This window comes from Nycticebus coucang, chromosome X, assembly GCF_027406575.1.
Source record: "Nycticebus coucang isolate mNycCou1 chromosome X, mNycCou1.pri, whole genome shotgun sequence".
In the NCBI taxonomy this organism is placed as follows: Eukaryota; Metazoa; Chordata; class Mammalia; order Primates; family Lorisidae; genus Nycticebus; species Nycticebus coucang.
This window is the reverse complement of record NC_069804.1, coordinates 13,220,626-13,364,804: the sequence shown is the minus strand read 5'-3', so window position 1 is coordinate 13,364,804 and position 144,179 is coordinate 13,220,626. Positions and strand designations below refer to the sequence as shown.

The following is a 144,179-nucleotide window of genomic DNA, read 5'->3' as shown; positions in this document are numbered from 1 at the left end:
CTAATACAAAAATAAGGATACAATAAATTTATAAGAGTAAAGAAATAGGGCGGTGCCTGTGGCTTAGTCGGTGGGGCGCCGGCCCCATATACCGAGGGTGGCAGGTTCAAACCCGGCCCCGGCCGAACTGCAACAGAAAAATAGCCGGGCGTTGTGGCGGGCACCTGTAGTCCCAGCCACAATGCCTGTCTCTACAAAACGGTCACAACAGCCACAACGGTCTGTCTCTACAAAAAAAAAAAAAAAAGAGTAAAGAAATAGGCATAGAATAAATGGATTTTTGGAGAAAGTGACATTATTATTTTTAAAATAAATAAAGATAAACTTTAAAAAGAAATAAGCATAGAAAAGATTGAGCCTTTTGATAAATTAATCTATTATTCATTTATTTTAGGTTCACATGAGGTTATGTTTCAATGTGTTACTTTGGGTTTCAGCCAAGTAACAGTAAAAAATAGACCACATAGTTAGCCAGGGGTAAGCTACCTGAGGGCCTCTTCTTTTCTTTTTTTTTTTGTAGAGACAGAGTCTCACTTTATGGCCCTCAGTAGAGTGCCGTGGCCTCACACAGCTCACAGCAACCTCCAACTCCTGGGCTTCAGCGATTCTCTTGCCTCAGCCTCCCGAGTAGCTGGGACTACAGGCGCCCACCACAACGCCCAGCTATTTTTTGGTTGCAGTTCAGCAGGGGCCGGGTTTGAACCCGCCACCCTTGGTATATGGGGCCAGCGCCTTACCGACTGAGCCACAGGCACCGCCCTTGAGGGCCTCTTCTTACTACCATGCCACATGTTTTCAGGATTCCCCAGTTCCTGGGAATCCCTAATCCTTCCAGATCCCTTCTCTATTCAGCTGTAGTTTACTTCCTGAGAAAGAAGTGACAAGACTACTGACACATGCATACCACTGATGGGCTCCTCTCCCAGACCCCGAAGCAGCACCGTACAATGGGTAAGACCATGAGATCTGGAATTAGACTTCGTGGGTGTGCATCTTGTCTCTGTTGCTTGAAGAGTGGTCAAGATGATCTCTCTAGGTGTGTTTTTGCCATTGTAAAATGAGAACATTAATAGTGCTTACTAGTAGAATTGTTTAGAAGAATCAATGAATTTATAGAAGAATAAAGGAGATAATGTGTGTAAAATTTTGTGAAAGTAGTGACATATGTTGAACACTTAATAGTGTTAGTTATCCTTCCCCTGCTTCTTCTTCTCTTCATCTTCATCATCATCATCATTAGCATTATTATCCCTTTTTTTGTCTCCTTCTTTGATGAGGTTACTCAGGTAATGTACAAACCCATCTTTTTTTTTTTTTTCTTTTTTGAGACAGAGTTTCACTTTGCTGGCCTCAGTAGAGTACCACGGCGTCACAGCTCACAGCAACCTCCAGTTCTTGGGCTAAGGCGATTCTCTTGTCTCAGCCTCCCAAGTAGCTGGGACTACAGGCGCCCACCACGATGCCCGGCTATTTTTTGTTGCAGTTTGGCCGGGGCCAAGTTTGAACCTGCCATCCTCAGTATATGAGGCTGGCACCCTACTCACTGAGGCACAGGCGCTGCCCCACAAACCCATCTTTTTATCCTTCTCATTTAAAATCAAGATAAGAGAGGTGGCGCCTGTGGCTCAAGGAGTAGGGCGCTGGTCCCATATGCCGGAGGTGGCGGGTTCAAACCCAGCCCCGGCCAAAAAAAATACCACAAAAAAAAAAAATAAAATCAAGATAAGAAACATATTCAAGTAATCAGCTCTTCCTTGCTCCTTAAATGGCTCCCAGAATCTCTTCTCTTAGAATTCTCCTAAGTCCCATGGCAACATTCAAGCAGCATAGAGGTATATATATATAGAGAGAGGTGATGAAGAAGAGAATCTCTTTATCTCCTCCAACAAACACCTTGCTTTCCAGAAAGGCCTTCTGGCACACTGTGTATCCTTAATGACTCATGGTTCTCTTCACATACTGCTTTTCCATGGAGGGTGGAGTTGCAATGATTGGGAGGTATATTAGTTAAAATTTGGCTAGACCCTGTAACAAATCACAAAATATGAAATGGCTCAAGCACAAAAGAAGTATATTTCTCCAACAAGTAAAGTCAAAGAGGGGTGTTCCTACTTGGCAGGAAGCTTTCCCTCCATCTGTCATCTTCAACACATGGCTTCTAAGTTGCTGAGCTTATTTGTATCAAGTTGGCAAAAATGAAAGTGTTTGGGACATCACACAAGACACTTTTGTGGAACAAGTCTGCATGTGACACAAAGCATTTCTATTCACATTCCATTAGCTAAAATATGGTCACATGAGCACATCTAACAGCAAAGAAGGCTGGGATAGGTAGAATATTAGAAAGACAGTTAAGGGATTTGGTGAACAGCTGGATAGATTGGGAAGAGGAAGGATGTCCTTGAAAAATATGCCCAATGCAAATCACACATTTTACAGAATTGCAGTGGTAGAGTGCTATGTTTTGAATATGTCTCTCAGATTTCATGTGTTTGAAACATAATCCCCAAATTCATATGTTGATGGTATCTGGGAGGTAATTAGAATTAGATAAGGTCATTAGAGTGGGGCCCCCATGATTGGACCTTTAGCTTTATAAGAAAAGGAAGAGAGACCTGAGCTGGCTCTTTCTTGCTTTCTTGTCATGTGATGCCCTCTGCCATGTTACAATGCAGCATGAAGGCCCTCACTAGATACTAGCTATGGTTTGATGGGGCCCCTCCAAAATTCAGGTGTTACCAATGTAATATATCAAGTGGTGGGGCCTTTGAAGGTGATTAGGCCATGAGGACCCCTCCCCGTGAATGGGATTACAGCCCTTATAAAAGAGGCTTCACACAGTGTCTGCATTTTGTCTTTCTACCACGTGAGGAGGTAGTAAGAAGGCCCTTACCAGAAGACAAATGCTGGTACCTTGAACTTCCCAGTCTCCAGAAGTGTAAGAAATAAATTTATTTTCTTTATACATTACCCAGTCTGTGGTATTCTGTTATAGCAACAGTGAAACAGATTCGACGTGGAGGGAGGGAGAATATCTGATTATTTGGAAAATCGTTTAGAAAGGCTTAGCCCAATGCACATTATATGGAAGGATATCTTATTCCATGAAAACTGATTTCACTGCACAAGAGTAAACATAAGATTTTTGCGAGTTCATCAAATTCAGTAGTCTATCCAGATATCCATAGGGGCAAAATATGCTATTCTAAGAAACTCTGAATCATTTCATGTAGTGATGCTACATAAGAAAAATTAAAATTTCAGCTGTTTCTGAAGCTTCTTTAACCACCAGGGACAGGATATTAACACTATCCCTGGGGACTGAATAACAGACATTCTCCTGACATTTTTTGGTGTTTGTTGAGACTACAGAGAAACAAACTCGGGCAAGGTCTCAGCAGAATGAGTTCTTTGCATTCAATGCAGCACAATTTTGCCAGTCATTTCAGCTGTTTTTATTACACTTGAGATACCTCACAGCATCAGCATCACTGGGAGCTTGTTAGACATATGAAATCTCAGGCCCTACTCCAGACCGACTGAATCAGAATCTGCATTCTAGCACGATCTTCAGAGAAATCCTATGCAAATTCAAATTTAAAATTTTAGTGCTTTTGTGGAACACTAATTTTTCAACTTGCTGCACATTGGAATCTCCTGAAAGATTAGAAAATGTCAGTGTTTGTTCAGCTCAGGAGATTCTGTTGTAACTGGTCTGGGCTATGGCCAGGGCATTGGGATTTACAAAGCTCCCCGAGTGGTGTTATTTTGCAGTAAAGTTTGAGAACCAGTGCTTTCAATGGCCCGCTCTTTCTCATCAAGGTTCCTTCTTGGTCATTGAGGGTACTTATTTAAAGGACTTTTACAATGTTTGCTATCCAATCCAACATGGCAGGTCCATTCACCTCAAACTACGAAAGACTAGGAGTATTTGTGGAGTGTGGTTAAGCAGCAGCTGACAATGATATCACAGCTGGGAGCTATATTCTAGCAAAAGGCCAGGGCTGGTGAACAATGCCTCAATCTTTCTCCTGAAGACCACTATGGTATACCACCACCACCACCCTCTCCCTCATTGGCACAGGCTTGGGTAGAGAAAAGGAGTTTGATGTGAGTTTTTTTCTTCCATCCCGTGCATCTGTACTGCCAGAGGTTTAGGCGGAGGAAGTTCACACAGAGTTCGGACAGACCAACAAAAAACTGGGGAGCTGAATAAGAAATTTTAATTTTTCTTCGACATGCCTTATTCAGCTCCAAGTGGCCACCAAGCAAGCCTGGTGATATCCATCTTCATTTAGCTTATGGGGGTAGGTAAGCTAGTGTAAGAAGCTTCCTGCCTTAGGAAGAATTCCGCCCTTGGGAAATCCTTACAGGTGGAAAGCCTCGGAGCCTTGATAGTGGCCAGAACAACAGTGGTGCCCAGTCAAGCATTAATTACATAAGAATGATGTCATGTTAGTTAATCATAGTTACTTAACATACATGGCGCCTGCCCTTATTCACTCAAAATAATCTAGCACCTGCTGGCCTGCAGGCAAGGAAGCCTAATTAACTCATCTTCCCCACAGCATCATTTTCTCAGACCACATAATCAATATAAAGGTCTGCTTTGAAAACAATTGCGTATTTCAGTTTTGAATTCTGTGTAGAAATAGATAACTTTATGAGAAAAATGCCAATAAAATATTCTAATAATAGTAAAGAACGCTCCTTTTTTTTAAACTTCACTCTCTGTCCCAATCTTGTTATATACATAATAAACTGGCAGCCCAGAAAAAATGGGAAATAGACAGGAAACATACCCTCAGTGTTTAAAACTTGGCCTGCCTTTATTTTATGCTGTGATGCTCTATGTTGTTGATTGTACTTTAAGCTACCAGAGTCTAGAGCAGTGGTTTATTTCTAGCAAGTTCTCAGGGAACAATACCCTGAGTGAGGGTCTCATTGTTCCCTGAGAACTTGCTAGAAATACAAATGTTATGTCCCATTCTAGGTGATTCTGATGTATATTCAAGTTTGAGAAATACTGGCCTAGAGGTTATGGGCTCAGGAGAAAATCCTGCCAAGTTCAGTTCCCCCAGTCTGTGATTTTGGGCAAGTTTTTCAACCTTTGTGAGCCTCAGTTTCCTCATTTGTAAAATAGCAATAATAAGGATAGTCTGTAATCTCTGGAGTTGCTTAACATTTGCATGTGATAAGGAAAGGAATTTGTGGGCATATAGACAATGTCCAATGAATGTTAAACATTACTTGTATTATTGACGTACATATTCCTTCATTTCATAAACAGTTTCTATTAAACACATCCCACATGCCAGTAGAATTGTCTTAGGTACCACAGATGCAAAGTGAGACAAGGCACCATATTCATCCCCAAGAGGTCCATGATTTAACAGAAGAGTCAGGCAGTAAAAGCAGAGTCCTGACTTGAGTAAATAAGTACATGGATGGCCTTCTCTTCAAGGGGCCAAGCACATGTGCAGAAGGGCAGGGAGAGGAATAAAGGGTCCTTTTATATGGTGTGCTCCATGGTAGAGAACACAACTTAGAGTCAAATCTAGAAGCAGAAAGTCCAGTTCCAGGTCAGCTCTACCTGGCTGTGAGTCCCAAGGGCATTTCGCTTATCTCTGGGCATTGGATTCTTAACTACAAAGTAATTTCTGATATGTCTTTTGCTATCCAGGCATCCACAAACTTTTTAAACAGGGGGCCAATTCACTGTCCCTCAGACTGTTGGAGGACCGGACTATAGTTAAAAAAAAAAAACAAAAAAAACTGTGAACAAATTCCTATGCACACTACACATACCTTATTTTGAAGTAAAAAAAAAAAAAAAACAGGAACAAATACAATCACACCGCCTCGTATGGCCCGCGGGCCACAGTTTGAGGACCCCTGCATTGTAAGGGAGAGAAAACCACTTTCTTCTAGGTGCTTAGGCCTGGCTACAAATAAAATTGGCATAAAACAGATCAACAGGAGAAAAGCTATATTTGTGTATGGACACATGTAAGTACCACAAAACATCAGACTCCATGACTGAGCTTTTTTTTTTTTTCTGGTCAAAAGTGTAGTCTATTATATGTCAAACAAGAAAAGGAACAATTAATCTAAGTATGTGCCTAAACTATTGACACAGTCTCACTGTCTTAACAGTAGCTTGTTTATGCCGGCAGTCAAGAAGCTTGGAGAGCAAGTGGCAATGAAATGGAGAAAGACATTCTTTTTTTTTTTTTAATTTTCTCTATACATGTACATGTGTTTATTTGGTTTCCACTTTTTGCCTTCCCAAAATTAAAGAGGCTTAAAATTTAATAACCATGTTTAAGATAAGGGCTAGAAACAAAAACCTTGTAAAGAACAAATGAAGATAAATACATTCAGAAAAGAAATCAGACAATTGCTGCGATGAAATATTGAGCAATAATAATAATAATGCAAAAAAGTAACATTCACGTTGTCAGATAAAAGTATGTCTATCATAGAATGCTTTGACTCTGAGGTTCAGTAGGGAGTCATCAGTTAACTTCTTCTTTTTTTTTTTTTGATTGAAGCTTTTTTTAACATCCTGATCTATAGAAAGGAATAGGGGCTTTATGAGGACGGTAGAGACAAGTTACTGGAGGGTGAGAAGAGAAAATACAGGTAGTCCAAGGGTTATGAATGAGCTAGGTTCTATAGGTTTGTTCTTAAGTTGAATTTGTAAGTTGGAATGGGTACATTTACCTAGTACCTGTAATAGCCTTCATTTGTAAGTGTGAGTTGTATGTCACTTGGATATTTGTAACTTGGGAAGTTACTGTAATAGCCTTAATAAATGCAAGTTGGACATCAGTCAGATGTTTGTAACTTGGGGACTGCCTATATATGGTTAAATAAAGATTCTAATGCTTTGCAGGTAGAGTCTCAGGTGATAAAAGCTGTGTCCGGAGCAGCTCTCTTCCCGAAACAGATATTTTACTAATGAAAATGTCCTTTATAGGTTTAAGTTTCTTGTACAAAAGGGCAACTTTTCTAAGATACTCCTGTGGCTGCCATGTCTCAAAATAACCAGCTAATAATCAATAGGCCAAAGAGAAATATTTTAGGGTGGTGTGTCCTTGAGCTTCAACATAGCTTCTAAGAGTTTAAAAAATGTAAAACAAAGGAACTAGGCAGATGTTATAACCAGTTAAAAAGAAAAATTTAAAAAATCAGACATATACATCAGAATTATCACACTGAATGTGCCAATGGAGGCCATTACATGATAAAGAATTTGACCAATATTTTTCCCCACCAGTTCTTTGGAGGGAACTTCCAAAGAACTAGGGGTGTCTAACTGTGGCCTGTGGTGGCTGTATGCTAATGTTTTGTCAGGACTTTTTTGGCTTATCTGTAGTGTCGAATATCATAAAAATTATGCATAGACTTTTTTTTTCTAATAAACGTTTTTTCATTAGTGTTTTTGTATTTACTATGTGGCCCAAGACAACTCTTATTCTTCCAATGAGTGGCAGAAAAAAGGTTGGACACCAAATGATAAAAATGTCTCTGTTGTTTACGGTGGGCCCTCGGACCCCACCTGGGTTTGTGCTAAAGACATCTCAGGAGGGGAGCTGATCATGCTGGAAAGACCAACGGTGATAGGAAGGTTGAGGCTTTGAGCCAGATGACATCAGCCTGACCTCTAGGAAGGGAAGAAGGGATGGATGTTGAGTTCAATCATATAGTCAAGGATTCAGTCAGTCATGCCTATGTGATGAATCCCCAGGAAAAACTCTGAACACCAGGCTCCTATGACGTTCCTGGTTGGTGAACATATCACTGTGCTGGGGGAGAGAGTGATGCACTCTGATTCCAAGGAGAGGGCGTGGAAGAGCTACATTTAGGATCCTCCTAGAACTCATCCTGTGCATCACTTCATTTGGCTGGTCCTGATTTGTATCCTTCATAATAAAATTGCATTCATACGACCTTTCCTGAGGTCTGTGAGTCATTCTAGCCAACTACTGAACCTAAGAGGTTGTGGGAATCCCTGAATTTGTAGCCAGTCGATCAGAAATGCAGGTGGCTGGGAAGTGGCAAATTTTTAGCTGTATCTGTAGGGAGGGCAGTCTTGTTGGAAACTGTGCCCTAAACCTGTGGCGTCTGCGCTCCCTCCAGGTGGTTACCATCAGAATTGTATTACAGTATTACAGAGACAAAACTAGCTTTTTCGTCAGTGGGGGAAAGAAGTCGATTGAACCTCCATGAACAAAATTCAAATATCTATAGACAAAAATTGTTTTGCCCTCGGTTGTCAATAGCTTACAGAGTTATAAAATAGCTTTTGAAGAATCAGAAGGAGATATGTGGGGACAGGGTGAGCTATAGACAATGCATAGTTTCCCAGAGAAGCAGCAGTTTTTCTCCACATTCTTTACATAAAGAAGTGAAACGTGACAAGTTATTAAATCCTTCTTTCCATATCTAGGAGAATCTACCTAAAACCAGCCCTGGCTGACCAATAAATAATGGTCAAGTCCCAAATTTAAATCTTCAGACAAGATGGAACCAAAACAAATTTCTGAAGTAGGAAATTCTTTCAGATGTGTAAATCAGTCCAACCTATGCACCCTGTGGACATTAATAATCATGAAATTAATAAATAACAAAAACCATCCTGCTCAGTCCCTTAAGACAGCCTGTCTTCCATATTTTAAAAAATGAGAATTTTATCCACAAAATAACATTTCCTTCTTCCCAGTCTCTCTCTCTCCGTCTCCCCCCCACCAACCCCATTATGGATTTGGTATTTCCCTCTGTGCCCCCAAGTGTTTTTATACATTGTTTTTCTTGTTTTGCAGTCAGCTGCTGCTTTGTGAAACCAGAAGTTCTGTCATAGTCACATCATGGGCATCCTAAATCAGTCTCCTTCATGTGACTCCAATCCCATGCTAACTTGATTTGCTGTGGATCCAGATATCCACCAGAAAAAAAGTTAAGTCTCCAGAGTCATGTGTAAGTCATTCCTTAAATTTAAAAACTTTATAAGTGATCCTCAGAGTAGTGTTTGTCATAGTCTCCTGGGAGACTTGTCAGATGCAAATTCTCAGGCTCTATCCCAGATCTGCAATCCCAGAAACACTGGGGGGTGTTTTAACAGGCTGTCCGGGTAACTGTGATGCATGCTTATGGGTGAGAATCATTTATACTGATTTGTAATTTTGCTGAAATTTGAAACAAATGATCAGGAAAAGCCAGTGCTTTTGCTTCTGGAAGTGAATTTGCTTCCTGTCTTTGTTTCTGGCCATGACCTGGATATACACCTTTGCAGGCAGAATCTATTGAGCTTTTAAGCTGAAGCTAACAATCATTCTGCTCTCTGATTTAGTCATCTATTTACCCCAGGACAGACTGCCTCTTAAGTAGGAAAAGAGCAATACAGAACCAATGGGAAGTTTAGAAATGTGGATGTTCATCCTAGCCCTCGTTTATATTTTGATTCCATATTTTCATCAGTATGTACAAAGAGCTTCCACTGGACTCAGCTGAGCAAAACCACCACAGTGTCTCCCAGATGTTTAAATGTTTGCTTCCAAAATACTCAGCCCAAGAAAATCAGGGGCAAAATGCCCTCCATCTGTTTGTTTTCCTGCTTTTAGCCACAATGGGGAGAGCCCCTGCTTCATGCTGTCCCTTGCTATTCACATCCTACTCTTCTGTGACTCATCTTCTGGCACCCTTCCCTTTCAGAGAGAGGCCGAACTTTTAGTCATAGTGTAAAGCATATGATTCTCTTATGACATTTATTTAAAATTTTCTCTTCCAAGTCTCCCTAAAGATTACTGCTGGGTGGGGGGAGTGACTCCTCTCAAATGATCATGTTGAAATTGAAAATGGGAATAAAGAGAATATTTTAACTTAGGAAAATATCTTGCCCTCTCATGGAACCTGGGAATGAATGCAGGCAGGTATCTTCAAAATGAGGCTGTGTAATTATGCACATCTGATGAAAATGACAGCCTGCAGGTGGCTTACCACGTTGGCGGTGTGATCACAAACACCAGTCCCCCTCAGGAGATGAGGTAGAAGCAGTTTAGCACTTAAATTAGTTTATCTTTAATTTGCATTTGATGTTGGCCCACCAGGAGGTAGAGAGTTGATGAGTTGAGAGTTACTATTTTGCAAAGGAACTACTTTCCATTCAGCATATCTCTATGCTTGGTGTGTCCATGAACTCTACATAGTTCACACAAGAGATTCTCTGATACACTGTTGAGGTCTTGTGATTTGGATTTGGAATATGGTGTTCTCAGTAATGACACATCTATGAACATTCACTATTGCACTTGTGAACACTTCACCATACTGTAGTGAGTCCTTTGCTTGAACATAAGGCACATTCTAAGAGCCTACTTCTTTGTTGACTCTTTCTGTTGATCTTTTAGCACAAAAGTCAGTTTCCCATCACTTGGGCCATTGGTTTTGAAACTTAGCTGAACATTAGAATCACTAGAGATTTAAAAATGTCAATGGCCAGGTTGCACACCATACCAATTACATCAGACTTTCTGGGAGTGGGGCCCAGGCATTGGTATTTTTAAAAGATCTCCAGGAGATTCTAATGTACACCAAAATTTGAGAACCACTGGCAAAGGGAACTTTCTACTCTCTGAAGATGTGATTAACTTAAGCCTATAAAAGTGAACTGACAATAGAATTGAGAGAGGGTACTCAGGAAGGGTGAGGTCTAGGAGAACTGAGGTCTTCTCAAGGAGGCCCCCAGGATACACTCGCAGGGTCCTCTCCATGTTGACTCCACGCTTAGGAATTTGTAGACTTAACTTCCTGGGACCTGGAAATTTCCACTTCTGTGAAATCCTGTAGTTCTGTGGGGCCCGGAACAGCTTCTACCACTTGATTCAAACTGGCCAATGAGAAAGTACTGGTGGGTTGGAACTTTGGAGATAAAAAGAGAAAGATCAAGCCAGTTGGGGGGCGTGGCCATTTCTAATTCTTCTATGCTGTTCGCTCCAGCTGAAATAAAGCCTTTCCTCTTATAAACATGATGTTTGGGTGCTCTTTCTCTCCATTGGGCCTTGTCTTCCTGCAACAGAATAACAGAAGAAAAGACATTTAAATGTATTGTGTGCACCAGGGCACTGCATGAAAGTGAGTACCCAATAACCCAATGAGATTTAGAAGATTATATACCTTTTTTGCAGAGGAGAGGGAACTGGGGAATGGAGGCAATTTTTGAAAATTCTTTTTAGGGGAGATACATGGGCACAGACAATAGCCTGGGACAAATTTCCTCTGGGCTTTGGGTGTAATGTGAACTCTAGTCTTCCTTCCTGGAAGCTAATCTTCCCGTTTGAGATTTTAGGGAAGGGGCTCAAGACATTTGCATTCCTTCTGGAGGAACTCCTTAGGAAGATAAGGGAATTTCATAGAAAGTCCCTCCTTGTGCTTTGGGAGAGGCAGAGGGGCAAGAAACAGGGGCTGGAGACAGTCATAGAGACTTGTTTCCATGGCCACATTTTTAGTTCAAAGTACTCAGCATATCAAGGTGTCATACCTTGGAGAATCATTTTCTGAGCCTCAACATGAGCAATTATATGGCACTTGGATGGGTGTGCTTTTTCGTCAGTGGGGGAAAGAAGTCGATTGAACCTCCGTGAACAAAATTCAAATATCTATAGACAAAAATTGTTTTGCCCTTGGTTGTCAATAGCTTACAGAGTTATAAAATAGCTTTTGAAGAATCAGAAGGAGATATGTGGGGGCAGGGTGAGCTATAGACAATGCATAGTTTCCCAGAGAAGCAGCAGTTTTTCTCCACATTCTTTACATAAAGAAGTGAAACGTGACAAGTTATTAAATCCTTCTTTCCATATCTAGGAGAATCTACCTAAAACCAGCCCTGGCTAACCAATAAATAATGGTCAAGTCCCAAATTTAAATCTTCAGACAAGATGGAACCAAAACAAATTTCTGAAGTAGGAAATTCTTTCAGATGTGTAAATCAGTCCAACCTATGCACCCTGTGGACATTAATAATCATGAAATTAATAAATAACAAAAACCATCCTGCTCAGTCCCTTAAGACAGCCTGTCTTCCATATTTTAAAAAATGAGAATTTTATCCACAAAATAACATTTCCTTCTTCCCAGTCTCTCTCTCTCCGTCTCCCCCCCACCAACCCCATTATGGGTTTGGTATTTCCCTCTATGCCCCCAAGTGTTTTCAAGGTTCAAGGTGGACAAGTCAATTTGTAAGGAAAAGGGAATATTATGATATGCACTGCTAACAGGGCTAAGTGATTTCCCGGGCTTACAAATAAATGAAGTACTCAGAGTTATTGAGACCAAACAGGATTGTCCCCGATCTTAAAGCCTGCTAAACCTTGGTGTGCAATAATACAGCTGCTATCTCTGTTGACGAATGCCTAAACTAGTAGTTTTCAATCTTGACTGCACATTAGAAGTAATTGGGGAGCTTTAAAAATTCCTGCGACCTGGCCATATCCCAGAACAATTAAATCAGAATCATTAGCTGTCAGACATCAGGATATTGAAAATCTTCCCCAGTTAATTCCAACTTGTAGGCAGGGTTGAGAGCCAGTAGCCTAAAACCATCTCCTAAATTTTGCATATTTAGAATCCTCTAGGAAGATTTAAAAAAAAATCCTGATACCCAGGCCACACTGTATACCAATGAAATAAAAACCTCCAGGTATCAATGTTTTATAAACTTTCCAGGGCAGTCTAATGTGCAGACAACTTGAAAACTAGTAGACATTATGCAGGAACATAAACCATCCCAAGAATAAGCTTCATTTATTCTCTTATTTGGGAATTGAGTGCAAAGATAACCCTCAATCGGAAAGCCCCAAGTCAGCATTTCCACCACCTGGCTTCAGGCTCTATTTTATAAATTCCTATTAAGCTCTACTCTTTATCCCAGGAGAATTGTTCTTAACCTTGGCTGTACACTAAAATCACAGGGGGAGAATTTAAGCTCTTACTGCTCAGGACACACTTAAACTATTTAAAACAGAATCTGGGGGTGTAAGGGGATGGATGGGGTAGGGTTAATACTTCTTAAAACTGAAATTGGTATTGAGATAATCGTAGATTTGTATGCAGTGGTTTTAATTTGCGTTCTCCTAATGGCTGATGATGTTAAACATTTTTTCATGTGTTTATTTGCCATCTGTATATCCTCTTCCATCAAATACGTTAGTATTTGTGTCTTTTGTCCATATTCTAATTAGATCATTTGTATTTGTACTGTTGCATTTGAGAGTTCTTTAGATCTTCTTGCACTTTGTCAGGTATGGGTTTGCAAATATGTTCTCCCAGACTGTAACTTATATTTTCACCCTCTTTATATTGGCTTTACAGGGCTAAAGTTTTTAATTTTGATCAAGTCCAATTTGCCAATTTTTCCTTTTGTGGAGTGTGTTTTTTGTAGAAAGTCTTAAAACTTGTCTGCTTAACCCTAGATCTTAAGGATCTTCCCCTATGTTTTCCTATAAAAGTTTGATAGTTTTACATTTTACATTAAAATCTACCCATTTTGAATTAATTTTTGTATAAGATGTATGGTTTAGATATAGGGTTTCTCTTTTTGTTCCCTCCTGTGGATGTTCAAATGTCAGTAATTTATTAAAAGCTTCCCAAGGTGATTTCAATGTGTAGGCAAGGCTGACAACCAGTGGCCTAGTGATTGAAATTAGAAATCTGAACTCTAAAGTCTTTTCATGAGCATAACAATAAGATTAAAAGAGAGCAATAGAAATCTGTTTTTTAGATAAGCGCTATTCAATAGAAATATAAATCACATGATCATATCAATGTACACAGCTATGATTTAATAAAAAAATAAAAAAAGATAAGCCTCTTTAAAATAAAAATAAGTAAAAGTAATTTCAATAATTAACCCAACATATTCAAAATATTTCAACTTATAATTAAATTATTAATGGGACATTTTGGATCCATTTTAATGGACTATCTTCAAAATCCCCTATGTATTTTACATTTACAGGACATCTCAATTTGAACTCACTACATTTCAAGTGTTCAATAGCCACATGTGGTTAGTGCCTACTGAATTGGACAGTCTGGTTTTAGACAATTCTGTTCCCCACCAACATTCTTTGCATGTTTGCTGGATGAATATTAAATTCCTACACTGTTTCTGCCTGGCACAAATGTGAGACTACTCACTGTAAATAATATAGGCTGTATTTAGAAAACCTTTACTTCTGCTTACAGCAGGATGAAACAATTCTCCTCTAGACAAATACATTCATGGTAGAATGTGCTGCCATAAATATTTATGTTGGACTGACAGTGATGGGCTCACAGCCATGGAACCATGTTTTCCCTCATGCTTTGATTCTTATCTCATTTTCCTTCAACTAAAGTTATTAAATTCACGTGAGTTTTCACAGCGTTCTAAATTCATGAGGGCCTTGTTTATAGATGAAACTGCAGCAGTGAGGGTGGGACAAGGTAAATCTTACATGTCATCATTTAAACTGTCTAAGGGACAAAGAGCTGAGCAGGACTAATTTCCATTTCACAAATGAAAGCATGGCAGTTTAAGTAAATATACCCTTCACCAATATAGCTTGGACTAGAATAGAGTTTCCCAAGCTCAGCACTATTGACATTTGGGTTCTTTTTAATTTTAATTTTATTTTTATTCTTTGTTGTGGAGAGCTGTCCTGTACCTTGTAGGATATTTAGTATCACCTCTGGTCTCCAATAACCACACACCCAGCCTAGGCATGACACCAAAAATGTCCTCAGACATTGCCAAATGTCCCCTGGGGGGTCAAAATTGTCCCCAATTGAGAACCAGTGGACCATAATGAAATTTCTGATGCAAGGAGAATTTTCTTCTTTGTTTTTTTCCCCTTTTTCTTTTTGTAGCCAAATTTGAAATTTTGCACGACAGTATTTATTTAATATCATGAGATGTTACACTCTCCAACTTGTTTCCCTTTCTGGGGGGGGATTGTTTTCTTAAGTGTCTGTGAGATTCTTTAGCCACTGATAAAGTGGCACCCTCAGTTTCAGGTCACAGTACTATGAACAACTTGACGTACATATAGGACAGATACTTATCTTTAATATCAGATTTTTCTTCTGAAACAATCCTCTGTTCTAATTGAATTCCTGTTCATCCTGTAAGGCCAGCTCAAATGTTTCTCCATTTATGAAGACATTGCTAATTTCCCAGGACAGAAAAATAGCACCTTTGTTAGAGGTCTCCTTGATTAAGGGAAAGCTCCTCTAAGAGAATCTATTCATTATTAGTCATTTCTGCATAATGAATGAATAAATGCATAATTACAAGTGACATTAGAAGGGGATTGAAAATAGTGAACTTTGATTAAACCAGGAAGCATGTTTTTATATACACAGAGACAATGGACAGAGCAAGAGTAACCAGTAAGTAGAGACATGCTTGGAACATGGCCAATAAGCTCACCAAAAAAGTGAAAAAATGAATAGCAGATTGATAGTTTTCATAATGGGAACAAACACCAAAGTAGTTACTGAAAAATGGTCATCAGTGCTGCTCATAACTTTAAGTAAACTGGAATCCATGTGACAAACTCATCTGATTCCATGATCAGTAACTTTCAAAATGTATGAACCAACATTCACAATGAATATCCTTTACAGTCAAGAATCTGTGAATAAAAAACAATTGAGTTGATACTGAAATACTCATTTACACAGAACATGACACTACTGTCACTGGATTAAAATTTTATAGTTTTTTCTGTGTCAGGGAGATGTCTATACTTTAAGTGGGCCTGTCTGACTTAGCAAGAATTTCTGGAAGAAACATAAATCAAATCATTTCTACCTGTGATAAAGAATAGGATCCCGAACAAACCAAATTTTGCTTTCCTAAGCACCAAGGTCAAATTCAGTCTAAGAAGAAATACTCAATTCGATGGTTCTCCAACTTGAAAACACTTAAGAATTTTAAATACAAACATCCTTTCTGCTCTCCAGGACGATTAAAATACAGAAGGCCTGGGTGGGGCTTTAGAATCTGTACTACCCTGTTTCCCCGAAAATAAGACAGTGTCTTATTTTAAGGTGTGCTCCCAAAGATGCGCTAGGTCTTATTTTCAGGGGACGTCTTATCTTTCCTGTAAGTAGGTCTTATTTTCGAAGGATATCTTATTTTCCGGGAAACAGGGTACTAAAAAGCCCTCAGATGGTTCTGATGTAAGTAAGCCAACAACTTCTCTTGAAGAGAGAACAGTGAATTCTAATCCCATTGGTTCTGAGCCAGAAGTGAAGTGGGGCTGGAAGATGTGGGTATTTTGCCCTCCAGGGGTATTTGGTAATGTCTGGAGGTTATGACAACTAGGGAAGAGGGTGCTTCCTCTGCTCTATTGAGCAGAGGCCAAGGACGCTGTTAAACATCCTGCAATGCTCAGAGCAAACTTAGTTAAGGAAACCTGGGCTGACCCTCTGAACCTTGGCTACACATGAGAATTACCTGAGAAGCTTTCTTACATCTCAGCCTCAAAGAATCAAATTACTTGGCCATGAAGCATGGGTTTCTGGGCTTTTAAAAACTCCGAAAGTGATTTTTAATGTGTAACCAGGATTGGAAATCATGAATATATGCCAGTGGTTCTCAAGTCTGACCATGTATTAGAATCACCAAGATGATTTTATAAACACAGATTGCAGGCCCCCCTACCTTAGAGTATAGGTCTCAAGTAGGATCTGAGAATCTGTATTTCTCTAAGTTTCTGGATAACTCTGACTCTGCTGGGTTAAAGTATACAATTTGAGGCTGTTTTGAGACATTGGCAAAGTAACTCCCACTCTTTGGTCTCATCTGCCATTTTAATTTGGGGACCACTAAATTAGAAATAGCATTGATGACATCAAGAAGAAGATTCTGCCAAAATGAAGATAAAGGCTCAAGTCATTGAAGGAAAACCAACTGAAATTAAATGAATTCTAGTAGCAATAAGAATGCAAATAAGCAAAAACAACAGTGGGTAAATCACTTCATGTTTTTGTTTAGCAGAACTTGTTAGAGCCTATTTACTTGTGTTTGAAAAATTATTTTCCAAGAGACTTGAATGGCAACGTCAAGTTCAGCAGGAAAAGTTATAATTTAGTCCTGTTTGAGACAGTTGCCAGAAGGGTCAACAGAGAAGTTTTTGTAATGGGAACAGCTCAATATTACTTTCAATTCCATGCTAACACATGTTCTAAATCCAAGCCTGAGAAAACAAAAAGCTAGCTGTCAGAAAAACTGATGATAAAGGAAAAGAGTCATGAGACCCTCCTGAAACAAAATAATTGTACTGTGCTTCTCCTTTTGCTCTGCCATGAGGAAACCAAGGGTGTCAGGAGAAAGAAGAATCTTTGACCTGAAGAAGAGCAGAAGGCTCTTATCAAATCTGTGAGTGTGCGATTTTTCTGTTTATAGTTCTGATGGGAAGGAGCAACTCATTAGTTAAGAAGAGCCAAACATAACTGAATTAAAAAAATCTTTGTCCCTAAACTGGCTTAAGATTCTGAATTCAGATAAATCTTTATATCAGAGTTTCTCAACCTCAGTACTGTTGACATTTGAGGCTGGAACATTCTTTGTGGTGGGGGGTGTCCTGTGCATTGTAGGATGTTTAAGAGCATCCCTGGCCTCTACCAGGTAGGCAGCACTTCCCTGTCCCCTGTCTGTGATAATCAAAAATGTCTCCAGACATTGTCAAATGTCTTCTGGGGGACAAAATCTTCCCTGAATGAGAATCACTGCTTTAGATGGTATGACCCAGACTAGATGATTTAAAGCAGTGCTTCTTGGATTATCAGTAGGGAAAACTAGTTTTTTAAAATTCCAATCCATTGTGCATCTACATATCTACAAAACACAATAAAAATTAATAAAAAGTAACAACATAAAATACAAACCAATCTTTTATTTGATTCAAATGAAATAAAATACTCTGCAAAATTGACATGTTTCTAAATACTCTCAATTTCTGTACTTAACTCATGTGAGTAAGCAATGAACAGTGGAATGACCTGATCCTCAGCAGCACTAAATTAGAGTAAATTAAACTGAGAGGAAAAAATGCATTATATTAAGTAATACTTGTAATACAGTAAGAAATTGTTCTTAAGTCTTTGTATTTCTTACATCTTATTCAGCTTTTTGCACTTTTAAATTACATTACTCAAGTTAGCTTTAGTGGTTTTGGTGGCAACCTCTCTTTAATTTTTAAAAGTAGTACTTTGGAAAATCATGTTAATTTATAGCCAGTCTTCTTAAGGATAACCGCTATAAAGATTCCAGCTGAGATACTGCATTTGGCTTGTAGATAGTAAACCATTTCTTTGGGTCATTGATTAATGAATTCAACACCTTTTTGTTCAACAACTCACCAAGTATCAGACACTGGGCTGGGTCCTGGGGATCCAAAGATCAGTGAGGGAGGAATTCTACCTATGAAGGAAGGTAGTGCCAGCTAGAGGAAGAAATACCCTAGCTGAGATCCCAAAATGAGTAATAATCCAGGGGGTGTTGCAGAGGAGGCTGAAAGCATTTCAGGCAGTGGGTGCTCTGTGGGGGATGGTCAGCAGATTAGCCGTGTTTCAGTTCCTTGGAGAAGTGATGACTAATCTGAGAGTGGGAGGGAAAGGGGCATCAGATGAGGCTGTAGAAATTACATAGCAGCTAAATCATGTCTTATCAGCTCTTGTTATGCCAGGTATGGTGCAGAGGACCAGAAGCTTTAGTATTACTTGAGAACTTTTTGGGGGGAGTATGCAGAATCTTAGGCCCTGCCACAGAATTTGCATTTGAACAAGAGCCCTAGGGAATCTATTCCAGCAGAGCCTGAAGAGTGCTGCTCCAAGACTTATTTGTTACAGCTAAATTCTTGATGAGAGCGTTTATCCCAAGAGATATGAGTAACTACAGGGACTCAACTATAAAACTCTTAAAAGTGATCAAGAAATATAGTAACATCTTGGGATACAAAATCAATGTTTACTAATTAGTAGCCTTCATATATGCCAAAAATAGTCAAGCTGAGAATCAAATTAAAGACACAATACCCCTCACAGGAGCACCAAAGAAAACAAGATACCTGGGAATATATCTAACAAAGGATGTGAAGGATCTCTATAAAGAGAACTATGAAACCCTGAGAAAAGAAATAGCAGAAGATGTTAACAAATAGAAGAACATATCATGCTTGTGGCTGAGAAGAATCAACATTGCTAAAATGTCCATACCATTCAAAGCATCTACAGTTTTAATGCAGTCCCCCAAAGCAGCAATGTCATACTTTGAAGATCTTGAAAAAATGTACTTCATTTCATATAGAACCAGAAAAAACCCCGAACATCCAATAAAATTTTAAGAAATAAAAACAAATCTGAGGAGGGGGTCACGTTGTCAGACTTTAGGTTATACTACAAGTCTATAGTGATCAAAAGAGCATGGCACGGGCACAAAAATAGAGAACCTAGAGATGAACCCAGCCACATATTGCCATCTGAAGTTTGATAAGCCAAACAAAAGTATTCACTGGGGAAAAGAATCCCCATTTAATAAATGGTGCTGGGAGAACTTGTTAGCCACCAGTCTAACAAGGGGGAGGGGAGGAGAGGGAAAGGGAAGGTGATTGACGAGATCTCACCTAGCTTGCACAATGAGGGTGTTCGGCACAACCTCTGGATGAAGGGCTCAACTACAACTTGAACTTTACCTTAGAAATGAAAACAATGTAACCTAAATATTTGTACCCTCATCAATCTGAAATAATAAGAAGGGATAACTATTAAGGTTTTTTTTAATCACCAAAGGTTAGCTAACCCAATAATATCCCCAGGCATTCTCACCTACCTTTACCATAGGTACTAGATAGGTGAGTAGGTAGCTAAATGTTCACCTTCCCGGACTCTCTTGTAGTTGCAGGAAAGGGCATAACGTTTCAGTGGAAATCTATGGGGGTGATTTTTGAGAAATCTGCTTTCCTGATTAACACATTAACTGCTACATGAGTTATATTTAATTTATACTAGTTATTTTTTTTTTCTTTGAGACAGAGCTTCAAGCTGTCGCCCTGGGTAGAGTGCTGTGGCATCACAGCTCACAGCAACCTCCAACTCCTAGACTCAAGTGAGTCTCCTGCCTCTGCCTCCCAAGTAGCTGGGACTACAGGTGCCCGCCACAATGCCCAGCTATTTTTTGCTTGTAGTTGTCATTGTTGATTGGCGGGCCTGCGCTGGATTTGAACCCACCAGCTCAGGTATATGAGGCTGGTGCCTTAGCTGCTTGAGCCACAGGTGCCGAGCCTATTTTTTTTTTTTTTTTTTTTTCAAATCAAGACAGCCTCATTTTGTCACCCTGGATAGAGTGCCATTGTGTCATCATAGTTCCCAGCAACTTCAAATTTGTTGGGCTTAAGCAATCCTCCTGCCTCAGCCTCCCCATTAGCTGGGACCATAGGCGTCCACCACAACCCCTAGCTAATTTTTTCTACTTTTAGTAGAGATGGGGTCTCATTCTTGCTCAGGCTGGTCTCAAACTCCTGAGCTCAAGCAATCCACCCACGTAGGCCTCCCAGAGTGCCAGGATTACATGTGTGAGCCATCATGCCAGGCCGAGAATCTTTAACAAACAGAATACCATGGGCCCAAGGAAAATTTTGTTTGTTTGTTTTTTTTTTTTAGCGTGGCAGTCAATGTGTTAAAATAACAGGCATGCAAGGCAGATCCTTTTGCTGTTTTTTTTTTTTTTTTTTTTTAACTTTGATGAGGATGTTATTCCTGGAGTCGTGGCAGTTATCTGGAAAGGCCAATTATGGCCTTGACTTGTTAGACTGTGGGTCCTAACCCAGGAGACATCTTCCAGACCCTCTTTGTTGGTTTTTGGTTACTTGCAACTGAAAAGACTCTGGTGACTAGACCAGAATGACAAATAGTTTTTTTTTTTTGTAGAGACAGAGTCTCACTGTACCGCCCTCGGGTAGAGTGCCGTGGCCTCACACGGCTCACAGCAACCTTTAACTCTTGAGCTTACGCAATTCTCTTGCCTCAGCCTCCCAAGCAGCTGGGACTACAGGCGCCCGCCACAACGCCCGGCTATTTTTTGGTTGCAGTTTGGCCGGGGCTGGGTTTGAACCCACCACCCTCGGCATATGGGGCCTGCGCCCTACTCACTGAGCCACAGGCGCTGCCCGACAAATTGTTAATATAACAGGATTATGTTTATACTTACACAAAATCCCAAACAATATTTGTGGCTGGGTACAGGGGCTTTTACCTATAATCCTAGCACTTTCGGAGGCTGAGGAAGGAGGATCACATGAGGCCAGGGGTTCGAGGTCAGCCTGGGGAACACAGTGAGACTGAGACCCTCATCTCTACTAAAAAATCAAATAATTAACGATGTGGTGGTGTATACCTAGCTGCTGGAGAGGATAAGGCAAGTGGATTGCTTGAACCTGGAGTTCAAGGCTTCAGTGAGCTATGATTGAGCCACTGTACTCCAGCCTGGGTAACAGAGACTATATCTCAAAAAAATTATTGTACCCTCATATGGAGAAAAATTCAGCAATATGCAGTCTAGGCTAGACTGGCAGCTACCACAAAATGCTAGGCACTCTGCGGTATTTGTTGTTCTCAGTATGTGACTTCTGTCCTTATTGGCTGGGATGGTTACTGAAATTCTGACATAGCCAAAGGCATTTCTCTGGATGTCTCACATCAAGTTTCCACTTACATACTATTGACCAGGAATTGTGACATATTTACGCCTTCTTGTAAAGGAAGCTAAGTAATATATTATTTTTTCTGGGCTGCCATGTACTAAACTAAAAGTCACACCCCTATGATAAAGCAAGCAGGAGAGAACGCACATTTGAGTCCATATCTCTGACAGGTTCTACCACAATCAGCTTTGCATTTCAGGAACATCATTTTGACTGTAGTGTGGAGAGCAAATTTCAGGGAAAGAAGACTGGAGGTAGATAGACCAATAATGAGGTGGTGGAATACTCTGGGGCCGAGGGTGGCAACCTGCAGACTATAAGCTAAATTTGGCCTGCCGCCTATTTTTGTAAAGTGTTACTGCAGCTTAGATCTGTATACTTGCATGTTGTCCTTGGCTGCTTTTGCGCTACAATGGCAGAGTTGAGTTGCTGAAACAGAGACTGGCCGGCAAAGTCTAAAATAGTTACTGCCTGGTTCTTTACAGAAAAGGTTTGCCAATCTCTGCTCTAGAGGAGCAGCAAATAGTGTTGGAGAAAATGGACATTTTCAGGAGACATCGAGGAAGTACAAACTGTAGGTGATTTCTGGGTATGGAGGATCAGAGACAGAGGGTGGAACTCTAGCTAAAATAGAATGTTCTTGAAATCTTAAGCAGTGTCCAGATCATGGCCTAGCAAAGCAAAATTTTCATGGGAGGCTTCTTGTGATACTTCAGGCTTATTATTTATAGTCAACCACAAAAGAAAAAAAATAACTCAGGTTTTAAGATCATAGCTTTGATGAATAAAAATTGAAAGAGGACTAGTGTCCATTGGAAAAGAGAAGAAAATGAACTTAGAAACATGGACTATCTATGACATGTAAGACACTGTGCTAGAAATAGATGTAGCCTACTTAGTCATACTCAGTGACCATTCTTTTCAATTTGTTTTTAATGTTGGTTAAAAAGTATTTTAAAAGTATCAAAAAATGGGTGGCCCCTGTGGCTCAAAGGAGTAGGGCGCCGGCCCCATATGCCAGAGGTGGCGGGTTCAAGCCCAGCCTTGGCCTAAAACTTCAAGAAAAAAAAAGTATCAAAAAATTATATAGCATACATCACAACTCGTGTTTATTTTTTGTTTTAAATCTTTATTATAATTTTTAATTATAAAAGTACAGAGGTATCAAGCTCATGAAACAATGGGTAAAAACAAAAATGGGAAAAATATGTATACTATCATTAGATACGATTGCTATTAGTGTATTTTTTCCTCTGGAAAGTTTAAACATTTTTAAAATTTCAAAATAGTAAGGGGGTGCAGATGTTTGTGTTACATAGGTACCTTGTATAATGCTTAAGTCAGGCTTTCTGGTGTGTCCATCACCAGAATAGTGTTCATTGTACCCAATAGTTAAGCTTCTATCCCACACCTCCCCTTTCACTTTCCCTTCTTCTTGGTTTTCATGTCCTTTATATCTCTTTGCTTCTATGTGTGCCCATTGTTTAGCTCCCATTTATTAATGAGAACATATGGTGTTTGCTTTTCCATTCCTGAAATACTTTTCTTGTTTTTGTTTTTGAGACAGAGTCTCATTCTGTCACCCAAGGTAGACTGCTGTAGCATCAGCTTAGCTCACAGCAACCTCAAACTCTTGGGCTCAAGCAATCCTTCTGCCTCAGCCTCCCAAGCAGGTGGGACCACCACGTTGCCTGGCTAAATTTTCTATTTTTTAGTAGAGACAGGGTCTCACTCTTTCTCAGGCTGATCTCAAACTTCTGAACTCAAGTGGTCATCCCACCTGGGCCTCTCAGAGTGGTAGAATTATAGGCATGAGGCACTGTACTCAGCCACACTTGAGATATTTCGCTTAGGACGATAGTCTCTAGTTTCATCCAAGTTGCTGCAAATGACATTTTTTCCTTCCTTTTTATGGCTGACAATTAAGTTCATGAAGTCATCTAGAAAAAGTACTACATGCTTCCTTACTGAATATTACTGCAGTCACTTTTGAAGTACTCCCCTTGGCCATCTAGTGACTGTAGTGATATTCAGCAGTGAGGTATGTGGCACTTTCCCTAGGATGAGTTCACGAACTTAATTGTCAGAGCACATATGATGATAGCTCCTGTGGCCATTCCAGGAAAAAAGTTCCAAAATAGTTTTGAAGGGTGGACTAGGCACTAGCATCACTGTATAGCATCCCAAGGGGAGTACGTCAAAAGTGACCATTGTGATATTCAACAATGAGGAATGTGGTACTTTTTCTTGGACAAGTTCATGAACTTAATTCCCCGATCTCATATGTACCATATTTTCTTTATCCACTTATTAATTGGTGGGCAAATAGGTTGATTCCACATCTTTGCAATTGGGAGTTGTGCTATGATAAACCTTCAGATGCAGTTGTCTTTTTGATAAAATAACAACTTCTTCTTTGGGTATCTACCCAGCATTGGGATTGTTGAAGTGAATGGTAGGCCTGCATTTATTTCATTGAGGAGTTTCTACTGTTTTCTGTAGAGATTGTACTAATTTGAAGTCTCACCAACAGTGAATAAGTTCCTTTTTCTCTGTATCTGTGACATTTTAAGCTTTTCGACTATTTTTTTTTTTTTTGTAGAGGCAGAGTCTCACTCCATGGCCCTCGGTAGAGTGCCATGGCCTCACACAGCTCACAGCAACCTCCAACTCCTGGGCTTAAGCGACTCTCTTGCCTCAGCCTCCCCAGTAGCTGGGACTACATGCACCCGCCACAGTGCCCGGCTATTTTTTGGTTGCAGTTCGGCCGGGGCCGGGTTTGAACCTGCCACCCTCGGTATATGGGGCCGGCACCCTACTGACTGAGCCACAGGCGCTGCCCACTTTTGATTTTTTAATAATGGCCATCCTGACCAGGGTAAGGTGGTATCTCATTATGGTTTTAATTTGCATTTCCTTGATGATTAGTGATGTTGAGCTTTTTTTCATGTATTTCTTGGCCATTTGCCTGTCTTCTTCTGAAAATCTTCTGCTCATGTTTTTTTGCCCACTTTTTTTTTGTTGTTGAGACAGACTCTTACTATGTCACCCTCTGTAGAGTGCTGCGGCATCACAGCTCACAGCAGTCTCAGGCCCTTGGGCATAAGTGATTCTCTTGCCTCAGCCTCCCAAGTAGCTGGGACTACGGGCGCCCACCACAACGCCTGGCTATTTTGTTGCAGTTGTCAATGTTGTTTAGCTGGCCTGGGCCGGGTTTGAACCTGCCAGCTTTGGTATATATGGCTGGTGCCATAACTACTGTGCTACAGGCACTGAGCCTTTTTGCCCACTTTTTGATGGTGTTGTTTGGATTTTTTTCTTGCTGATTTGTTTTCATTTTTAGTAGATTCCGGATATTAGTCTTTTGTTGGATGTGTAGTTTGTGAATAATTTCTCCTATTCTGCAGGTTATCTATTTACTTATTGATTCTTTCCTTTGCTGTACAGAAGCTTTTTAGTTAAGTCTCATTTACTTATTTTCATTGTTGTCGTATTTGCCTTTAAGGTCATAATGATAATTTTTTTGCCTAGGCAAGTGTCTAGAAGATTTTTTTCCCAGGTTTTCTTCCAGAATTTTTATGGTTTCATGCATGACATTTAAGTCTTTTATCCATCTTGAATTAATGTTGTGAGTAGTTAGAGATAGGGGTCCTCTTTTTAATTTTTTTGGCTATTCAATTTTCCAAGTACCATTTACTAAATAGGGCTTATTTTCCCAGTGTGCGTTGTTGTCTGCTTTGCCAAAGAGCAGTTGGCTATAAGGTAGATGATTTTATGTCTGGGTTCTCCAGTCTGTTCCATTGGCTATGTGTCTATGTTTGTACCAATACCATACTGTTTTGGTTACTATGGCCTTGTAGTATAGTTTGAGGTCTGATAATGTGATACCTCCGGATTTATTTTTTTTGCTTAAGACTGCTTTGGCTATTTTGGCTGTTTTCTGGTTCCAAACTAAGTGTAGAATTATTTTTTCTAGATCTTTAAAGCATGACTTGGTATTATATTTTGATGGGGATTGCATTGAATCTGTAAATCACTTTGGGTAGTATGGACATTTTAATAATGTTGATTCTTTCAGTCCATGAACATGAGATTTTTTCCACTTATTTGTGTCTTCTCCAATTTCTTTCTTCAGTGGTTTGTAGTTCTCCTTGTAGAGATCTTTTACCTCCTTGGTTAAGTATGGCTAAGTATATTCCTTGGTATTTTATTTTCTTTGTAGCCACTGTGAATGGTATTGAGTCCTTGATTTGACTCTCTGACTGTTATTAGCATATAGAAATGCTACTTGTTTATGTATACTTATTTTGTGAACTGAGACTTTGCTGAATTTATTTTTCAATTGTAGGAGTCTTTTGATGAAATATTTTCTTTTAATTATGCTTTCCAAGTAATTACATATGCTATTTTCTTAACTTAAATTCTATCACAATTACTTTTGTCAGTATGTGGTCTTTGCATCATTTTGGTAGGATTTATGAGAGGTGCTTGAATTTGCACGGGTTTGTGTGATTTGTACAGGTCCTGTATTTCCTAATTGGAGTGTTCAGGCCCTGACATGATATCCTGAGGACTCTGCTGTCTACACAAAGCATTCTTTCAGCCAAGAGCCCTTTCACGGTACAACCCAACACTTACCTCATTTAGAAACAGGGAAGTATTTGTGTTGACAGCAAAAAACTGTGAAAGTTGCTGCTTTCATTCAGTGGATATTTGTAGCATCCATCTGTAGATGCAAACTTGCCCTTCAAGTCTCACCTTGAGGGAGTGGCAGGAAGGGTTGCAGTACTATGCAAAACAACTCTTTCCCTGCATGCCTTTCTTTGGACCTAATCATTATCTAAAAGTCCCGCCCTCTTCTCCCATCGTGCAGATACTTCATAGCTAGCTGTAGCTTAAGGAATCCTTTTTTAGTAGAAAGAAAATAAAAGGAGATAAGTTAGTAGTATTATAGTTTATCTAAAGGAGCTAAAGAAGAAATTGAGTGATTTCACAGCTCTCACAAAGCAAAATCCATTTAATTAGCACCAAAATGAAACATACTCAATAAATGCAATTGTCAGGACAGAGTTTGGGTATATTTTTTGTTTCCAAGGGCTATGTAGTATCCTTTGTGGTAGGATATAAACGGCACCTGTTCAGGTGTTAAAAAAAAAAAAAAAGAAAGAAAGAAAAGTTGTAAATAGTACCTGTTCAGTTGTCTCTTTTATATATGCTCTGGAGAGTCTCAGAACATTGAATAATTTGTCCCTAAAATAAGCTCTGTTTTGCTCATGGATTTTGAACATTAAACAAACCTGCTAATTCTCAATGGAGCATTAAACATCTGAATTCATTTTGCAAAGCTGACTGTCAAAGCGGTTTTTGAAATGAGAATAAACTAGAGCCATTTGTTACTAGTGATCACATTGTAATTTTAACAACTGGACCCTGCCAATTAGAGGTCAGAGCACATCCTGCATTTTTTACTGCACCAGATTAATCCTACATGGCCATGTGCTGCCATCAATGTGAAAGTGGGTTAATCATTAATGTCTTAAGATGGCGCAGGAATGTGTTATGAATCAATTAGTGTTCCAAGCTGTTTGCCCTAAGGCAGATTTGCATTTTCATTTATTCAACAAATATTTACTGAGTGCCTACCCTCTTTCAGATGCTACATTTACAGGATATGTTTTGTTAGGTTGGGGTGAGCTATTTTCCACACAAGCTCTTACAAATTTGTTTCTTCTGTTCTTCCCCCTCCTAGGGGCCCTGCTCTCTAAACAGTGTACTTCATCAGCTCCCAGCATGACACACCTATGCAAGTGGGAAGGACAAGGTTAACAGCTGGTCTGCAATCCAACCTTTCCCTCCCTATCTATGGAATGATTTTGTTGTGGTGTACCAGATTTGTCTAGGAGTGCGTATGGCCTAGAATCTATGAATTTCTGGCATGTGGCCACCTGGACAATGTCATCCTTTTAATTATTAATATAAAATGAAGATTTTCATAAAAAACTGCTTTTGTGAAAGGAATATCTCCCCCTACTCCCTCACTACCTTGAAACGCTTAAGAGATCTCATTATGTTAACTTTGAGCCAGGATCATCTCACCCCACATTTGTGATTCTCTAAGGACAGAGAACCTATTTTGTTCCTTTTTGTAGCACTGCCCACCACAATACACAATACACAATACCTAGAAAATACTTGCTAAATGTTTAATTTGTTTTAGAGAATATACACACATAATAAAGCCCATTTATAAATGACCATAAACTATAACTAGCAAAATCCACAAAAGATCATTAAAAAACAACTTCTAAACACATCTGTTTCAGCCAAAGAAATGTTTAATGATTGAATAAAATGAGAAGGCCTTAGGAAAAAGTAACTTTTGAGTAAGAGGTGAGAGTCCTTTTGATGAGTATTTTGTAAACTTCAGTGTGCTACCTGGGGACCTGGGGATTTTGTGACCATGCACATTCTGATTCACCAGATCTGGGGTGAGCCCTAAAATTCAACTTTTCTAACATTTCTAAGGGCTTGTAAATTCAAAGCATATTCTAGGCACTGTGGCATCAGCATGACCTAGGTGTCTGTTAGCAATGTAAAATCTTCAGCCCCATCCCACCCCTTTTAAATTAGACTCTGGCTCCTTTTTCAATGATTCCTTTGAAAAAACTCTTTGAAAAGGTTCAAGGACTCCTTACTTATCTCTCTGAGGTTACCTGGCCCTGCTTAAGAAGTGATATTTTCTTTAATGCCGCTATATCTCCATTATAATTGATTGGTTATAAGCTGATTGCTAAGGGACAAGGCAAATTTCTATTCCTCTTATTTTTCTGAAACCACAAAACTTTGAACTTTCAGTCTATTTTATTCGAGCCATGTTTGTTTAAGGACTGCCTGGCAAACATTCTAATACTATTATGCATGCTGGTTACTGGAGGGCAGAAAAACACAATAATGAATAATGAGTCTTGTGGGCAAGAAAAGCAATGTGGAAATTTCACCTTTAATCAAGTCAAAGAACATTAGATTCAATAGGTAGCTGGAAGATGTGCCAAGGGCAAATAAAATGCATTTATATATGGGAAGTTCTTGAACCTTTAATAAAAACGTATGTCGATTTTAAGCCATGAAATGAAAGGGTTAAAAAAATAGTGCCACAGCCATTGAAATTTAATGATGTAGGTGAAGGAGAAAATAGTACTAGAAGGGAGGTAAAGTGCTCAGCAGTTTCTGTCTTCAGAGGAACATTGAGACAGAAAATTCCAAAAGGAAATCCATTGACGTATAGAGAGGCAGGCTGAGACGAAAGGATTATACGCAGTTAAATCTAAGTCTGCCGATGCTCAGAAAATGCCCTTAACAAGTATTATCTACATACTAACATTTATGATCTATAATGAAGTTCTCTAAAGTAGGGTTCTCATAATGCCCCCGAGTTCTACTTAGTGAATAAAAGCCAAACGAAGGCGGGTGCATTTCCCCCAGGGAATAACTGTCTAACTTCCAGGAGCTTGCACGCGCAAGCTGTGAGTGGGTTGGCTGAAGTCCCAAGGAGCCGAGCAGCAAGCAGTAACAGCTGGCTTTCACCAGCAGCTTTCATCCTCAGTTTCAAACACGTTTCACAGATTTAACCAGTCCTCAGAAAAATAACAGACAAAAATTGGTCCACATAGGGATAAGAAGGAAGGAGTCTGACTTATGCAATCTGGCCATGACAAAACTATAAACTGCTGTAGGGGGTGAAGTAGAACGCAGAAACCCACAGAAAGGTCTTCAAGATTATACGCAGCTTCTAGTTAAAATACACATGCTGTCATATCCAATTAATTTTACAAATGGAATTAAGAAAATGAGAATATAAAGATTTATCCTGGGCTTTAGCAGGAAATCTCCCCTTCTCTGTTTACAAACCTCCCGCAATTTTAACTTTGACCATCACCTTTAGCTCTGATTTACGTTTCTGTTGCAGGCTGGGCCTCCAGGCAAAGAATCCCTTCAAAGCTGTGTTCAAATCTTCAATGAGTCTAAAGTATATTCTCAGGATATTTAGTTCCAAAATATATCACTTGAAAAGAGGATTCCATGGCTTTATGAATTTGGGAAATACATAATATTCTTGGAGATTTGTCATGCACATTAGTACACTGAAGATTCTGAGAAATTCTATGCGGGAAAACTTCAGTTTTGTTTAATGCAGTGTTTCTCAAATTATATGGCAGCGAGAAGCTTTTGGCCCAGTGTAAACTGTGGAATTAGTGTTCTAAGGGAACTACTTGAGGAGATGCAGGCCTGCAGAGATAGAGAAAAGCGCCTGAATACTACTCTAGCATGGTATTAATGGGGCCATAGTTGTCCCTGCTATGGTGTGAGGAGGGTATGAAAAGCTGAGGAAAGCTCCTGGCCCATGAACCTAAACACTGTCCTGCTCTAGTTGAGTCCATGGCAGAAGAAATGTTTGCCATGGCCCTGCTGATCTGTAATTCCCATTAGAGCTGCAGACCAGTGATTCCAGTTTCCTTGAGAACAGCAACTATCTCTCATACTTGCTTTTTCCCCTGCAGCACCAAGATATGTGCTTTGCCTAAAGCCATGCTTGCCAAATGTTGATTGATGTACATGGAGAAAAAAGCTAGGAACAAGAAAGAGGAAGGCTAGTCTAAAAGTTAAGAATGGTCTATTTCTTTATTTTATTTTTTTTCATTTTTTTTTTTATTAAATCATAACTGTGTGGCAAGTACTATATTGTGCTACTGCTGGGGATTCAGTGGTGTATACCATCCCTACCTTCATGGAGTTTATAGTCTAATGGGGCGTGGATCATTAGTAATAAGTGTACAAGTATTTAAATATAGGTTGTAATGAGTATTATGAAGAAAACATGGTAGTGCCCCGGGAGTGTCTAATAAGGGGGTCTGACCACATATACCTCCAGGATGCCTTCTTTGAGCTAATGTTGAACAGAGAGCCACTGTGAAGGTAGAAGATTGGGATGAAGAATTCCAGGCACAGAATGGGACTGAACAATAAAAGGCTTGGAGAATGAGACCAGGTATGCAGGTAGTAGGGCCTTGTAGGGCTAGTTAGGAAATTTAATCCTGGGATAAAAGCCATGAAGTCCACTTAAGACTTTTATTTTATTTTATTTTATTTTTTTTTGAGACAGAGCCTCAAGCTGTTGCCCTGGGTAGAGTGTTGTAGCATCACAGCTCACAGCAACCTCCAACTCCTAGACTTAAGCGATTCTCTTGCCTCAAGCCTCCCAAGTAGCTGGGACTACAGGCGCCTGCCACAGTGCCTGTCTATTTTTTGGTTGTAGTTGTCATTGTTGTTTAGCAGGCCTGAGCTGGATTCAAACCCGCCAGCTCTGGTGTATGTGGCTGGCACCTTAGCCGCTTGAGCTACAGGCGCTGAGCCTACTTAAGACTTTTAATTAGTGGAGTGATATGAACCGATGTGTGTCCTGAATACTCCTGAGTCTATATGGACATAAGATTGCAGAAGATGCCCAGAGGTCACTTGAGATTGCTGCAGGAGGCCAGGTGAGAGAGGTATAGATTGAAGTGGGATGGTGAGTGGCAGTGGAAAGAAAGAGAATTAGAGAGGGGATGGGATCTGCAGTGTCAAGGACGGAGGGCAGGTTTCTAGCTATTGTAAAATGGATGAAGTGTGGGGACATCTATTGAAACAGGAACTAGAAAACAAGGTCATGGGTAGGTTTTGACATTTGGTGATGGACACCTGGAACTGCTGATGGATGTATGTATCTAGACTTAAAATAGGAGGTCTGGGTTAGAGATATTCAAGGGTTAATGGCTTACTGTTGGGCATAGAGGAGTTAGCCTAAGGAGACAGAGGACAGAAAGCTCAGTTCTAACTTTAAGATTCTAAAGAATTGGCATAGGAAGATGAGCCAGTAAAGGAAAATAAATGGTGTTGCTGGGAGAAGAAAAGCAGGAGTTTGTTGCCTCAGAAGTCTGGTGATTGATATAGCCAAATACTGCTATAAGAACTCCAAAATTGGGCTAATGCAGGTTCATTCGATGAAGCAACATGGAGCTCATGGAGCTTACCAAGGACACTGTACTATTTTGCTAGAGTGATGGATACACACTAGAATGGAGTGAAATGACGAGAAGAAAGTGATAAAAACCCAGATTATTGAGGACCCTTTCTGGAGGTTTGTCTAAGAGGAAGATCAGATTTCAGTTTGGATTTTGGTCCTAACCGTGTAAGCAATCTCTCTTATATCTGGCCTTTAAGTCTTAGAATAGAGCATGTAAAATGGTAAGTATGAATGTTTTTCTCTCATTCCCAGTTCTCCTATGCCTTTTATTTATTTATTTATTTATTTTGTAGAGACAGAGTCTCACTGTACCGCCCTCGGGTAGAGTGCCGTGGCGTCACACGGCTCACAGCAACCTCTAACTCTTGGGCTAACGCGATTCTCCTGCCTCAGCCTCCCGAGCAGCTGGGACTACAGGCGCCCGCCACAATGCCTGGCTATTTTTTTTGTTGCAGTTTGGCCGGGGCTGGGTTTGAACCCGCCACCCTCGGCATATGGGGCTGGTGCCCTACTCACTGAGCCACAGGTGCCGCCCATCTCCTATGCCTTTTAAAGCAAGAGAATCTTGCTGGTAGTGATTCTAGTTTAGAGACCTATTACATACAAGGTCTATCTGGAAAGTATCCAGCCATTGTTAATACTATTTTTATATTGTATGGCTGGATACTTTCCAGATAGACCTTATATATTTATTGGACAAAATGACCCCCTCTTCTTGCCAAAATAATAAAAAGTAAACCAAATACTTTACCTGATGTTAAAAATGAAGGTTTGGGGTGGCGCCTATGGCTCAAGGGGTAGGGCGCCGGTCCCATATGCCTGAGGTGGCGGGTTCGAACCCAGCCCCGGCCAAAAAAAAAAAAAAAAAAAAAGAAGGTTTGGATTCACCAAGATAGGGATTACTGTGCCCATCTCTACTGTAGCAGCTTCCGAAGGAATTTTCAAGGAACATTCTCACTATCCTCAATTCTACCCTAAGCACTGACTTGCGAATATTACTCTTCTGTAAGATGCACTTCCACCTTTAATGACTAAGATCTTAAGCGGTTTAAGAAATCCCAGAGCAGCTGTAGTCCCAGCTATTCAGGAGGCTGAGGCAGGAGAATCGCCTAAGCCCAGGAGTTGAAGGTTGCTGTGAGCTGTGTGACGCCACGGCACTCTACCGAAGGCAATAAAGCGAGACTCTGTCTCTACAAAAAAAAAAAAAAAAAAAAAAGAAATCCCACAGCAGCAAATACTGGATTTGCAAAAACGCTTTGCTTTTTATATCATTTTGCTTTCACCTTTCCTTTTTAGCAATTTGCCAGGTCAGCCACATTAAAAAAAATAAATTTTGCTAGACTGTGTTGTTGTTGCCCCTAATAATGGCCTTATTCCTCTCTACCCCCACTGAAAGGAAGTAGCAGGAGTCACAGAGTTAGAATACTGGAAAAGTACCAAAGCCTCATTTTTGACTTTTAGTTTATGACTGAGAACAGTCATTTGGTATTTGACTCAAGTTGTTAACCCCATTTGCATGTTAGTGGGTGAAAGCAGTTCATGACAAATTTAACTGCAAATAGTAAGTTCTACTGAACTAATCTGTATGATGGTGTTAGAGTGAGGGCTTGGTGCAGAAAAAAAGGGTACTAGATTGAGAAAGACAAATGTTTCATTTTTTGGTTTATTATAGTCTCAGATTGGGCAAGAAAAGGGGACAGGCATAATAGTAGGAGTTTGGGAAGTTTCTTGCAGTCAGAAACTTAAGAATATGTAGAGGCAAACATATCCAAAAGTGAATAAAAGAATCAGTGATATTTTTTAATACATATGCATATACATAGCTCCAGAACTACCTGAAAATGTGCAAAGGACATTCCGGAATAATAGATTTCAAGGCATCAGAATTTAATTCAAAGTTAATTAGTATTAATACTGGAAATCCTAATGCAGGTCTCTATAAAGACTTTTTCCTTTTTTAAACCGTTTTAGTTACTTTCACAGAGTACATTTATGTCTAAGAAATCCAACTTAAAGTGAATGAATTATTCCAAAAGGAAAAGGAATGTTAAAAACGCTAATTGTTTCACTAGATTTTCATTTGTAAAAGAACACAATTACTGGAAGTATCCTTTGTCCTAGCAAATTAACTCATTGTGAGAATCTTTCTTGAGTGCTTTTTATGATTGAACAGATGTTTAAAATAGTGATGACATACTTTCCCTTCACAATTTATTTAGAAAAGTTTGAATACCGTGTGACCTGAAGCTGTGAGACTAGAGAATGCCAAGTACGATAGACTCTCCCTACACCTGTCATATGGTGCCTAACACAGAAGTTCTAATTTGTTTCCTTTCAGGTGTAGAACATCTGCAAATTCAAATCAGACTAGGTAAGGTTGAGTTCAGTTTTCAGCTCTTCCATTTCCTGGGGGACTGAACTGGATGAGTTGTTTGCAGGTACCACCCAGCACACGTCCAGTGTAATCTCCTTCCTTAAGCGTGGGGTGTGGTGCTTATGAATGTGATGGAATATCACTCCCATGATTAGGTTGTGCTACATACAGCAAAATGAATTCTGCAGATGTAATTAAGAACTGCCTTTGAATTAATCCCAAGGGATATTGTCCTGGGTGAGCCTAACCTAATCTGGTGAGCTCTTAAAAGGAACTGGACTCTTCCTGAAAGATGAAACTTTAAGTAGGAACAGCCATACTGGAACTGCCTATGGGGAGGGGTGTGCAGAGCAAAGATTAGGACTGAGGCCCTGAGGATGAGAACAGTCTCTATTGCTAGCAAGAAATTGACAACCTCAGCCCTGCAGCCACAAGTAAATGAATTCTACCAATCACTTGAATGCACCTGATAGTGGATCTTTATTCAGCTGAACCTCCAGGGAGGATACAGTCAGTTGACATCTTGATTTTAGACTCCTAAGCCCCAGGAGTCTAATACACCCAGCTAAGTGTGGTGTATTCCCATACTGCTCAAGAAAAAGTAGCATGGAGAAATTGGAGTTTCAAGTTTAAATTTTCCCTTTAAAAAGACTTGAAAAGGTACATTAATCTTGTACCTAAAGGTCAGGGGGATATTCCTCTGTTCTTGCCAGTTAAATGAGTTGTCTTCAAATACTTTTTTTTTTCTTTTTGAGACAGAGTCTGTCACCCTGGGTAGAGTGCGGTGGCATCACAGCTCACAGCAACCTCCAACTCTTGGGCTTAAGCAATTCTCTTGCCTCAGCCTCCCAAGTAGCTGGGATTACAGGTGCCAGCCACAACGCCCAGCTATTTTGTTGTTCTTGTTATTGTAGTTGTCATTGTTGTTCAGCTGGCCTGGGCTGGGTTCAAACACACCAGCCTCCGTGTATGTGGCTGGTGCCCGTTATCACTGTGCTATGAGCGCCAAGTCTATCTTCAAATATTTTAAGATGTGGTGGAGATTAATCTTACCTTTCATGCCAGGTGACATGGGGTGGAGAGGGAAGGTATGAAACTGTTTTGGACATTACAAGGAGGTAATTTTTATTCAGTGTAAGGACTAATTAAGATGTAGCTATGAAAGATCCAGTGTGATTATTGAGGTGCCAAGAAGGTCATGGATAGGAAAACAAAGTAGGAAAAAGTTTATAGAATTGACTTTTGGCTTTCAGTAAGATGGAATATTCAGGAACTCAAATATGAGAAGTTGTAGGAAGCTGGCATGTAAGGTAGTGGAGGCAATATATCAGCAAAGTAAGGCTAGCTTCTATGTATGCTTTAAATGCACTATTTTCTCTCCTTCTCACACCTATCCTGTGCAGTAGCACTACTATGATGATTATTTGGAAGCAGATGAAACAGGTTCACGTTCCCAAGTCTTACAGGTAGTAAGTGGCAGGAGGGAACTTGAGCCCAGGCAGTCTTACCTCACAGCCCTCACTCCTGACCACTGGTGTTTCAGTTGGAACAAATGGGAACAAGAAGAGGGGGAACCCTGTGTTTCTGGGAATCTATGTGGTTCTGATATCAGAAAAGGTCGAGTTTTTTGGTGGTGAAAATTTTGGGGAGAGAGCTGGAGATTGTCATAAATTGGTCAAGTGTTGCTTAGCTGGATATTTCCCTGAAGGGAGCTCTTTTCCTAGAAAATTGTGTCCTTTTAGGAAAGGCGTCTACTCCCTCATAGTCCCTGGTTGGTATGGTGTTTCTTGGCAGGTTAATAGTCTGTCTTTGTGGCTCTATTTTGATATTATCAGAGGGTTTGGACTCTCCCCACTTGATTTTGAAGCTCTACATCTTTTTCTGTGTAGAAGAGGGACCTCCTTCTACTTTTGTAGAGATATAGCTGCCATTTGTGAAGCTATCTTTCAGTGGCAAGGGGACCAGGTATCAACAACCCTTAAGGCTTCTTCCATCATTGTTCTGGGCTGTCACACCTCCCCTGATTTTGGGAATGGTCAGTGCCCCACTGCCATCTTCCTTGTTCCTGGCAGCCCAACCATGCAGGACTTCCCAGAGCCTGCTTCCTGCTTGTTCTCATCAGGCAGCACAGTGAGTGCATACTAGGATTGGGAAAACCATGGGCAATCCTGATTTGCTGCAGCTCCAGCGGTAGGCTCAATAATAAGCCCAAGTCATGACAGTGGGTTCAATGCTAAGTCTGGGAAAAACACAAAAGAGCAGCCAAACCCAACACAGGATTAAGAGAAACAGGATACAGTAAAGGACAGGCTCACTTGACATATCAGATTGCATCTTTGGAAGCCTGAAGTGATGGCCTTATAAAAATGCAAAGCAGATCTAAAAGGAAGATCTTTAAAAGGTCAGAGTGAGTCTGAACATTGATTTTCTTTATCAATTAGAGACCAGAGGTTTTTTTTTCCTGATGATATTTATTTCATAAATGTAATTATTTTTCTAAAACATATTAAAATAGAAAACATGTTCTTTTGATCAATTTATACAAAGAAAATACCAATATAGTAATAAAAATACTGAAAATATATGAAAAGCACCAGAACATTAGAGAAATTACACTGGCAACAATTCTAGGAATATATTTTTTTGTAATTGTACAATAAAGTGCTATTAAATCCAGTCAAAATTAGTGGCAAGATATAAAAACAGTTATGATATTATGAAATTTGAGGCTAGGTTTACCAGCGATTGCATTTTTTAGGCTACTTGCAGGTCAAGCTAATGATACTTTATTAATGCTTTCATGGAAAAGCTACTAATGTTGGTCCTTGGTAATTTGATCATGAACAGGTAATGACATGATTAAAAATGAAAAGATTAGAGTACCAAAAATAATAATCATGCAACTATGATTAAAGGAAACCAAAGGAAGACAGAATAAAATCTAGTGTAAATACATGATTAATCAAAACAAATACAAAAGTTTAGATGCCTTTGATTTTATCATTTTCAGTAATTCTGCTTAGTCACATTTAATAGACACACAAACATTAACAAGATATGTTATTAAAATTAACTTACCAGACATTGAGCAAAGATCTTTTAGTGGGTCAACATAATATTCATGTGAAACATTAAAGGGACACTGTTAGGACAGCACATTTCCAATCTTGGGTAATTATTTCCTCATTTATTTGCTGAGGAACAGAAAATATACACAAATACTTTGAGATTAGATTATATTAAGGCCAAAAATCTACCATGGAAGGGGAAGCCACTGTGCACACACACAAGGAGATACTGTGCACAGTACTTAGGGTGGACTGCAGTCTGTTTCACATCTGGAGGTGGCAAACTGAAACAGAAAAGTCCAAATTAAGACAAAGCAGCACACCAGTGTCCTTTTAAGGTTTTATTTCCTAGGCAAATTTTTTTTTCCTAGGCAAATTTTGAAGGAACTCTATTATATCATTCTTCATAACTCAGTTTTAGAATCTACTTCTTTAGGATGAAAGTAATAACTCTACACCTCCGAATAGTAATCTCCAAACATGACTCAATGGAAACTTTTTTTTTTTGCAGTTTTTGCCCGGGGCTGGGTTTGAACCTGCCACCTCCGGCATAAGGGGCCAGGGCCCTACTCATTTGAGCCATAGGTGCTGCCCAACTCAATCTATTTTTATAGATTTTTTTTTGCAGTTTCTGGCCAGGGCCGGGCTTGAACCCACTACTCCTGGTATATGGGGCTGGTGCCCTCCTCCTTTGAGCCACAGGTGCCGCCCAACTCAAACTCTATTTTATAGGCAGACTTTTTTCTTTTGTATAAAGTAGACGTACATGTGAACCAACATGGCCTGAAATTGGTCACATTAATGAGAAGACTAATTTCATTAGCCTCTGCTACTGCAAGGTGTGTCTTTCTAGGAATTTAGGAACCATACTGGGTGGGTTTTATTGCATCAAAGCCAAAATATCAAGTCACTGTTTGAGTCCTGGTCTGAAAGTTTTGCAGGCCATGGTGAGTTGTATTTTTCATTCTTTTTTTTTTTTTTTTTTGCAGTTTTTGACCGAGGTTGGGTTTGAACCCACCACCTCTGGTATATGGGGCTAGTGCCCTACTCCTTTGGGCCACAGGCGCTGCCTGTATTTTTCATTCTTTAAATGAAGAGCTGAGACTTGAGCATGTATATTTGTGTTTTTTTCTTCCCTTTTCACCCTTATAGACATTCTAATCTTCTGTAAGTTTCCTTCTCATGGCTGGTTTTAATAAGGAACACTTTGAAACCTAATTATTCTGCTTAGTATCTTGAAAACAAAAGTTTGAAAAAATTTTATCTAATGCCTTTCATTTCAACAAGGGTGAAGATAGTGCAATTTATTGTCCACAGATTCCTCTGCTTTGCAATGAGGGTGAAGATGGAACAACAAAGGATCAGGCCTTTATAATAAATTAGACAAAGGGTTCAGGTCCAGACAGGCATAGTAGACAACATGAAAGTGCATAAAAATGACTAGAAAGGGGGGGACTGCTTGAAGATACTTTCCTTCTGGGCATTATTAACAGAATTCAAAGAAAATCCAACCACACTTAGTTTTCCAAGTGCTATGGAAATGAAGAGTGTTCATAAAAAAGCCCAAGATTAATAAAGGCAGGCTGTTAAGGAACACTGAGAAACAAAGGCTAAGGTGGTTTGGCATTAAATAGGTTTACATTTCAAAAGAATATTGGCTATCATCTGGAAGTAATTCTCAAAATTACAAAGTCATGATTACATAAATTCCTGTTTTTTTCAATATACATGTTCTTCTATATACATAGTATAGAAAAGCTAATAAGTTGACTCAGCTATAATAATTCTGTCATAAAAAAGCGGATTACATTTTTTTGCTGCAACAAAGAATGTTATACTTTTCAGCTAATGTATTTACATGATAAGACTTAGGCTTTAAAAGTATTCAAATCAAAAGGAAAAAATAAATTATATCTAAACTATTAATTTATACAATGGCTATGCCTTTACCTTACTAAATAGCTATAGTCTCTTATAACCAATTTCTCCAGCACTTCTTTATTCTAACAGTTTATTTTTAAGACCAATATATGTTCCCATCTATATGTTGCACATTTGTTTTTATTAGGAAGCCCAGATGTGCAATACTTTTTAGTAGCTTGGAGAAGTTTTAGATCTGTTACTTTTCCAACTAATAGATGAAGGAGCCGTGTTTCCTACCCAGGCACCACCACTTTAACTGTATAGCAAATAGAAGAAAGAGATGACAAAAGCAAGCAAGAGCATTGTTAAGGAAAGCAGCAGCTGCTGGAACCAGATACAATGCTGAACTTGGTCTTCAAGCTTCCTATTGCTTTCTAGTAAACGATTGAGCTGAAGAAGGAAAAAGGGACGAAAGATTTAAGTCAGTAAAATAGTCATGAATCATGGACATGACAAACAGGAATATTAGAAATCCAAACGTTGAAGGGGGCCCATGTACTCTGAAATACTGGGAGCTGGAAATGCAACGAGGCATTAGATTTGTTTGGTGGACAGAGGTGTTTCTGATTACTCTTATTTGGAAAGGTCTAAAGTTTTAGTTGAGACAGGAGCAGAGCAGTCACTTCTTAGAAATATGAAACCCTTGAGCTACTATTAGTTACTTAGAAAGCCCCTCTGTCTCTCTCAAGTTTAAACACCCTACACGGTATTTTTTCTGCAACAAATTCTTTGATATTCTCCAAAAATGGCCAGAGTTTTTAAAAGGATGGTTGATTCTCTAAAAGTAACTCACTGCTTACCATTTCTGGTTTGGCATCTCTTCACACAAAGAGCATTTCTTTCATGTCTATGCCAAAGGGTTTTCCTTATGTCAGGGGGAAAAAATGAATTTCTAATGCTAATTAGCATTAACAACTTTGTTTTAGTTAGGAAGAAAGTGTACTTACTTGTAGATATATATCTTCACTGGTTTTATCTGACACATTAAAAGCACTGTCTTTTAACGTCAGAGTGTTTGGTTTACTGTTCTCAACAGTATGGCATCTCAACCTATGAAAGTCCAAAAGAAACAAGTTCTTTAAAGTTGTAATGATTTTTCTAATAAAGTAAAATATTAAGATGAAAAAAAGTTCAATACAAAAGTTCATAACAGAGGTGAAAGTCCTCATTCTTCTCCCCAGGTTCAGCTAGGGTAGCAGCTCAGTATAGATTTATCTTCCAGCTTCTTCTTCTTCTTTTTTTTTTTCAGAGACAGAGTCTCACTTTGTTGCCCTTGGTAGAGTGCTGTGGCATCACAGCTCACAGCAACCTCCAGCTCTTGGGCTTAGGAGATCCTCTGGCCTCAGCCTCCCGAGTAGCTGGGACTACAGGCGCCCGCCACAACGCCTGGCTATCTTTTTGTTGTTGTTGCAGTTTGGCCGGGGCTGGATTTGAACCTGCCACCCTCGGTATATGGGGCTGGCGCCTACTCACTGATCCACAGGTGCTGCCCTATCTTCCAGCTTTCTTAATGAATATAACAAAGAACACAAGAGCTCATAGACACTGACTGCTCAGTAATGATGGATTCAACAAGAAGTTTTTTATATGGTATTCAGTACACTTCATTATGATTTGAAGAAACCCTTTCTAGATAGGCCTTTATTCCTGGGCCTTCGGTATCCAACCACCAAACACTGGTCTCATTTTGACTGACCCACCCAGACCAAGAAACTGACTCAATTGGTCTTGGACCCTCCACCCAGGGAACTGCATTCCAGTAACTGGCCCACTCAGACAGTGGTCCATACCCAAGGACTGATGGTTCTGCCCTGAAAGCAGCCAATCAGCAGACCCTGAATGCCTAACCCTTTGCCAACCAAACTGTCTTTAAAAACCCGGTCCCCCCAATTCTGGGGGAGGTGCATTTGAGAAATGTCTTCCTGCTTAGTGCTATGTGGAATAAACTCTTTGCTGTGAGCCCTGCTATCTCTGGACATTGGCTTTCTCTTGGCAATGGCACCAGGGCAGATGAACCTGGCTGGGCTGCAACATTCCAATACGCAAGGTGAGCATTCCTGTAAGGGAAATACTGCAACAAAGAGATCTGTTTTTGTGATCTGGACAGATCCAGACTCTTGCACTGCTCTTCAATGAGTTTCTGCTATTAGCAATCTCCCTTGAGCAATAATAGGCTCACTGGGTGCTTAGGCATGCCAGATGCTTCAACATCTACCAGATGAAAGAAGGAAGGGCCCCTTTCTCTTTCTGATTTTTCACACTACATTCTAGAGTATGTGAGTAAAAAGCTTACCTATGCTCCATCACTTTGTTTCTAGGAACTTCTTTCCAAAACTGAGTTAATTCTGCTGGGCCTGTGCCAGATGACTGTTCCATTTCTGCAGCCATTATCAGAAAACGGTCTTGGGCAGAGACTGTTAAACCTGTGTTCCAAAAGGGTACTTTAGCATATAAATGGGAACCTTTACAAGGAGTTGGATATATATGGGGTTTATGGCATTATTCTGGAACACTACATTAAGGACAAAGAAGAAAACAGAACTACCTTAAAAAAGGAAAAAGTTTTAAAAATAAGGAAATTTTTTGAAATTCAATTTCAATTGGTGTCAGTGTAAACAATTTTACTCATTCAATACAATTACATTTTAATGCTGGAAAGAGCTTTAGAGACCCCTTTGTGGCTTTGACCATCTCATTTCACATATGAGAAAAGAGGTGTCTAGAGTGAGGTGAGGTGCTGATGCTTGGCTACTAATTTTTAGATTCCAGCCCAACATTTTTGCTGACTCAGGGCTTAGCCCCAGGATCCCTGCCCCCACCGCACCTGCTATGACTACCAAGTGACAACTCACCCCCATGGGGAGACACAACAATATCAACTGATGCACCCGGGTCACAGCTGCTGTTGCTTGGCTTGACTCTGTATTTTTCTGGAGCAGTGGTTCTCACCTGTTTATAAACAGTAGTCACATAACCTTTATGGATTTTGGGGGGATATGGCTTAAGAAGGACTTTTTAAAAAATCAGTAGTTAATTAAGGAACAAAGAGTTTACAAAGCAACAATGGTGGTTATGCAGAGAATATACTTGTGCCCTCTAATAGGAAAAAACTACTACCTCAATGTACCTAAAAAGATACTCATATATAATTCCAGTTGTCACTTATATAAATAAATCTGTTAAATATCCTGTCAGCTAATCACCTGAATTTAATAATGCAAATTCACAAAAACAGAATGCACATGAGATTGCCTGTTATAATAGTGTGTTTAGAAATTAAAAACAGATGAATGAAGCACATTAGGGACATCCTAGTGGTTATATCTAAATTAGAAGATTTAAGGAGGAATATGTACAGTATGAGGTGGTGGTGGACTCAGTCTTGTTATACTTAATGCTCAGTGTCAGGTTAGTATCCAACATAAACCACACTCCAGAATATACCACACTTGGGGGAAAACGTACTATCAGTTTCATAGTTTTACCTTTCACTGTTACAATGGATTAAATTATTCATATAATGAAGAGTGATTTTTCTTGTTCTTTTTTTTATTTACAACAAATATTAAACCCCGGGATTAATTTAGATATTAGCCTATTACTGCTCATTAAAGTCTGAGATATAGACTTCAAGGAAAATTTTAGATAAGTTATGCCCCTTAGTTAGAACTAATAGGCAGTACACCATGCATAAAAAAATCATAAACACTGTACAACTTCAAAATCAATCCTTCAATTAAAATGTCCAAAATCACTCCCCATGTCATTCTCACAGATAATTTATTAAATCTTTATGGTACTTACCTTAAATGCCACTATATTTTTAGTTACATTTGTCAACACTATTAAAGTTTTCTTCTCTCCAGATTCTGTACTTCCAAAATACAGTTCTTCTGCTGGGCTAGGTAGTGACAAGAACATAAGGCATTTGTAATAATCAGATTAAATGACAAGCTAATCATCAGCTTGAAGAAAAATATGTAGTTAATATCTTAAGCTCATTTATTTCACCAAAAAGTCTATAAAACAATTACCTAATAAAATTTTGTATTTTAATTTTGCTGATTCAATATATGTATTTAACAAAAATTCTATGTTTTTCACCAAGATTGAAAGCAAAATAGAAGAGAATTAGGAAGATCCTGAATTAATCTTATAATCTGGACTACCTCAAGGTGTGTTGATTTAAACTATTTGAAAGTTATAAATAATAAAAGGTACTGCTGCTTCACCTTTACCTAATTACAAATAGATTAGAGTGAGGTATATTTTTACATACCCATAGAGAAGAGCATAAATTAAAAAGATCACTAGGGATGTATTTAAGTAACTGAATAATTTCTTACTATATAACAGGTTTTCTAACAGGGAAGGAAAAAGATAAAGAAGTAAACTTGGAGTGGGAACCACAGAAAGAACTTATCAAATAGCAAAATCAGTGAGTCTCAAAATTCAAATTTCACTATTCTTGGCCATTGTAATGCCCATGACCTAAAGGAAAAATCGAAAAGACGCAAGCAAAGTTTGTGTAGTTTAGTTATATTAGCCAAATTTTATTTGGTGGCTCAAAGCCATGGGAGAAACTGAGTTTTACATAACAAAGTGAACTTAAATGAGTCTTTAGATAGTCCTTGATTTTGAGATACATTTTAAGTAGATTTATATCAGAAATATTTGTGCACCAGGGCTATTTACCCATCTAAAAAACACATTTTTAAATTTCAGATTAATATGAGGGTACAAATGTTTAGGTTACATTGTTTTCATTTCTAAAGTAAAGTTCAAGTTGTGAGACCTTCACCCAGGGGGTGTGCTGAACACCCTCACATTGTGCACATTAGGTGAGATCCCACCAGTCATCCTCCCTCCTTTTTCCCCTTTCTCTCCTCCCATCACTAGAATATACTTGTCTTTCATAGAGAACACATTTTCAAGGAAGAGCTCTCCCAGAATGGCTCTGCCTAGCTTTGGACAAGATGGTGAATCAGTGTGACCGCTGGCTTCCTTTAGAACACAACCTTAAGTAAATTACAGAAAAGACAGCAAGATTATGGATCTCAGAATTGCTCTCAGTAGCAAGCACAAAAGCTAGGAGTAGCTCTAGGGAAATAGATGTTGGTTGGGTCCTTGTACATATGTGTAGGAGCTGCTCTGGGACTTTACTGGGGGTGGAGGTAGGGAGGGGCAGAGTCCAAAGAGTAGCCAAGAAGCTGTGCTGCTCCAGTCTTTCTCCCCAGCCCACTCTTCCTGTCGTACCTCTCTCTACACTTACACAATAGGACCTATGATTTGACAGTCTCTATTGAAAACACAGAGCATGTAACTTCCAAACAAGTAGAAGGGAAAATGAGAACAAGCAAGCAAGCAAACAACAACAAAGAAAAACCTCTAAAGGAGGAAAATGGCAAAGGAAAACATGGAAAATAGAAAAGGCATGTGCAACGTGCACCTCTCTCACACCCACACAGATGGTGGAAATAAATCCAAATATAGCAAGAAACAAACCAATCCTGTCAATTAACAGAGACTCTCAGAGTTTTAAAAAGTCTGGCTGCATTGTTTATAAGAGACATACCTCAAACATAGTTATACAGAAAGGGTTCAAGGAAAGGGACAGAAAATTCTGCATTAGATCATAAAGTTGGGGTGGCAATATTAACATAAGGCAAAATAAATTTACCAACCAAAAGCATCAGTGAGAAAGAGGCTTTAGATAATGATAAAAGAAACCACCCTGAATCTTTTGAATCAAATAACCTAGCAACAAAAATAGAGATGTGCTCAATTTGGCTTTAGTCATAAACCTATTTTTCCAGTTCACTTTTGGCTTTTGGAAGGTCAAATCAACAAATGCCTACAACAAATGCCTTCAGTGTCATTTCTGGCATCCCTAAACTTGTACAAGCCTAATAATAGTAATATGAGAAAAATCCATGTCATTCAGATGTTATTTATTGGTAAGTTATTAATATATTTTTTATTTTATTATCTGATGTGTGATGAGAGCCCTTTATACACACACAACAGAATAAGAAAAAGGTAGCTTTGAGACCAGCCTGAGCAAGAGCAAGACCCTGTCTCTACTAAAAATAGAAAAACTAGCTAGGTATGGTGGCAGGGGCCTATAGTCCCAGCTACTCGGGAGGCTGAGACAGAAAGATTGCTCAAGCCCAGCTATGACGCCATGGCACTCTACCCAGGGCAGCAAAGTAAGACTTAGTCTCAAAAAAAAAAAAAAATGCAAAAAGGGGAAAAAGGTAGCTAAAAATGTCTACTATGTCTAGAAACCAAGTCTTCAGATAACCCCTTAATTTTGTATTTCTACAGTTTCAAAATCAGTACAGAAGTTTTTATTAATTTTGTGGTTCCCTGAAGATGATCAAGATATATTATAAAAGTATAGCTAATAAAATCTTCAATTATTACCTGATGTGTAATAAGGGTCCTTTAAACACACTCAATGGTTTCTTAAAAGCTTTTATTTTTGAATCAACTTTTTCATTTTCTTCTGCTTTGGAAGTAGATTCAGCTGGGTTAGTCTAAAAACAAAAAAGAAAAGAACGATAAATTTCAGTTTCATACTGACAGATCATTACATCAAAGTAAACATTTAATTCAATCCAAATTAAACTCTTTACCAGAGGTTTACTGTATCTATTTTGCATATATGAACATGACCATTATCCTATATTTGAGTGTCTACTATAAATAGGGTACTGTAGAAAATATACTTTGGTCCTTTCCTTAAAAGTCTTTAAGTTCTAAATTATAATATTGTATTTATCCCTCTATCAAGTTCTCATTACTTGTAAAAAGAGTGACAAGTAATCTTTAAAATGAGACAGAGAGGGGCGGTGCCTGTGGCTCAGTGGGCTATACTGAGGGTGGTGGGTTCAAACCCGGACCAGCCAAACTGCAACAAAAAAATAGCCAGGCATTGTGGCGGATGCCTGTAGTCCCAGCTACTTGGGAGGCTGAGGCAAGGGAATCGCCTAAGCCCAGGAGTTTGGAGTTGCTGTGAGCTGTGTGACACCACGGCACTCTACTGAGGGCGATAAAGTGAGACTCTGTCTCTCAAAAAGAAAAAAGAAAAGAAAAGAAAAGAAAAAAAACAAGACAAAGAAAGGAAGTAGATCAAGATAAAATTTTAAATGAATTACTTTTATTTTATTTTAGACAAAACAATTCCTTCCAGATTAATTTTTCTAATTTTTATACAAAAAGCAGGGAATCAGCCTTTTATACACAAAAGTGTTGCTACTTGTCAGCTAGTCCCATCCTTCCTCTTTCTTTTTCCACATAAAGATGAGAAAGGGCAGAAAGTTAATTACCCCAAACTACATAGCTGGCTAGTGGTAGAATTGGGGCCAGACTACAGCTTTTGTCTTAATTTCATTTTATTTATAAAATTACCTTTTTGGGAAGACTTGTTTGTTCTTCATTAGAAATTGTTTCCAAGGTTTCTTTACCATCACTTTCTATGTCTTCTTTACTTGAAGTTTCATCCTCACTGGTAATAGGCCCATTCTCACACAATGGTGTCTGGAAGTCATCATCCACTAGGGGTGGATAGCTGTACTTGAAAGGATCCTAAAAGAAAAGTATTTCACATCAGCCTGCCTAGAGGTGGGTAGAGAAATAATTCTCTTAATACACTTAACATTTATTATTTGGATATCACTAATATCACTTAATTAGTGAAATTTAAAATAAAGGAAGCATTTCAAACCAGAAAGGAAATGAGCAATAAATGGTATGAGACCGTTGGCTAGCCATCTACACAGCATCGAGTTAAGATTGTTACCTCACTCTTTATACCAAAAAATAATTTCAGATGGATAAAAGCTTTAAATATATGTAATTTAAGAAATAAACACATATAAGCTCCAGGACAACACAGAAGAGGATTAAAAAACAAAAACACAAAACACAAAAAACCTAAGTAGGGAAGACCTTTGTATATGTAGCACAAAATCTAGAAGGCACATAAATGATAAAAGTTGAACACACACTCAAATGAAACATTTCTGAATAGCAAAAAAACAAAACCTAACCAATCAACCACCAAAAAAAAAACAAAAAAAAAAAAAATCTCTAGAAACTAAAGGACTTTGTTTTAAGGCCATAACTGGAAAACCTTGTACCACATATATCAGAAACAAAGACAGCTTTTATTAACATATACAAATCAATAAGGAAAGGGTGAAGGAATGATACATAATTCATTGAAAAAGAATGTCAACATCACTTATAAAAAAAGAAATGCAAATTAAAACTACAATAATTTTCACCTGAGACATAAGAATATGTAGTATTGGCGAGAATGTGGTTCCAGCATTCTTGCAGACTCTTGGTAAATGGGAACAATCGCTTAGGAGGAATTTGGTAACAGTTATCAAAACTCAACACTAATCTGAAAACAGGAGACTAACTATTATAGGCCCACATGAGAGAAAAATACAAATTCAAAAAGTGGAGGGGGGCTCGGTTCCTACCTATCAGGTACAATGTAGTGGTACATGGCATACTTCCTAGGTGAAGGACTCAACTATAACTGAGACTTTGGAGTTTACCTTACAAATGCGACGACTGTAACCTAATCATATGTATCTCATATTAATACTCCCCGGGGGGGAAACACTATATCTGATGAACCACTGATATTAGTTCTAGGAGTTTATTCTATATGTATATTTTCTGCACCTGTATATCAAGAGTTATTTACAAGGACATGTACCACAGCAATATTAGTAATGGCAAAAGATTAGAAAACTAACTTATGGTACTTCAAAAGAAGAGAGATTACATAAATGATATTATATTCATCCATGCAATGGATTATTCTACAGTGGTTTAAAAACTAAGGTAGACCTTTATGAATCAATGTAGTATAACATTAAGAATGTTAAAAAAGCATAAATAGTACGTTCTACTGTGTGACACATATGTGTCCATTTGCATAAAAAATGGTAAAGGACAATTTGGAAGGACAGAAAACAGTGCTTGCCTCTAGGGAGTGGCAGTGGGCACTGACCTGGGGAAGGAGACATATTTTTCACTGTGCTGTTATACTTTTCAATCACTGGCATCATTAAAAAAAAAAATCGTATGTATTACTTTTGAAAAAAAAAAGCTTAAAAATTTATGTTAAAAAATAGTCCTACTATAATTTTGACTGCCGTCCTGAAGAAATGTCTATAACACTACTTGATATTTGGGGGGATATCTCTGATCTATCTTCATATGTTATGATATTGCTTTTCCTTTTTCCTTGAGGAAATAATAGAGCCTGATGTGCCATTAGTCAGTATTATTCTGTAAACAAGTTTCCAAGTATTATACTTACAGCTCCGCCCATGTGTGGAGGGAGGTACTCTACACTGACATAGTCCTGGACTTCATTTTTGCCTGTGAACTTCAACAAACTCATGGCTTCTGGACCAAGCCAGCTTTTCACAATTTTGAAAGCAGCTGGAAAAAAAGTCACTTCATTAAAATTCTTTTCACTCTCTTTCTCTATTAATTTACTGTAAGTGTTAACCCTTCTTCTGAAATCAGTTCGGGCTATAATCTGTTAATATTTATCTTTACATGGCAGGACACTTAATTAACATTCTCTAATTCCTGTAGGCGTTTACATTGTGACTCTCCCTTATGGGTTTCAAATGCTCCATGAAGATTCAGGAAGATTAAATTATCCTTACATTCATTAATAGATCTATCGGATTTTTGGCCTCTGAACAAACCCATCAATGATCTCAACTATTTAGATTTCCAGACACTGAATCAAATTGCAGTGTGATTCAGAAAATAACTGCACAATAGTATGGAAAGAGTCATTTAGCTTAAGGTTCTGATAAACCCTCAGTTTGAAAAACCTTTCTAAATGGGAAGCTGGGAAGAGAAAGAAATAGCCTTACTCATTACAAATGTGAGCCAGACCCAGACTTCCTTTCTAAACCCTAAACCTTGCCCTTCTCTCAAGCCCTGCAGTTTATATAATTGTGGGGAACAGTATGGTTTCTACGAGAACAAACTGTTATCAAACATGGCTGTTTGGTAATTACAGTCTTGTTCTGTCATGCCATTTCTTATTTATGCTTAGTTTTTTAAAGCTTATTTCCATTGCAACATTCTAAATACATTTTTTTTAAATTAAAAGGGAACACTGCATTTAATTTGCAAAGGTGCCATTAAAAAACAGGAAATAGGAGCAGCATGAAAATGTTAAACAGTAGTTTAGGAAATTACATTTTTTTCTTTGGCTAAATATGATTTAAGTTTTTTACATAACATTTTTTCATTAATTTGAACTTTAAAAATTTGTGAGATGGAATATTTGAAGCTATGCTACTTGAATGAGATAAAAGTGCTAAGTCTGATTTTTTCATAATAGTTTTGAGATATAATTTACATACTATAAATTTCATTCTTTATATAATTAGATGGTTTTTAGTATATTCATAGAGTTGTATAAACATCACCCCATTTAATCTTAGAGCATTTTCATCACAACAAAAAGATCCATCTTCTAGCCATCTCTTTTTCCCCTTCTAGTCTGAGCAATTACTAATCTCTTTTCTGTCTTCATGTATTTGCTTATTTTGGATATTTTATATAAATGTAATCAGCAACATGGGCCTTTTTCTGCTGATGTCACTTAGCATGTTTTCAAGGTTCTCCTTTTTATGGCAGAATAATTTTCCTTTTTGTAGATATACAATATTTGTTTATTCATCAACTGATGAACATTTTCTTCTTTTCACATTTTGCTATCAAGAATAAACTGCTTATGAATATCAATAACTCAAGTTATTGAGCGGATGTAAGTTTCCACTTCTTTTGGTATATATTAAAGAGTGGAAATCTGGATCATATGGTAATTCTATGTTTAACTGCAAACTGTTTTCTGATGTGGCCACACCATTTTACATCCTTGCCAGCAACATATGAGGATTCCAATTTCCTTGCCAAAAACGCTTTATGTATTTTTTTTATTACGGCCACTCTAGGGGGTATGAAGAAGTATCTCACCTGGTTTTTACTTATATTTCTCTGCTAAAATTGAACATCTTTTTATGTGCTTTATGCCCTTTTATTTATCTTTGGGAGAAATATCTATTCAAATTGCCGATTTTTAATTGCTCCTAGTATTCCTTTATAATCTTTATTTCTGTAAGGTCAAAAGGGATGTCCCTTCTTTTGTTCCATATTTTAATAATTTGAGTCTTTTTTCTTCATTGGTTTAGCTAAAAGTTTGTCAACTGTGTTGAACTTTTTATAGAACCAAGTTTTGGTTTTGTTGATTTTTCTCTATTGCTTACTATGTAACAATTAACTTTTGTGAACACAAGTGAGAATGCACATTCTGAAAATAACATTAAATTTACAATCACTTTGAAGTTGGACAAGAGTGTTTTTCAATGTATTTTTTTAAAAAAAATTCTACCAAAAGGTATAGGCAGTCCCTGAGTTACAAACATCCGACTTACATATAACTCACACTTGCAAATGGAGGCTATTACAGGTAATAGGTAAATGGACCTGTTCCAACTTACATACAAATTCAACTTAAGAACAAATCTACAGAGGCTATCTTGTTCATAACCTGGGGACTGCCTGTATACAACGACTGTCAAAAGGGTCCTGTGACTACAATGATTATGGGTGAATTTCAGATTGACTGTACCTTAACACTTAAAGCCCATGAGGAAACTTATACAAGGCTTGTGTTTTGTGACACCCTTCATCTGTGGATGACAAACTGAGGCTTCTGGTTATAATTTTACCTGAATAACTGAGTATTTTTGAGAGTGTTTTTAATTTTTTTTTTTTTCTTTTAGAGAGGAGTCTCATTATGTTGCTTAGGCTGGCCTTGAACTTCTGGGCTCAAGTGATCTTCCTGCCTCAGCCTGCCAAGCTCCTGAGTAGCTGGGAGTATAGGCATACTCTACCACGCTCAACAAGAAGGCTGTTTTTAAAGAATACCAGATGCCCCCAGACCCTGGGTATAGAACCTTGAGTATTACTTAGGATATAGCACTCGAGTATTTTAGCTCCAGTCTCTCAAGACTGCATGCCAAGAACAGTATAAATATTCTTATAAACTATTGTATAAGTATGCCTCACTTGACAAAGTGAAGAAAAAAGAAAATCAGATGTTTTAAGAAAGTATAGATAGTATACTCACCGTTCATTAACCAAGGCATATCAAAGATCACTATTTTTGCTGAAAGATGAAAAAAAATTCATTGAATGTGACTTATACCTCTATAATAATATCACTTATACCTGGCCTAGAAAAAACTGATCACTTAAATGTAAAGTACAAACTGAGCTGCCTGACTGAGCTTTAATTTAGAGAAATGTGATTGGTGCCAGAACTGAACAATTAGCGTCTCATGATGGTGAGGGGCCTTCCCAGGAGGATAGCTTGAGGGAAATCAGTAATGCTCTGTCACTGTCCTTTGGCAAACGGTCTATTCTTTTGTTCATTCATTGGTTTTGGTGTTTGCAGAAAGTTACAAAAGGAAAATAGTTAAATCAGTAAGTGGAATCTTTGGATATAGCAGGTCATATTAGTGCTGAAAGCCACAGAACTTAAGAACATTTCCACATTTAATTTATGGTTTCAATTATAATTTTCTAAAGATTATACTGTTAAACCCATATCACAGTTGCCCTCTCCCCTTTTAATAAATCATTGTTTTAAGAAACACAAATTATTTCTACTTTTCTTAGTATCATGAGCTCCAGGAAACCAATAATTTCAAAGTATACAGGAGTATTATTTATACACTGAGCTAAAGATATCAAACACCCATATTAACAACTATGAGAAAGAACCAGAAACCATAAATATTTTTGAGATCCAATTAATTGTTCTATTCCAGATGAATCAAAATGTCATTTCATTCTTCTCTGAGTAGAGACCCTCCTAGAGTGGTTATATTAATGTAGAACAAAAAAAGGACCTATAAAGAACAAGGTATCTGTAAAGAGGTACCATGTTATTTAATACTCCAGTATATATCTGGGATATATTTTTAAAAATTGAGACTCAAGATTTTAAGATATAATAGTTAAATTTCAGAACAGGCTTTGAAGAATAATCAATTTAAAATTTCACAAAATTCAATGTTTGCAAAACTATATCAGGTAGGCAGAATACATACACTATCTCTAATTGAAATGAATAGTATTCTAATTCATCTTTATATAGACCCATGAACTTATTAATAGTTGTCTAAATCTTGAAAGTATTTTATAAATAGTAGTATTTCAACTATTTATAAGTGGCTTTTTACATACTCTGCTGAATAATTCAATAAATAAGTAAATACTTTATTTTCAGTTTGTCCCTAAGAGAAATAAGCTAATAATGAGTTAGTAATTCTCCACTGACCACTGACTAGCACTGCTCAGCAAGACTTAATGAATCAGGATACATGCTGGACATAGGGGGAATTCATAAGGAACAGTAGCTACTACAGGTTCTCCGAACTGGACACTATTGGTTATTTTCTTTACCTGAAAACACTGATGAATATTCTCTCTGAAAAGACGAGGATAAAAGGCTGGGGAAAGCACTGACTCCTCATATCTATCATGCCCTTGGTCTGTTCCTTACTTCACATTAGCAATAACAATATGAAAGCAGGACAAAGTATGAGGAGTTAGGGATTTTACGCTTTAGTGTCATCTGAATCATAAATCCCAAAAGACCAAATGTGCTGTATTTGCCAGGAGTATGCTCAGGTAGATCTGCGAATTTCCATCTTCTGATGTCTGTGCTGCCTCTCTATGGACTCTTCATGTGAATTGGCATGCTGATCTCCCCAAGGGGAACCCATCATACAAATTCAACAAGAACAAAATCAGTGTGTAAGGTTTCTTTTCTTTTTGTCCAAATATTTTCTTAATGATAATTTTCAAATAGTAATTAGTAACACTGTGCTTTACATATCAATATTGCCTATCACACAATGTACTTTATTGATCAATACTGCTTATCTGTTCTTGCATGGAAGAAGTTCCATGTAAGAAAAATTATTTTAAATAAATTTCTAAATCGAAAGATTAGTAAAAATGGATAATCATGGAAATAAATTTGTTTTTTATGTACCTACCTGTGTATATGGGTGTGTTAGAGGATGCCACATATACCATTTAGAATTTAAACTCTTAAAACTAACTGTGAAGGACCGTGATTGCTTATGCAAAATTTTCCTCTCTACCTGTTAAGATACATACTTACATGTCCATGAACACATTCAAAATTCATCAGAAAACAAAAGTTTCAGGTATGAAAGTTTATAATAATATAAGGCTCCACAGTTCTCAGACATTATCTATAGTTTCAATATATTAATTTTTATAAAGGAGTAAGTTACTTACAGAGGTATTTAGGGTAATAAACCTTAAAGCAGTTGATGATAAAGCGTACAAAGTCCATGTCCTAAAATAAAGATTAAATCTTTAAGACTGTCCACATTAGAGTACTTCAAATTGCACATTTCTAAAGGTGATAAATTACTAAATACAAATGAGAAACTTATTAAATTCTTAAAAAATAAGCTCATATATAAATAGCTGTATTCTCAAGGATTAAGGTTTTAGGTCATTAAGCTATTTATAATTATCAGCCCTAAAATTTAGTTGAAGAAATCAGATGCTATAGGGCTGTTTTAAAATTATTCATGTTAACCTCAAACTAGTTACATACTTCAGGCTGCTAAGGCAACAGGGCATAAAATAGATCTAAAAGCAATCCTCGCAGAGAAATTCTATTGAGTAACTAAAAAATTACTGAAACAAGTATATAGTTTATAACCTATCTAGAATAATATATTTGCATGTAAATTCTGATATACTTGCTTTTTTAAAAAACTTTTTATACCTCACAATAGCCTCAATAAAATATATTCTATTAATATCTTCTATGCAACAGTTAATCCAGTCACACTGACCTGCTGGATAGACTTCGCTTCTGGCTTTTTAAATTTTATTTAGGTACCTAGGATTAGTTTTTAAATTTATATTGAAGTGTTCATTGAGTCTAATTTCTGGGAGACTATAAACATAGCTGTCTGTTTGGTTCTATTACTCTGAGCACTGCAATAGGAAATTAGATCATTAGAGTTACTAGTCAATTCATATGGGTCATTTCATTCCATGCGATTCTATGGCCACACGCTGATTCACTAATCCTGACTATCTTATAAAGACTACAGGATGAAAGATATGACCAGGTAAACTTAAATCCATCACAATTACTGAAAGCTGGGTTTGTCCTAGAGATGAGTCATCCATAGCTTGTAAATTCCAGCATCTTTAATTGCAGTAAACTGAAAGTAAGCATCCTTAACTATTTTAAGTATTTTTATGAGATAAACCTTACTATGTAATAATACCGTTCTAACTAATCATTATATTTACTGTGCATGGAGTTTCATAATTTATAGTTAAAAGTCAAAATAGCTAAAAAGAACTAGTTATATAAAAATTTGGTTACCTAGTTTATAATCTGTGGCCCCCAGAAACTTTGCTTAAATAGTTGTCTAATATTCTTCTACCATCTATTTAATTCAAGTATCTTGGCTCATAAAATCTTGAGTTACTGCTCATTTAAGTGGATTTGATAAGATGCCACTCATTGTTGCATGTCCATTAGAGGGCACTACCTAAAATAGCTCCATGAAACCTACTGCTCAGCATTCTATGGGGATATTTTCAAGGACATTATTCATTGTCTTGTAAAATGTCTTCCTTTTGAGGACCCATGGAAGACTTTTCTCTCTAGTTCAAGTGTCAAAAATGGAAGGAAACACTTCTCCTAACACATGATATAAGTATGACCACTGAATAATTTTAAATGATTGCATTTCTTTCAGGCAAGCAGGTGAAGGCTTAGAGTCAAACTGGTAGCCAACACTAAAGAATAATTTTCTTATTTTTTGCCTTGCAATTTTGTACACATCTTTAAATCCTTTAAATCCTAAAGCTGATTTAAATCCTTTATGAATCACAAAAGGGTCATATACACAAATAAAAATTTTAAAGAGATTTGAGTATTTTAAAACATTAATGATGACTTAAATATTTATTTATTAAAGACAGTGAGATATCATGTAAGTAGCTTTAAAAAATCCAGACAGCTAAAGGCTGGGGCATGGTGGCTTACACCTGTAATCCCAGCACTTGAGAGGCTGAGGCAGGTGGATTGCCTGAGCTCACTGGTTTGAGACCAGCCTGAGCCAGAGGGAGACCTCGTCTCTAATAGACAGGTGTTGTGGAGGGCCCAGCTACTTGGGAGGCTGAGGCAAGAGAATGGCTTAAGCCCAAGAGTTTGAGGTTGCTAGAAGCTTATGATGCCATAGCATTCTACCAAGGGTGACAAAATGAGACTCTGTCTCAAAAAAAAAAAAAAAAAAAAATCAGACAGCTCAAGTCAATTCCTTGCCCCCATATTAGGCAGCAGCAAACATTAACTTTTTTTTCATGATTCTGGGTTAATAATTAAGAAACTATCATATCCATAGGATAACAGAATCATGATTGATTTTTACAGAATATTTACTGATCTGGGCAAGTTGATTTTGATTTGCAATATAAAAATAATTTACCATGTGATTTAAAACCCACTGACATGGAAACTAGGTTGAAAAACTCTAGGGCAATGGACTCTTAAAAAATAAAAGGAGAAATAGAAATATGAAAAAACAATCTATAGTCCTACCAATCAAAAAGAACTCTTTTTTTTTTTTTTTGTAGAGACAGAGTCTCACTGTACCGCCCGAGGGTAGAGTGCCGTGGTGTCACACGGCTCACAGCAACCTCCAGCTCTTCGGCTTATGTGATTCTCTTGCCTCAGTCTCCTGAGCAGCTGGGACTACAGGTGCCTGCCACAACGCCCGGCTATTTTTTGGTTGCAGTTTGACCGAGGCTGGGTTTGAACCCACCACCCTCGGCATATGGGGCCGGCGCCCTACTCACTGAGCCACAGGTGCCGCCCCAAAAGAACTCTTGTTAACAGTTGTCTCCAGCCTGTTCTTGTTTATTATAATGTCTACCTACAGTTTCCTGTGTATGTCACAGTATACATAATATATTATAGTATAGACAAACATAGTCTTTTTTCATTTCAAAAAAGGGTACTCCATAATATTACTAAGAATTCTTTCTAAACACCATTATAGTTTTGCATACTCCATCAGTTAGATATACCACAATGTACCATTTGCCACATTGTACGTTTATACTTTCTCTCATTTCTCCCACAAAAAAACATTTTGGCTCACAATGTTTTTTCTGTACTCGGGATTATTTCCTTAGAATAGATTTCTAGTAATTAGTTACTAGGCAAAGACTATGAACTCTTAACATACTTTGCCAAATAGAATTCCAAAAAATATCAACACTCCTTTGAGCATTTCTCCTAATGCCACTTCACTGCTACTAGAATCAGCCATGATTTAAATGTAAGAGACAACATTTACGATAAATATGTCAACTGATCTCAATTGCTGAAGGGTCTGTAGGTACCACTAAGTTCACAAGGACTCAAAGACTGGTGGATTTTAAAAGTTAACCAAATCAAACAAATAGAAAACAAATCCAAGCAAGCAAATAAAAACACCTGACAAAATCACAAAGTACCACACGTGCAAAACTCATGTGCACATCTTGCAACTGCAAAACATGGTTGACTATAATAAATTAGAGCTCGTACATTACCTTATTGACATTTACAGAATGTATTACTGTGCACCATGCACAGGGCTGGGTGCCGTAGGACATTACTTTTGATACAAAGTTCACTGTTATTACATCAGCCGATACCCTGCCAGCCTTAATATTCTACCTCTACATACTGCATATCAGACAAGAAACATTTCTAGGAAATTGACAGTTTCAATGCAAAATGCTGAAGCAAACCTAATTCTCTGCAAACGCTATTTCATGTTTGACTACACTCACATTGCAATGCAAGGGTAATAAAATAAATCCCAAATTAGCTCAATTCTACAGCAATATTTGGTTGGCAGGGAGGACAGGTGGGAGGGAAGAAGGAAGCCATGATAAACAATGATTTAGAATGAATGAAAGAAATACTTACGATGCTATTTATTCCAGTTTCTGACAGGTCAAACATCACTGTGATAGGTTTCCCATTTTCTCTCTTAGCATAACGTTCTAACCAGAATGCTATGAGTTTTTTTTTGTCCAATATGGTTTTCTGGTCTTTTGTATGATACTTCACCCTGATCCAAACTTTAAACAGAAGACAAAAATAAGAACAAGGTTTATGGCACTATGATATTATATACAGGGTGCCTATAAAGTTTGTGTGCAATTTAAAAGACAACTATTTTAAACTGCACATAAACTTTATGGACACCTTGTATGTATGCACATATCCTTTCCCTGGATATTTTCTTTCCTTTATAATTTATTTTGTTTCTTAGATTAAAAAATCTTTTCAAAATTTTTTCTTCATCCCCACTTCCCTTACTTCTTTTATGTAAGAAATACCTGTACTTGGGAACCTCAAAGAGTAACAGAGGTAAACTATTTTTTCTTTCCCTTAGGAAATAAACTTCATTTGTAAGTAAGGGGGAAAGAAAACACAGGTGAACAAACACTAAAAGTGCTCTTCACTGCTTAACTAAAAGAGAGCCCTTTGTTCTGTCAAGCACTAGAAAGAATGGTCCAAAGGAAAGACACTGACAGGTGTGATGGAGGCACGGGTAGGTACCTGCGTGTGGGCAGAACATGGCAAACTGTTCCAGTGGCGGCAGTTGACATGAAACATAATGAATGGTGAGAGAAGCTAAATAGAGAGCCAGGGGCTGGGCCTGAATGCTGAGGTGCTTAGTGAAGGCTATGTTAACCAGTTTGTTATATTTCAAAGTGTATATAAAACCAGCACACTGTACCTCATAAATGCATTAATGTACACAGCTATGATTTAATTAAAAAAATAATTTCCTGTTGTACAGTACCTCTGGGCAGAAGCACTGAGGGCAGAGCGGAGGAGGCTATGACCTGGCAAGGGCCTGGGGGCAAGCAGTAGTAGTTAGGAATGGGACTGGGGAAGTGGCTGGTGGACATGAACATGAAGAAGGGGCCTAATTGAAGGTGTATTAGAATAAGAGCCAGTGAGTGTGCCTGAGGTAGCCAATATAGAAAGTGAGCAAGTGGCAGAATATGGGTATTCAGTTGTGTGTTGAGCTGAAGGTGACTAAATCGGGTAGCATTCAGGAATCAGGTAGCTGGGGATATACATGTGGCCTGGGGATGGTGTGGATTCACTACTGTGGGGGGGGAGGCAGCTGAAGCTGCCAAGGTATGTGAAATCACCCAAGGAGACTGTATCAGCTGGAAAGTATCCAAGTATCCTGGAAAGAGGCCAAGAAAGGAATGAAGCCTGGGAAACAGATTTAGGGGATAAAAGAAGAGAAAGGAAAAAAAAAAGGTTAAGGATGTGGTGGTGAAAGGAGGACATATGACATGCCATGGAGAAGGCAAACAAGATGACTGCAGCATCTCTGTCCAGTATGGGACTTGAACACACCTGCCAAATCCCAACCTTAGTATAAAACCAAGCTAGATCTTGAGGAAGAGGGAGAAGGCACAAGGGAGTCATCTGAACAACAAAAGTGACTGCTACTATTCCTCCTGTTATTATACACATTTCAGAAAAAGCTAACGGAAGATTATGAAAGAAAGACTCAAAGAAAAAAAAAGCCCATTAGCAAATTCTAGTCAAAAAGACTCTATAAAAATACTGAGTTGAATTTTAATATCACAGTCAAGTTAGAAAGAAGATAATGAATCTGAATTAAATAATGTGTTACAGGATGCAACATTTGCCTTTGTTGCCTACTTTATTATAAAACAGTACACACAACTACTAAGTGTCTGACGCTGGCCCTTCTGACCCTTAATTGCAGGAGACTTGATGTGTGCTATATATGGGGAAAGCTCTACTGATTATTAATTCATTTGAGATAGATACCTACATCTCAAAATCTTGAAAACCCAGTACATAAATTAAATATACTTACGCAATTTGTTACCTTCTTTGTCATATCCATGGAGATAAGTAACACCCATTTCCAATAACCATCTAGGAATGGAGGATTCATTAAGGTCTAAAAAGTGATAAACTTTCATCAGTGATTCAAATTTAGGGACCTAAAAATAAAACTCACAATGTAAAGATAAGGTGGTATATGCAAGTAGTAGTTCTGGTACTAAAAAAGATAATGTATTCAAACATATGGAGAGAATCTCTGGCAATAAAAAAATGGTATTTCCTACTAAGGAAACAAACTACATAAAGACACAGGTAATAGAAATGACAAACTCCATTCCTCTTAACATGTCATTGTTTATGTGGATTTTAAAACCTTAGGGCAAGTGGAAAATAATTCAATAAAAATGGGAGAACCATTAGCAGCAGTAACAAAGGGCCTGTCCAGTTTCTGGTGAGGCTGAGCACCAACACAGCAAGGCAGCAAATGCCAGGGTTTTTGTTTCATTCACCAGCAGGTCCCACAGATCTTTCAAAGATTTATCCTTCCCTACCTCCTTATCATATCTCTGCTCTTTGCCACCAGAAGCTAGCAATTCTATGTGAGAAAACATGTATTGTTGAGCTTAAAAGTTTATTTTGTATTTAAATGATTCAGATACATCAGATTTATATTTTTGCTTGACTAATAAAAGCACCATAGGTAATTTCAACAGTGAAGCATTTATTTCCAATATTGTTTCTTAGATACTCCTCTTCCCATGGATTCTTGCCGTGAGTATGAAGAGTGGGGAGAATGTATGCTCTGCATTTAGTTGTTGACTATTTTGTATTAACTCTTCAGGCTCAAGTCACCTAGACTTTGTAATCCTCATGGACAGAAAATCCTTCTTTATACTTCAATTGAAATCAGAAGCTGTGCCAATTTCTTCTTGTTAAATTTTTAGGAGGAGAGAGATAACATTTAACCTGTCCTGTGAAGAGTTCTTCATTTTTTTTGTAGACCATTATAAAACTCCCAGGTCAGATGTAGTGGCTCATGCCTGTAATCCTAGCAGGAAGGGGACTGCTTGAGGGCCACGAGTTCAAGGTCAACTTGGGCAACATAGCAAAGCTCTGTCTCTACAAAAAATAGAAAAATTAGCTGGGTGTGGTATGCACCTGTGGTCCTGGCTACTTGGAAGGCTGAGGCAGAAGGATTGCTGGAGCCCACGAGTTTAAGGTTGCAGTGAACTATGATGACACCACTGTGGGGGACAGAGTAAGACTCTGTCTCAAAAAACAAAAACAAAACAAAACTCCCTTGAGATTTTAAACTCCAATTTTTGAGAAAAATTTCAATCTAGTAGGACACCTAGAAATTAAGAGGAGAATGCTGCCGCAGCTTCTTTAGGAATAAGCTTCCTTTTCTGAGACTTCCATTCCTTTAGCAATTCTGTATGGGGTACCTATTAGCGCAAAGACCTCCGGGGATACAGAAAGATATATAGACTCATTGTTACTAAGAAAAACAGGAAAACAGTACCTCCTTATTTCTAGGCCTAGTATTGAAGAGGCTGTCTTGCTATTATTTAACAGTACTGAACTAAAAACAGATCAGGAGACTCTGCTGTGAGTGTGAGTTTTGTTCCCTGGTGATCTGATTTCCCTATGAATGATCCTAGTTGTAAGATTTATTCATAAGCTGTTCCTTTGAAAGTATTATTGAGTCTTTATAAATACATTCTGGCATTTATGATGAGTGCCAAGAAAATGTGTAAAGACATAATTAATGTAAAACAGTAACATTTGTGCAGGAAATATTACAGTCAAGGTTAAATTGAAAAGCTTACCATTGACAGAAATTTCTTTCCTCCACTGAAAACTCTCATCGAGCATCTTCAGTGTTTCATCTACACTGTAATGTCTCCAACATAAGTAACTTTCAACCCAGTTATCATCTTGTTGAAACCTTTCAACATCGCGTGGGTCATATTTATCTGACTTGTCTAAGGAAGAAACAGTAATAAATATCCAAGTCAGATTAATAAATTCTGTGGTGAAAAATAACCACTAATGACAAAGGAGAAGAAAAACCCAGAAGACAAAGTTCAGCTATCTGAGGACAGACACACAGAAGTAGTTCCGATGAAATGCAATTTAAAGGATTGATGGAATTTCCAAGTATGAAGAGAATACAGTTATCCAAATACTGCAGGTGTACTTTAAATAAGTCACTGTAGATGTTAAAAATAGGACCATAGTAAAATATTTGGCACAACCCTCTCTAAAACTATAAACCAACATCTAGAAAGAACAATTATATTATCCGAACTTAAAATTCTTAGCCAATGAAGAGTGAAGAAATTTTAGATGTAAATAAAAAATTAAGTTGTACTTTAAAAAGACATTTGTTGGGCAAGCGTCATGAGTATAAATATCTCACCACAACAAGTGAGGTGATGGTTATGTTAACCAGTTTGATGTAAGCATTTCACATTGTATATCAAATCAGCACATTGTACCTCATAAATGCATTAATATACAGTTATGATTTAATAACCCCCTCCAAAAAATAAAACAAATGGAAAACTGAACATGTATGTAGCATTTGGACATTTACTATTTTCTGATTCAGTGGCCAACATTTCCAATAATTTATTTAGAATATTTCCAATAATTTCTCATTACCTACATATATGCTATATTCATATTCACCCCATACCAGATATTCCTCCTTCCTTGTCCTGCTCTCACCATTTGAACTCTTGTTGTGTCTGCACTTTTCAAATGCTCCCTCTTCCATAACATTTTCCCTGAGCCCAGAAGTAATTCCTTCCCTCTTATGAAATGGTATGGGACTTGAACTAAGCTTTTCTTAAGGCACTTACCCCTTTTTACCTTGAATTAAAGTTACTGGCATGTATGTCGTGTTTCCCAAATAGACAGTAAAAGGCAGAGTCTACACATTCTAAGCATCTTCTGAAGCAGTCTGCAGTAGTACCAATGAAAAGGTCTTCAGCAAATATTTGTCAACAGAATCTATTCCCTGTCATTTCCCCCCCTCAGTTAACCAACTTGGAAAATTCTCAAAAAAATTCAGAAAATTCTCTGACTCTCTCATTTTCTTTTCTTTTGCATCTAGTTAGTTGCCAAGTTTTACAGATTCTATTTCCTCTCCATTTGCACTGCTTTATTTCAGGTCCTCAGAGATAACAGCTGAAAGACTAGGAAAATATAAAGTGCATTCAGAGAATTATCTTCTTTGAGTCTTAATTTCCTTATCTTTCAGCCGTTTTATATACTCATAGTGCTGTGTGAGAATCATATGAAAAAGTATGTATGAAAGTATGTGGAAATTTACAGCACTTTAAAATATGAGGCCATAAATCATGCATTTGTACAGTAATACCTTGGATTGGCTTTTACTATCTAGGCTCTATTTTTCTAATCTATAAAATGAGTGGTTCTGTGGTAGGTAAACCTTGGAAATTGTTGTTTACTTCTATTCGAAAATTCAGCAGTATTCAAAGCATGATTTTTCTTTCTTTCTTCCTTTTTTTTGCAGTTTTTGGCCAGGGTGTGTTTGAACCCGCCTCCTCTGGCATATGGGGCCAGCGCCCTACTCTGTTGAGCCACAGGCGCCACCCCGATTTTTCTTTCTTTTAAATAAAAATGGTGGTTTATGAAAAAAGTGACTAATTCGACTGGCAACTCACACAGCATGCCTTAGTCTTTTATGCATACTTCCTCATTGTATCACAGAGAACATTAAAAGTACATACACTCAAGGGTCAAGATATAATAAAATTTACTGCTTTATCAGGGACTTTCTAAACTAAAATTGGCACTTTTTTAAAACTCAGAGTGCTGACAATGAAGACTATAATGCCTATTAGCCTTGATTCAGGCTGAGGAGCCAGCAGATTTATTCACCACTGCTTCCACGTAATCAGTGCAAATGTCAACACAGTGCAAAAGGCAAATGGCATCTTAGAATTATTGTGAAAATAGTTCTGATCTCAGGTTTCTGAAAGAGGGCATCCGTGGGCTACATTTTGAAAACCAATTACTTAAACCAATATTTGGCAAGTGGTAAGAACTCAGTAAATATTAGTCATGTTAAGAAGAATAAAACATTATCATTGTCACTACCACTGCCAGTATCACCACTAGGGACACCATAAAGAGGGTGCCCATTAATAAGAAATTTAAAGCCCACTACTCTTTGATAGCTTTCACTGATACAGATCTTTGAAATTAGAAAACCCATTTATATTAAATTGATTATAATTATTGTGATTAACGGACATGTACTTACACATAAAATGCTGGCTGTTGACCATTTACCCCTAGACAAATAAAAATGAAACCAGATGGGAGGGAAGAAAAAGAGAAGACTAGTGAAGGCACGAAAAAAGCGGAGGCAGAAAAGGACAGAGGACAAGGTCAGAGAGGAAGGGGGGAAGAGAGATAATCAGGGAGAGAAGAGAAAGATGAGGAAGGGCAAAGGCAGAGAGAAAAACAGAATAAATGAAGTATTCAAGGTAAGGAAAATTAACTGTGCTTATGACAACACAATTTGCTACTTTCAAACCCTCAGACAACTGAGTCCTCAGAAAACCAGCCCTTTGGCAAGTCCCGATATGCTATGGTTCAAATGGGGTGTCTTCAAAATTCAAGTGTTGCCAATGTGATAGTATTAAGAGATGGAGTTTTGAAGGGGTGATTATGTGAGACACAGCAAGAAGGCCCTCCCCAGACATCAAAGATCCTTGACTTCCATTTCAGCCTCCAGGACTGACAGAAAATAAATTTCTATTCCCTATAAATTACTCAGTCTTAGGAATTTTGTTATAGCAGTACAAAAAAAGACTAAGATAATGTTAGCTTAGGAAAAAGTTTAAAAAGTACAGTCAAAAGGTATTTGAAGATACAAAAATACGTGTGCACACAAACACCTAGGATATCATTTTGAAAGATTAAAGTGTATGAATGAGGATAAGAGCAATTTTTTTTTTTTTTTAGAGACAGAGTCTCACTTTGTCGCCTTGGCAGTAGAGTGCCGTAGCATCACAGCTCATAGTAACCTCCAGCTCTTGGGCTTAGGCGATTCTCTTGCCTCAGCCTCCCGAGTAGCTGGGACTACAGGCGTCTGCCACAGCGCCTGGCTATTTTTTTTTTTTTTTTTGTTGTTGTTGTAGTTTGGCCAGGGCTGGGTTTGAACTCGCCACCCTCGGTATATGGGGCCAGAGCCCTACTCACTGAGCCATAGGCGCCGCCCATGAGAGTGGTTTACTTTTACAGAAAGATACATATGTATACATATACAGTCTCATAATACCATGTTTTTATCACTTTCACAGACTAGTGAAAACTGCATTGTAATTCAATATTAATCCCAAGTGGTGATTTTTAAGCCTCATCTCTACATTTCTTCAAAATAGCTCATTTTAGCCACTCCTTTGTTAAGAAACCTTAATGAACTCAGAACACCTATGGTTCATTAGCCCTTTCTACTATTTATTCTCACGTAAATTGGTTTTATATAAATAGTAAACTCCATAATTTGGAAGCGAAAGGACAAAAGATACGTGGCAACAGTGATTCACTTTTAGAAACAGACAGCATTAAATGTTCCACAGCAAATATGACTTCTCTGCCTTAGCTTTTCATCTCTCTCCACACACATGCTCACTTGTTATGCTCTCTCACACGTGTGCACATCTGCACATGCTTTAAAAATAACCCTGTGTGTTGCAAGATAAAGAGACAACGGTTCTTTCTTATTTAACACAGGAAATTTAAACTTTTCTTTGCTTTCTTGTACTTGTTGACTAGTGACATTACCAACAGGTCAGAAACTGTGTTTTAAGGCTAACAAATGTGAAAAAATTTATGGCCATATTCAGGATAGGGTAGAGTAGCAGAATCAGAAGACTCATGCTACTGTATATAGTAAAAATGAGCAAGTCACCCTCAGTCTTATTTTCTTCTCTGTAAAATGAAGAGAGAAGGTCTGTTACTCAAAGCTTAGGAAGACTAAGAATACTGAAAATTTCACACTACACAAATGAATTTTTATTAACATAAAGTAGAATGTTAACCATGAAAAGATTATTAAATTATAATTTACCCATTAGTTAACTGGTTGGGAAAATATTTTTTTTTAAATTAAATCATAGCTGTAGCTGCATAATATTCCATGGTGTACATATACCACAATTTATTAATCCATTCGTGGATCGATGGGCACTTGGGCTTTTTCCATGACTTAGCAATTATGAATAGGGCTGCAATAAATATTCTGGTACAAATATCTTTGTTATGATGTGATTTTTGGTCTTCTGGGTATATGCCCAGTAGAGGGATTACAGGATTGAATGGCAGATCTATTTTTAGATCTCATGTTTACATGGATGGAGCTGGAACATACTCTTCTTAGTAAAGTGTCTCAAGAATGGAAGAAAAAGTACCCAGTGTACTCACCCTTATTATGAAACTAATGTAGGACCTTCACATGAAAGCTATAACCCAGTTACAACCTAAGAATAGGGAGAAGGGGGAAAGGGAGGGGAGGGAGGGGGGAGGTAGGTGGAGGGAGGGAGATTAATGGGATTACACCTGTGATGCATCTTACAAGGGTATATGTGAATCCTAGTAAATGTGGAATGTAAAGGTCTTAGCAAAATAACTAAGAAAATGCTACGAAAGCTATGTTAACTAGTGTGATGAAAATGTGTCAAACGATCTATGAACCAAGTGTATGGTGCCCCATGATCATACTAATGTACACAGCTATGATTTAATAAAAAAAAAAATCATAGCTGTGTACATTAATGCAGTCAGGGGGTATAATGTGCTAGTTTTATTTACAATTTGAAATATTTTAAACTGGTTAACATAGCCTTCATGGCATTTTCTTAGTTATTGTGTTAAGACATTTATATTCTACATTTAGTTTCTTATGTACCCTTGAATATTGTGGTTATAAATGTGCCTAGATTTCAAATAAATATTGAAAAATACAAAAGTATTCTAACAATGAAAATAGAAAATAGTTATTAATTGTGCATCATAATATTAAAGCAAATACAAGTCTAGGTTATTACAGTAGTTTAAAACATTTTAGAATCTCTATTTCTCCACAATTCTGAGCATGGATACACTAAAAGTCCTGCTAGGACCTTGGGAGAGCATTGGTACTAGATGGATTATTTCTATTGACTACACTGTGTAAATGTCAACCATGGGTGAAAATAACAGTATTGTCCCAAGTATATCCTCTGTTAGCTGGTTACAACCTATACTAGATGGCTACTTACATGTGAAACTATCTCGTGAAACTGAGAGACAGGTGATCTTTTATGATGAGATTAAACCATTGGCCTATAGCAGTGATTCTCAAACTTTAGCATGTATCAGAATCACCAGGAGAACTTATTTTAATAAAATGGGGATTACTGGGCCCACCCCCAGAGAGTCTAATTCAGAGTGGGAGGCAAGAATCAGCATTTCTAACTAGTTCATACATGATGCTGATGCCGCTGGTCCAGGGTCCACATTTTGAGAACCACTTGTCTACTTCAGTGGTTGGCAAACTTTTTCTGTATAAATATCTTAGACTTGGAGAGCTGCACATGTCCTCTGCTGCTGATTCGTTTTGTGTGTGTATGCGTGTTTAGCAACCCCTTAAAAATATAAAAACCTGGGCGGCGCCTGTGGCTCAAAGGACTATGGTGCCGGCCCCTATACCGGAGGTGGCGGGTTCAAACCCAGCGCTGGTCAAAAACTGCAAAAACAAACAAACAAAAAACCCAAAAACCTTTCTCAGCTTGAGGGCCATACAAAAACAAAATTTTGCTGATCTCTGGTCTACTGTACAAAGGGGAGGTGCATTTTGCTTCAGATGCTATCCTTCAAGAGCTAGATTCCTTAGCAGACCTGAGTAAGCAGAGCTAAATGTTCAAAGCTCTTCTCCAGGCCCTCATCGGTCATCAGCCAGTTATCCAGGCTAATTAGATGAAATGTACCTTGTTCTATTCCTGCATATTATGGACGCTGCCTTAAGGCCTCAGCATGGGAGTACTATCTACAATCTTTCACTGGGCTCCTCTTTTCACCAGGAGAATGTGAGGCCAGTTTCATCAAAACCAATATAATAGTGTTCTTGAGCAGCAAAGGAGCAATTGTTTTGAGAGAAGAGCTCCTCAAATCATACCCTTGACAGCAAGATCCTGGGGAGATGTGAGGGAGGGCATGAGGGCAGTGGGACTGATGCTGTTTCTTCTTCTAAGCTCCACGAGGTCAGGGATTTTCGAAAGCTCCCCCAACCATGCCCAACACCCCTCAACTCCGACTGTCTGACACACAGTAGGTGCACCCTAAATCTTTGCTAATGAATAATTAGCCATGTACAGGTCTAGTGCCCAGAAGACTTTGAGTTCTTTGAGGACCTAGAACTTCAGTAATAGATTTTTACTGAACAGAAAATCATGTTAATAAATACTTAAGTAGATGTCACCCATAATTAACAAATATTAACTTATTGGCTTCAGATTTTTTTAAATAAAAGGACTAGAATGTCACTGATCAAACTGAACTTTCCCTTGATCTTCTCATAAAAGCCTTACATTTCTTGTGTTAGGTTATTAGGCAGTTTAGACATCTCTGTGTTGCCCCCATCATAAGCCTATGACAGGATTCGTAAACCTTATACCTTGTATTTTTCCTTGTCATGTTGATAACTAAGTTATGCTATGTAATGTAGAATTACAGAAATAGTAGTAGAGATCACTGTCTTTTTCCTGACTTTATGGGAATTATTTTTAAGTTTCCTTATTAAACATGACATTTGCTGCAGGCTTTTAGAAGATACGCTTAGCTTTAAGTATTTTGGAATTTCCATTGTGACCCCTGGGTTATTATTTAGCAGTTGTAAGAATTACACACATTGCTGAGAAGTTCTTAATCCATCTGTTATTTAGGGATGTGTTATTTTAGTTTCCTAACATTTGATGTTTTTTAGCATCTGTTAGCATGCTTCTAATATAGTTGCTTAATGATGTCAGAACACCTGTATGATCTAGCTTCTTTAGAATTTTCTGAGACTTTTTCACTTATAATGTGATGAATTTTTTTTTTTTTTAATGTGATGAATGTTTGCAAAAGTTCTGAAAGTACATATATGTGGGCTTTCTGGAAAGTAGCCATTGTTAATACTGTTTTTCACACTATATGGATGAAAACTTTCTAGACAGCCTCATAGAGTTTCAAAAAGTATATATTCTCTATTAATTGTGTAGGAGAGTCTATATACTCATACACATACATCTATGATCAAACATATATCTATGATCAAATTTGCTCACTGTGGTGTTAAAAACTTCTAAAATCTTTAAGGATTTCTTGCCTGCTTGTTCTGTGTATTTCTGAAAGCTTTTTAAAATCATTCAACATGTTTGTGGATTTCTTGAGTTTTCCTTAAAATTCTGGGTGCTTTAAGTATCTTAAGACTGTACTGTTAGGTAGTTTTTTATGTTGTAACTTCCTAATTGTCATGCCTTTTTAAGGTTCCTTTTATCACAAGTAGTATCCTTTCTTATATGTGTGACTCTTTTTCACCCTAAGTAATATTTTGTTTGATGGAAGTACTGCCTAATGAAGTCCTATTTGGGGAAAAAGGACAAAAACAAAAAAGAAAAAAATTGGGTGGTGCCTGTGGCTCAAAGGAGTAGGGCGCCAGCTCCATATACCAGAGGTGGTGGGTTCAAACCTGGCCCCGGCCAAAAAACCCCCCCCAAAACTGCAAAACGAAAACAAATTAAAAACAAAAGGAAAGTACTGCCAACACAGGATTACTTTTGGTTAATTCTTGTTTTGTATACCTTTTTTCCATTGCTTTATTTTTCGAGCCATTTACATTAATTTACTTTAGATTAGTCTCTTGTAGGCCATATATAAGATTTTAAAAATCTAATCTGATACTTAATGTATATAAATCAATTTCTATTTGTAGTAACTGCTAATAAGTTGAGATTATTTCTGCTGTCACTCACCCTGTGTTTTCTAGTTACTATGCTGCTGTTTTTCTCCTTACAGCTTCTTGCTGGAGAGATGACTTTTTCTTCATTCTTCTTTTCATTCCTCCACTGCTTTGGAAGTTAAGCATTTTATTTTCTATCTCTCAACGGTTACCCTTATTTTAAATATTTATACTGAAAATAACAAAATCCAAAGTTAATATCTATCCTCATTTTGAACAACACAAGTCTTTGTATTGTTTTACTTCCAATTTCACCTAATCCTTTTATTGTTAACTTCTTTCTTTTTCTTTGCTTTTCTTTTTTTTTTTTTCAGAGACAGTCTCACTATGTCACCCTTGGTAGAGTGCCGGGGCATCACAGCTCACAGCAACCTCAAACTCTTGGGCTTAAGTGGTCCTCTTGCCTCAGCTTCCCAAGTAGTTGGGACTACAGGTGCCTGCCACAATACCTGGCTATTTTTTTACTGTAGTTGTCACTGTCATTTGGCAGGCCTGGGCCAGGCTGGCTCAAACCTGCCAGCCCCGGTGTATGTGGCCGGCACCCTAACTACTGAGCTATGGGTGCCGAGCTGTGTAAACTTTTTTCTTACTATCAGCATTTAGATCTTTTCTTTACTAATTTGCTTACCCATTTCTTTGCTTTCCATCGCTTCTTGCATCCCTCTGCTTCCTGTGTATGTACTTTAGTGAAGGAATCTAGTAGTGCTTTTTTTTTTTAATCAACAATGGTTAATCTTTGCTTGCCTAAAACATTTTACCTTCACATTTGAATAAATATTCTAAGTGGGCAGTTAGTTCCCTCAACATTTTTTGAAAATTATTTTACTGTACCTGGCATTACTGTCACTGATGAGGTCAAGTATCAGTGTGATTTTCGTTTCTTTGTGGATAATCTGTCCCCTCTCTCTGATAGATTTCTTTTCTTTATGATGTTTAGATTTTGTTATGCTTCCTTAATCTGAAGGTTTGATATATTTTATTAACTCTGAGTAACAGTCAAGTATTATCTCTTCTAATAGCACTGCCTCTATTTTTTCCTTTCTGAAAGTTCTATTTGAATGAATATGTGGGTTCTCATGACTCTTATTTTTCTAACATTTTTACCTGTGTTTTTCCTCCAATGATCCGAGTTTAAGTACCTACATAAAAACTTGAACAACTGTCTATGACTATGTCAGTTATGAACATATAGCAGTAAATTATGGCCCAACTTGTAAGTACAAAGAAACTAATATCAAGAATATTCTACACATATATGTGCCAAATCAAAATTCGGATTTAACCAATAGAAATTCAGCTTAAAATAATTTTGATTGAAATGTAGCAAATGTTTTGTTCTCTAATTTCTTGCAAAATGGCTGCAGAAAGAGAAAATCCTTTAGGAATTTCTGTGAACTCTACTTAATCTCCTAGAGATTTTTTTCAAACCAAAATTCTTGTTAGAAATTAAATTTTCAGTAATGAAAATCTACTCATGCACTCTATTATCCAAAGCCAAAGTTACTATCTCTACCCTTATTTTGAACAATACAAGTAGATTTCATAAACAGATCATTCTTCTTGTGCAAGCTTTGCAAATGATGACTAAAAACAAATCAACATTTTAGAAATTTCAGTATTCTAGGAACAGAATCTTTAAAGTTATACATCTCATTTAATATTCAGAATAAGGTACACAGAATAGGTATCAACAACTTAAAGAGATGAGTTAGAAAAAAAAGAGTATCTGCTAGCACTACTAATAAAGATAAGCAGGTCTACCAATCCTCTATAATAATACAAATTTACCACTCAAGCCTCCCAAAGAAGTTACAATCTGATATTCTCTAGAGTAGTGTCTTGATAGTTTTAGATATGTAATAGGACAAAAATTGATGAACTTTTTTTTTTTTTAGAGACAGAGTGTCACTTTATTGCCCTCAGTAGAGTGCTGTGCTGTCGCAGCTCACAGCAACCTCCAACTCCTGGGCTTAGGCGATTCTCTTGCCTCAGCCTCCCGAGTAGCTGGGACTACAGGTGCCCGCCACAACACCCGGCTATTTTTTGTTGCAGTTTGGCCGGGGCCAGGTTTGAACCTGCCACCCTCAGTATATGGGCCTGGGGCCCTACCCACTGAGCCACAGGTGTCACCTTATAAATCCCCTGAGGCCCTGGTAACCACCATTCTACTCTCTACTTCTGTAAGTTCGACTTTTTTAGATTGCACATGTAAGTGAGATCATGCAGCCTCTGTCTTTGTTTCTGGCTTATTTTACTTAACGCAATGTACTCCAGGTTCACCAAAGTTGTCACAAATGATAGGATTTCCTTCTTTGTTAAAGACTGTACAGAATTCCATTATGTATACATACCACATTTTCTTTATTCAACATCTGATAAGCTATTAAGATCTTTTCTTCTTAATTCTGATCATGACAATTTTTAAAAGGTTGACATTGAGAATGTTAAAGATGGAGCAGAATTTAAGAAAATATAAGTGCCTATCTGTCTTTTAAAGGCTTCCCTGCTTGGGGATAATAATAATAAAAACTCATTAGTCATGAGGGATAATGTGTGATCACCTACCATATACTAGCCTAAAAGAGATCTAAGTATTGCAGATGCAAAGAGATAAGTGAAGCCTGAGCCGAGTACCTTGTCATAATCTGGACACCTAAGCAAACTATTCAATAATATAGATATATTTTAAATGTTAGTTTCCTTTCTTCCTTCCTGGAGTAATCGATAAGGACTATCCCTGTTACATATGTATATATCCTTTACCTACTGGGGTTCCTTCCCTTCACTACTGATCTTCTTGTCCTTAAAATTCTCCTTTTATTGTCCTCTATAATACTAACGTTAACTGGTTCTCCTACTTCTCTAACCACTCTGTCTTCTGCAGCCTCATAAAATGAAGGCCTTCCTCAATGTTAATTGCTTAATTAAAAAAAAAAAAAAGATAAGAGTAAGACTTTTTAAAACTAAGACAGTTTAGTGCCAATACTCTCCACCAGGGTAAATCTAAAGGTTATACTTTAGTTTAGATAAAACTATAATGATTCCAGATACAGGATCTGAAACTCAAGAAGGAATGGTAAATTAAAATATTAGTAAATATATGTTAAGTAATCAAACAACTGATACATAAAACAACAATGAAAAATTGGCAGGGTGTGTGAATTTGGGGAATCAGGTTAGCGCTGAGTAATGAACTATCTTCTGGGGCGTGGTGGTGAATAGAGGAAGTACTTGTAAACTTATGAAGATTACCTAATCCTGATATCAGTATTGTACAAGAAAAATATAAGAAAGGAAAATTATAGGCCAGTTCAAGAATTCAGAAGCAAAATTCTTAAACTAATAGTTAACTGAATTTAACAGTTTACTTTAATACAATCTATCATATTAATACATTAAAGGGGAAAAACCGAATGACAATTTCATCAGATACAATAAATATGTGCAACAAAACTGCATTCAGTAAAATTCACTAACAGTCATGATGAGAACAAAACAAAACATCCCAAACTAGCAAACCAGGAAAAGAAGAGAACTTCTTCATTTCCATAAAGGGTATCTATAAAGATCATACTTAATGGTGATAGGTTTGGAGCTATCTTTCTCTAATCAAGGATAAGATAAGCAGGCTTTTATCACTCCTTCTATTCAACAGTCTTCTAAAAGTTTCAGCCAATGTAGTAAAGGAAAAGCATTAAAAGATTTAAGAATTGAAAAGTCAGAAAGATAAGTTGGTATTTCAAGGTGATGTTCCCTGATAAATTATCAGAATTAATTAGAATAAGTTTTCTGAATTCTGTATCAATATAAAAAAGTGAAATGCATTTCCCACAAACCAGTATCCATCATTTAGAAAATAAATTTTAAGGCATGCCGTTTAAAAAACTATAAAAAGAATAAAACATGTATAGTACTTGGAAAGAAATATAACAAAAGATAGGTTAACTGTTACAGAGAAAAGTATAAATCTTTTGAAAAGGAAGACTTCACCACAGTTATATACACCAGTTCTTGGACAGGAAGATTCAACCATGATAATGTCAACTCTCATGAAACTGATCTTTTGATTTAACACAATTCCACTTAAAATCCCAATAAAAGTTTTTCTTTTCTTTTGCAGAAACATGAAAAGCTGATTCTAAAATCGATATGGAAGAACTAAGGGCTAATAAAAACCTAAAGAAGTGATTTTCATAAAAGCAGAAGCCACGTGGACCACAAAGATATGAAAAAATGCTCAATTTCACTGATATTCAAAGGAATTAAAACCACAATGCAATGCTTCAACACTCTCACCAGATGGACAAAAAAAATAAATTATAGTGCCAAATTTTGGAGTGTAGAAAAACAAGGACCCTCAAATACTGCTTGTTAAAATGAAAACTGGTACAATCACTCTGGAAAGCTGCTATGGTTTAGACATAGTTTGTTTGGACCCATCAAGTTCTCATGTTGAAATTTGATCCCTAAAGCTGGAGGTGGGGGGGTGGATACCTCAAGAAAGGCTTAGTGCAGTTCTTCGTAGGAGTGAGTGAATTCTCACTCTTAGTTCTCAAGAGACCTGGTTGTGGAAAAGAGCCTAGCACCACCTCCTCTCTCATTATGTAAACGCCTCCTCCCCTTCACCTTCTGCCACAAGTGGAAGCTTCTGAAGACCCTCATCAGAAGCAAATGCTGGCACCAGGCTTCTTGTACAGCCTGCAGAACCATGAGCCAAATGAACACTATCCATCCGAAGGCATTCTAGCAACACAATGGACAAAGACAGAAACAGTTCGGCATTACCTAGTAAAACTGAACATGTGCTTATGGTACAGCCTCCCCATTTCACTGTTGGGTGCAAACCTACAGCAGTGGTTTTCAATGTTGTTGGTTTCAGGACCCTCTTTATACTCTTAAAAAGTAATTTAGGACTCCTCAACACATTTTTTGCTTATATGGATTATATTTATCAGTAGTTATTAAAACTGAGAAAAAAATTAAACATGAGCACACAGAAGCATACATTCAAAAACCATCCATCAGAGCAATGACATCACATACCATGAAGTGGCCAGGGGTGTCCAATCGTTTTTCTTCTCTGCCACACGTTGGAACAAGAGTTCTCTTGGGCCACACATTAAAAACATAAACACTAAGGAAAGCTGATACACAAAAGAAAAGGCCCAGGCATACTTTTTACCAAATCTGACACCACAGATAAGCAAAAAATTCCTCACAAAATCTGTATGTGGCCTAGCCTCTGGAAAACACTGCTATATGCTTGTGAGAGAATGAAGGTGAGAAAGGAAAATATTTCAGTGTTCTTATAAAAATTGTTTTGCCCTCTCAAACTCCTTAATATGGTCTCAAGGAACCCTAGTTCCTGAACCAGCTTTGAGAACCACTGCCCTAGAAAAATCCTTGCATGTGTGTACCAGACATGTATAAGAATATTCACAGGTACACAGTATATGATGCAAAAACCTAGAAATAACCCAAATTCCATCAATTGGTATATTCATTCTGTGAACAGGGGTCCTCAAACTTTTTAAACAGGGGGCCAGTTCACTGTCCCTCAGACCGTTGGAGGGCCGGACTATAGTTTAAAAAAAAAAACAACAACTATGAACAAATTCCTATGCATACTGCACACATCTTGTTTTGAAGTAAAAAAACAAAATGGGAACAAATACAATCACACCACCTCATGTGGCCCACGGGCCGGAGTTTGAGGACCCCTGAACTACTACATAGTTATATTTGACAATATGAAACAATATTGAGCAACAGAAACAAATAAAAAATAATATGTTCAGCTTTCCTATAAAGTTCTAAAAGAGGCAAAATCTAACAAAATATTGGTGAGGAATACCTTGTAGGTGATACAACTAACAAAAAGTAAGAGAATGACTTGGTGCCTGTAGCTCAGCAGCTAGGGCGTCAGCCACATACACTTGGGCTGGCAGGTTTGAACCCAGCCTGGGCCTGCCAAACAATGACAATTACAACAATAACAACAAAAATAGCTGAGTGTTGTGGCGGGCGCCTGTAGTCCCAGCTACTTGGGGGACTGAGGCAAGAGAATCACTCAAGCCCAAGAATTTGAGGGTGCTGTGAGCTGTGACGCCACGGCGCTCTAGCAAGGGCGATACAGTGAGACTGTGTTAAAAAACAAAAAGAGAATGAGTGGCACAAAAGGTAGGAAAAGTTAACTGTCCTCTGAATGGCAGGGCTGAGGGTACTGAGGAAGGCTTCTAAGGCACTGGGAGGTTCCCATTCTTTGGTTGACTGGGAGTACATGGGTGTTTATTTTGTTCGTGTTTCATACATTCATTATATAAACAATTTGAAAATTAAAAATTAAAAAATACACCAAACCAAACAAAACTTAAAACACCAGAAAGTCCTTAACTGAGAGAAAATTAACAGCAATAGAAGAAACCAAAAAGGAATGGGTAATTTTGAATATATTCAAAAATAAAAAAAAAAATAGTAAAAGTGGCATGAGCAAGAAGAGCCCATACCAATGTTCAAAGCCATACGAATAAAAAGAATGTTTAAACTACAAATGGATGAAAACATGGAAAGAAGTTTACCCTTAATAGCAATCAAATGCAAATTTAAAGAACCATCAATTAAGAAATAATGATGCTAAATATGGGTAAAGATATAGTGAGACTAAAACTCTCCTTTGAGCTGGCAGGAATGAGTGTTGATGCAACTGCTATGGAGGAAGTGTAGCATATATTGCCAAATGTCTAAAAAACATTTACACTCTTGAAAACAATTTTATTTCTAAACACGAATCTTAAGGAAATAATCTGAACTACTGCACAACAAATTGTATTAACAGAAAACTGGAAAGAATTTAAGTGTCCCAAAAGGGACTGTCTAAGAAAACCACCTTTATTTATAGAACCAAATATTTAATGGTAACATAATTGTAACACACAAAATTTAATATAGATGGTCTTTTAAATTTGCTTTCTTATATTTAAGAAAAGGACTACAAAAATGTATCCACTGTTGGATACTGTATCCACTGTTGTCTGTTGTAAAGCCAGACAACAAAGCTAAAATGACATACCCATAAACTCTCAATGGCTCTCCATACTCACTAAAGTTATAGACCTATCACTTTGGCGTCCAGGGCTCTCTATACTATAGTCCTGTTTTTTGCCCAGTGTGTTTTACTCTCCTCAGGGCTCATGGAAGTGGACTTACTAATGCTTCCCCAACATGCCCCATACCTTCTCATCTCAATGCCTTATTTTAGACAATTTAATATACTTTGATCATGTTCTCAATCTGACTTCTACCATCTTCTGAAGTTCACAGGAAACACCACTTTTTCTATGAATTTTTTTACTCCAATTAGATGTTCTTTCTCTGTCTTTGAGTCTTATAGACAATGTTTTATCATTATTATTAATACAATTTGCCTTAATTTTAATAGTTCTCTATTTCAATGCCTTAACTAGATTGTACTACTTTGGGAAGGGGTTCTATCCTTCTTCAGCTCTATCATGAATACACACTACTTCCCAGAATTAAGCAGATAATGAGTAATTGAGGAACTGAATAAATTATTGTCACAAGAGATTAGTTTCTTCTCTTGGGCACAAGAAAGAGGAAGAACAAACGAGAAATGCTTTTCATTTGAGGCTTAGCATGGAATTTCTCATAGAAACAGAAAAAATATATAATTATGAACTTTTATTCTTTTTGCTAGCTAAAAATCTGTCCATGATTGGTAACAATTTCTACAGATACAATAATGTGCTTGGGATTTCTAAGAACTTAACACCACAACGTTTTTGAAGTACAGTTAGTGCTTAAAATGATATACTTGCGGATAATAAATATTTTCCTTTAGGAAAAACATCAGGTTTGCTTAAGTCTGCCTTAAGCTTCTTCTGAGATGAAATATTGATAATGACAATAGAAAGGGTGAAAGACAAAGGAAAGTGTTTGTTCTAAACACCTGAGTTAATTTCTAAAAGCAAACTCACAAGGGAGAACACAGGCAAATTATAAAAAGCTTTTACCACTTTACAACTCTACCTTTATCTGATGCTACATTTCAGGAAACAACTGAAACTTTAAGGTGAGAAAATCTTTAAAGGTTTCTATTTTCCTTTCCCTTGCAATTTCTTGAATATTTACAACTGCTGGGCAGATAACGCACACATGTATGTTCACACATACTCAAGTGTGTATATTCCAGGATAAAGCCCTTTCTATACTTAGTGCTATGTAGTGTATTTTTTTGAAATAATGCGTGTCTTTGAGACACTCTCAGGGCTGCTCTGGCCAGATTTTGGTGGAGAAGAGTAGCCGGTTAGGACAGGTCTTAATATGGAATTGGACTAATCTTCCTATGTTTATATTTGAATATAGCAATACTTAAACATAAACACAGGAAGTAGTATGTATTAAGAATTATGCTAGGTATACAGAGGTGAGAAAGACACACAAGACCTCTGCCATCAATGTCTACAGATTGCTACAGAATCTACATCCATACTACTGGAAGAAATGAACAATACAAAAGCTGAGAAAAAGCTTTCTAGGCAGAGAGAAGTAGAAAGGTCCAAGATGGAAAGACTCATTCAGTTTGAAGACTACTAACAAGGTAGGGTGGTAGTCATGCTTTAAACTATGATGTCAATTTTGTGGTTCATTGCATTTTTTAAAATAAAATAGAAAAAAACATCAGTCACATGTTTTCAGAATATGTATTCTTTAACAGACTTTTGCCTCAGCTATGTGAATGTGCATGTATACTGGGTTGCAACGTACAATATCTTTCTTACTTTGGGCAGTGGTAAAACTTGTACTAAGGAAAGAAAGTTGTAATGGATAGGAATGGGAGGGTAACAGAGAGACAGATCATGCGTGGCCTTGCATTACAGGCTACCCCAAAGAACTGGGATTTTATTCTAAATGTAGTAGGAAGACACTGAAGGGTTTCAAGCTGGGGAATGACATGATTTAATTTGATATCATGGTGTTGCTGAAAGATTATTATAGTGAAATTTCGAAGATGTGAGTACTAGCCCTGAGATTTTGAGTATATTGCTTAATCTCTCTAGACCTCACTTTCTTCATTTAAAAAAGGAGAAAAGAGTGTATGATGCCCCATAATCATATCATTGTATACACTTATGATTTAATAAAAAAGTAAAAAATAAAAATAAAAAAAAAATAAAATAAAAAAGGAGAAAACAGAACCAAGATGACCTATAAGATCTTGTCTATTACTAAATTTCTGCCTACATTTTGCTTCCTCCCTCAGGCATAAATAAATGATGACTGGGGAGTTACTAGCTCATGAAGTTTGATTCTGAGTTACTTCTTAAAATATTATGAATCATGTAATTTTTTTTTAAATCATGTAATTCTAATAGTTACATTTCTATAGAAAGCAATTTTAGAATTATCTTTTTACTGGAACCAGCTATGTTATTAGAAATGAAATCTCCGGGCTAAAAGTGAATCAAGTTCTTTTGCAACTCTTTGGTACAAAGTTAGGAGCATAAAGAAAATTGGCAGAGAGGCATGAAAAGATTTACAGATCAGGTTATTTGGAACAGATTTCCTTATTCGTTGTAGGTCATCAACTGATGCATAATCTAGGACAGTTTAAAGTTGCAAGAAACCTCTGCTTAGCATTAAAGTCAAGATGTGGAAGCTTAACTCCTTTCATAGCAACCAAAATGACCACAGAGGGAAAATATTTATTGGGAGTCTATTATATGGTAACCCCATACTAGGCAGTGTGATATATGCTTTCATCTAATCCTAACCTTATTATTTGCATTTCACAGATATAGCAACAAGTAAACTATTTAGTGGCAACAGCAAGATTAAAATCGGTCTTAAGGTAGGCAACATATAGATCTTTATTTAATTTCATATTTACTATAAATTATCCCGTTTAAAAAATACTTTAAGTATTAAATTATCAGTTAAGGACCTGACAACTCAAGTATCTGTGACATCTGGACACAGAATGTTCAAACAATAAATCAATTCTGGACTTATAGGTACTTTGCAATACTTTGCAAGATACAGTGTGAAATGAAAAGATAAGAATTCGTTCTAGCTTTGGAGGGCCTATTCTGTGGGGTAAAATTACAGGTTGTATGAGTTTGAACCAGGCAAAACGTCTAAGGAATTTGCACACCTAGTCAAGTACATGTCAGCAGTATTATGGTAGTTTGTCCAGGTTCATTTTCTCAAGTGTTGCTGGTGAAAGGCCATCAGAGGAACCGCATCGACTGAACAGTATCACCTATGTCGTGGGCCCAACAGGTGTTCTCCAAGTTCCATAAATGTGAGGAGATGCTAAAAACTCAATGACTTCCAACTTACATTAACCCTTCACAGGAAGCATGGACGCACCACCTGCCTACTTGGAGCAGTGTACACAGCTTGTTATGAAAAGAAAAACCTTTGAAATGTGCAGAGCATCATTTTCGTTAGAGTCGAAAAGGTTCCTAACACCTCCCACAGAGACACTAACAACCTAGCAAAGTTGGGGATGCTTACCACATACCTTCCTTAATACCGAGACCGCATTACCCACCTGTCATATACTCAGCTTCAAATCTCCGTCGAGTCTCAGAGATGAGCTTGGCTTTATTCGGAACATGATTCTAGATGGGAGACACGATGGGACCTTAGACACTACTCATACAATCCGGTTTACCCTTAGCCCAGCCCACCTGCACCTGAGCGCGCGGCCCCCGGGTCTCCGAGACGGCTTCTGAGTCCAGAGGGCCAGCGGCTGTGCAGTCGGCTTCTCACCTCGGCCATGGTTACGGTCGTGGATGTGACTGCAATTGCCGTTGCTGTCGCCACTTCCACTGTCACCGCCCAAGTATCTCATCACCCCCCCCCAGTCCCGCCCAAAGGTAGACAGCAAGGGTGGGAGGGGAAGGCGGTCGCGTGACACCAGGAGGCAGACGGAAGTACCGCCTCATCACCCAATCGAGTACGGCCGCCTGGGTCTAGAGGCGGGACCAGATCCTCAGCCTGGGGCTCATTTGCTTCACGTTCTGGCCACGCCTCCCGACGTCCTCCGCACTGCAGTCCCGCCCCCGTCAGCCCGGAGATTGCCAGTGCTTCCCGGGACGAGCTCCGCCCTAGAGATCTCGTGGGCTATTCGCTTTCACAACACTCCCCGGGGCTCCGCCTCCTCAGCATACTTTGGCAACCTTCTGGAGCATGCTCGGTAGGCTCCGCCTCCTCTGCATTCTGCGCAGCCTCACTTCCCAGGATGCAGCGCGCTGGCGGGAAGTTTGGCGGTGCGGGGCTTTGTAACCGCGTCCGGTGACTGGGACTTGGCGGCTGCGCTGAGGTAGGCTAGGGCCGGCGATTCTCCCCCTCTCCGGGCCTTCGCGGAGGGGGCAGCAGGGCTGGATTTCCTCCCCTTGTCCCCGCGTTGAGAGAGCGAGAAGGAAGTGGGCATTCATGGGCTAGGTTCAGTCATTCTGTGGAAGGGTAATTGGCTTTTAAGTGCTATATTCGGAGATTATTTTGTTTGAAACGTTCTTTATCCCTTCTTCATCCTTCACATTTGCAGTGTGAGGTGCTTAACAAGGAAAACATCTTTGAAATCTTTAAACTCAAGTAGTTTTATAAAGTTAAAGGATGAAAAGAGTGTTTGGGTTTATTAAGGTAGTTTTTTTTTTGGGGGGGGGCGGGGCGGTTTTGCCACCCAGTGAACCTTTGGCCACGTCTGGAGACATTTATGATTTTCACAACTCAGGGAAGGGGGTGCTTTTGGCTTTCATTTGGTACAGGCCAGGGACACTGCCAAACATCCCACAGTGCACAAGCCACCCCACAACAGTTATGCAGCACAAAATAGTAATGCCAAAGTTGAGAAAGGTTGAGATTTGTAAGGTACTGGAAAGAATTTTATTTTTACGAGTCAAAAAAAATCTAACAGGAAAAAAAAGAGTTGCACATATAATATTTCCTTTTTTAAAAGTTGAAAGATACTGAAAACTACAAAGAAGTTGTAAGAACATTCCCACCCCATTTCCGTCATCCGTAGGCATGATAGCATGGCACATTAACATCTTTCGCCTTAGCCCTAGACCTTTTCATATATTTACATTTTTATGGGAAAAAAGTTGAACACATTGTTTAAAATTTGTTTGAATACATCTTTAAAAACTATTTCAGATATAACTAAAGTCTCCCTGTGGCTCCACTTCTCTACCCTGGTATCAACCTCCTCCTGGTCCAGAATCCCATCATTTGAAATTTGGTATGAAATCTTTAGTTGGCTTTTTTATTTTGGACCAGAATACACTGCCTGAGTTTAAATCCTGGTTCTGTCACTTACCTGTAATCCTTTGAGAAGATCCTAAAACTCCCTGCCTCACTTTCACCATCTGTAAAATGGAATAGTAATAGTGCCTGTGACATAGGATGTTGTGAGGAATAAAAGAGGTTATGCAAAGTACTTACAACAGTATGAGAACAGTACTTGGTGCTATTCCTTGAGAAGGTGCTTAAGGAATGCAGCTATTGTAAGTAAACAGAAAATATATAATGCTGTTTTATGTATTTTAATTTATATAAATCATATACTGTAGTATACATTTGTCTGCAACTTAATTTTTTTATTCATTATCTAGCTACAATGATAGATCTAATTCATTCCTATTAATTATTGTATGTTATTCCATCTATATTTCTGACCCTATTAAGGTCTTTGAAGTATTTCCTTCTTTTGTTTTCACTTCCCACATTCACTGACATTTCAGAGGACTAGATAATGTTGGGAAAGGGCAGATCAGGTATGTATAGGCCCCCCAAAATAACTTCTATTTACATAGGGAGAGAAAAGTTTCAATAGTGACTCTATTTTGTAACTACGTTTATTTACTTAGGTTAACGATGTTGTATGTATATGATGGAAAAACATATATTTATCAGTATTTTGTTTATAATACTAAGTGCAAATTTTAGTTGGGCATTTTAATTTACCTTTTTTCTGAAGATACTTTCTCTTGGTCACAACTGATACGGTTTATTACAGACTTTTGGGGAGTTCATCTGCAGATATTATAGTACTCTTCCAGGATTTTTGTCAACCACCCTGATCATTTGTTTAAAGAGTTCTGAAATTTATAGAGCTAAAACAAATTTATTAGCACTTAAAGAGAACGCCATGTTTATTTGGGGTGGGCAGTAGAGAAGAGTGGATTAGGAAGGTAATTTATTGCCAGTCTGTTTACATTACCCTATTTTAAGGTGTGCTCCCAAAGATGTGCTAGGTCTTATTTTCAGGGGACATCTTTTCTTTCCTGTAAGTAGGTCTTATTTTCGGGGAAACAGGGTAGTATATGTTTGTGTATTATCATTTTTCAAGTATACACACATCTGTTTTAATTTTATATATAAAATAGATACCAACAACTTTAATGTATGGTAATAGAGGACAGGAAAAGTTCAAGTTAATTATATATAATTTATAAATAATCTGCTTCCAAATCTTTTCCTCCTTCCTCCCAATGGACTGCAACATTAATTGATTTGAGTTACCTGTTTTCTTCTGCAGCCACTGTTGTAATAGTAGTAAGTTAAAAAGTCAGATAGCCAGTAGGCTAGAATAGTAAACCTGGTGCCCTGATAATCAGGGTTTGATTAAGTAGGGGTTGCTTATATTGGATTAACAACTTCTAAATTGAACCTTAGTTTAATTCGTTTCCGGATATGTTTCTATTAAAAAAAAATTGCTGTTTGCTGTTCTCACTGCAAAGAAATGATAAATGCAAGAGGTGATGCCTACATTAAATACTCTGATTTGATCATTATACAACATATATTTCAAAACATAAAATTGTACCCCATAAATATGTACAAATACAAGGTGTCAATAAAAATAAACAAATAAGAGAGGGAAAAAGTCACTGACTTACTGGTTTATCGTTAAACAATTAATGCAAAGGTCTAGAACAATAGGTATCACAAAGTAGTTTCAGCTTCATTAGTAAAGAAGATAGGTAAAGCAGAGGTGTGGCTTTTACTTAAACTAATGTTTACTTTAAAGGAAATAAACAAGTTAAATTACATGAAAATATATGAATGTGTGTAATAATGTCTTTCAAATTGCACACAAACATGTCAGGCTTCCTAGATTTCCAGAGAGGAAAAGCATTAAAAGAGGATAAGTGTGTGTTTTAGAAAAGTTTACCGAGGTAGCATAAATATATTGATAAACTGGAGGGAAGAGAGATTAAAGGAATACTAATTAAGCAGCTTTTAAAGCAGCTGTCTCTCGGTCTGAGAGATGCAGTATTGGCTACTGAAACAGAGTGAGAACATTCTGAAACTTCCAGTTATTTTTATTTATTTATTTTTTTTTGTAGAGACAGAGTCTCACTTTATGGCCCTCAGTAGAGTGCCGTGGCCTCACACAGCTCACAGCAACCTCCAACTCCTGGGCCTAGGCGATTCTCTTGCCTCAGCCTCCCGAGTAGCTGGGACTACAGGCGCCCACCACAACGCCCAGCTATTTTTTTGGTTGCAGTTTGGCCAGGGCCGGGCTTGAACCCACCACCCTTGGTATATGGGGCCGGCGCCTTACCGACTGAGCCACAGGCGCCGCCCTTCCAGTTATTTTTTTAACATGTATCTTACTGTTAACCATCCTCACCCTACTGTATAATAGAACATAAGAACTTATTTCCCCTATCTTACTGTAACTTTATACCCTTTAACTAACCTCTCCCCATTCTTCCATACTCCTTCTCCCCAGTCTCCGATAACCACTGTTCTACTCATTGCTTCTATACAACAAACCTTTTTTTGTTTGTTTGTTTTTGTTTTTGGCTGGGGCTGGGTTTGAACCCGCCACCTCTGGTATATAGGGCTGGTGCCCTACTCCGCCCTTTTTTTTTTTTTTAATAATATTCTACATGGGTAAGGTTGTGTGGTATTTGTCTTTCTGTGTCTTTCAGTCTGGCTTATTTCACTTAATGTGATTTCCTCCATATCTATCCATGTTGTCACAAATGACTGTTTCATTTGTTTTATGGCTAAATTATATTCCAGTGTCTATGTACATTTCATTTTTTTTAATCCATTCATTTGTTGTCTGGAGATGATATCTTGGTTTGGTTCCATTTCTTGGCTGTTGTAAATAGTGCTGCAATAAACATAGGCATGCAAATATCTCTTCAACCTATTGATTTCATTTCTTTTAGATATATACTCAATAGTGGGATTGCTGGATCATATACTAGTTCTTTATTGTTTTTTTTTTTTTTTTTTTGAAGAACCTCCATACTGTTTTCCATAGTGGCTGTAATAATACACAGTTCTACCAAACATGCATAAGTGTTCCCTTTTGTCCATATCCTGGTTAACACTTACCTTTTGTGTTTTTATTAATAGCCATTTTGACTAGAGCAGGGTGGTACCTCCTTTTGGTATTGATTTGCATTTCCCTAACAATTTGTGATATTGAGGTTTTTTTCATATACCTGTTGGCTATTTGTATGTTTTCTTTGAGAAATGTCTAAAATGTTTTTGCCAATTTTTAAATTGGGATATATGTTTTTGTTGATGAGTTATTTAAGTTCTTTATATGTTCTGAATATTAAGCCCTTGTCAGATACATAGTTTGCAGATATTTTCTCCCCTTCTGTAAAGTCTCTTCACTCTTGTTCATTATTTCCTTTGCTGTGCTAAAGCTTTTCAGTTTGGTGTAATCCTGTTTGTCTATTTTTGTTTGTTGCTTGTGCTTTTGAGGTCTTATTTTAAAAAAACTTTGTCCAGCGCAATGTTGTAAAGCATTTTCCCTATGTTTTCTTCTGGTGGTTTCATAGCATTGGGTTTTACATTTAAGTCTTTAATCCATTTTGAGTTAATTTTTATATATGCTAAGAGGCATTCTTCTGCATATGCATATCCAAATTTCCCAGCACCATTTACTGAAGAGATTGTCTTTTCCTTAGTGTATGCTCTTGGCACGTTTGTTGTTAGTTGACTATAGGTGTATGGATTTCCTTATGGACTCTGTATGTAATGCCATTTGCTTATGTGTTTATTTTTATTCCACTACCATGCTGTTTTGGGTTACTATACCTTTGTAGTATGTTTTGAAGTCAGGTAGTATGACACTTCCAGTTTCGGGTGTTTTTTTTTTTTTTTTTGCTTGTTTTTGTTCAGTATTGGCTGTTTGGGGTCTTTTGTGATTCCATGTAAATTTTAGGATTTGTCTGTTTCTCTGAAGAATGTCATTGGTCATTGGTATTTTGATAGTGCATTAAATGTGTACATTGCTTTGGGTAGTATGGCCATTTTAACAAATTCTTCCAATCCATGAACATGGGATATCCTTCCATTTGTTTGTCTTTTTCAGTTTCTTTCATTAGTGTTGTATAGTTTTTTTTTTTTTTTTTTTTTTGCCGAGCATTTCTTTTTATTTCATTCTTTTTTAATTGCTTGTGATTCATTGAGGGTACAATTAGGTTACACTGATTACATTTGTTAGATAAAGTCCCTCTTATGCCCCACCCCCAAGAGGTGTGCCATACACTGTGATTCCCATCTCCCCTCACCTGTCTCCCCATCCCTCATTCCCCTACTCCACCCCTTGGATTAGCTCATCTACTGCTGTCATATTAGAATTGAGTACATTGGATTCTTGCTTCTCCATTCTTGTGATACTTTACTAAGAAGAATGTGTTCCACCTCCATCCAGGTTAATAGTAAGGATGTAAAGTCTCCATCTTTTTTCATGGCTTTTTCCATGGTATACACATACCACAGCTTGTTAATCCATTCCTGGGATGGTGGGCATTTAGGTTGCTTCTACATTTTGGCGATTGCAAATTGAGCTGTGATAAATAGTCTAGTGCAAATGTCCTTATGATAAAAGGATTGTTTTATAATTTTTAATGTAGAGATCATTCCCATCCTTGGATAAGTTTATTCCTGAGTATCTTATGTTTTTTGTAACTACTGTAAATGGAATTGTTTTCTTGATTTCTTTTTCAGATAGTTTACTATTTGCATACAGAAATGCTAGTGGTTTTGTGTGTTAATTTTGTATTCTGTAATCTTCCTGAATTAGTTTATTCTGAAAGATTTTTGTGAAATCTTCAGCATTGTTTACATATAAGATTACATTGTCTGCAAACAGGGACAGTTTGATTTCCTCTTTTCCAATTTGAATGCCCTTTTTATTTCTTGCCTAATTGCTCTGGCTAGGACTTCCATTACTCACTACATAATAACCACTGAATGAAGAGAGATTAACATTTTTATGTATGTGTTCTATATAGAAGTTTTTCTTTGTTTTACTGATTTTCTCCAGTTGCTTTTCTTATAACCATTTTATTCAAATAAGAGATGCATGTCAGGACAGTGTGGTGGTTAAAAGTGTAGACTCAGGAGGCCAGAGGCCCCTCTTGCAAATCTAGCAGCATTGCCAGTTAGTATTAACTGTGAATTAGTGTAACCTTGGAAAATTATCTTACCTTTAGCTGGGCACCATAGCTCAGTAGTTAGAGCACCAGCCATTCAAACTGATGGCAGCAAGTTTGAACCTTACCTGGGCCTGATTAAGAAAAAAAACGAAAGAAAATTGTCTTAACCTTCTTCAAAATAAGATTTTCTTGTATAAAAGATAGAATAATAAGAATACTTTTTAAAGAGAATAGTTGTAAGCCTTAAGTGAAATAATGCATATATTGTACCTGTCATATAATAAACGTGAATGATTGCTAGCTATTATTTAATTCTTCTGTTCAGTATAATGAGTTGGTTAATCCTCAGTTTTTTCCTATTTTGAATAATTATAGTGACTTCATAAAATGCCTTGTTTTTGTAAAGTAAGACTTATTTTTGTTTCTCTTATGGAGATATTTTTAAGCTTTGTTATAGCATCTCCTATTTTTATTTCTGAGGTTTCATTTTCATCATAGAACCTATAGGAGTTCCTGTCTCCAAAAAAGAGGAGCCCAAGTTCCTGGACTGTGTGAGAAGTCTAATTCAAGAATCACCATATTTGGGGAAAAATTGAGCTCCAAGACAAGTAAACCATTGACTAACTGAATTTTCATTTTTTTTTTTTTTGACTAACTGAATTTTCATTTTAAAGGGGCTAAGGAAGAGAGTGAAACCACATTACATTTGGTAGATTTGAAACAGAAAAAGAAAGAGAATCCTTAAGAAATTCCCTGAAACAGAAAAAATATCTGCAGTTACTTTTAATAGAGCATCTAAAGCTTTAAGTACATGCTGTGAACATATTCAGCTATCTTTTTTGATGTGGCTATTTGTATTCTTAGCAAACTATGTTTTTAAAGGGATTTACAGAAATAATATTTAGGATATGTTTTTTCAATGTGTGACATTGTCAAAATAGTATAAAAAGCTTAAAGATGATTACTTAACAAAATTCGTAGTTACCTGTGTGATAGGTACCTAACAGAAGTGTGTTTTCAATTTTTCCCACTTCATGGCACTTTTTCTCATTTATTTTTTAGGTTGAAAAACTGCAATTGGAATCAATTTGCTTCAAAAATTAGATAAACACGAAGACTTGATATTGTGGAATGACTACAAATAAGCAATGTCATCTAATAAACAAGAAAGGTTCTTATGTTATAATGGGGAAGTCCTTGTTTTCCAGTTATCGAAAGGAAATTTTTCAGATAAAGAGACTGCAAAAACATCCCTGTTACATGTCAGAAGAATGGTATTTGACAGAGAAACAAGATCGTTTGTTCAGAAGTCCACTGGATTCTTCAGCATAAAGGGAGAAAACTCTCATTTTAAAATTATTTGTTGCAACTGCGTGTCAGATTTCAGAACTGGAATTAACCTCCCTTGTGTGTTGATACAAAGCAATGAAAAAAAAGTTTTCAGATATTTTCTACTATTTCTCCACAGTACCAATAAATTTGAAAAGCGTTTGAGCTTTAAAATAGGCCACGAGTTGAAGGATACCTTAAGGGTCCTTGATGGCCCTTTTGTCTTATGGAGACATGCCAGAACATTCTTCTGTATGTCTTCTGAAACTGGCAAAGTCATTACTCTGTCAGTTAACTTCTCCTCTATTGTGTGGATAGGGGAGATTGAAAATGTGGGTATGGTTTTATTGGGAAAAAAGGAATGTTATTTATCTGAGGAAGGATGCACCCAGGAGGCTTCAGAATCAGATTATGCAATTTCAAATACCAAATTTTGTGTATACTCTCTTGAAAGTGAAGAAGTATTAAGTGATACATACATTATCCCACCTGCTTATAGCAGTGTGGTAACTTGTGTGCATGTCCGTACAATTGAGATCATCAACGACCAGTTAAGAATATCTCTAATTGCCCTTACTCAAAAGAATCAACTGATTTCCTTCCAAAATGGGACTCCTAAAAGGGTATGCCAGCTTCCATTTGGAGATCCTTGTGCAGTTCACCTTATGGATATAGGTGGAGGAAACTTCTTTTTCATTGTATCCTTTAGGTCCAGTGATGCTTGTGCTGTTTGGGAAAAGAACTTTCAGGTATGATGTTTATTCTTATAATAACTAAATTGATGGTTTTAGACCTTTCAAATATTCCTGTGCTTCATAGAGTTCATCCTGGAATTTTATTATCTAAGTCCATTTTTAATAGTGTATTTAAAATTATATATATGTATATAAATTACATTGTTTTTTCTTAAAGTTATCTGAGTACTACATGATAATTTTTTTTGCCTTACCATTTTGAATCATGAAGGCATGGGGTTGTTTAGAAATATAAATAAGTAAATAAGTAGTACTATTTTAACTTGTTTTTTAGTGTAAATATTTCCAGTTATTGTGCTAATCAGATGTGTATTTTCACGTAAATATTGTTAGTGATTTGACTAGATAAGCCCTCCTAGAAACTCAAATCAGTTGTTCAACTTTTAAAAAATTGATATTTATTTAAACTTACTGTCTCTGACTTATTTCTGAAAGTAACATATAAAATTCCTTGAAATGTATCACTATCCCTGTAGAGACAAATAATTGTTCTCCAGAGACAAGTTAGGTTACTTTTTCTAAAAACTGTTCTTCAGAGATTTTTATTGTATTACACTCTGAAACTCAGAGCTGACCTTTGAGCAAGTATTCACATGTTACAATCTTTTAGTGTAAAGTTTGGAAATAGCTTTAAAATACTTGCTGGTATTAAGTAGTAAATAATGGGTTAAAACGCATAGAAAATCAATAGAAAATTAGAGGTTTGGAACAGGGTATCTCCACTAATAATATTTCTCTGACCCTGACATTTTGGGTAATGTTGCATTCTTTTAGCCTAAAATGTATTCAGTTATGTGGTATAGAGTGTTTATAAATCAAGACAAATCATCATTACTAGTCAGAAATGTGTCTTCTGGAAGTAATTTAGTATATTATACAATTTTTTACATTTTTGTGCTACTTTGGGACAAAGAAGCAGGTACCGCCTTATTTTGTGTGCCTTGTCCCCTTAATTAGAAGCGCAATGAAAATTTTTTATCATGTTATCAGCTTGATGTGGAATATTTAATAAATTTTAGAAATTTTGAAATGCATTTTGAAAATATGACTTGTTATTTTGTGTGGAGGGAAGAGAAGTTGCAATTGTATTTCATCAGGCTTTGCTTATGAATTACCTCTATGTTAATATGGATTATGTTCAATCTCTATAACACATATTCAACCTCAAATATGTAGAGGACTTAAATTCTCGAAAGGAAAATAAATTAAAAGCTATGCTATTTTATTTTGAAAACAATCTTTTGAAAGTACATTGTATACTTATTTGGGAAATTTTTTGGAAATGTCTTTTTCTACTCTTTTTTTCTTTTCAAGAAATGGTAGGGGAAAACCTCTGGTATGTCCTATAATCCTATTGTGATCAGTATAATGGGAAGAACACTTAACCTTGGTTTTAATCCCAATTAAGCCACTTATTGGTGTTATCTTAAGGGATGTATTTAATTCTTATGAACTCATTTTCTTCCTGTATGAAGTTGGGGATCATATTGCCTCTGAGAGGGGAGAATTAAATTAAATGACATCATATAGGAGAATTAAATTAAATGACATAATATAGCACAGAGCTTGGCACACAGGACGGCTTATTAAGGAATAGGTATTATGTTAGTAGCTGTTGCAGGGCAGTTACTTGCATCTACCCAAGATCCTCTATTCACCTGGATAAGGAAAATTAATTCCCTTGCACCTCATTAATTCAACAGAATATAGCCCTTGCTCTTTTGAAGTTGATCCCCTGCTTGGGTATTTTAAAGTTCTGCCACTAACATATTATCCAAAGCAAAAGACTGCATCAGCCCCTGTAGGGGGCCCTGTTGCTGCTGCCGCCTTACTTGAAATTGTGTTCTAGGGTTCTTTCTCTGCAGTGGACTGCTATCTTTTTCACAAATGACTTACCTAAGTTCCTACTGACTTAGCCCCCTAAGCTACCTCTTCAGACATTCTGTATTTCTAAATTACTCTCCAATGCCCTGTTTTTTTTTTTTTTTTTTTTTTTTTTTTTTTTGTAGAGACAGAGTCTCACTTTATGGCCCTCAGTAGAGTGCCGTGGCGTCACACAGCTCACAGCAACCTCCAACTCCTGGGCTTCAGCGATTCTCTTGCCTCAGCCTCCCGAGCAGCCGGGACTACAGGCGCCCGCCACAACGCCCGGCTATTTTTTTTGTTGCAGTTTGGCCGGGGCTGGGTTTGAACCCGCCACCCTCGGCATATGGGGCCGGCGCCCTACTCACTGAGCCACAGGCGCTGCCCCTCCAATGCCCTGTTTTAAAAGCTCTGGTGTCACATCCTGATATCTATGGGTAACTTCTTCTAAGTTGGGGGCATTTTGCATTTCCTGCCTCTATCTTAGTGTTACATTTATACTTCCCTATTTAAAAAGGGGGGTATAGTTTAGGATAAAATATTCGATTACTTTAAAAACAGAAATAAAAGCTAGGAATTTAGGAAAAGAAGAGGAGTGGAGATCTTTGTGCCAGAAAACCTAAGAAGTAATAGCATTAGAGCAATTACACTTAGTATACTGTTAAGAAAAAAAAGTAAACATAGTAGGTTTCACAATTGAATGGAACATATTACAAGGGAAACATAACATTGAGTTCTGAAAGGAATTTACTGTTTGAGATATTATGTAAGAAATTTTAAATAATAAAATGAGTAATAAAATGGGTCTTTGTTAGCAGTTTTTCTGCCAAACAGAAAGCAACAGAAGCAGTCTTCTGGTTGGCTGTCAATCTATCCATCTATCTGTTCATTCTTGTAGTACCTCATTCCGAGAAGAAATTAAGCCAACTTTCAAAGATAGGTAAAATAGAAACGAGCATAAGTTAATAATAATGAAAATCAAGGGTAGTGTTTTCCAGATCAGCCCTTCACAAAAGCCCCAGGTACAATGTGTAATCCAATGATAGGACTTGAAACAGAGCTGAGTCTAGAGGAATACGTGATTAGCTTTTGTCTTCTTAGGCTTGCTTTCTTGAGTAGAAACTGTCTCTGCAAGTTTTAACAAAAATTTATATAGCAGGCATTTCAAAATTGAGATCATTGTTAAGTATACCTGAAGCATAGATATTGGCATGTTGTCCATAGAGGTTAATGCGTTCTCGAGCTATGCTGTCTAATATGATAGTCACTAGTTATATGTGGTTATTCAGACTTTGAAGGGTGGTTAGTCTGAATTAAATTGTGTTATAAATGTCAAATACACATCAGATTTCAAAGACTTAGTAAGAGCTAAAAGTAAAATATCTGAATAGTTTTTTTTTCCGATTACATTGAATTAAAATGACAATATTTTGAATATATTGTGTTAAATGTATTAAAATTAATTTTACCTTTTCTTTTTACCACTATTAGAAAATTTAAAATTATATATGTACCTTGCATTTGTGGCTCATCTACATCTCTACTGGATAGCATTTTTCTAGAGCTATAGCTTGTAAATCCCATGCATGCATACACAGTTCTGTGGTATTTGCATGTTGAACACATTCTTTTTTTTTTTTGAACACATTCTTGTTACTAATGTCTCGTCCCATAGCTTACTACATTCTATGATATTCATGAGAAGAAGTTAGAGGTTTACACATAAGCTGCTGACCTACTCAAGTGAGGAATCACGGCTTTAGAAATTAGCCTTATAGGGGCAAGATTGATATTGGATTATGTAGATTGAAGAGCCTTACTTACATCCCTGTTCTAATGCAAGCTATCCTCCTGTATCATCTATATCTGTGGTTCCCAACCCTCAGGCCGCAGACTGGTACTGTACCAGTTCTTGGCCTGTTAGGAACTGGGCTGTACAGCAGGAGGGGAGCACACAAAGCTTCATTTTGTATTTAGAACCTCTTACCATCACTCCCGTCACTGTCTGAGCTCTGCCTCTTGTCAGATAAGTAGTGGCATTGATTCTCATAGGAGCAAGAACCCTGCTGTAAACTGTGCATGCAAGGGATCTAGGTTGCATGTTCCTTATGAGAATCTGATTCCTGATTATCTGAAGTGGAGATGTAATGTTCTTGAATCATCCTGAAATCATTGCCCCTACCCCAGTGCATGGACAAATTGTCTTCCATGAAACCATTTCCTGGTGCCAAAAAGATTGGCGACTGCTGATCTAGATGATGTATCTGTGCTCTTGGGATTCTGAATGGGAGTTTTAGCTTTTCTGCACATGCACAAACATACATACACACAGATTTCAGGTATTAAGTTCATCTTGACTCTATCACAAGTTATTCTGCTTTGAAAGCTCTTAAGGGGTCCACTAGTACCTTCTGGTTACCTAATGCAACTGAATTCCTTGGATAATTGCTCTGGTCACGAATACATATCCTCTAAGACTTACGGGAATGGAGGCCATTCTTAAATTAGCTGTTAAAGAGAAAGAATCTTCACTAGAGTTTTACTCATGGTAAATGTCAGAATTTCCAGAGCATTCAATCATGAGTGGTGTTAGAATTTATAGATAATAAAATTTTAATGTAGAAATCAAGAACATGACACTGCCTAGACAACAAAATATTGAATCTAGTACCTTGCTATTTATAAAGTTATTATAACTCCTTATATTTTCTGATCCCTTAATATCTTTATTTTATTTTTTATACTGCCATTTCATTATTCATTTGTAAGATTGGGGATAACAAATTATAACTACATTATAACAAAAGGATTTGTTTATTTTTATATCTGATTTTTTTCTTCTCTGTTCTTCCTTTAATGTTCCCCTTTTTTTAGGTTGCTGCTAAATGGGAAAATATTAGCATAGTTCTGATAGATGACTTTATTGGAGCTGGAACTGAACAACTATTGCTATTTTTTAAAGACTCCTTGAACTCAGATTGGCTGACTTCATTTCAAATAACAAATCTTGAAAACATTAATTATTCAGTAAGTTCTGTTTACTTATTATACATAGCTATAAGAATGATTTTTAGAAAATATAAGTGCTTAAAAGGTTTTGACCCATCATTTAAATATTTGTGACTGTATACTTAATGTAACCTTTTGAACTTTAAAAATACAGAGATCAAATCTTAAATATATATTCACTTTCCTTTCAACAAATGTTATACAGATTGACTAAGCTTTTGATATAAATTTGTAATATAGCATATCTGGTGGTAACGCAAATGACCATAATAGTATGAATTAACTTTATTGTCACTTCCAAAAATCACATTTTATGCCAATAAAAATGAGAGTATTGGATTAAGGAATAAAACAAAGTGAAACTGCCTTATTAAAACAAATAATAGTTCAAAATATATTGGAATTTTGGGCATAAGGGAAATTACCGTATTTTGCCATCTATAAAGCACACTTCTCCCTAATCTTTTTTTTTGGAGACAGATTTTCACTATGTTGCCCTCAGTAGAGTGCTATGGCTTCACAGCTCACAGCGGCCTTGAACTCTTAGGCTTAAGGAATTATCTTGCTTCAGCCTCCCAAGTAGCTGGGACTTATGGTGCCTACCACAATGTCTGCCTATTTTTATGTTGCAGTTGTCATTGTTGTTTAGCAAACCTGGGCTGGATTCAAACCCACCAGCCTTGGTGTATGTGGCCAGCGCCCTAACCATTGAGCTATATGGTTGCCAGCCCCCCACCCCCAGGCTTTGAGAAAAAAATTAGATCATGTATTATATGCAGGTAATACTAATTCTGTATCTGTATAAATGTTTTGAATTTTATTTATGCTTATGAGAACTGACAGTTAAGTTTGCAAACTCATCCTAGAAAATGTGCTATATACCTCATTGCTGAATAACACTATGGTCAACTTCAAAGTATTTTACTTGGGAAACAATGCACCAATGCCAGCACCTAGCTCACCCTAAAAAGCAATTTTGGACCTCTTTTTCTGGAATGGCCATCAGGGTTGTTGTACATTTATTAGGGCTGTTGTACATTTATTATCCTTGATGTCCTGAGTGTCATCAAAATGTCTTCCCTTCAATATATCCTTTATCTTTGTGTAAAGAAAAAGTCATTGGGGGGCAGACCAGAAGAAGAGGGAGGGTGTTCCAATATAGTTATTTGTTTACTGGCTAAACACTCCCTCACAGTCAGTGCCATGTGAACTGGTGCATGAGTTGGAAAAAAGTTCAAGTTGTTTTGTCTAACTTTTCCATGTAGCCTTTTTAGCACTTCAAACAGTAAAAATGGTTAACTGTTTTTCCATTTGGTACAAATTCATAATGAATATTCCTCCTAATATCAAAAAAGTTTAGCAGCATAGTTTTGACTCTTGATTTGGACTGATGGAATTTTTTGGTAGTGGGGAATTGACTGACTTCCATTGTGCACTTTGACTCTCTGTTTCAAGGAACCTGTTTTATCACCAGTGATAACATGGCCTAAAACATGATCTTGCCTTTTTAAAAGATTTTGGCAAATTTTGACTCTCCTTTTCTTTTTTTTTTACTTTTCATTTTTTTTTTTTTTTGAGACAGAGTCTCACTATGTCGCCCTCAGTAGAGTGCTGTGACTTCACAGCTCACAGCAACTTCTAACTCTTGGGCTTAAGCAATTTTCTTGCCTCAGCCTCCCAAGTAGCTGGGACTACAGGTGCCTGGCTATTTTTTGTTGCTCTTGTCATTGTTGTTTAGCAGGCGCTGGGCCGGGTTTGAACCCGCCAGCCTTGGTGTATGTGGCCAGCGCCATAACCACTCTGCTACGGGCACCGAGCCTCTCTTTTGCTTTTTCATCAGTGAGTTTCTTCAGGACCATTTTTGTATACACCTTTCTCATGCCAAGATTTTCAGTTGAAGTTTTCCTAACTGTTTCTCTGTCGATGTTTACTTGGTCTATTACATCTCATACAGTTAGTCAACAATTTTGACACACAATTCAACAAATTTTTCCAATGTTTTTGTCAGTTCTGCTCATTACTGGCCCCCATGACTTCTTTTCATCAGTTGCCATTTTCTTCGTGGCATTATCCCCATAAACTTAGACTAACATGTCCCTGATTTCACTTCTACTCTTGCCAAGTTTAACAAGAAATTTTATGTTTGTTTCTTCCTTTACTTTGCTCTGACATTTTCACTACAGCACTCAGAAACACCCAACAGCAATAATGAATGCCACTGGGCAAGACACTGGCCCCACATTGACATGAGCACAGCTGTGCGACACTGATATACAAAGGTTATGAAACCTTACTGAGCTGTTTGTACAGTGCTGCCAATGTAAGCGCATGGTGGCAAGTTTGTAAACTTAAGTATCAGAGCTCATATGCATTAAAAGTATAGCTTTTATATTAAAAAATGAATGCTAAAATTCTTTTATAATATAAAAACCAAGTACTTAAATATAAACAAAAATATGAATTAAAAATTAAAATGAAAAGATTTTTATCCTGAAAATGTATGCCAAAAACATGGGTGTACATTATACATGTGCACACATTATATACAGCAAAATGTTATAACCCTGTTTCAGATCTATACAAACTCCCTCTGATCCTCAGCTTTTTCGTTTATAAAATGAGGATAATTCTTATTTCCTCTAGTTATGAGATTTTAGGATTTTATGAAAAGCTAATGAGCTGATCCTTTATTTAACCAGTATAAAAATGTAAAGTGATGGGTGGTGCCTGTGGCTCAAAGGAGTAGGGTGCTGGCCCCATATGCTGGAGGTGGTGGGTTCAAACCCAGCCCCAGCCAAAACTGCAAAAAAAAAAAAAAATTAAAGTGGTAATAGGAATCTGTAATTTTTTTCTCATTATAAGAAGATGATGGGCAAAAAATGTATAATTTGCCTTTTGTAGAATAGCATGTAACATGAGAAACTGCTCTTTAGATAAACTTTAATTGCATTTTGTTTTATGAATGTTTAAGTCTAAAATTTCAGTTCTAGTGTTTTCCTTTAATTTATTAGAGTGAACCATTGGATTGCAGTGAAGATGACTTATTTGAAGACAAAGAAGACAATCGTCATTTGGTGATTCCACCTCTGGAAAGTAGAATAAAAGTTAGTATTTGCATTTTTTTCTTTTGCTTTTTAATCAGTGCTATTCTAAATGAAGGAAAGAACATTGAAAGAAAGGTTTTTAAAGTATAAGCAACTTAGTACTTGGGGAAACAGTAACATTTCAAAGGGTTTTTACCTTTTTTGGCGCCTCTATGAAAAGTATTATGGCACCATCTAAAATGAAGCTTCATGAGAGAAAATATGAGACGTTCACTTTTGAAAACACATTCTTTCTGGGATCAGTTTAGTATGGTATCTGTTTTAGAGTGGCAGCAAATATGATAAATCATAAGATATCCCATACATGAACAGTTTACCCTCAAGTTTTCCGTAAGAAGCTTCCTAAGAGTTGTTTCTTTTTTCCAAATGTACCAAGGTAACGCATGTTCCTTATAAAATACTGAACTATGCAAGGAATATTAAAAGAAAACTAATGATTACCTGTGATTCTACTACTGAGGAATAACCAGTTTTAACACTTTGGCATGTATATTCTTGCATATTTTTAAATGAATGTTTGCAAATTTGCATGGAAATGTGATTATAAGATGTATGTGTTTTATAAGCTGCCTTTTTTATTTATGAAAATTGTCAAATATATAGAAAAGTTCCAAATGGAACCAGGATTATCCTGGTATCCCCCCATAGATTAAATTGTTTTTACTTTTACAAATCATATTGCCGGCTCGGCGCCTGTGGCTCAAGCAGCTAAAGTGCCAGCCACATACACCTGAGCTGGCGGGTTCGAATCCAGTCCGGGCCTGCCAAAAAATAGCTGGGCATTATGGCGGGTGCCTGTAGTCCCAGCTACTTGGGAGGCAGAGGCAGGAGAATCACTGGAGCCCAGGAGTTGGAGGTTGCTGTGAGCTGTGATGCAACAGCACTCTACCAAGGGTGACAGCTTGAGGCTCTGTCTCAAAAAAAAAAAAAAAAATCATAATTGCCTCATCTGTTTGTGGGTATCTGTGTGTATGCTTTTTTGCAGAACCATTTGAAAGTTGCAAATGTTATATGGAATAAGGAATCTCTTAAAAATAAGGATATTCTTTTATGTAGGCACAATTCTATTATTAGATATAGAAAATTAATAATGTTCCCCTTATTTACTGTCTAGTTCATATGCAAATGTATGTATGTAGTTGTCACAAAAATGTTTTGGGGGCCAGGCATGGTGGTTCATGCCTGCAATAGCCTGACACTTGAGGTCAGGAATTTGAGACTAGCCTGATCAACATAGTGAGACTGTCTCTACAAAAAATTAAAAAAAAAATTAACCAGGCATAGTGGCTCATATCTGTGGTCCCAGATAATTGGGAGGCTGGGGTATAGAAAGATCACTTAAGTCTAAGTGTTTCAAGTTTCAATAAGCTATGATAACACCACTGCACTCTAACCTGGGCAACAAAGTGAGACCTTGTTACATAAAAAAGGCAAGAATAATATTTTGTAGTTTTTTTGGGGTGGTGGTTAATCAAAACTTATACTTTATTTGATTTTATGTCTTGTTGGTCTTTATTACATCTAGAATAATGCACTTTTATTTTATTACTTATTTATTGATTTATTGATTTTTGAGACAGTCTCACTTTGTTACTCTCAGTAGAATGTTGTGGTGTCATGGCTCACAGCAACCTCAAACTCTTGGGCTCAAGCAATTCTCTTGCCTCAGCCGCCCAGCAGCTGGGACTATAGGCACCCACCACAATGCCCCAGCTATTAGGAGAGATGGGGGTCTCGCTCTGGCTCAGTCTGGTCTTGGACCAGTGAGCTCAGGCAATCCACCCACCCAGTGCACCCCCCTTTTAAAATGATACAAATGAGGTCAGGTCAGTTGTTCCTCCTTTTGGATTTTTCTCTTTACTCATGGTATCATTTAGCTTTTTCTTCTCTCCCTACTTCCAGGAAACTTTTTCTGGAAAAGGCTAGTAAATTTGCAGGCCCTTCAAACATTATTATGCAAGTATTTTAATTATTAAAGTGAGTATAAATGATTATTAAATGCATATTAGATATGAATGTGAAAATAGATAAATAAAACATTGTAGCAGACATAGAACTATAAAGGAAGAGATTATAAAAAACTTACACCTTGAACAAAATAAACAAATTGTGGGAAAAGAAATTGTGACACATGACAAAGGATTGATTTTCTTAATATAGATGTGCATTCTTATATAGTATTGTTGGAAATGTAAAGTGGCCCACCCTATTCAGAGGAAAACTTGTTATAGCTATTAAAACATGAATTGCACATGTCTTTTTACTCTTGCAGTTTTACTTCTAGAAATTTGTTCTAAGAATGAAGTTGATTTTATGAGTACATTTATGTAATGTTTATAAACAACAGTATTGGTCTGAATCTAAATATCTTTATGAGTATGGTAAATAAATTGTGATATACCTGAACCATGGACTACTATGTAGCTGTAAAAAATAAGGGATATCTTTATACTGATTTAGAAATGATGCCAAAATAGTTTAATTTATGAAAGTGTGGCTTTATGAAAGGTTTAATTTGTGAAGCAGAAATCAACCTTCCTAATTAAAAACTTAAAATGATGGATGAAATATTAATATTTTTAAAACATTTACAAAATCTTCAAAAAGCTGACAAGAATAAATTATCAAGTCAGATTTTCAAGGCTGGAACCCAGAGAGATAAGCAGACCACTGATGCTACTTTTGCCCTGAGAACATGTGTGTTGAACCTGGTGGTGCCCAGGTACCTGGCAGAAGCAAACATAAAATCCTCTCTGGAAACGCATTTATCCTAGGCTTCGTATAAATCTCACAGTCATTTCTTTCTTTTTTTCTTTTCTTTTTTTTTTTTAGAGACAGAGTCTCACTTTATCACCTTTGGTAGAGTGCTGTGGGCTCACAGCTCACAGCAACCTCCAACTCCTAGGCTTAGGTGATTCTCTTGCCTCAACCTCCGGAGTAGCTGGGACTACAGGCGCCCGCCACAACGCCCGGCTATTTTTTGTTGCAGATTGGCCGGGGCTGGGTTTGAACCTGCCACCCTGGGTATATGCAGCCAGCCCCCTACCCACTGAGCCACAGGTGCCTCCCTCCCACAGTAATTTCTGAAAGAAAATGAGCTGCCCACAGAATAACTAAGCACATAAATAAATAAGACATTATGAGTAATTATTCACAGAAAATACCCAAAATTGCATTTCTGTCAACTAAAAACACATCGTAATAAAGAGATCAACAGATTACTTTGCCAGTTAACCCAAAGGGATGAAGGGATGCGGAGCAAATTAGTGAACCAGAATGTGTTAGAAAAATTATCTAAAATATAGCACAGAGATAAAATATGAAAGGTTTTAAACAACATAAGGGAAGATGGGGACAAATGAAAGTGGTGATGAGAGATACAAGAGGGTTCATTTTATTTGAAGTATCTACAGGTAATCAGTAACTTTCAAGGTGAATAATAAAGTTCTAAGTGCTGAAAGGCCTTTTAGAGATGAGTGACTACCTGCTCCCCATTTTACACAAAAGGAAACAAATGGAGAGCCAGAAAGGTTAAGTGACTTGCCAAGCTAGAACTTGAGTCTATTTCACTGCCCTTTCTCTTGTGAAATTTGTTTCCCATTCAATTTCTGGAGGGGAAATAGGGAGACTAGTACCTCAGAGAAACTTGTGTACATGTATACAAATGTTCAGAGCATCATTGTTTGTAATATTCCACTACTGGGCCTAACCCAAATACCCATCAGTGAGAGAAGAGAGAAGTAAATTGTGGTAGTCGTATGATGGATTACTGTAAAGCAATGGGAAGAATGAACTACAGCCACTAATGACAACATGGGCAATTTGAAAAGCTAATTTATGCAGAATGATTTCATTTATAAAATGTTCAGAAACAAAACAAAAACACTAATATTCCTTAGGATTTACACAAGGCTGATAAAATTACGAAGACACAGAAGAAATTTACCTCAAAAAGCTGGAATAGTGTTGCCACCAGTGGAAAAGGGGGAGATTTGCGATGCTGTAGGGTCCCCAGGCAGCGCCTGGAGTGCAGCTTTTTGGCGTGGGTGGAGTTACACGAGTATTGACTTCAGTACCAGTCTGTAAAATGTTTCTTGTATTGTGTTATCATCTGCATATATGATAGAGATCACAATGAGAAACAATAAAAAAGCAAGGTTCAGTGTCATGCAGTGTAGTGTGCTCCTGTATTTTTTTTTATTATTAAATCATAGCTGTGTACATTAATGCATTTATGGGGTACAATGTGCTGGTTTTATATACAATTTGAAATAGAACAAACTGGTTAACATAGCCTTCATTGCACTTTCTTAATTATTGTGTTAAGACATTTATACTCTACACTTAACATAGAGTGTACCCTTGTAAAATGCACCATAGGTGTGGTCTGGCTAATTAAAATTTGGATGGGTTTTTTTGTGTGAATGAGAAAGAGCATTCTTACCATATATGTAGAAAAGCTCTGGCAAGATAATCTTTTGGCTGTGTAAATGGAATTGAATATCTAGGAAGAGAAGGTGAGGTGTGCTTTTATGTTTAAACTTCTTCCCTGTGTTTATTTTTAAAGTTTTATTATGGAACTTCACAGCATAGGTTATTTAACTAGTCTGATAATTCACTATTTGGTCCTGGTCTGGGGAGTGTGTTGAGAAGAGTGAAGAGAGAATGCTGATAATTTTTGAGGGTCCATTTTCAATCTACCCACATGGCCCTTTCTTCCCTGCCCTAGCCCACCAGCAACTCAGATGTGGGTGTACCTCTGTTGGGTCCATCTCCCTCTCCCCAAGTCACAAATTACTGAGAAAATGGGTGATGGAGTGTGAATGATGTGGAGCCTACAGAACTAGGACAACATAAGGTTTAGAATATTAACTAGACAATTTGCATACTTTAATGACGTAAGACATAGAAATCATTCAGACTTCATACTCCAACTTCTATTCATTGATGCATAGAATTTAATTACCTGCCTTGAAATTTACTTTAAAAGAAAGGAATCCAAAATTGGGATCCATTTTGTTTTTTAAATCTAGAAAAATGTGTTTTATTAAAAGCCAGATTAATACTTAAACTACCTCAGATATCCATCTGAAATGAAGCATCTTCTATCATTTCAATAACACCACTCTTTAAAGTTTCAGTAGCAAAATATATTTTATTAATGTTTCATCCTTAGTGTTGAAATCTGATAAAAGGATGGAATTGCTTGTGCCTACTTCAGAACCAAATTATTAGTTTTTTCAGTATTTTTTTTTTCAGTAGAGTCAACCTTAGCACTGAATTTATTCACACAAGAATTTGTGACAGTTTGGGAGCTATTATGTGTTGTCTTTAAAATTTTACTATAAAGGTTACATGAACAGAGGATTTCAAACAGTGTCAAAAGTGGTCATTTTTATTAATTATGATATCTGGTTATGTGGATGCTTTGCTTTTAACAAAAATCAGTTTGTGGGGGTGGGAGTGTTTGTAGGCCTTGATTTTTTTATTGTATTGATTACTAGTTAATAACTCAATAGTGAACAGATGCTAATACATTGGCATTTTCTTGGTTTAATACATAAAATCTATATTTGCTATATTTTACTTTGAAAGAAAAAGAATACATTGTTATTGTAGTTAGAGACTTAAAATCTATAAATAAAAGTTTTGCTCTCAGAAGTATTCTGTACTTTTCTATAGAATAAAATGAATTGATAAGCTCATTTGGAGAAAGAGCTTCCTGAATTAGTAGTATGTCCAGTTTCATTTGAAATTGTGTTTCTGACAGCTATTTTTCTTTCTTTTTTACAGGTTGGTGTGGCTTCAGTTCAGGGATTACAACAACATATCTTGTTAAAGGATAAAATTATTTTGCAATCTTCCAAAGCTTTAATGAACCTGATTCAAGGGAAAGATGATAATACATCAAGTATAAAGGAGGTAAAATTAATCATGTGACCATTTAATCATTTTATGAATTGAAAATCTGCAAGCTATTGAAGAGCTACTTAAATGGGAATATATTAGAAAATGATGCTCATTGGATCAAGAAGAGTGGCATGGATTATAATGGTAGACTTTTATGGCATTGAAAAATACTTGATTAAGGAGCCAATATTTTGCTAATTTGCATAAAATTCTATAGAAAATTAAAATCTCAGTTATCAGGAACCTTGGAGAACAAGTCCTTTCATTTAAAAAAGATTTAGCTATTAAACTTTCTTATTTGTGTGGTTTGGATGGAAAATCTAAGTGAATTATGTTATTTTCTAACTTCTTAAATAGAATATACTGAGCATTATTTAACATTCATTCTTTTAGTCTATTGCATTGTTAATTTCTAAGGATATTATTTTACTCTAGTAAATGTTCCCATATCACTTTTTTTCAGGTCTGTTTGTTACAGTTTTACTCTCTTTTTCCTTGAGGCTAACCATCTTAATAAGAACATCCTTAGGTACCTTGTAGTTACTTGTGCAGTACAGTAATGCCGAAAATAAGGAAAGGATGCTCAGACTTCATAAAAAATAGTATTTATGCACATTTATTCTATACAGAGACAGACACAAAATAGTAAATTACAGATCAAGAAAAGGCGGACATAGAGAAACTTAATGCTGCATTTTATTCCAAGTCATTTTAAGTACCTAGCTCTGACTTCCTTCTGAGTTGGCCATTCCTGTCAGGGTCTATGCCTTGTGTCTATAGTTAAGTCTTAGCCATATAAGGGTTTTAATCCAAAGTATGATCCTGTTACTGTAAACAACATAACAAAACACACGTTACATTTCTATATTACTGTTCTAATTTCCTGGGAAACCTCAAAAATCACTGTTAAAATTAAGTCTCCTCTTTTCCTTTTCCCTCCTCACGTCAGCAATTTTGGCAGTATTATAAAGAGGAAATTATTTAGAAATTAATTTATTGAAACCACTATGTGCAAGAACCTGTTTTTGACCCTTTACTTTGTCATTTTTAAAACCAAGCCTGGCAGTTAGTAAAAATTTCCTCAGTTTTCAGATGAATATAGCCTGCCTCAGAACTCAGCTAAATGTGTCAAGATTTGTAGGAACATGTTTAGTTTACTATTATTTGAGTGCCTGTATCTTTTTTTAGTAATTACCACATAGAGAGGTAGTATAGAGTAATGATTAAAATAGAGCATGGGCTCTGGAACTAGCTTGCTTCAGTTCAGATCCCATCTCTGCTACTTGCTAGCTATATGACCTTGGGCAAGTTATTTAACTACCATGTGCCTCATTTTTCTTATCTGTAGATGACAATACTACTGATTTATTAGAGTGCTAGAGTTTTTGTGAGGGTTAAATGAATTGGTATATGAATGGCATTTAGAACAGAGCCTGGTGTAAAGTAAGCCTTTAGTAAATGTTGTGTGTTATTATTACTATTTCTACCACTACTATTTCTAATGTTATAGATCTGTATGTATGTGGGAATGAGTGTGTATGACTTGGACGGTAAGCATAAAATTTTAGCAATAAGCTATAAGTAATCCAAAAATAGCTTAATCACTTCTGTTCATACAAATTTTTCTAGTTATAGGCTTAGTGCAAGTCACTGATAAAACACAATTTGGATTATTTTCAGTATACTTAGGGAACATATTGTCAGATTATTTTTTCAAAATGGACTCCAGATTTGCTTCCCTACTGGCTCTATGTTGGATACCCCATCTTGTTTCCAGTCATGCCATGCTTCTTGATCTGAGTAGATAGTTAATTCTATGTGTTTTATAAATTTTATTTTAGTAAACTGTATATGACCTATAATATAGTATATTATAATTTATTTTAAAATGTTTAGGACATAGGGTGTGGCCACAAGGTGGTTTTGGTTTTTTAAATTTTATTAGTTTTGCTATATTTGGTACATTTTTTTTTTGTAATCAGTTACTTTAAACATATTTTCTATAAGGGATGTCTTGCTCTCCTTTGTGGTAAAGAAGAAAATTCTGTTGATACCTTTGATGAAAAGGTACCAGACAATTTTCAAGATTCAAAGCAACTAGTAGAGAAGATATGGTATCGTGTAATAGATGATAGCTTGGTTGTTGGAGTGAAAACCACATCTTCTTTAGAGCTGTGAGTAAATTCTAAACTAAACACTATCTTGATGACCCAGAACAGCACTGTCCAATAGAAGTTAATGCAGTTCCACATGCAATTTTTCATGGTTTAGTACTCATATTAAAAAATATAAATAGAAGTAGGGGAAACTAATTTTAATGATGTTTTATTTAATCAGTACATTTAAGACATTTTAATGTGTAATCAGTATAAAAATTAGTAAGATATTTTGCATTTCTTGTCATACTACGGTTTTAAAATTTGTTGTGTATTTTACATGTGTAACACATCATAGTTTAGACTGGCCTCATTTCTAGTGCTCAATAGTACGTGTATCTTACAGTTACTCTCTTGGCCAGTAGAGCTTTGGAAGTATGTTTCATACTAAATGCATTGATTTAATAGTATGAGGAGGATAAGGTTTATGAAATCAATATGCTATAGTTTCAGGGTGGTGATAATAACACACAAAACTAATAAAAGCATTATTTAGGATTTCAACATGATATTCTAATTTTTTTTTTTTTTTTTTATTGTTGGGGATTCATTGAGGGTACAATAAGCCAGGTTACACTGATTGCAATTGTTAGGTAAAGTCCCTCTTGCAATCATGTCTTGCCCCCATAAAGTGTGACACACACCAAGGCCCCACCCCCCTCCCTCCTTCGCTCTTTCTGTCCCCCCCCAACCATAACTGTCATTAATTGTCCTCATATCAAAATTGAGTACATAGGATTCATGCTTCTCCATTCTTGTGATGCTTTACTAAGAATAATGTCCTCCACGTCCATCCAGGTTAATAGAAGGATGTAAAGTCTCCATTTTTTTTAATGGCTGAATAGTATTCCATGGTATACATATACCACAGCTTGTTAATCCATTCCTGGGTTGGTGGGCATTTAGGCTGTTTCCACATTTTGGCGATTATAAATTGAGCTGCAATAAACAGTCTAGTATAAGTGTCCTTATGATAAAAGGATTTCTTTCCTTCTGGGTAGATGCCCAGTAATGGGATTGCAGGATCAAATGGGAGGTCTAGCTTGAGTGCTTTGAGGTTTCTCCATACTTCCTTCCAGAAAGGTTGTACTAGTTTGCAGTCCCACCAGCAGTGTAAAAGTGTTCCCTTCTCTCCACATCCACGCCAGCATCTGCAGTTTTGCGATTTTGTGATGTGGGCCATTCTCACTGGGGTTAGATGATATCTCAGGGTTGTTTTGATTTGCATTTCTCTAATATATAGAGATGATGAACATTTTTTCATGTGTTTGTTAGCCATTCATCTGTCATCTTTAGAGAAAGTTCTATTCATGTCTCTTGCCCATTGATCTATGGGATTGTTGGCTTTTTTCATGTGGATTAATTTGAGTTCTCTATAGATCCTAGTTATCAATTTTTTGTCTGATTGAAAATATGCAAATATCCTTTCCCATTGTGTAGGTTATCTCTTTGCTTTGGTTATTGTCTCCTCAGCTGTACAGAAGCTTTTCAGTTTAATGAAGTCCCATTTGTTTATTTTTGTTGTTGTTGCAATTGCCATGGCAGGCTTCTTCATGAAGTCTTTCCCCAGGCCAATATCTTCCAGTGTTTTTCCTATGATTTCTTGGAGGATTTTTATTGTTTCATGCCTTAAATTTAAGTCCTTTATCCATCTTGAATCAATTTTTGTGAGTGGGGAAAGGTGTGGGTCCAGTTTCAGTCTTTTACATGTAGACATCCAGTTCTCCCAACACCATTTATTGAATAGGGAGTCTTTCCCCCAAGGTATGTTCTTGTTTGGTTTATCAAAGATTAGGTGGTTGTAAAATGTTAGTTTCATTTCTTGGTTTTCAATTCGATTCCAAGTGTCTATGTCTCTGTTTTTGTGCCAGTACCATGCTGTCTTGAGCACTATGGCTTTGTAGTACAGACTAAAATCTGGTATGCTGATGCCCCCAGCTTTATTTTTGTTACAGAGAACTGCCTTAGCTATACGGTTTTTTTTCCGGTTCCATAGAAAATGCAGAATCATTTTTTCCAAATCTTGAAAGTACGATGTTGGTATTTTGATAGGAATGGCATTGAATAGGTAGATTGCTTTGGGAAGTATAGACATTTTAACAATGTTGATTCTTCCCATCCATGAGCATGGTATGTTCTTCCATTTGTTAATATCCTCTGCTATTTCCTTTCTGAGGATTTCATAGTTTTCTTTATAGAGGTCCTTCACCTCCTTCGTTAGGTATACTCCTAGGTATTTCATTTTCTTTGAAACTATGGTGAAGGGAGTTGTGTCCTTAATTAGCTTCTCTTCTTGACTGTTATTGGTGTACACAAAGGCTACTGATTTGTGGACATTGATTTTATATCCTGAAACATTACTGTATTGTTTGATGACTTCTAGGAGTCTTGTGGTTGAGTCTTTGGGGTTCTCTAAGTATAAGATCATGTCGTCAGCAAAGAGGGAGTGTTTGACCTCCTCTGCTCCCATTTGGATTCCCTTTATTTCCTTGTCTTGCCTAATTGTATTGGCTAGAACTTCCAGCACTACGTTGAATAGTAAAGGTGACAGAGGACAACCTTGTCTGGTTCCAGTTCTAAGAGGAAAAGCTTTGAGTTTTACTCCATTCAGTAAAATATTGGCTGTGGGTTTGTCATAGATAGCTTCAATCAGTTTTAGAAATGTGCCACCTATGCCTATACTCTTCAGTGTTCTAATTAGAAAAGGATGCTGGATTTTATCAAATGCTTTTTCTGCATCTATTGAGAGGATCATGTGATCTTTATTTTTGCCTCTGTTAATATGGTGGATAATGTTTATAGACTTGCGTATGTTAAACCAGCCTTGCATCCCTGGGATGAAGCCTACTTGATCATGATGAATGACTTTTTTGATGATAAGCTGTAATCTATTGGCTAGGATTTTGTTGAGAATTTTTGCGTGTATATTCATGAGTGAGATTGGCCTGAAATTCTCCTTTTTGTTTGGGTCTTTTCCTGGTTTTGGTATCAGGGTGATGTTTGCTTTATAGAATGTGTTGAGGAAGATTCCTTCTTCCTCAATTTTTTGGAATAATTTCTGCAGTACAGGAATAAGCTCTTCCTTGAAGGTTTGATAGAATTCTGGAGTGAAGCCATCTGGACCAGGGCATTTTTTGGTTGGAAGATTTTTTATTGTTTCTTTGATCTTAGTGCTTGAAATTGGTCTGTTCAGGAGCTCTATTTCTTCCTGGCTGAGTCTAGGGAGAGGGTGTGATTCCAAATATTGATCCATTTCTTTCACATTGTCAAATTTCTGGGCATAGAGTTTCTGGTAGTATTCAGAGATGATCTCTTGTATCTCTGTGGGATCAGTTGTTATTTCCCCTTTATCATTTCTGATTGAGGTTACTAGAGATTTTGCTTTTCTATTTCTAGTTAGTCTGGCCAATGGTTTATCTATTTTATTTATTTTTTCAAAAAACCAACTCCTTGTTTCATTAATTTTCTGAATGATTCTTTTGTTTTCAATTTCATTAATCTCTGATTTGATTTTGGATATTTCTTTTCTTCTACTGAGTTTAGGCTTAGATTGTTCTTCTTTTTCCAATTCCATAAGATCTCTTGTGAGATTGTTGATGTGCTCTCTTTCTGTTTTTCGAATGTAGGCATCTAAAGCGATGAATTTTCCTCTCAAAACTGCTTTTGCAGTATCCCACAGGTTTTGGTAGCTTGTGTCTTCATTGTTGTTATGCTCAAGGAAGTTAATGATTTCCTGTTTTATTTCTTCCTGCACCCATCTGTTATTCAACAGAAGATTGTTTAATTTCTATGCGTTTGGGTGGGGTCGAGCATTTTTGTTAGAGTTGAGTTCCACCTTTAGTGCCTTATGGTCTGAGAAGATACAAGGTAAAATTTCAATTCTTTTGATTCTGTTGATATTTGTTTTGTGTCCCAGGATATGATCAATTTTGGAGAATGTTCCATGGGGTGATGAGAAGAATGTATATTCTTTATCTTTGGGATGGAGTGTTCTATATGCGTCTATCAAGCACAGTTGTTCTAGGGTCTCATTTAAATCTCTTATATCCTTGTTTAATTTCTGTTTAGAGGATCTGTCCAGCTCTGTAAGAGGAGTGTTAAGGTCCCCTGTTATTATGGTATTATCAGATATCATATTGCTCAGACTGAGTAAGGTCTATTTCAAGAATCTGGGAGCATTTAAATTGGGCGCATAGATATTTAGAATTGAAATGTCTTCTTGTTGTATTTTTCCCTTGACCAATATAAAGTGACCATCTTTGTCTTTTTTGACTTTAGTTGCTTTAAATCCACATGTATCTGAAAATAAGATTGCAACTCCTCTTTTCTTCTGAATTCCATTTGCCTGAAAAATTGTCTTCCAACCCTTGACTCGGAGCTTTAATTTGTCTTTTTAAGCCAGGTGTGTTTCTTGCAGACAGCAAATGGATGGCTTGTGTTTTTTAATCCAGTCAACCAATCTATGTCTCTTCAGTGGGGAATTCAAGCCATTAACATTTATGGAGATAATTGATAAGTGTGGTAGTATTCTATTCGTCTTATTTTGTGAGAGTCCATTGCTTAGATTTATCTTTTGGAACAGTGTGGAGGTTAGGTTCTGTCCTTTAATTTCTGAGTTCTTACTTTGCTGCTGATCCATTGTGGTGGTCAGTGTGCAGAACAGGTTGAAGTATTTCCTGTAGAGCTGGTCTTGTTGTGGCGAATTTCCTCAATGTTTGTATATCTGTAAATGATTTGATTTCTCCATCAATTTTGAAGCATAGCTTAGCAGGGTACAGAATTCTGGGCTGGAAATTGTTCTGTTTAAGTAGATTAAAGGTAGATGACCATTGTCTTCTTGCTTGGAAAGTTTCATTAGGGAAGTCTGCGGTCACTCTGATGGATTTGCCCCTGAAGGTCAACTGGCGCTTACTCCTGGCAGCTTGCAAAATCTTTTCTTTTGTCTTGACTTTGGACAGGTTCATCACAATGTGTCTTGGAGAAGCTCGGTTAGAGTTGAGGCGACCTGGGGTCCGATAGCCCTCTGAAAGCAGAGTGTCAGAATCTTTGGTGATATTTGGGAAATTTTCTTTTATAATATTCTCTAGTATGGCTTCCATTCCTCTGGGGCATTCTTCTTTCCCTTCTGGAATTCGTATAACTCGTATGCTGGAACGCTTCATAAAGTCCCATATTTCTGACAGTGAACGTTCTGCTTTCTCTCTCTTCTTTTCTGCCTCTTTTACTGTCTGAGTTATCTCAAAAACTTTGTCTTCTACCTCTGAAATTCTTTCTTCTGCATGGTCTAACCTGTTGCTGATACTTTCCATTGCGTCTTTAAGTTCCCTGATTGACTGTTTCATTTCCTTCAGCTCTGCTATATCCTTTTTATATTCTTCATATCGTTCATCTCTTATTTGATTCTGTTTTTGAATTTCCTTTTGGTTAATTTCCACTTTATTAGCAGTTTCCTTCATTGTTTCCATCATTTCTTTCATTGTTTTCAACATGTGTATTCTAAATTCCCTTTCTGTCATTCCTAACATTTCTTTACAGGTGGAATCCTCTGCAGTAGCTACCTCATGGTCCCTTGGCGGGGTTGTTCTGGACTGGTTCTTCATGTTGCCTGGAGTTTTCTGCTGATTCTTCCTCATGAGTAATTTCTTTTATCTGTTTCCTTCCCCTAATTTTCCTTTCACTTCCTCTTGGTCTTTAAGTTCTCGTACCTGTGGACTAAGGGTTACAGGACCAGAAGGGTGTTGAAGAGTAAAAAAGGGATGAAAGAAAGGAGGACCGAGTGATAAGAAAAAAAAAAGAAAAATAGAGAAAGGGGTGGGGGTGGGTAAAAGGAATATTGACAAAAAGAAGAGAGGCACAGAAAGAGGGAGACAGAGCAATATAGGTGTACAGTAGGGTACTTTGATACAACCTTAAAAAAAAAAAAACCACCTTCTGGGGGTGCCCAGTTGGGTGGTTCCCTTGAGGTCAGCAGCTCTTTGCTAACCTGGTCAGACACAGTACCCCACCTCCACCAAGTAGAGAGGAAAGACAAAAATGCTATAAATCAAACCAAAACAAGCAAACAGAAAACTTTACGGGATAAAATTGGCTGGAAAAACCAAATAATAGCAGTAGAAACACTAACAAAAATGAAGTTCTAATTATTGAAATAGGCAGCAATGGGAAATTATAATTAAACTAGAAAAATTGAGAAAGAAAAAGGATCTGTATGGAAAAGGTTGAACTTAAAAAACAATACAACAATCAACAACATCATAATAAACGAAGAAAACAACCAAACCAAGAAGAAAAAAACACACAAACAAAAACAAAGCAGTATGTATATGTTATTGAATATTGTCTGGGCAACACGTGGTCTTGTGGGGTATGAGATGTTATGTACAGTTCTGATACGACTGGAGGCTGCTAGTTTCTCAAACCCCAGCAGGTAGACACCCTAAATCTCTCTTCAGCCCACTTAAAAGGCACTTTGAACTTGTTCACTTGCTGAGCAGAAGCTTTCCCAGGGGAAGTGCTTGTCGCTGGAATCACTGCTGAAGTGGCTATCCATTTACCCTGTGTGCCAAAACTGGTCTCCCTCTGCCCCCGAGGGTTAGGGCTGCAAGGCGGCTCAGACCCCGTCCTTAGGCTACTTGGTTGCTGGGTTACCAGCTCCCACGCAATTCTAGCTCTGCGACTATGAGGGCGGAGCTTGCCAGGGCAGATCGCTCACAATGGCTGCCTGTGACCCAGAGCCAAACACTATTAGCTTCGTCTGGCTCAGCAGCTCAGACTGGGGCCCTAGACAACGGCCAAAGTTCTCCGCACTCCGCTCAGGCTCTCCCCATGGCAGTTCAGCTGAGCGCCAAGTCCAAAGACACCAAAACAGTTCACAGGTAAGGCCTTTCTGGTTTGCAGTCTCGCTGCTACTGAACTTACAGTTGCGGGCGGGTTTAGGCGGATTGAACACACGCGACCACTTGCCGGTTTTCCACTGTTTTAGTCCTCCTCTTGGGGTCCAGAAGTCTCTCGCTGACTCCCTGTATCCTCTCAGGGGTGATGATAGGCAGATCCCTCCAGCCAGAGATGCCTGGAGTCCTATCTCCTCAGACTCACGGTGCCCAGATGCAAGGAAGCTGTTACTCGGCTGCCATCTTGCTCCGCCCGATATTCTAATTCTATTATTGCTTTTCTTCTTTTTTTTTTTTTTTTTTGAGATGAGGTCTTGCTCTTGCTCAGGCTGCTCACAAACTCCTGAACTTAAGGGATCCTTCTATCTCAGCCTCCCAGAGTGCTAGGATTATAGGCGTTAACCTCTGCACTTGGCCTATTACTGCTTCTTGATTTACTAGCCAAAATGCTTCTATAAAAAGAAACTTCTCATCATTTATTTAGGTAGAACTTGAAATATAGTTCCTAATTTAAGGATCGGAGTTTGGGCACAAGAGGTAGTCATTGCTCCTAAGTGGATTGTTGTCCTAGCCCTTCTTGGTGGGCAGAAGTAGGAGATGTAAGAGATATGGTTTTTGTTAGTTTGGCTGGTTGTGGTTTTCTTTGTTTTGAGATTAAAAGAAAAGCGTAAGTTTTTGCTGATACTTCCAATTTAGACTAAAGACATTAAGGTTTTTCCTTAATGTAAAAGTCTTGCATCTGTATCTTTTCTCCCTCATTGAAAAATCCCAATTTCATACTCATTTGCTTCATTCCACAACATATATGCAATATTCATAGAATAGTGCTACCAAAAAATGATTCTTTACAAATTAAGATGTTTAAACTCTTTTTTTGTAGAGATAAGAGTTTCACTTTATTGCCCTCGGTAGAGTGCCGTGACATCACACAGCTCATAGCAACCTCCAACTCCTGGGCTTAGGCGATTCTCCTGCCTCAGCCTCCCGAGTAGCTGGGACTACAGGCGCCTGCCACAACACCCGACTATTTTTTTTTGTTGTTGTTGCAGTTCGGCCAGGGCCGGGTTTGAACCCGCCACCCTCGGTATATGGGGCTGGCGCCCTACCAACTGAGCCACAGGTGCCGCCCTTTAAGCTCATTTTAAATGCTTAGTATTACCCACTAGATATACAGTGAAATTCCTGTATTAAAGGAATTTCTTTTTTTTTTTTTTTTTTTTTTTTTTTTTTTTTAATTTTTTTATTAAATCATAAGTGTATACAATGATATGATTATGGGGCATCATACACTCACTTCATAAACCATTTGACACATTTTTATCACAGTGGTTAACATTTCTCCATTGAAATCCTCTCTTTGGTCATGTCACCATTCTCACCTGTTTATCAACTTTGGTAATGTTAGAATGTGCTAAAACAAGCATGTGTCTTACTTGTAAATTATTAGAAATGTAAATCTGAAAAGAATTGCTGAGGAATAAATAATATTCTATGTGAAAAAGCAGATTTTATTCAAGTCATTTAGGGGAACATAAAATGAAATTCCTAGTTTAGCGATATTTTCATTCTAAATTATTACCAAAATACACTCTTAGGAAATATGAGTAGTGTTTTTCTTATTTAAAGAGAGCAGGGAGAAAAACCTACCTCAAAAATAAAATCTAGCCATTATTTTACCATTCCTCTATCTTAAAATATTACTTTTCTAAAATCCATAAAATCTATAATATTTTTGTTTGCCTTTTGCAAGAGAAATGCTATCATAGGACCTTTAGAAATGTGTTTGGCTTTTACTCGTAACTCTCTGATGTTTTACATTTGAAATGGTATTTCCCAGGAAAGGAGACAATAAAATTTTTTTATTGTTGTTTGTATGACATTTAATCATCTATTTGATTTTAAAGAATGAACTTTTAGATTAAACCAAACTCTGGGTTTTTTACAGGTCCCAGAATGATGCGACTTTATCATTATTAATGGATCAAGCCCCTGCCTCCAGCTCTCGGCTTATTAAGTGTCAAAGTAGGGTGATTAAGTTGAGTATGGATTCTTTGCCAGAACCACACTTGATGCCGTATGAAATAGGATCAGAGGCAAAAAAAATCAAGTTGACCCTTGATAGTGAGAAAAAGGAAAGCTTTCTTTGTGAACAGCCATCTAAGAAAAAATATGTGCAGATAATTACTGCTGTAACATCTCTTTCGCCACTTTTAGCATTCAGTAAATTTTGTTGCATTGTGCTACTACATATTACGGAGAGAGAAAACGATGACTATCCTCAAGATCGTTATATTCAGTGTGGCAGACTTTTTGTAAGACTAGAAGATCTTTCAAGTGGGAAATGCCTACTGACATTTCCAAAGAAGAAACTTATAGGTAATTTTTGTTAGTACTTTTTAATCATATATTTAATTGAATTAGAAAAAAATTAAGAAATCTGTTTATCTAATAATGGACAGAGTTTGTGACTTTTTTTTGTAGAACACAAGGAAGATCTTTTTGCACTTTTCGCAGCATTCCATAAATCTTGTTTTCAAATCACGTCACCTGGATATCCCCTGAAAGCAATGAAAGCATGGCTGTTAGAACTCATGAAATGTGAAGTCATCAAAGAATTTCCAGAAGTGTGCTTTTGTAAAAGGCCAGGAAATTTCTATGGGACACTCTTTAAATGGAAACAAAGAACACTATTTGAAGGGATTTTAATAATCTATTCCAGGTAATGCCCATCAGATTGGAATTGGAAGTCAGTATGTATGAGTATGATGAATATGTGGACCAACAGAGATCCCTACATAGAATTCTGTGCTGTAAAGGAACATGTCAGAGCCATGGCTTGGTGTAGCATGACTGAAAACTGATGAACTCTTTTAATTTTACATTGGTTTTTGTTTTTTTTTTTAGGATGTAATTATTTGGGAATTTACATTTATTTCTCCACAGTAAAACTTTTAGAAATATATTGACCTTATTATTCAGCAAAAAAACATTAATTAAAAACAATATTAATATTAACTGACTTGATAGGGGATACATTCAATTGCTACAGTCTGAATTTTATCAATGAGCACATGCATTATTGCTTCTATTCAATATTTCAGTGTTTATAAATGAAAATTGATTACTACAGTATGTTATACAAGAATACTTGGGCTATACAGATTTTTATAATACTGTGTTTGTTTTTTTTTTTCATTTCAGGAATCAGACAGTTTTGTTCCAGTGCCTTCATAAGCTCATCAGTGCTCTCCCTATAAACTGTTCGTTGAGAAATCTAAAATTAGAAAATGAAGATTTCCTGATTGATTATATGGCATTATCTTTGGAGAAGGAATTGGTTATCCTTGGTTCTCTTTCTTCATCCTCAGCTAAAGTTGATAGCAACTTTATGCAGAGGTGTGAAGCAAGCAAAGGAAAGAGTAGTGTTGTTGCAGCTGCTTTACCAGACAAAGAGAAGGAAATTCATTGGTACAGAAAAGAAGTCCAGAGAGCAAAGAAGAAAATGTCGAGAACAAAGCCAAAAGTGAGTGGTGCCCTTTACAGAGCACTGACTTTGAAAGTAGCTGAGGTTCAGTTGAAATCAGACCTCACTGCACATAAATTGACCAATTTATAATTATACTTTCAATTTGATCATATTTTAAAATATTTTCACTGCCATAAACTTTTGGTTCCACCTGATATTACCTCCTTTTTAAAAATAAAGTTTGCAACTTATTGTAATAGAGTCTTTAGTTTTGATGCAGAAAATAGTATGCCTTGTAGAGTAGTGGTTCTCAGCTAGGGACATTTTGCCTTCTTCTGCTTCTCCACCCCCCCACACCCCGGAATGGGTATTTGGCTATTTCTGGAGATAGTTTTTGGTTGTCAGAAGTTACAGGGTAAGGCAAGGGTGCTATGGTTATCTATTAGGTAAAGGAGACTAGAGATGTTGCCAAACATCCTACTATAGGGGCACAGGAAAGTCCCCACAACAAAGACTTACCCAACCTAGAACGTCAATGATACAGAGGTGGAAAAATCCTGTTTTAAAGTTACCACTTAATGTGAAGACAGAAATGACATAATAATGTTTTAGTCTAAATCATTTTAAAAACGGAATCCGTTTCTTGTAGTCCGCTTAGTAAAACTTAGCATGTAAAAAAACAACTTCAGATAAATTAAGAGAAGTCAGGATTTACAAGTTCCTGCAAATACTCATATCAAGCTACTATGTAAACTTAAATGGCAGGGTGTCAGAGTGAGGGCATAAAAATGAAAGTTTTTGAATCCCTTGTTAATTTGAATTTTATTAGAAAGTGGCTCTAAAATTATGTGAGTCTATAACAATGTGAACATTGTAAAGCATTTTTCTGAAAAGCGTATCTCTTATAAAAGGTTAAGTATACCGGGCGGCGCCTGTAGCTCAGTGAGTAGGGCGCCGGCCCCATATGCTGAGGGTGGTGGGTTCAAACCCAGCCCCGGCCAAACTGCAACAACAACAACAAAAAAAAAAATAGCCGGGCGTTGTGGCGGGTGCCTGTGTAGTCCCAGCTGCTCGGGAGGCTGAGGCAAGAGAATCGCGTAAGCCCAGGAGTTGGAGGTTGCTGTGAGCTGTGTGATGCCACGGCACTCTACCTGAGGGCGGTACAGTGAGACTCTGTCTCTACAAAAAAAAAAAAAAAAAGGTTAAGTATACCTCACAGGCTACTACTTTTTAAAAAAAAAAATTGAAAATGCTTTTAGGCCATCTGAAATTCCAACTCTAGGCAAAGTTAAAATAAAAATTCTAACTAAAGTAACATAAAGAATATGGTACCCTTGGGGACTTTGAAATTTAAAAATAAGTGAAAATTCACTTTAGCTAAGAAGTGATTTGTAAGGGGTCCAGTGAGGTACATTTCAAAGGCATAAAAATTCAACCTAGTCTCTTTTTCTTGAAAAATAAGAATTCCAGACTAATAGAGTGTCAGGAGAGAGAAAAAGACACAAAAGGATATAGGGCAAAAGAAATATTCCTGGTCTTTTTTACTCTAAAATCCTTAAGTGGGATAGAAGTTTCTATTAGTTGAAAGAAATAAAGATGATTATAGAAAGTGGCATCTTATGCTTGCAGCTATGAAGTGCTAAATCCCCCCATGCCTTAGAAGTATTTATACCTAATGATCTGGTGATGCAAATGGTTTCAGAGAACATAGGTTATTAGTTTCTTGTCTTAGATTTTATGATAGTCCATAGAATATGCTTTTTTCTAGTAATCCATTCCAAATTGAGATAGAACTCTACAGCTCTATCTCTGTGAAATGTCAGTGCAAAATATTTCAGACTTTTTGCAAATGGGAATGCAATTCAGAATTAACTGTGGAAATTAGAAACAGTATGTGTTATGTGCTGTCTTTAGAAACTGCCTGTGATATATTCTGAAAGAATAATCAACTATAAAATATAGGAATTAAATTATAAAATGGTGGCTATCAGAAAACCAAGCAGAATTTAATCATAACAGTTTATCTGTAGGGAAGTTAGGATACTAAAATGTAGCTCTCAACTTAATTTTTTATTTATCAGTACAATCAAAAAAATTTTTTTGAAACAGTCTTACTTTGTCACCCTCGGTAGAGTGCCATGGCGTCGCAGCTTACAGCAACCTCAAACTCTTGGGATTAAGTGATTCTCTTGCTTGAGCTACTCCCAGGTAGCTGGGACTACAGGTGCCCACCACAACTCCTAGCTGTTTTTAAAGATGAGGTTTTGCTCTGGCTCAGGCTGATCTCGAACTCGTGAGCTCAGGCAATCTGCCTGTCTCGGCCTCCCAGAGTTCTAGGATTACAGGCATGAGCCACTGCACCTGGCCTCCAAACAAAAAGTGTTAGTCTGTAGGTGCCATATAGCTTCTGTACAAGTGAGTTTTGAACTCCAGGATATTTTTCCCACTTACTACAAACTAGAAAAGCCAAAGTTTTAGGAAGTGACATCCTCATTACTTTCATGATTCAGTTTTCTTTGTATATGCTAGCATATTCCATGACCATTGCCCTGGTCACAAATCTGAGGCCTCAAAAACACAGACTTCCAAAATCCATGCCGCTGAATTAAAAATGAGTTTTGTTTTGGAACAGAGCTAAGGGGATGCATGAAAACACAGAGATCCTATACCCTTGTTGCAAATTATTACAAAAACAGCACACTCTTTAAGAATTCCAACACAGAGAATCTCTTATTGTCCTAATAGCATGAAAAGGACCATCCATTATCCTTTTTATGGCTTAATAGTTTCCCATGGTATACATGTACCATAGTTTATTAATCCACTTTATTTATGTATTTATTTATTTTGCAGTTTCTGGCTATGGCTGGGTTTGAACCCACCACCTCCGGCATATGGGGCTGGTGCCCTACTCCTTTGAGCCACAGACGACACCCTAATCCACTTTATTTTTTAATTATCCATTTCCCCACTGCAACAGCCACTTACCCCAAAATTTAACTCCTGTTATGGCCAGTAAAGCATGCTGTTGGTACTCAGTCAAAACATTTAACATTAGATTACCAGGCCAATCAGGGAGAGAAGAAAGTATGATGCACTCTACTGATTACCTCTTCCACATCTATTTCCTCCTTTTTCAATATTGGAATGCTCATTTTGTGCAGGAAACTTCCTTTCCCATAGCTCATGTGATTGGGGAGGTGGACCCTATCCCCAGTTCCAAAGGGGACTCCATCATTAGTTCCAAGACATTTTCTTGGCAGCTGTTACTGGTCTGGAATGAGCACAAGACCTAAATTTGGCTTAATTAGACTGAAGCGTAGGTTCTTTGGTGAGGAAAAGGCTACTGGAAGTAAGTGGCCTTTATTTTAAAAGTTGATAGTTACCTTACGATTACAAGGAAAGTAAGCTTTAGAATAATTTGACATTGTAGACTGCAAAATTTTTTGATTGTTATTCCCCTGAATCAAATCTAAATCCTACTTTTTCCCTGGACTGCTGATTACTTAAGAAAAAATTCCTTATTACACAAATCGAGATTTCTGTTACTTGCAGCTAAAATCATTTCTAAGAATGAATTTCTAGAATTTCATTTCTAAGAATTCTAAAAAGAATCCCAGAGAACAAAGCACAGAGTCCTAGAACAGAAATAGTTTACTAGAGAAGAAACAGGATACTTGTACCTCTACCAAAGTAGTAAAGAACCACCCATCTGGTCTGGGAGTGGTGGGTCACACCTATAATCCTAGCACTGTGGGAGGCTGAGGCAGGTGGATTGCTTGATCTCAGGAGTTTGAGACCAGCCCGAGCAAGAGCGAGACCCCATCTCTAAAAAAAGTAGCTGGGTAGGGCGGCGCCCGCCCGTATACCGGAGGTGGTGGGTTCAAACCCAGCCCCGGCCAAAAACTGCAAAAAAAAAAAAAGTAGCTGGGTATTGTGGTACATGCCTACAGTCCCAGCTACTCGGGAGGCTGAAGCAAGAGGATCTCTGGAATCCCAAGAGTTTGAGGTTGCTGTGAGCTATGACACTCGGGCACTCTCTACCAAGGGCGACAAAGTAAAATTTTTGTCTTAAAAAAAAAAAAGAACCACCTATTACACATTTTATTTCTGGGCAGTGGCTCAAGATTTTCTTTTTTTTTCCCCCCCTTTGAGTTTACAATTCAAATTCGTATATACTGGATAGTAGTATATACCTGAAAATAGAAATTTTAATTTTTTAAATTCTTTTTACTATCCCTTAGCTTCCCCCTGGCATTATATTAGACCAGCTTAATTTTTTAAAAGTTTAAAATGAAAAGTTTTAATTTTTTTATTCTTTTCGCTATCCCTTAACTTCCCCCTGATATTACATTAGACCAGTTACGTTACTATTACATTAGATCTATTATGTCTTATTTTGGGGGAGTACAGGTGTATATTAGATTATTTAACTTCTCAGTATTTCTTATTTGAGAGTATAAAATTATAATGTAAAGACCATATCTAGTACATTTATTAGATACCTGAATTCAGACTTTTCAGTTCTCATTTCTTCTGACAACTGTTCTCATATTTTTAGCTACATCTTATCCAGGAGGATAGCGGAAGAAATCTTTTATCAGTTTTATTGTTGCAGAAGTCTTTGCCCTAGGAAAAACTGATTTGATGTCATGAGACTTTTTTGGGAAATAGAGTAGTGTTTTTGTATCAAAAAAGATGCACAGGGTAGTGCCAGTAGCCTTTTCAGAGAAAACAGCTATATCCTAGAACATGAGTGGTTATATCTTATTATGTACTAGTGAGTGAAATCTAACCCTTTCTAACTTCACTCCAACCTCATAAAAAACCAAGGTGATGGTTAACTTTTAGTTTTTTTTTTTTTTTTGTGAGCCTTTTAAGATGTTTTGAAGTTCAGAATGACTAATTTGGTTATATTAAGTGCAATAATAAAATACTCTTATGATTTATCCAAATAGAAAATTAATATGCATCAACACTTGAAAGATTCTAAGAAAAGTAGGAAAAACATGGGGAGGGGAGTAGAGTATGAAATTAACGGGGATCTAATGTGTTAATAGTTTGCACAATCGGGCGGCGCCTATGGCTCAGTCGGTAAGGTGCTGGCCCCATATACCGAGGGTGGCGGGTTCAAACCCAGCCCCGGCCAAACTGCAACCAAAAAATAGCCGGGCGTTGTGGCGGGCGCCTGTAATCCCAGCTACTCGGGAGGCTGAGGCAGGAGAATCACTTAAGCCCAGGAGTTGGAGGTTGCTGTGAGCTGTGTGAGGCCACGGCACTCTACCGAGGGCCATAAAGTGAGACTCTGTCTCTACAAAAAAAAAAAAATAGTTTGCACAATCTTCAGAAAAACTGAACATGGCCGGGCACAGTGGCTTATGCCTGTAATCCTAACACTCTGGGAGGCCGAGGTGGGTGAATTACTTGAGCTGGCAAGTTTGAGACCAGCTTGAGCAAGAGTGAGAACTCATCTCTACTAAAAGTAGAAAAAACTACTTTTTCAAGAGGATTGCTTGAACCCGAGTTGGAGGTTGTGTGAGCTATGACACAGTGGCACTCTACCCACTGCGACAGCTTAAGACTGTCTCAAACAAACAAACAAAAAAGAGAAACTGAACGTATAGTACATATATTTAGGCCCAAGAAAGGCAGGTAGGGCCTAGCATGAAGATTAATCAGGTATTTCCTGAAGCCAGTGCTGCCTGGAAGGGGAAAGGGCAGGAAATATAAATAGTAAGAAAAGAATTATTCACAGAATTTAGAAAAAGTGTTAAAACTATAACCCACACTTGCATACCAGTTTTTTAATGATGTGGCATTCCGAGTAACATTAGTAGTGAACATTTAGTGATATTGTGTGCCAGACATGGATCTGAATTTTCATTAGCTCATATATCTCTTCAACCCTACAAAACTGTGTTTCCCAGGATAGTAGCCAGTAGTCTTGTATTTAATTTACATTTAAATCAGTTAAAATAGAATAAAATTATAAATTTAGTTCCTTAGTTGCTCTAGCCACATGTCATTTGCTCAATAGCCATATGTGGCTAGTGGCTGCCATTTGGTCAGTACAGAGTAGACTGTTTTTGTGGTCACAGAAAGTTCTATTGGGCAATGCTGCTCCAAGATTTGTGCTATTAACTACCTCTTTTTTTTTTTTATAGATAAATAACTGAGATCCAGACAGCTTAATATATCCAAGATTATATATTGTATTCTGTCATGTATAATGCACACTTTTTGGCCTAAATCTTTGAAAGAAAAATAAGGATGTGCATCATGCATGGGTAGTATAGATCAGGAGCAGGGGAGCCCAGTAGGCCTTCTGGTGCTGGTGTGCAGGCCACCTGCTGGGCACACGTAGTTCTAGTCCAGGAGGATCTGGGATCCTGTGGAGTCAGCCAGAGCAGTGTTAACTAGGCATCACAATCATGGGAGGGGGTGGTGTTGGGGCCGGTGAGGCAGGCTTCAGCTGTGTGGGGTTAGGCCCTTGGTCTAGCCACACGAAGGAGACTGAGAGCCCTAAACGCCCCAGGGACCTGCCTGGATGCCTGCAGGCTGAGAGGCCTCAGAAGTTTCCATGTCACTAGCCACTCGTGGCCATCTTGGCTGCAGCTCCTGACATGGTGGGAAGGAAAGGAAGGGCTCTTGGGAGAGAGAGAAGGGACAACCTTTATAGAACTTGCAGCTGTGGGAGGGCAATGTGATGTGCATGTTTACCAGGGGAGCATTAGCCCTTCCCAGGTGTGTCTCTCTTGGCTGACAGCTGGCCACTTTCTTGAAAGGCGTTTTCCTGAAAGTTTGGGCCAAAAACATGGGTGTGCATTATATATGGGAGTGCATTTTACAAGGCAAAGTATGGTAGCTAATAGGGAACAGAGCCAAGATTCAAATTCTCTACTCTAGCTACGGAACCTTTGCTCTTTCACCGCTACTTATAAAGTCAGTTTGTAAAGAAGTGTCATATCTTGACAATCTTATATTAACAAAATGCATTTATTGTAAAAAAAAAAAAGGGGGGTTACAAGACATAATTCTATAAAAGTATAAATCTGCAAATATAATTGAAACATCAGGGAAAATGTAGGCTATGTTGTCCTAAATCCTGTAATGAGCAAGTACTTAGAGTTGGTAGATGGCCCCAGCTGAGTTTTATCTCTTGTCTACTTCCCTCCAACTATGTCTGAATATCTGTGTGTCTCTGTCTCTTCCCTATTTCCTCTCAGTTGTCTTTGTTTTTTTTTTTTTTTTTTTTTTGTGGTTTTTGGCCAAGGCTGGGTTTGAACCCACCACCTCCAGCATATGGGACTGGCGCCCTATCCCTTTGAGCCACAGGCGCCGCCCCTCTCAGTTGTCTTTGTTAGAACTAATGTCACACTCCAGAATTATTTCACTACCATTGCTAGTTCACATTTTGGGGATTTTTTAAATAAAAAGTGTCAGTTCCCTAGCTTTAAAGTAGCTTCTCTTTGAGACATGTCTAGGTCTTGAGTCTGAAATTTTTGTCAAGAGCAGGCAATCACTGCAGTAGACGGCTTGGAATTCCAGGGGAAAATGAGTTATCTACCTTAGAAAACTTAGTCTTTACTCTGAGTACTGCATCATTTGAGAAGAAAGGGAGGTAGTATTCTGTTTTCTATTTTTTACTCTTCCTGCTCTAATCTTTATCAATGATATGCCTGTAGAAAATGTTTTACCTCTTACAAAATATCAATGGTGTATAAAGTGAAAAGGGATGTAGAGATCTTTTATCCAGCCGTGTGTCTATTGACGTTTCATTGAATACATTATTGTGAACATCTAGTTGCTGGAGATATAAAGATAAATTTAAGACTCGTCTTGGTTTTCAAGAAAGTTGCAGTCTTTTTTTAGCAGGCCTGGGCTGGGTTCGAACCCACCAGCCCCGGAGCATGTGGCTGGCGACATAACCACTGAGCTATGGGTGCCCAGCCTGAAACTTACAGTCTTAATGGGAGAGACAGGGGCACAGAGTTGGATGCTACACTGAGGTAATTAATATAAATTTTATGGGGGTTCCATGGGAACACCCTTATAGGGCACTATACCCAGTAGGGACATCATCTAAGAGTAGGCATTTTTAATTTGGGTAAGAAGACTCTCTGGCACTCTGATAAAAGCTAAGCATATTCATGTTGGAGGTTGTTGTGAGATTAAAGTAGTAGTATAATGGCATTTTACCACATGATTTAGAGAAAATCCCAGAAAGAAATGTATACACAAGGAAAGAAGTTCAAACCAAAGCCCTTCAAACAGCAAAAGGGGATCAAAAATACTTGTCATGACTTTGAAGTATTTTTTTTCTTTTCTTTCTTTCTTTTTTTTTTTTTTTTTGAGATAGTCTCACCGTGTCGCCCCTTGTACAGTGCTGTGCTGTCACAGCTCACAGCAACCTCAAATTCTTGGGCTTAAGCAATTCTCTTATCTCAGCCTCCCAGGTAGCTGGGACTACAGGCGCCCACCACAATGCCTGGCTATTTTTTTTTTGTTGCAGTTGTTATTGTTGTGTAGTTGGCCCAGGCTGGGTTCAAACCCTCCAGCCTCGGTGCATGTGGCAGGTTACATACCCACTGAGCTACGGGCATGGCCCTGAAGTATTTCTTGATTGAAAAATTGGTTTTATTATTTTGGAGAACCCATAAATCAATTCTATTCAAAATCCCTTTAAGATAACATACATGTATGTTAAAGCATATAAAGAAAATAACTTAAAATTGATTACCTGAATTATTTTGCCTTATTTATTTTGGTTAAAAATTGTAATGTTAAAATTACCACATTAAACATTTTTTAGCATATGGGTCAGTAGTGTTAAGAATATTTACATTGTTGGGTGGTGCCTGTGGCTCAGTGAGTAGGGTGCTGGCCCCATATGCCGAAGGTGGCAGGTTCAAACCCACCCCCGGCCAAACTGCAACAAAAACAAAAAAATAGCCGGGCATTGTGGTGGGCGCCTGTAGTCCCAGCTGCTCCGGAGGCTGAGGCAAGGGAATCGCATAAGCCCAAGAGTTAGAGGTTGCTGTGAGCCGTGTGACGCCACGGCACTCTACCCGAGGGCGGTACAGTGAGACTGTGTCTCTACAAAAAAAAAAAAAGAATATTTACATTGTTGTGCAGCAGATCTTTAGAGCTTTTTCATCTTGCAAAACTGAAAGTCTCTACCTAGTAAACATTAATTCCCTCTCCCTCTCCCTCACCCACCAGTTCTTAGCAACCTCCTTTCTACTTTCTATGATTTTTCACTGTATGAGTGGAATCACACAGTATTTGTCCTTTTGTGCCTGGCTTATTTTACTTAACATGATGTCTTTGAGGTTCGTTCATACCATAGCATGTAAATATTTCCTTCTTTATAAGGCTGTATGGTATCCCATTGTATGTATATACCACATTTTCTTTTATCTGTTTATCTGTTGATAGATATTTAGGTTGCTTCCACTTCGTGGCTATTGTGAATAATGCTACAGTAAACATGGATGTGGAAGTAATCTCTTTGAGATCAGACCTTTAGTTCTTTTGGATATGGTCCCAGAAGTGAGATTGCTGGATCATATGTTAATTCTATTTTTAAGTTTTTGAGAAACCTCCATACTGTTTTTTATAATGACTGCATTATTTTACATTCCCACCAACAGTGAACAAGGGCTCCAGTTTCTCTGCATTCTCCCCCAAAACAGGCTCTTCTCTGTTCTTTTGATAGTGGCCATCATAATGGGTGTGAGGTGATCAATTATTTTGCCCTTCCCTTTTTCTTTGTCAGTAGTTCTCAGCATCTGGGAAGTTGTTAGAAATCCAAATTTTGGGGTTCTCCTCTAAACCTGCTAAATTAGAAACTGGGAGTACAGCTTGGTAATCTGTGTTTTAACAAGCCTTTCAGGTGATTCTGATGCATACTCAGTTTGAGAACTGCTGCTCTACTAATACTTCTCAGCCCTGTCACTTAAGGTTTCTTAAACTGTCTTTTTTTATTTTTTTTTTTTTTGCGGTTTTTGGCCAGGGCTGGGTTTGAACCCACCACCTCCAGCATATGGGGCCAGCACCCTATTCCTTGAGCCACAGGTGCTGCCCTTAAAGTGTCTTTCTGATCTTACACCTCACTGCAAGGATTCTGATCCATTTGGTCTCGGTTCTGGCTTGGACCTTGGCATCAAAGTCCATAGGTGATTCTGATGTACAGCCAGGGTTAAGAGCCACTGCTTTACAATAAGCAAATCAGCCTGACCACTTCAGAGAGTTCAGCTTTACAGATTTTTCTTTGTCAATAGCGTCTTTGTCTTGACAATATAATATGCCCCTGCTTCACAAACTTTAACATACATACATATCACCTGGGGATCTTCTTGAACTCTACATTGTAATTCAGCAGGTCTAGGGTGAGGCCTGAGACTGGATTTCTATCCAGCTCACAGTTGATACTTGATGCTGCTGGTTCATGGGCCACACTTTGAGAAGTAAGGTGATTAGCAACCCTTATCATAGTCAAGGCTTTTGTGTTAGGGAATATTCAAGTTTTCAGATAGCCTAACTATCATTCCAAAAAGTCCTCATAATCTGATATGTTTTTTTAATGGATAGGGTAATCTATCTTTGCTGGCATTGTGCTTTCATTGATAGAAATTTTATACAAAAGTATTGCCCTGCTTTATCTGTGTTCAAACGTCTTTGGTGATGAAAGGAAAATCAAAAGATACATAAGTGTAATCTTTCTCTTTTTTTGAAATTTTACTATTTAGATTGTCTTTCATGCCTTATGTCAATAATCACTGTGGAAGAGTATGTTTTCTCAAATTTCTAAAATGAAAAATTACTCTGAGCAGTGGAACAATGGGAAGATGATGATTCTACAGTGCCTAATGACACTTTTTATTCATTAGGACTTACACTGAAAGAAAACCCAACTGGGAACAAATTTACATGTGAAGGAGATGTAATGGCTATCACAACGGGTGGGAAATGTTCAAGCTTGAGTTAGTTTGATTCATCGGCTCAGCAGGACATTAAGGATGTTCTCAGCTTCCTTTTGTAGTTGGCTGCTCATGGGGTACAGAAGGGCTGCATCATTTCCAGTGTACACATCTGCACAGCACTCCTTCAAGAAGAGAGCTTTATGGAAAAGTGAGGAACCTTCTTTTCCGAAGAATTATCCTTTCCTCATATCTTACTGCCTCCACATTCATTCATACATTTAATTCTGAACTAATGCCTCTGGCCAGTTGAATGCCTTATGTTGATTGCCTTAGGCCAGGAGAGGAAGTAAAGTGCTTACTACTTGAATTTTTTATGTAAGCATTTATAAGTTGAATTATCTCCCTTCCAGAGGCATTTTGAAGTTCTAACCCCTAGCACCTAAGAATATAGCCCTGTTTTTTTTAATTTTTTAATTTTTAAAAATTATTTTTTGTTAAATCATAACTTTGTACATTGATGCGTTTATGGGGTTCAGGGCACTGCTTTGGTATACAATGTGAAATGTTTACATTGAGCTAAGTAACACATCCATCATAATTATTTCTTAATAGTTTTGAAATGTAGCATTGAATCATGCACATTGGGTGAGGTCCCCCCAAATACCCTCCCTCCTCCCATATCCCCCTTCTCCTCCCCCCTCTCTCTTCTTCCCTTCTACTTTCTGGACTATAGTTATGTTTTGCCATTCGTATGAGTGTGTAGGTGGTTATATATTGATTTCATAGTAGTAGTGAATACATTGGATTCTTTTCCATTTTTGAGCTACTTTACTAAGAAGACTATGTTCCAGCTCCATCCAGGTAAACTTAAAAGATGTGAAGAAGTCTCTGTCTTTTTTATGGCTTCATAGTATTCTGTGGTGTACATATACCACAATTTGTTAATCCATTCATGGGTTGATGGGCACTTGGGCTGTTTCCATGACTTGGCTATTATGAATTGGGCTGCAATAAACATTCTTGTGCAAATGTCTTTGTGGAAAATAATTTTTGATCATCTGGGTATATACCTAGTATAGGAATTACAGGATTGAATGGTAGGTCTACTTTTAGTTCCTTAGTGTTCTCCAAACTTCTTTCCAAAAAGGTCATATTAGCTTGCATTCCCACTAGCAGTGTAGAAGCATCCCCTTCTCTCTGCATTCATGCCAACATCTGTAGTTTTGGGATTTTGTGAAGTGGGCTAATCTTACTGGAGTTAGATGGTATCTCAAAGTGGTTTTGATTTGCATTTCTCTGATTGAGGATGATGAGCATTTTTTTCATGTGTTTGTAGGCTATACACCTGTCTTCATCAGAGAAGTTTCTGTTCAAGTCTCTTGCCCACATAGAAATGGGGTTATTTACTTTTTTCTTATTGATTAGTTTGAGTTCTCTGTAGATTCTAGTTATCAGACCTTTGTCAGAAGCATAACCTGCAAAAATCTTCTCCCATTCTGAAGGTTGTCTGTTTGCTTTACTTACTGTGCTTTGGCTGTGCAAAAGCTTTTTAGTTTGATCAGATCCCAGTAATGGATTTTTGGTGTTGCTTCTATTGCCTGGGGGTCCTCCTCATAAAATATTCTCCCAGGCTAATTTCTTCAAGTGTTTTCCCTGCACTCTCTTATAGTACTGTTATAGTTTCATGTCTCAAGTTTAAATCTTTTATCTAGTGAGAATCAATTTTTGTTCATGGTGAAAGGTGTGGGTCCAGTTTCAGTCTTCTACAGGTCACCAGCCAGTTCACCCAACACCATTTGTTAAATAGGGAGTCTTTCCCCCACTGAATATTTTTGATAGGCTTGTCAAAGATCAAATGACAATAAGTAGCTGGGTTCATCTCTTGGTTCTCTATTCTGTTCCATAAATCTACCACTCTGTTATGGTGCCAGTACCATGCTGTTTTGATCACTATAGATTTATAGTATAGCCCAAAGTCTGATAATGTGATGCCTCCTGATTTGTCCTTATTTCTGAGTAATGTATTTGCTATTTGAAGTTTTTTCTGATTCCATATAAAATGAAGTACTATTTTTTCAACTTCTTTAATGTATGACAATGGTGCTTTAATTGGGATTGCATTAAATCTATAGATTTAGTTGGGTGGTGTCCTTGTAAGAAGAAGGTGGCCAGGTGAATACAAGAACACAGAGTGTTCCATGAAAATGAAAGGAAGGGTTAGAGTTATGCAGCTTCAAACCAAAGATTGCCTGCAAATCACCAGAAGCTAGAAGGGGCAAAGAAGGATTGCCTTACTGGATTCAGAGGAGGCTGGCTCTGCCAACACCTTGGTTTCAGACTTCTAGCCTCCAGAACTGAAAGAATGAATTTCTTCAGTTTTAAGCTACCTAGTTTTTGGTATTTTATTACAGCAACCCTGGGAAATGAATATATTTATTCATTAAACTAGTTTTAAAACTTATAAAATGAAGGGTATGGTGGAAGAAGGGGGATATGTCGTTCTAAAGGCAACAAAAAATAAAACCTGTTTCTAGAGGACTTTAGTGGTCAATCTGTCTTCCTAAATATTTTTTAAATTTTATTGAGTTTTTTTTCATCTTTGTTGCTACTCCCTATTCCATGCCACCATATTTCATACCTGGAGTGTTTCAGTAGCTTCCCAACTTGTCTCCATGTTTTCACTCTTGTTTCCTTCCAGTTCTGTTCTTTAAATCACAGCCACAGTTGTCTTGTCAAAGCAGACATTTGCTAAATCCATTCATCTTTCTGTTGTTTCAGTGTCTGTTCACTGGCTTGCCATTACTTTTCCTTTCTTTTTTTTTCTTAGATGGAGACATGGTCTCACTGTCACCCAGTTTGGAGTGCAGTGGTGTGATCATAGCTAACTTTAAGCTTGAGCTGCCAAGCTCAAGTGATCCTCCTGCCTCAGTCTCCCTAGTAGCTGGTAGTAAAGTTACAAGTACACACCACCACACCTGGCTATATTTGTTTTTGGAGAGATGGAATCTTGCTATGTTGCCCAGGTTGGTCTTAAACTTCTGGCCTCAAGGGAAATAATCCTCCCATCTCGGCCTCCCAGAGTGCTGGGATTATAGACATGAGCCATTGTGCCTGGCCTCCTTTACCTTTATAATAAAGATCAAATTCTAGATGTGGCATGCAAAGAAGGTGTGGTGTCATCTATTCTACTTAATGAGCCTAGCTAGGTTTTTAAAAAATTTTTTCAACATTTCCCTCCTAGATTTTCCTTTCTCTTTTTTCTTCTTCTTTTTTTCTCGTGTAATTGTAATTTTTCATTGTTTCCCTCTTTAATAATAATAAGGGATGGATTTTTGCTAGTTTTTCTGGCCTGTTACTTGTTCCCCCCCCCCAGTTGTATCCCTTAAGGTTTTTTGTTTGTTTTACTTTGATTTATAATATTTTTGTGTTCTCTATTTGGTGGAAGTGAGGTATTGTGCCTACTCAGGCTGGTAAAGAGCTCCAGACCTTGAGGGACCCACCCAACCCAGTCCCCCAGATGTTGGGATTTGTGAGTGTGGTTCAAGTACCGTACTGTACACTGCTATTACTCTTGTCTCTCTCTTTCTGTTCCTCTCTGCTTTTTGCCAATCTTCTCTTTTACTCCCCCCTTTCCTTTCTCTTTTATTTTATCTTTTATCCCTTCTTGCTCTTCACTCTTTCTTTTAATTCTTTACCAAAAGGATACTTCAGCTTCTTAGATCAAAGGCACAGTAACTTAAAGAGCAGGAGGAAGTGATAGGAAAGAGTAGGGCAAGGAAACAGACAAAAAGAAAACACTCACGAGGAAGAAACAGCAGAGAAATTCTGGCATTGTGGAAAAACCAGAACAGAGCAACCCCTCAAGGGATCATGAGGTAGCTACTGCAGAGGATTCTACCTTTAAAGAAATGTTAGAAATACAGAAAGGGGATTTAAAATATGGGTGGTAGAAACAAGGAAGGAAATTACTGAGAAAGTGGAAAATAACCAAAAGGAAATCCAAAAACAGAATCAAATAAGAGAAGAACAATATGAAGTATATAGAAAGGATATAGCAGAACTTAAGGAATTGAAGCAGTCAATTAGGGAACATAAAGATGCAGTAGAAAGATTAGACCATGCAGAATGAAGAGTATAGAGGTAAAGGATAAAGCTCTTGAGCTAACATATTCAGTTAAAGAGGCAGAAAAAAAAAAGAGACTAGAACGTTCACTGAGAGAATTATGGGACTTCATGAAGCATTCAAACATAAGAATTAAAGTTATACCAGAAGAGAAAGAAGAACACCCCAGAGGAATGGAAGCCCTACTAGAGGATAACATAAATGAAAATTTCCCAAGTATCACCAAAGATTCTCACACATTCCTTTCAGAGGGATATCAAACCCTAGGTCATCTAAACTCAAATAGAGTTTCTCTAAGATACATTGTCATGAACCTGTCCAAAGTCAAGACGAAAGAGAAAATTCTGCAAGTAGCCAGGAGTAAGCACCAATTGACCTACTGGGGCAAATCCATTAGGGTGACAGCACACTTCTCAAATGAAACTTTCCAAGCCAGAAGAGAATGGTTATCTACCTTTAAACAACTTAAAATAAATTTCCAGCCCAGAATTCTGTATCCTGCTAAGCTAAGATTTAAAATTGATGGAGAAATTAAATCATTTGGTGATATGCAAACACTGACGAAGTTTTCCACAAGATCTGCTCTACAGGAAATACTTAGACCTATTCTACACACTGACCATCACAATGGACCACCAGCAAAACAAAATCTGGAAACTAAAAGACAACCCAGCTTCCACAATGATGCAAAAGATAAAACTAAGCAATGGACTTTCACAAAATAAGATGAATAGAACTCCACCATACTAATCAGTTCTTTCAATAAATGTTAATGGCTTGAATTCACCACTGAAGAGGCATAGACTAGCTGATTGGATAAAAAAAAAAGCACAAGCCATCCATTTGCTGCTTTCAGGAAACACACCTAGCCTCAAAAGACAAAGTAAAACTCAGCATTAAAGGATGGAAAACAATTTTTCAGGTGAATGGGAATCAGAAGAAAGGAGGGGTTGCAATCTTAATTACAGATACAAGGGGATTTAAACAAACGAAAGTAAAAAAAGAAATACACACTTCATGTGGGTCAAGGGAACAAAACATCAAGAGGAAATTTCAATTCTAAATATGCACCCAACTTAAATGCTCCCAGATTCTTGAAACAGACCTTAATTAGTCTGAGCAATATGATATCCTATAACACTATAATAGCAAGGGACTTTAACACTCATGTAAAGCTGGATAGATCCTCTAAACAAAACTCAAAAATAAAAGGGACTTAAATGTGACCCTAGAACAATTGTGCTTAATAGACTTGTGCAGAACACTCCATCCCAAAGCTAAATAATATACGTTCTTTTCGTTCACCCATGGAACATCCTCCAAAATAGATCATATCCTAGGACACAAAACCTCAACCAAATCAAAAGAATTGAAATTGTACCTTGCATCTTCTCAGACCACAAGGCAATAAAGGCGGAACGCTAATAAAAACTGTATCCCTACACAAAGGAATGGAAATTAAATAATCTTATGCCAAATGACAGTTGGGTCAAGGAAGAAATGAAAAAGGAAATCATTAACTTCCTTGAGTGCAACAACAATGAAGACACAAGCTACCAAAACATGTGGGATACTGCAAAATCAGTCCAAAGAGGGAAATGTATCATGTTAGATGCCTATATCTGAAAAACAAAAGGAAAGTACATTGACATCCTGATAAATCATCTTAAAGAAATGGAAGAGGAAGAGCAATCCAATCCCAAACCTAGCAGAAGGAAAGAAAGAACCAAAATTAGATCAGAAATAAATGAAACTGAAAATAAAAGAATCATTCAGAAAACTAATGAAATAAAACGTAGGTTGGTTCTTTGAAAAGATAAATAAAATTGATAAACCATTGGCCAGATTTACCAGAAATAGAAAAGTAAAATCTTTAATAACCTCAATGAGAAATTAAAAGGGACAAATAACAACTGATACCACAGAAGAGATTATTTCAGACTGCTACCAAAAACTTTATGCCCCCAAATTTCACAATATGGAGGAAATGGACTGATAACTGGAATCACACCATCTTCCTAGACTTAACCAGGAAGAAGTAGATCTCTTGAATAGAAAAATATCATGCACTGAGATTACAGAAACAATAAAAAAGCTTCCAACAAAAAATAAGCTGGGAACCAAATGGCTTCATATCAGAATTCTATAAAACTTTCAAAGATGAGCTTGTACGTATATTGCAGAACTTATTTCAAAACATTGAGAAGGATGGAATCTTCCCCACCACATTCTATGAAGCAAACATCACCTTGATTCCAAAACCAGGAAAGGATCCGATGAAAAAGGAGAACTACAGACCAGTTTCACTAATGAATATTGATGTAAAAATACTCAACAAGGGCGGCATCTGTGGCTCAAGGAGTAGGGCACCGGTCCCATATGCCGGAGGTGGTGGGTTCAAACCCAGACCCAGCCAAAAACCAAAAAAAAAAAAAAAAAAAAAATACTCAACAAAATCTTAGCTAATAGATTCCAGCTACACATTAAAAAAATTATGCATCATGATGAAGTAGGCTTTAAAGCAAATCTGTAAATGTAATACATATCAATAGAAGCAAAAACAAAAAATAATCCTCACAATACATGCAGAAAAAGTATTTGATGAAATCCAGCATCCTCTTCTAACAAGAACACTTAAGAAAAAAGGAATATGGCTCAGTGCCTGTAGCTCAGCAGCTAGGGTGCCAGCCACGTACACTGGAGCTGGCAGGTTTGAACCCAGTCCAGGCCTGCCAAACAACAATGAAAACTATAACCAAAATATAGCTGGGCATTGTAGCGGGTGCCTGTAGTCCCAGCTACTCGGGAGGCTGAGGCAAGAGAATCGCTTAAGCCCAAGAGTTTGAGGTTGCTGTGAGCTGTGACACCTTGGCCCTCTACCAAGGGTGACGTAGGGAGACTCTATCTCTAAAAAAAAAATGTTACAGGAGTAAGTCAGTGCTGCTATTTCAAATATAATTCAGAAGTATTTCTGACCAAAGTATTTAGAAAATAATGGAAATTAAATATGGACCTCTAAGGAAATGTTTGGAAAATTTAAGTAACATTATTATTAATTAAATAAAAATACAGGCAAATATAACAAATTTAATGTCACTTCAGAATTCGACTTTTAAAAATATATAAATTAATTGCTTTTGTAAGTCAAATAGAATCTAGCTGACTTATCAAAATATTTTAAATGTTTCTTATAGATGATGAACTTTTTAAGGGCAAAGTTGACATCATGTTTACATTTTTATCTCTAGACCCTGGAGAGGTCTTGAAAATAAGAGGCATTTGGAAAATTCCTGGATGAATGTCTAAATCTTTTAAAAGCCTTATCTGCAAGTTTATTTATAATTAGCTATGCTTAATAAAATTGTTATAAAAGTTATGAATAAAAAGCAAATATTTTCAAAGTGAAGTTTTTTTTAAGAACCATTGAATCTTCCATTCATTTATTTTTGTGCAAACTTTTTTGTGGTTTTAAAATTTACCATCTTATTTTTAAGTGTACTGTTTAAAAATGCTAACTATATTCACATTGTTTTGAAACAGAACTAAAACTTTTCTATCTTGGAAATCTGAAACTCTATACCAATTAATAACTTCCCCTTCTCTCCCTCCCCACAAGAAACATTAATCTGAAGGGCTCCTAGGATAATGAGTACTTTGAAATCCTGATCAATTCCCCATAATCTAGTTTCAACATTAAAGACTATTGATTCTTAGATATGTGGCCTTCTTAAGATCTGATTACCTAATTTGTGGATGACACTGCCCCAAGCCTGTTTTCCATATTTTTATTCTAATCTGCCATCTTCTTTTCCTCCAAATGGCAAAGTAAAGGAAATTCAATTCAGTCAGTGTCCCTCCATCCTTCATGCTTTTCCTCTTTTCCTCCTCCCTTCCTTCCTTTTTACAAAATTTTGTTAATTTTTATTTATGTGAAAGTACTGCATGTAATTTAGAATGTCAAATAGTACTGCAAAGCTTATGCCATGGGTTTAATATGTCCCCCAAAGTTTATGTGTTAGAAACTTAATCCCCAATGCAACTGTGTTGAGAGGTCAGATATTAAAGAGGTGATTAGATCATGAGGGATGAATAGATTAATCCATCATTAAGGCAGTTTCTGATACAAGAATGTATTCCACTCGGTTCCTCCGCTCTGTTTTGCCTTACCCAAGAGATGACAAAGCAAGAAATCCCTCATCAGATGAGGGGCCCTTGCCCTTGGATGTTCTGATGCCTGTAAAACTGTAAAAAATAGATCTCTACTCTTTATGAAGATGGTGAGCAAAATGATGAGGGTAATAATCTATGGTGAAAAAAATCAGTGGTTGGCTTTGGGGATGGGTGGGAACTGACTGGGGAAGGTGTATAAGCGAACTTTGTGGAGTGAAGGAAATGGTCTATGTAGTGATAGAAATATCAGTTACATGGATATTTGGATCTGCTGAAAGTAATCAAACTGGAATGCTTGAGATCTGTGCATTTCATCATATGTATGTAAACTATTCCTCAATCAAAAAAAAAGTTTAAAAAAATTAACAAAAAAAAAAAAGAAAGAAAATAGGAATAGGTGGCACATTTCTTAAGCTGATTGAAGCCATCTATGAAAAATCCACAGCAACATACTGAATAGAGTAAAATTGAAAGCTTTTCCACTTAGAACTACAACCAGACAAGGTTGTACACTCTTTGCCACTATTATTCAACATTGTACTGGAAGTTCTAGTCAATGGAATCATGCAAGAGGAGGATATAAAGGGCATCCAAATGGGGGCAGAGGAGGTGAACCTCTGCTGATGATATGATCTTATGCTTAGAAAAACCCAGAGACTGAACCACAAAACTTCTGGAAGTCATCAGAAAATACAGTAACATCTGTCTCGGTGTAAAAATCAATGTCTACAAATCAGTAGCCTTTGTATACGCCAATAACAGCCAAGTTGAGAAGCAAATCAGTAACACAATTTCCTTCACAGTAGCTTCAAAGAAAATGAAATACTTAGAAATATACCTAACAAAAGAGATGAAAGATCTTTTCAAAGAGAATTATGAAACCCTAAGAAAAGAAATTGCAGAAGTCACTATCAAATGGAAGAACATACCATGCTCTTGACTGGGAATAATCAACATTGACAAAATGTCTATTCGACTCAAAGCAATGTACAGCTCATTGTAATCCCATTAAAGTACCAACATCATATTTTGAAGAGCTAGAAAAAAATAGTACTTCGTTTTGTTTGGACCACATAAAAACCCCATATAGCTAATGCTATTCTTAGTAATCAAAACAAAGGCAGAGGCATCACCCTACCAGACTTCAGGGTATGTATTACAAGTCCGCAGTGATCAAAATAGCATGGTATTGGCACAAAAATAGAGACATAGACACATGGAATAGAATAGAAAACCAGGAGTTGAAACCAGTATCTACTTACCATTGGATCTTTGATAAACCTAACAAAAGCATACAGTGCAGAAAAGAATTCTTATTCAACAAATGGTGCTGGGAGAACTGGATAACCACATATAAAAGACTGAAACTCGACCCACACCTTTCACCCCTTACAAAAATAGACTCAAGATGGATAAGAGACTTAAATCTAAAACACAAAATTAAAAATCTTGGAAGAAAGTATGGGGAAAACTCTTGATGTTGGACTGGGCAAAGATTTTATGACAAAGGCTTTAGTGGCCATTGCAGCAACAACAACTATTAAGAAATGGGACTTAATTAAGCTGAAAAGCTTCTGCACAGCTAAGGACACAGTAAAGCAAAAAGACAATTTTCAGAATGGGAAAATATATTTGCAGGGTATGAATCTGACAAAGAGTTGATAATTAGAATCTACAGAGAACTCAATAAAAAAAAAAAGTAAACAATCCCATCTACCACTGGGCAAGAGATATGAACAGAACCTTCTCTGATGAAGACAGACAAATGGCTAGGAAACATTTGAAAAATTCTCATTGTTTACCATGAGAGAAATGCAAATCAAAACCACCTTGAGATGTCACCTATACCCTGTGAGAATAGGCCACATCACAAAGTCTCAAAGCTGCAGATGCTGGTGTGGATGTGGAGAGAATGGAACACTTAATACTGCCGGTGGGACCACAAATTAATACAACCTTTTTGGAAGGAAATATGGAGAATATTCAAAGAACTGAAATTAGACATCCCATTTGATCATGTAATCCCTTTACTAGGCATCTACCTAGAAGAAAAAAAAAATCCTTTTATCATAAGGACATTTGCAGTAGACTGTTTATTGCAGCTCAATTTATAATTGCCAATATGTCGAAACAACCTAAATGCCCACCATCCCAGGAATGGATTAATAAGCTGTGGTATATGTATACCATGGATACTTTCAGCCATTAAAAAGATGGAGACTTTACATCTTTTGTATTAACCTGGATGGAGGTGGAACACATTCTTCTTAGAAAAGCATCATAAGAATGGAGAAGCAAGAATCCAATATAGTCAATTCTAATATGAAGATAGTAGATGATCTAATACAATGTGGGAGGTAGGGGAAGGAGGGAGCTGGTAGAGGGGAGGTGGGAGGAGGACCATGGTGTATGGCACAACTCTTGGGGGCGGGACACAATTACAAGATGTACCTTATCTAACAACCACAATCAGTGTAACCTGTTTTTTTTAATCCTCAGTGAATCCCAAACAATAAAGCAAAAATATTGTTTCTCATTGACACTGGGTACCTAGAGCTCTGACAGAGATGTACAAGGAATTTAAAGTTTTTTTTCTGCCTGCCAACACAGTATCTATTCTCCAGCTTCTGGATCAAGGAGTAGTTCTTACTTTAAAGTCTTATTATTTACAAAGTACATTCTGTAAGTCTATGACTTGCTATAGGTCGTGATTTCTCTGATGGATCTAGGCTCAGTAAATTGAAAACTTTTTGAAAATTCCCCATTTTAGATGCTGTTAAGAACATTTATGATTCATAGAAGGAGGTCAAAATATCCACATTAAGAGGAGTTTGGAAGAAGTTGATTCAATCCCTCGTGGATGACCAAGGAATTCAAGACTTCACTGGAGGAAGTAAATGCAGATATGTTGGCAATAGCAAGGGAACTAGAATTAGAAGTGGAGTCTAAAGATGTAACTTAATTGCTGCAACCTCATGATAAAACTTGAATATGTGAGGAGTTGCTTATGGATGACCAACTAAAGTGATTTCATGAGCTGGAATCTACTGGTGAAGATGCTATAATCATTGTAGAAATGAAATCAAAGGATTTGGAATATTACATCAACTTAGCTGATAAAGCTGTGCAGGATTTAAAAAGATGGACTCCAATTTTGAAGGAAGTTCTGTTGGTAAAAAGTTACCAAATAGCATCAAATGCTACAGAGAAATCTTTTGTGAAAGGAAGTTAATAACTATGGTAAACATCATTGTTTTATTTTATGAAATGGCTGTAGCCACCCCAACCTTCAGCAACCACCACTGTGATTGGTCAGCAGTCGTCAACATCGAGGCAAGACACTCCACCAGCAAAAAGATTATAACTTGCTGGAAGTTCAGATGATTATTGGCATTTTTTATCAATAAACTATTTTTTTTTTTTTTGGCCAGGGCTGGGTTTGAACCCGCCACCTCCGGCATATGGGACCGGCGCCCTACTCCTTGAGCCACAGGCGCCGCCCATCAATAAACTATTTTAAATTAAGGTATGTACATATTTTTCTTAGACACGATGCTATTGCACACTTTATAGTATAGTGTAAACATAACTTTTATATGTACTGGGAGACTAAAAAGTCTGTGTGATTCACTTTATTGCAACTTTCACTTTATTGAAGTACTCTGGAACTGAACCTTCAATATCTGGGAGGTATGCCCATATATGCTGAAATTTCCTCTAGATCTGAACCAGAATTATAAAGTGTAGAGCAGCGGTTCTCAACCTGTGGGTCGCGACCCCTTTGTAACAATGAAAATACGTCCTGCATATCAGATATTTACACTATGATTCATAACAGTAGCAAAATTAGTTATGAAGTAGCAATGAAAATAATTTTATGGTTGAGGGTCACCACAACATGAGAAATATTAAAGGGTCGTGGCATTAGAAAGGTTGAGAACCACTGGTGTAGAGCCTGGCTGTGTATACTAAAGTTACAAATGTGTTTTCTATGCCCACCATTAGTTACAACCATGGATTCGAGGGCCAATGAAAGGAGAAGGAGTGGTCAAGAAGGACTCTCAGCTTTCTACTTTGGATAAATGATACAGAGGATTTTGGGAAAGGAGTAATTTGAACCCTTTCAATGAATGTATTCTATTTTGCGAAAAGCTTTTTCTTTGTGCTGCACTCCATGATAGCATTCTTCCTTCTCTACCCTCAAACAGTATCTCTAACTCATCCTTATGGTTTCTTTGGTACTTTTAGGTACTGAAGAGCAATCTCACTTTCAGGTATTGAAAAGTTTAGCACAATCTAAAGTCTTCAGATATCATAATTACAATAAAAACAAAAAAGTGCCCATAATAAGAAATGTGTAAGACCTAAATAAGGGAAACATTTAAATACTGCTAAAACATTTCAGAAAAGGCTTTACAAATAGGAATACACATCATATTCTTGGATAGGAAAAATAAACATCACTAAAATGTCAGCTCTCTTTGTGTTAGTTTGTATTCTCCCCCCCCAAAAAAAAAAACAAAAACAAAAAAACACTAGTAGGCTTTCTAAGAAACAAGTTAAGCTGATTCTAAAATTCTGTGGAATAATTTGCAAACTAGAAAAACATGACAGGGGTTGGGGGCGATATACTGTACTGGATATTAAAATATGTAGTAAAATCAATAAAAGTGTTCCAAGTGGACAAATAGACACCCACCACAACAAAATAGAAAGTTCAGAAATAGGACCAAATGCATAATAGAATGTATTACATGGTAATAATGACAGGCAAGACCCTATGTCTTAAAAAAAAAAAAGTAGAATCATTTTTCAGGCTACATCCTGTCTAGACACTACTGAATATATATACCCAGATACAAAGTTAACACCAAATATAGTGATCCTCATTTTCACAGTCAAACCCCACCATGGTTCAGAGTAGTGAGAGAGAATTCTTTCCAGGTAAAAAGAGCAGGCAACATTTTCTTAGTCAGAGGGAAGCAAATCTGGAAATAAAGCTAATGGGAATTTTCTATAGTTTGTAGAACTAGGAGAATGTTCTTTCCCTCAACAGACACAAGGTCTCACCTGTCACTATTATCATGCATTTGGTCCTATTTATGAACTCCTTTAGGAAGCTGCAGATCAAAAATTAATACCAGAACCCTGTGTATTATTTGGAATAAGTAGCAAGTCTTAGGTTAATGTTTACCATCTTGTGAACTTTGTATGGACTGGATCATCTTGTGGGTTTAACTATGTTCAGCTAACCATGTATATTATTAGAATAAGAATACAGAAAACAGCTAAGGTTCAACTCTGGGATCCACCTCTTACTGGCTAAGAATATTAGCCTAGTTGACCCCTGTTGGCCTCAGTTTCTGTTGGGAGCGCAGCTGAGTTCCCAGGTGTCAGAATAGCTGAATAAGATAACAAGCCAAAATGAAAGCAACACTCAAGCATTTAATCACTTATTGTAATAACACATGGGAAAGCTACACCAGAGAAAGTGCTGGCTCCCCTAGCGCATTTTCTCCCTGGCATCTGTGGAGGATCAGATGATCAGCACAGTTGACTACCTCCCACAGCATCTACTTGGCCTACAGAGAAACCTGTAACCCTTGTACCTACCAATCAGTCTTGGAAGTACAGTTTCTCCCACTGCTTTCTTCTCTCCCATCTGTCAGGGGGCAGCTTTGAGACCTCTCCAAAGGACAATCTGGCACTAGTTTTGGTGTTCTTTGGAGGTCTGGAATTGGTTTTCCCAAGAACTCTCTTGCACCACTTTGGTGGCAGAGGGCAAACTGCAAATATGTATAGTTCGGCAGCCCCAGCTGGGGGGAGAGATGTCCTACCTTTCTGATAGGCATTCTTCCATCTCCCTAAACTTTAGGCATCCTCAAACGTTTTTTTTTTTTTTTTGTAGAGACAGAGTCTCACTGTACTGCCCTCGGGTAGAGTGCCGTGGTGTCACACGGCTCACAGCAACCTCTTAACTCCTGGGTTTACGCGATTCTCTTGCCTCAGACTCCCGAGCAGCTGGGACTACAGGCGCCCGCCACAACGCCCGGCTATTTTTTGGTTGCAGTTTGGCTGGGGCTGGGTTTGAACCCGCCACCCTCGGCATATGGGGCTGGCGCCCTACTCACTGAGCCACAGGCGCCGCCCGGCATCCTCAAACTTTTTAACCTGGGGGCCAGTTCACTGTCCCTCAGACTGTTGGAGGGCCAGACTATAGTTTAAAAAAAAAACTATGCACAAACTATAGTGTTGTTTTAAAAAAATTCCTATGCACACTGCACATATCTTATTTTGAAGTAAAAAAACAAAATGGGAACAAATACAATCACACTGCCTCATGTGGCCTGCGGGCCGCAGTTTGAGGACCCCTGCAAGGATTTTCTTGCTGCCCCCTTGACCTGGGTTGAGGGAGGAAAGAATGTTCCCATGAGAAAGAAAACAAAGTACTAGGATGATGTCATCTCTTTTGACATTGGGACATCACCTTTCTTTTTCTTATTTTTTAAAAGTGTCTCTGGGTTTCTTTTAAATAAACCAGAGGTGGGTGGTGGTCACTATACCAGGCTGGCCACCTCTCACTAAGCAGTATCTGTCTTTAGAATGACTAGACACTTGACACCCATTGACCTCAGCCCTGGGAGTTTAACAGGACTCCTCAGACAATAAGTAAATCTCCATGTGAATTTGTAGCAAACTAAAAGAGAACCAGAATAACTATCTGTTTAAATAATTGGATTATATGTATATCTAAATTATATTAAATGCTTTGTCTCATTCTGTTAGGTTATATGTGGTATCATGTTATAACTATTTGTCAGCTGTATGACTGAGGGTTAATCTGTTAGAAGGCAGCATTTTCTGAACAGGTATTTTAAAATATAATTGAAATTAGATATTTTTCCTTAACTTGCTTTTATCAAGCTTATACCTTCAGCATGGGGCTTTGCTTTTCATGACTTTTTCCTCTCTCTCTTCAGGACTTTCTGTAATTGAGACATAACCTATTATTGAACTGTGATACAGTTATAGTGTATTTCAACAAAATTTGAAGTTTCTTAACTAAAAATAGTATTTTGGCCATTGTAGACATTATGGAATTTTGAGAATCAAAACCGTTTATGGTGAAAGTATCTTAATTTTCTATATCTGATCTTCACAGCGAAAAAAGAAGGTTATAAAGACCAAACTGATTATGACAAGTTTGGCACATTTGGTAATGCAATGAAGAGGATATTTTAGGTATTCCAAATATATCTGAAATCCTTAATATTAATTTAGGAAAGTGTTCAGATTCTTATCTCTTTTGGCATGACGTTTTTGTGAAATTCCTTTTTCTTTTTTTTTAGAGACAGAGTCTCACTTTATGGCCCTCAGTAGAGTGCCGTGGCCTCACACAGCTCACAGCAACCTCCAACTCCTAGGCCTAGGCGATTCTCTTGCCTCAGCCTCCCGAGTAGCTGGGACTACAGGCGCCCGCCACAACGCCCGGCTGTTTTTTTTTTTTTTTGGTTGCAGTTTGGCCGGGGCCAGGTTTGAACCCACCACCCTCGGTATATGGGGCCGGCGCCCTACCGACTGAGCCACAGGCGCCGCCCGTGAAATTCCTTTTTCAAAGGGCGTTACATAGGTAAGAAGGAGAGGATGCATAGGAAAAAGCATTTTTAAAAACTTTAAAATTTGGAACCATTTTAGATTTGCTCTTAAAAGGTTGCAAACATAGAGAGTTTCTATGTACTATTCCTCCAGCTTCTTACATTAACATGTTCTATAGCTATAATAAAATGAATTTTTTTTGTTAGTTTTTTTTTTTGGCTGGGGCTGGGCTGAACCTGCCACCTCTGGCATATGGGGCCAGCACCCTACTCCTTTGAGCCACAGGTGCCACCCAATAAAATGTATTTTAAGGGTGGAGCAAGATGGTGGCTGAGTAATAGCTTCTTTGCAACCAGGCCTAGTGAGATTGAGGAGAGAAGACTCCAGGCAGAGAGAAGATTCTGGCTTGTGGACTCTGCCCAGAAACATCCCTTTGGGGACACAGGGAGACATCGAGAGACTTCTGGACCCCAAGAGGAGGACAAAAGCATTGGAGAAGTGGCAAGTGGTTGCATTTGGTCTGAGGCCGTGTCTGCCATGGCTGTAGGTACAACAGCAGTTAGACTGTAGACAGGGAAGGCCTTCTCTGTGGGTTGTTTTGTTATTTTGGACTTGTGCACTTGGTTGAATTACCTTGGGAGAACTTGGGCGAGCATGTGGGTGACTTTAAGTGTTGTCCAGGGTCTGGGACCGAGCCTCTGGGGTGGAAGGGAGCTTTCATGATTCAGCTGTGGACCGCAGGCAGCCACCGTGGGAGAGCTGCCCTGCAGGCTCCACCCTCAAGGTCTCAGAGTAAGGCCTGGGTTGGGAAACTTTGGGTGAGTGATCTAGTGACTGAATGGTGCCAAAGGCTGGGACTGAGATGCTGGAGGAAGAGTAGAGCTTTCAGTGTTTGGCAGTAGGAGAGCTGCCTTACAGCCTCGGCCCTCAGGGGCATAGAGTGAGGCTGGTTTTGGTGTACCAGATAAGCAGGCAGCCACTTCAGGAGAGATCCCTGGGATGCATGCTTTCCTGGGAAACTTCTGCTTAGCCAGGGTTAATGATTTAAAGTGTCTTTTAAGTGGGCTGAGGAGAGATTCAGGATCTCAACCCTGCAGGGTTTGAGGGCAAAGAAGTCAGCAGAGGCCTCCAGTCTCCATCTTATACAGCCGTATCAGGGGCAGAAAATGATACACTGTGATTAGCACCTCATACCCCAGAAGATCCCAGACAATATTCAGTAAGATAGATACACTGCTTTGTTTTTGATTTTTTTCCATTTTTTTATTTCAACTTTTCCCCCCTAGATTTTTCTTTTTTTTACTGTAAATATAATTTCTCATTGTTGCCTTCTTTAATAATAATAACTTCATTTTTGCTAGTTTTTATGCCCCTGTTATTTGTTTTTTTCTCCAATTTTATCCTGTAAGGTTTTCTGTTTGTTTAGTTTATGGTTTGATTTATAGTATCTTTGTCTTTCCTCTCTTTTTGGTGGAGGTGGGGTACTGTGTCTGCTCAGGCTGGCAAAGAGTTGCTGACCTCTGAGGTGCTGGGATGAGAACCACCCATCTTACTCCTGTATCCCTCTTTCTGCGCCTGCCTTCTCTTTGTCAATCTTCCCTTTTACTCACTCCTTCTCCTTTCTCTTTTTTCTTTTTTTTTTTAAATCTTCTTTTCTCTTCTTGCTCTTCAATCTTCTCATCCTTTTAGTCCTGTACCAAAAGGACTCAACAACACCTTAGGTTAGAGGCACAGTAACTTAAAGAGCAAGAGAAGGGAAAGGAAAATTAGGGCAAGAAAACAGATAGAAGAAAACACTTATGAGGAAGAAACAGCAGAAAAATCCTGGCAACATGAAAAACCAGTTCAGAGCAACTCTCCCCAAGGGACCATGAGGTAGCTACTGCAGAGGATTTCATCTATAATAAAATCCAACATCCTTTTCTAATTAGAACACTGAAGAGTATAGGCATAGGTGGCACATTTCTTAAACTGATCAAAGCTATATATGACAAACCTACAGCTAATATTTTACTAATCAGAGTAAAACTAATAGCTTTTCCACTCAGAACTGGAACCAGATAAGGTTGTCCTTGGTTGCCACTACTATTTAACAGTGCTAGAAGATCTAGACAATACAAACAGGCAAGAGAAGAAAATGAAGGGCATCTAAATGGGAGCAGAGGAGGTTAAAATTCTCCCTATTTGCTGACAATATGATCTTATA

At 37.5% G+C, this 144,179-nt stretch overlaps 2 protein-coding genes across 4 annotated transcripts; one reads left to right on the top strand and one right to left on the bottom strand.

Moving 5' to 3' along the window:
• Positions 1-36,793: 36,793 nt before the first annotated feature.
• Positions 36,794-80,154, bottom strand: MOSPD2 (motile sperm domain containing 2). Of its 2 annotated transcripts, none has more exons than XM_053579395.1 (15): positions 80,031-80,154; positions 79,810-79,879; positions 61,045-61,200; positions 59,244-59,330; positions 57,293-57,447; positions 53,572-53,632; positions 51,365-51,403; positions 48,521-48,645; positions 46,588-46,764; positions 45,601-45,713; positions 42,979-43,075; positions 42,027-42,123; positions 41,468-41,597; positions 40,122-40,224; positions 36,794-39,564 (listed from the first exon to the last, which is right to left on the bottom strand). In XM_053579395.1, the coding sequence occupies exons 1-15, from the start codon at positions 80,037-80,039 to the stop codon at positions 39,427-39,429; spliced, it is 1,557 nt and encodes a 518-aa protein (XP_053435370.1). In that variant the 5' UTR covers positions 80,040-80,154; the 3' UTR covers positions 36,794-39,426. The 2 variants fall into 2 exon arrangements, with proteins under 2 accessions (XP_053435370.1, XP_053435371.1); XM_053579396.1 differs by having other exon boundaries at positions 36,794-37,535; positions 80,031-80,104.
• Positions 80,155-80,469: 315 nt separating this feature from the next.
• On the top strand, positions 80,470-115,398 carry FANCB (FA complementation group B). Of its 2 annotated transcripts, XM_053579980.1 has the most exons (11): positions 80,513-80,583; positions 81,948-82,036; positions 87,176-87,285; positions 87,740-88,755; positions 93,499-93,651; positions 96,645-96,737; positions 102,531-102,659; positions 104,655-104,821; positions 113,639-114,069; positions 114,175-114,412; positions 114,895-115,398. In XM_053579980.1, exons 4-11 carry the CDS (start codon positions 87,826-87,828, stop codon positions 115,307-115,309), a joined length of 2,556 nt encoding a protein of 851 aa, XP_053435955.1. In that variant the 5' UTR covers positions 80,513-80,583; positions 81,948-82,036; positions 87,176-87,285; positions 87,740-87,825; the 3' UTR covers positions 115,310-115,398. The 2 variants fall into 2 exon arrangements, with proteins under 2 accessions (XP_053435956.1, XP_053435955.1); XM_053579981.1 differs by lacking the exon at positions 81,948-82,036 and having other exon boundaries at positions 80,470-80,583; positions 87,158-87,285.
• Positions 115,399-144,179: the final 28,781 nt, after the last annotated feature.

Bases quoted from the DNA above. Each gene is read 5' to 3' on its own strand.
- MOSPD2 (XM_053579395.1), bottom strand. The intron at 48,646-51,364 runs GTGAGTATACTA...CTTTTTTTCCAG, and splicing joins TATGCCTTGGTTAATGAACG to CTGCTTTCAAAATTGTGAAA. The intron at 45,714-46,587 runs GTAATTTTATAA...TTTTGTTTTTAG, and splicing joins AAACAAGTCTTCCCAAAAAG to ACTAACCCAGCTGAATCTAC.
- FANCB (XM_053579981.1), top strand. From the start codon at position 87,826: ATGTCATCTAATAAACAAGAAAGGTTCTTATGTTATAATGGGGAAGTC. The intron at 96,738-102,530 runs GTTAGTATTTGC...TCTTTTTTACAG, and splicing joins CTCTGGAAAGTAGAATAAAA to GTTGGTGTGGCTTCAGTTCA. The intron at 114,070-114,174 runs GTAATTTTTGTT...TTTTTTTTGTAG, and splicing joins TCCAAAGAAGAAACTTATAG to AACACAAGGAAGATCTTTTT.